Raw genomic sequence first — 144,179 nt, 5'->3', positions numbered from 1 at the left:
CACACCTTTATCCCAATTACAAGTCTTCTGGGAATCCTGAGCTTATCTACAACATGTCCTGGTTCCAAGGTAACTTCAGGTTAGTGAAACAAGATTCCTTTTTCATTCGAAGCTGATTCACACTTGACAGGTTAATATGCAAGACATATCATATACCTTGTGCACAGACCAAACAGATATTTAAATAACTTTAAGTGGTTCTTATGTAGACAGGAATATCAAGGTAGGATGAAGTGATAAACTGTCTAAATGACTGTTACTACACTTGAACATTAAGAAGCAATTCTCTGTAGATTTTCGAGAACTGAGATATCGGATTTTATGTAGAAATACCTAATATTGAAATATTAGTCCCTAGTTTATTCTATTAACATTTTCAGGGGGCTCAACAATAACTAACCTGGTTGAGAGCACATTTCACCATGTCCAAGTCCAGGCTACCACATGGGAGCTTCAGAAGCAGTGAATCAAGGCTTTATTATCTCTGCCCCTCGCTCTGTACTTTTCATTCATCCTCTATCTCTTACCCTCTATCAAAAGAAAAAAAAATTCTGGAAACAGAGGAACCATTTAGGCCTAAATACTAATGATAACCCTTGTGGAAAATAAGTAAATAGATAAATACATAAGGTGAAATTATCTACATAAAGCAAACACATCTTCTGCTTAGTTATAGTTGGTTAGATTCGCAATTCAGCCTCCGGTTGAAAGTTGAAGACTTTACCCTTGATTTTGCTACCATCAGTTCTCCAATAGGAATGCATTGAATGGAGACAAGTGAAATATAACTACCAAAGGCATTAATGACTTCTACTCATTGGGGAAGATAGAGAACTCAACATACAGGGTCATGTTTTGAGTTTGTATATGATGGATCTTGGTCATTATGAGAGGAAAAAAATATCTTCAGGGGAAAGACATTAAAGGGAAGAAGTGGCATTGAAGTCAAATTGAGTTTGAGAGATCCCTGTGCAAGGCCTTAGATGTCTGTAAAATGAATGGCCTTTTCCAGACATGTCATAGAAATAGAACCATCTAGAGAATAAAAATATAATTCAAAATTATTTTATACATTTTGTTCTTCTACTTAGTCCATGGTGGAAATTTACCTAAAGTTTGTGTGCATTATGAATGGGGCCAAGGGTCTAATTCTACTCTTTTGCATACTCATTTCCTATTTGATTTTGAAAATTCAAATATAAAAGTTTGGGATGGATTTCTTTAGGCACATTTTGCTTATATTTTTATTGTTATTAGTATAGCTTATATTTTTATTGTTATTAGTATACTTTCAGAAAAGGGTGGGAAATGTGGATCTAATTTCAATCAGACACAAATTAGTCATATTTCACAAAGGATAGAGTTGATTTAAAAAAAAATAAGATGCTAAAACTTGAGTCTCTCCTGTTCCTTCTTTTTTTTAAGTATTATTGATTTAATAATGATCAACAAGACTGTAGGATAAGAAGGGTACACTTTCATTCAATTACTACCACCAGAGTTCTGTATCCCACTCCCTCCATTCAGAGCTTTCTTATTCTTTATCCCTCTGGAAGAATTGACCCAGGATCACTATGGGGTGCAGAAGGTAGAAGGACTGGCTTCTGAAATGGCTTCTACTGAGTCCTTGCTTTTTGGCTCATAAAACTAAAAACATTTTATTCTTTCAGTCAAATTTGGCTTGTCCTTGCCCAATAACGGTGGATATCAAACTGAAGGATGAACTGAGTTACCTGGAGAACTGACAGCTCAGATTTCTGAATGACTAGGCTGAAGCTAAGGGTTGGCTATCTATCTGCACGTCTGCAGAGTCTGCAACTCAGAGATCCCACCTAGGGAAGTAATGACTTGGGCATCACTTCTATTGATCTTCTTTCACAGCTTTAGACATCATACTTATTTTTTTTCCACCAGGGTTATCATAGGGACTCTGCTTGTATGACAAATTCATCACTCCCAGGGGCCATTTTTCCATTTTTCTTCCTTTCTTGTTTCTTGTTGATAGATGCTGGGAGATAGTGAGATGGAAGAATATAAATAGTAGGTAGAGAGGAGCAGCACTGCTTCACTGCTCATGAAGTTGCACTGGAGATTCAGTTCAGCTAGAGACGGGGTTTGAACTCAGGTCATACACATGATAATTTATACTCTATGCTGGGTGCACCACCACCCACCATAACCTACAAGTTTGAATAAACATGGTACTATACTATTTGGAACGGGAAGTAGAATGTGTTATTTCCTTGCTGAGAGAATATTCAGTTATAAGCGTGAGAAAGAAATAGTACAGTGAAACACAAATTAGAGAATTGCAAAGTAAAAAAAAAGGAGAGAACTACCCAGCCCTATGCCCACATTTATTATTAGCAAATAATAATCATTGTAATTTTCTCTAAAATTCGTATGGATATTATCAATCACCTTAATAGATATTCTCTCTCTCTCTCTCTCTCTCTCTCTCTGTCTCACCAGTATCATTGCCAGCACTATGAACTTTATGCTTTCACCAGACTTTTTTTTCATTTTTTAAAAAATATTTTATTTTATTTATTTATTCCCTTTTGTTGCCCTTGTTGTTTTATTATTGTAGTTGTCGTTATTGGATAGGACAGAGAGAAATAGAGAGAGGAGGGGAAGACAGAGAGAGGGAGAGAAAGATAGACACCTGCAGACCTGCTTCACCGCCTGTGAAGTGACTCCCCTGCAGGTGGGGAGCCGGGGTTCGACCTGGGATCCTTATGCCAGTCCTTGTGCTTTGCGCCACCTGCGCTTAACCCGCTGCGGTACAGCCCGACTCCCTTTTTTTTTCATTTTTTTCTTCTCTTCCTTCTACTTTATTTGTTAGAACAGAGATGAGTTGAGAGGGGGAGAGAGAGAAGGAGAGAGAAAACAGACACCTGAAGAACTATTTTATCACTTGTGATGTGTCCTCCATACAGGGTTTGAACTCAGGTCCTTGCATAGGGTAATGTGTGGGTTCAGCAGTATGCACAACCACTCAGCCCCCATACTTACTACTTGTCGGGGTCTCTGGCAGGGTGAGCTCCAGGAGAAAGGTAACGGACCGGTTCTCTCTTGCTCGCGCGAGGAACCACAGGAAGTAAAGACACCGGGGAGACTGCGGCATGCTCAGATCGCGTTTATTAGCAGGTGGACATGAGTTAAATAGGAAACCAAACAAAGGGAATTATTGAAATATGTCAGAAATTACAGGTTTCCTAAAGGTCAGCTTGCCCCTATGGTAGAGGGCTGGTATGACAGGAATTGATGAGATACAAGACAGTTATTCTCCATGACCCAAGAGGCTTAATTATCCAAAGCTATTTGAGAGAAGCATAGGGGTTAAACCAGTAGTGTGAGACAGAGAGAAGATGGATATCAAAAGACCATATAGTTCAGAATTTCTCTTGTCTGGGGTCTGAGGTGTATGATGGAGTATGTGATAAGGTGTGTTCTTCTGTGATCAGAAGGTGAGGTGACTTTAAGTGAAACTTAAAGTAGGTGGCCATGTGGCCTGCAGTTAATGGGGAGAAGTATTGGGGTTTCTGTGGGCCTGAGAGTCAAGAAGGAAAGAACTAAGTCTGAGTTTCTCCCCTTTGCTCACCTCAGTTGAGAGAGACTCACAGGGGGTATCTTCTCAGACCTCCATCCAAGGATGGGGGAGTTCTCCCTAAGCTCTATCAAGCTTACACATAGTCCCAACAACTACTTCTACCTATTAATTATTATTTCTTGTCTCCTTGTTCTCCCTTCCCATGTCTTCATGCTGTAATCATAGTGTAAGCAAGGTATATATAATTATATATACAATTATAATTAGATATAATTACACACACACATATATATATATATATATATATTTGCATATATTTCAACTTATAATATGGCATAATATGGCATCAGGTTCCATGCAATATTGCTTGGGATGGGTATCATATAAGTTTTATACACATATATTTTTATTCTGTATAGTCCTCTCACTTGTGAATAACCCAAATTCTATTTGTTCATAATCCCATTAATAAGCATATGGTGCTATTCCTTGTGCTGGGTGGCAGCACACAATGTAGTGTGTACAGGATGCCGTATGGGAGAAGTCTGAATCAAGTTCCAGGCCCCTACCTGCAGGGAGGAAGTTTCAGAACCAGCGGAGCAGTTCAGCAGTTGTCTCCTCTTTACTCTTTCATTTTTTTAAATTTTATTACTGATTTAACATTGATTAAAAAAATTACAAAACAACAGGGGTACAATTCTGCACCATTCCCACCACCAGAATTTTGTATGCCTTTTCCCTTCATGGGAAGCTATATAAGTTCTCCCAATATCTCAGATATGGTTGAATTATAATTTCTACAGCTATCTGCCTGTATTTGTATATACTTGCCCACATTTTTCTATGGTTCCATCTTCTCCTTCTTTCCTTTTTTTTTTTTTCTCTCCTTCTTTCCTAGTCATACCTATACCTATTACTACACTCAAATGTCCCTCTTTTAAATTTTTTTTTCTGTTCTCTCACCTGGTCCTGATGAAGTTTTTCAGCATACTTTGATCATTTTCCACCTATCATTTCTCCTCCACTTGGAGTATAGACCAAAATTCTTTTGGGGGGTGCAGAGGTGGTGGTAGTTCTGGCTTCTTTAATTGCTTCACCACTGGACATGGACGTTGGCAGGTGGATTCATACCCCCAGGCCTGTTTCTATTTTTCCCTAGTGGGGCAGGGCTCTGGAGAGGTGAGGTTCCAGGACACACTGGTGAGGTCATCTGCCCAGGGAAATAAGGATGGTGTCATGGTAGCATCTGTAACTTGGTGGCTTAAAGGCCAGCAATATGGGTGGCTCTAGTCACAGATGTGACTGAGTGCTACAAATGAGAAATTGTATTTTAAAATGTCACTGAATTTCATTAGTGCAATCTTAATTATTTTCTAAAGAATTCTTTGTTTTAATTGTTTTTCTGGAGTTGAAGTCTCCCACGTTCTCAATTTCACTGTTCCCATACTGATTTTGTTTTTATTTTCTTGGATAAGGAGAGTAAAAGAGAAAGTAAGAGGCAGTAAGGGATCAGAAGCTTCCTCAGGTGTTGGGATAATCCCATGTGGTACCAGGATTCACAACTTGTGGGGCAGGTTCCTTCCATATGAGCTGTCTTTCTGACCCTAGTTGGTTTTTATTTTATAATATATATATATAATACTATATTTTGTATTTTATTAGCAATTTAATAATGAATGACTAATGAGATTATAAGATAACAGGAGTGCAATCCCATACAGTTCTCAATATCAAAGTTCCATGTCCCATTTCCTCCACTGGAAGTGTCCCTATTACTTACCTTCTGGGAGTGTGATAATTTGTTTTTTATATGAGAGCAACCGTTTTCTGTGAAGCTGGGTAAAATTCATGACCTCTTGTATGCAAATGCAAGGGTGAGGGCTAGGGCTAAGCTGTCTTGTATCCTATGCTTTATCTGCTGAGCTGTCTTTTTGGTTATTCCATGGCTAAAATTATTGTAAATGTATAATCAGAGTTGGCCACAGCCTTCTAACTTGACAGTAGAAATCTGATCTCTAAATAGAGCTTCCAATCCTTTTTTTGGTTTGTTTCAGCTGTGGAGACGCACTAAATTCAGGAGTACTGGCATAGTTGGCTCTTGGAAAGATGAGTGCACCAACAGGTAGGTTTGGATTAAGAATAAGATTTGTGTTAGTATAGTCTTCTGAGTAATGCATCTGCAATGTGTAAGGTTTTATCAGCTACCAAATATGATGATCACTACAATTCTTTTTAAAATTCATTTATGTAGCTTTTATTGCTGTTGTTATTGAGGCCATCGTTGACAGAGAGAAATGGAGAGAGAGAAATGGAGAGGAGGACAGAGAGAAATGGAGAGAGGAGGGGATAGACAGAGAGGGGGAGAGAAAGACACCTGCAGACCTGATTCACCTGCTGTGAAGTGACTCCCCTGCAGGTGGGGATCTGGGGCTCAAACTAGGATCCTTAAGGCTGTCATTGTACTTTGTGCCACCTGCGCTTAAGCCACTGAGCTACCGTCCGACTTCCCAGGGTAATTCTTTAAAAGACGGAGAGTCCAGATCTATTCAGAGTGACAAAGTGATATTCAAGTTTTGAGAAAGTGTAATGTCTACTCCGCCTTAAATTGCAAAATTTCTAATTCAAACGGCACAAATTGAGAGACTGTGAAAAGACCCTGACACTGTGTGTATTCTTCATTTGTCTTTATTTTGAAACATTAGGAGTTTATTATTTTATACCAACTTTTATGAATTCATTCGATACAAAATGTAAATTATTTAGAAAAAAATTTATAGGAGCACATGGCAATCAATTACTAGGATCCTTTACAAATGAAATCAGTATCACTGTAAAATCATTTGGTAAAAAATAGAAAATTTTGATTTTATTTTCTCCCATCCCCTTTTGTCTTTCCATATCTAGAAATAATACAAAATTGGTGCAATCTTTTAATTGATTTGAAGAAAGAGAGACCCTACTGTCTGGACTGTTTTGGTGGGAATCATCTTGGTATCTTGTTTCAATTCATGATAGAGAACACACACACACACACACACACACACACACACACCACACACTGATAGAGAGAGAGAAAAAGAGAAAGAGAGACTAAACTACATTGTTTTTAAGTAAATAATCCTGAAGTTACATACACCCTGAACATGAAGAACAAAGAACTTTGGGGGTTGGGTGATGGCACGCATGGTTGAGTACACATGTTGCAATGTGTAAGGACCATGGTTTGAATCACTAATCTCCACCTACAGAGGAAGAGCTTTGTGAGTGGTGAAGTTGTGTTCAGGTTTCTTTCTGCCCTGTCCTTCTCTATCATCACCTTCCCTTTCTATTTTTAGCTGTTTCCATCCAATAAAAATTTTTAAAAAAATTAAAAGATCAAAGATCTTTGAGGATACATTCTTGACCTGATATAACACGAACTCTAAGATAAGGCCATTTATTTCTTCAAATTAAAAGCAGTATTCTGTGTAACCCATATCCCCCTCAAAGTCAGAACTATCCATCTATTATTATTATTATTATTATCTAATGGCCCAATTCTATTGAAGTTTACAAACTCCCTTTACACTGAAAAGATTCCACTCAGAACCAGCCCATCACCTCAAATGTTATATCTCTCCAAATAGTTTCAGGAAAGACAAGTTCATCACTCTTTCCTTGATTTTTATAAGCTCTTGACACTTGAGGATTATGGGGAAGTTATCTTTATTGTGTGTCTCAATTTGAGTGTTTCTAACGTTGCTTCATAAGTGACTCTACATTATGCACTAATGTGAATAGTACCAGTATCGTTTTATTTTATCCAAGATGGCACCCTACAGATTTCCCATTCCACATGATATCATTAAGATGTATTAATTACTCTCCTGATATTGAAAAAAAAAAAGCCTTGAGTTCTTTACCTTTTGCTTTGAGTGAGACTGTGGTTATCGATAAGGTAGGGGACATGCAGGCATGTGATTCATATCTTCAGAGTCACATCACTGAAAGTCATTTGGTCTCCTCCTTGTTGATATCGGTACTCTGGAGACTCAGTTCCCACATGGTGGGGAAGCAGACCATAGAAAGTGGTGTGGTCATGTTTAGGGATTACATTGAAGAGATACAATAAACACCAAGTTCAAACGTTCCAAAAACATTCTTCCTAAATGAGCAAATCTTTAGTGGATTCTAGTCTTCAGCAATTGCTGAAGTTCAAATGTTCCAACAACATTCTTCATAAATGAGCAAATCTTTAGTGGATTCTAGTCTTCAGAAATTGCATTATCTCCACTCTTCATACTCTTGAAACTTCTGGAATCGTGGAACAAATTATTGCCTCAGAATCCTGGGCTATCCTGCGTCTCCCCAATCAGGTATGTATGCCATTCTATTATGACCACTTCAGGGTTTTAGACTGAATTACTTGGTAGGGAAAGTAAAGGAGAGGATAGGGAAGGAGAGGAGAGGAAAGGAAAGGAAATGAGAGGAGAAAAGAGGATAGGAGAAGACAAGAGAGGAGAGGAGAGGAGAGGAGAGGAGAGGAGAGGAGAGGAGAGGAGAGGAGAGGAGAGGAGAGGAGAGGAGAGGAGAGGAGAGGAGAGGAGAGGAGGACTGGTTTGAAGTTGATAAATCTTTTATCTATGTTGGTATTGCCAGCTCGCACACGGATAGTCATTGTGGGTGGGGAGTACTGACACCATAACTTACACCTACCCAATGAGGAAACTGAGTCTATGTTTTATCAAGAAGACAAAGATGGCACTGATATTTGCCCATTCCCCCACCTACACTCCTACCTATATTGATGTTGAAGTCTTCTCCCAGTAGTTAGGGGACTTATACTCATCTTTATATACCAAGTATTCATTTCAAAGTAGTTCAAGAATGATTGTATAGTGAATGAATCAGTTCTATTTGAAAATCTTCATAAATTATAAAAATGCTGAATGATGACTATGACTACTGAATAAAGATCTTTATCTCCCTGAAATATTCAACTATATATTAATATTTATTTTACATATTAAATCATATCTGAAGCTGATTACTGCTTCTGGAACAGTTCCTGGATTATGATAGGTTCTCAATAAATATGAATAATCAGATTGGTGCACATAGGGGGATGAATGAATGGATGTAACTGATTAGGAGAGTTCTAAAAGAGTTACTTTACACTGACTTAAATTTTCAGACCTTCCCAGATGAAAGCCCCTGAGAGTTTGATGTGAATTAAGTAAGAGGAGTCCTTGGCAGGTCACATAGTTCAGAGAGATGAGAGATTTTCCAATCTCCCAGTAGAGAGGATTGTTTGAATGCCATAAATGGAGAGGTTAGACTCAGAACTATTATATGGCATAAGAAAATGTGTGTGGTTAGGGAGTTGGGTGGTGGCACAGTGGGTTAAGTGCACGTGGCACAAAGCAAGGACCAGCAGAAGGATGCCAGTTTGAGCCCCAGGCTCTCCACCTGCAGGGGAGTCACTTCACAGCGGGTGAAGCAGGTCTGCAGGTGTCTATCTTTCTCTCCTCCTCTCTGTCTTCCCCTCTTCTCTCCATTTATCTCTGCTCTATCCAACAATGACTACATCAATAACAACAGCAATAATAACTACAACGATGAAACAAGGACAACAAAAGGGAATGCATAATAAGTGAATATTTTTTAAAAAAAAGAAAATGAGTGTGGTTTTTAGTCTGGTAATCTGTCCAACTGTTTTTGTAGTGCATTACTGGACAAAGTCCAAGTTTCTTAACATGATATTAAAAGAACTTCCCCATCTGACTGTCACATATCTCCAGTCTCATCTGCCATTTTACTCTCCACCCTTTGTTCTGTCTATGGCCAAGAGTTGAACTTTGCTCTTTTCTTGATAATTATATTCTATTTCAAGATGGAGAGATAAAACCTTATCTGTCTCTTCCATTGAATTACTGAGACCCAAGTGTCACCAACTATAACAGTTAATGTAATTAAATATTTAATGATTATTTAATTTATGACCAAACCATCAAAGATATAGAATATGAATAAGTCATAGCCCCACCTTCTACTTCCTACACATTGTGAATAGAATGAGAAACACAGACATTAGAATGATCAAGTTCAATCAAATGCTGTAAATGTCAATAATCTTTATTATAGATATGGTTGACACACTTTTTATTATTACTGCTTTCTTCTTGCCATGTAGGTTACAGTTAAGACTCAGTGTCTGCATAATAATTCTCTGGATGTTCCTGATATCCATTGTCCCTCTTTATTTGATAAGAGTGAAGGGGAGGGAAGGGGTCAGAGAAAGAGAGACAACTGCAGCACTTTCCACCCCTCTATAAGCCTCCTTCCCCATTCCTACCACCACACACGACACAGGCATAAGTGAGGATCGAGTACTCAAACCTGGGTCTTTACCCATGGAAATATGTAAATATGAGAAATATGTGCTGTACTTGGTGCCACTGCCCAGTTCATGAATTATTATTATTACTATTTTTCAATCGGGCAGAGAGAAATGGAGAGAGGAGGGGAAGATAGAGAGGGAGAGAGAAAGAGAGACACCTGCAGACCTGCTTCACCGCTTGTGATGTTTTCTCCCTGCAGGTGTGGAGCAGGGGCTCAAACCTGTGCATAATATGTAATGTGTGTGTTTAACTGAACATGCCATACCTTGCCATGATTTATTTTCTTTGGCTCAGTCAATATTTATTGCGTACCTACTATAAGCTGTTCTACATGTTGGCAATAATATTGTTCAAGAATACACTCTATATGTTTAGTTGGGATTATTTTAGTAAATAGATAATAAATAATAAGATGAGGGGACTGAGGACTGGGAAAGCAGTTCAATTGGATATTGTTCTGCTTTATCAAGTTCATAACCTAGGTTCAAGCCCAGTCTTCATCTCATTCATGAAAGCTTCAATGCTATGTGCTCATTATTCCTCTGTTTTTGTTTGTTTGTTTTAGTCTTGGTCTCACTTTCCCTCCTTGCTTCTCTATCTCTGTTCTTTATTTATTTTCCTTTTGTTGCCCTTATTTTTTTATCATTGCAATTATTATTGTTGTTGTCAATGATATTATCATTGTTGGATAGGACAGAGAGAAATGAAGAGAGGAGGGGAAGACAGAGATGGGGGGAGAGAAAGATAGACACCTGGAGACCTGCTTCACCACCTGTGAAGCAACTCCCCTGCAGGTGGGGAGCCGGGGGTTCGAACTGGGATCCTTAGGCTGGTCCTTGCACTTCACACCATTTGTACTTAACCTGATGTGTTACCACCCAACTCCTGTCTCTATCTTTATCTTAAAAATATGGAAAAATGTCCATTGAAAAGGCAGCTCATTGATGGAACATATTCCTTGCATCCAGAAGGTCCGGAGATTTTTCTACTGGGTACTACATAACACAAAATTAGCTAATAGATAAAATAAGTAATTTCACATGGAAAGAAACACTGTGCTGAATAATCACAAAGAGGGAATGGGTAGAAACCAAAGACTGATATTACTCTGTTTGTCGTAGGAGAGAAAAATCTCTCCAATAAGGAAATATCTGAAAGTGTCTGGTGACATGAGATAGAGAAATTCAAGATACATAAGGATGAAACAGAGGAGACAGAAGTGAAATATCCAAGGAAGAATTGTATTTGTGTGTTGGTCTGCTTCTAAATTCTGCTTATAAGACCTTCTGTTTTGATCACCACATTAGGTTCCCTTGTATTGCTTAAGGCTGTGGTCTATTTACATAATCATTGTTTTCATTGGTTTAATCCCCACTGCTTTGTGTGCTTTTTCCTTCTCCCCACTCCCTAGCCTATGTACATCCTCTTCTGACCTGACACTTCTGCCTCAGGAGATATGTATAGGACAGTATTGTGATTAGAGATAGCTAGCTTGCACTGCATCCCTCATCAATAAAAACTGAAATGCTTCCCAGCTCAGCCATGAGTCCCTGGTTGTCTCTCTTCCACCTGCGAAGCTAGCCCAGCATCTGGCACCCCAAACTGGGACCTGCATTTGTGAGTTACATGAAAAGCCTTATGTCCAGTCATCAGAATAAGCTGGTAGGCAGTTTATTAGACTTGGAAATACTGACTGGTTCCCAACCAGACAGGTGGGTGTTTATACGATCATGTCAACTTTGCTCATAATGCAAGTGATTGAGTATTGTCACCAAGTTAAATATTGGTATTAGGAATTGTTGAGAGTGGTCAGACTCAAAATATGGGTCGATATAGTGCTAGTCTATTGAATGTGAAAAGGAGGTGAGAAGTAACTAAAGTGTTTTTTTTCTAACCAAATCAATTCATTGCTAATATGTACTTGGATGTATGAATGTGGACCTTAGGTTGATTTTATAATTATGAGAACTTTGGGTCATAGGCATGGCATTTAAAAGCATGAGAATGGATTAGCAAAATAGTCAACTTGTATATGGTGCTGCTATGACATGTGTGTGACCCACCCACATTCAAGCCTTACACCCAGCATGTTGAAGGAAGCTTCAGAGTTGCAGATTTCATTTTCCCTTTCTTGCTCTCCCTTTCTGCCTCTTTGTCTCAGAAAAAAAATAATAAGTCAATAAAAGAAGAAGACTAATTAGAAGACTACATGGATGAGAAGGGGAAAAGTACAAAGGTTCAGCTCAGAATACACTGATATCTGAGATGGTGGAGGCTGAAATGAATATAAAAGAGTCAAATGAGAAGAGAAAATAAGAGAAAGCCAAGAGATTGTGATATGATTATGTCATATTATCCCATGGGTCTAAGATGAGTATGAAGTTGACTCATTCTGGGGTTGTTACTCTGACAACTTCAGTTTCATTGAAGGCGCGGGAAAACATATTTTACTATAATCGTTTCAAGATAGAACAGAAGGTGAGAAAGAGGTGAACGTGAAAGTAGACATGCAATTCTATAGCTCAGGTCACAGGACCTGTTATCAACTATCTTGAAATCAACACAAATAATGATCATGAGAAATAATGGAAAGAAAGATGATGACCTTGTGTCACATTCTTCAATGAATGAAGATGAGTGAATGGATTGAGGTCGATAACTCCTACAAAGAGAGGTCACAGTGATACAGTCATATGACAAATTATCCTAATGGAGCTGGGATGGACTTTCTGACAGATAAGAATTGTGACAACTTAAAGTAGTAAAAGAAAAAAAAAAAGAATAGCTATCACATGTGTTCTTAATGATACAAAGGACAGCTATGGGTTTTGAGAACTTAATGGTAAACTCATGACAGTGGGTAGAATAAAAAAAAAAAAACAGGGAAGGTTTCACGGAAATGGGAGGTACTTTGAAGGCCAAACAAAGTCTTTTCAGGCAGATAACATGGGAAGGGAACTTCATACAAAAATGCAGGAATAAACTCAGGGCTGAGAGGGAACAGTCACTGAGAAATCATTTGAATCACTGAAGTGAATGCAGTAAACTTTTGCCTTCAGGCTTATAGTCAGTAATTCTACATCTACAGACAAAATTTTAAAGTTGTTTATTTAAAATTTTATTTGATTTCATAATGATTGACACGAATGGAAGATACAATCCTATGTAGTTCCCACAACCAGAATCCTGTGTCCCATTCTCTGCACTGGAAATTTTCCTATTCATTATTCCTTTGGGAATATGGACCAAAATTCTATAAGGGGTGAAGAAAATGGAAGGTCTGGCTGCTCCTGTAATTGCTCCTCTGCTGGACATGGGTACTGGCAGATGGATCCATACACCTGGACTGTTTCTATCTTTCCCTAGTGGGCTAGGGCTCTGGAGACGTGAAATTTCAGGACACATTGTTGAAGTCAGGATGGTTTCATAGTAACATTGCAACTTGGAAGCTGATAGATGGTAAGATATAAAGCCAATTGCTTAATACACAGAAACCCACAGTTAGGAATAGAGTAGATGAAAATAGGGGTCTTTGTGTGAGAAGAATCTACGAAGTCTATTTTAGGTTTATTCCAAGAGGCCCATGACTAATATTTTATGCCTGAGCCTGTTAGGCTTTAGGTGGACTAAAAATATTGTCGAGTAAGATGGTGTCAGCATTTAGGACTATAAAGATGGATTAGGGCAGAGAATAGCTTCCAAACATGAGGAAAGTATATAAATACCATTGACTTTTTACCCTAAAAATCTGAGTTAGCGCCCATATATATTCTTACTTAGTACAGGAGCTTGTGTGACTTCTGAGTCCCTGCAAGCCTGAGCTTGCCCTGTCAGTTCATGGTCACAGTTCATAACATTCTAGGTTTCACTCACTGAACAAGAAGTCTAGTTCCCTGAGATGTTACCGATATCACTAGAGAAAAGGTACATACTGTCTTATCCTAAGATATTTACTATGTGGGCTTGAGTGCTGCTGGCTCTGTCAGGTTCTAATGCAAAGAAAATAAGTTATTTTTAAAACCACCGTTAGACAATAACATGCTTTGGTAAGGTATTTTTATGAGAATTAAAGGCAAAAAAAAAAGAAGAATGAACCAAGGATCTGTATTCTGACAAATGTTGCGATACATGTAGAAGTTAAATAAGATGAGAAAATTTTAAAAAATAAAAGAAAAGAAAAGATCATTGTCAGAGTTGGCCTTTGAATTCAAAAAGGAACACTAACTAGTATCTAAAGTCACTATTGTGTGTGGCTTAACTAAATTTCATGTTACATCCATTAAGAAAGTTTTATTCTCATTAAGCAATGGATATCTACTTTGTTCTACTTTATATCTTAATGCTTGTCAGCCACCAAGTTGCAGATGCTACCATGATACCAACCTGACTTCCCTGGGCAGACAACCTCACTAATGTTTCCTGGAACCTCTCTTCGCCAGAGCCTTGCCCCACCAGGGAAAGATAGAAACAGGATGGGTGTCGGGGTCTCTGGCAGGGTGATCTCCAGGAGAAAGGTAACGGATGGGTTCTTTCTCCCTCATGCAAGGGACGACATGAAGTAAAGACACCAGGGAGACTGCGGCATGCTCAGGTCGCGTTTATTAGCAGGTGGACATGAGTTAAATAGAAAACCAAACAAAGGGAATTATTGAAATATGTCAGAAATTACAGGATTCTTAAAGGTCAGCTTGCCCCTATGGTAGGGAACTGGTGTGACAGGAATTGATGAGATACAAGACAGTTATTCTCCATGACACAAGCAACTTAATTATTCAAAGGTATCTGAGAGAAGCGTAGGGGTTAAACCAGTAGGGTGAGACAGAGAGAAGATGGATATCAAAAGGCCATATAGTTTGGAATTTCTCTTGTCTGGGGTCTGAGGTGTATGATGGAGTATGTGATAAGGTGTGTTCTTCTGTGATCAGAAGGTAAGGTGACTTTGAGTAAATGAATCTTAAAGTAGGTGGCCATGTGGTCTGCAGTTAATGGAAGTATTGGGGTTTCTGTGGGCCTGAGAGTCAAGAAGGAAAGAACTAAGTCTGAGTTTCTCCCCTTTTCTCACCTCAGTTGAGAGAGACTCACAAAGGGGTATCTTCTCAGACCTCCATCCAAGGATGGGGGAGTTCTCCCTAAGCTCTATCAAGTTTACACATAGTCCCAACAATGGGGTTATGGATCCACCTGCAAACACCCATGTCCATTGGAGAAGCAATTACAGAAGCCAGATCTTCCACCTTCTTAAGATCCCCATAAAAATCTTTGGTCCATACTCCCAGAGGGATAAAGAATAGGGAAGCTTCCAGTGGACAGGGTGTGATGTGAAACTTTGCTAATGGGAATGATGTGAAATTGTATCCCTGTTATCTGACACGATCTTATTTATAATTATTAAATTATTTAAAAAGAAGAGAAACAGGCAATATACCTAATATCTGTGCTATAAATCATTTACCTCTCAACAAAACACAATAAAAATCATGTACTAGTTAAAAAAAAAAGATGCAGAGAAGTCAAGGGCGAAAAATGAAGTCATCTATCTGCCAGTGTAGACTTCGTAACCTGTGAAAATTGGCTACTAAGCCATGTTTCTTCTGTTTATTTGTTTTTTCCATAACATTATATAATGCCTCCTTAAATATCCCTTGGGATAATACTCATAAATGTAACAATACCTTACTTTTTATGTGAATCAGGGATCAGCAATGCATCTTACAAAGAACACATCACAAGTATTTTAGACTTTGAAGATCATGGGGTCTTGGTCACCAGCACTCAGTTCTACCCATAGGAGAATGTAACCAGAAGAAAAATGGTTGGACCAGGATGCATTGCACCCAATTCCTATAATAGTGGGACAGGACCAGTGAGATAATTTACAGGAGATGATGAGATCTGCCAGGCATGCAGCCAATGTGTGCATCCTTTCCCCATTGGCCTTTAAGGGAGACTGCTACTACTGTGCTGTCTCTCCCTTCCTTTCTGTCTGTGTTTCTTTCTTTATTTCTGAAAAGTCAGTCCAGAGGGTCCAGGTGGTGGCACACTTGATAGAGTGCACTTGTTACAGTGCATAGGACCTAGTTTCTTACATGCAGGGGGGGAAATCTTTACACGTGAAGGAGTGCTGCATGTGTCTCTCTGCCTTTACCCCTTTATGACCCCCTCAATTTCAAGCTTTCTTTATCTAATAAATAAATACAAACACTGAAAAAAATTATAAAGTCAATCCAAAGAAATGATTCACTGACAACAACTAAAATGAGTGACTGGTCAAATTGTTCTTGGAGGTTACAGATACTGACCAATGATAATTGTGTTTAGTTATCTAATGTAAGAGTCCCAGACACTATGGAGAGCAGGAGTCGCAAGTTTCTGTTGATGGAATAAATTTTTATTTAATTAAAATGAGGAAGATAACTTGTCCACATTACAATTATCTCAACAAAGATGCTGAAGACACTGGCATTATCAGTGGATATTTTGTGAGCTAGATGTATCTATCCACCCTCCATCACTCAGTGAATTCCATATCTCAATAAATCTATATTTTCATTTTTACTTGAAAAAGTGACTGGATATGAAATAACTGGCTGTCTAGCATGTAAAGCAATGACTTTCCAGTGGGTTGCTGAAAGTTGCTCAGCAGACAATCAAGGACTCCTTTTGGATTGCTTCTCTGTAGAAGCTCTTAAACTTCACTAATAGCAGTCAGTCTGAACTCGCAGCATGTGTGATAAATTGTGTTTTAAGACCTTGAGCCTGTTCTCCCTGAATCACATTAGAGCAACATAGATAAGACAAATAGACATCCATAGATGTTGGAGCAGTGCTTTGGGATCTATTTGTAAAAACTGGGCTGACATGATAACTCAGTAGGAGAATGAATGTTTCCTATGTATGAGATCCTGAGTTCAATTGCTAGCATGACATAAACAATTTAAAAGGAATATATCAGAAAAGACTGGGTTATAACTCAGGGTTAGTGAGAAAGCACAGTAGAAGTGCCCTGGGTTTAGCTGCCTGGGGATCCAAATACATTCAATCCCTAATGTCACCATATGCTAATCTAGAGTGCTGTTCTAGAGTATCCTGTGTTATGTTGTGTTGTGTTGTATTTCTCTCTCTCTCTCTCTCTCTCTCTCTCTCTCTCTCTCTCCCCTCCCCATGGCTTTCTAATAAAATTAAATAAATATAAAAATAAATTAAAAGAAACAGGTTTTAAGTCAGGGAATGACTAAGAGTAGGTAGTGCTCAGGGAAGACTTGAGCTAAACATCTACTAGCCGTGATTTCTTTAGTTGTCCTCTTAATTCCACACTATATAGGGACACTGTATTCTGTTGTGGGAAGATTTGACCAGAGTGATTCCCCTCTCCTCTCTCTCTCTCTCTCTCTCTCCCTCTCTCTCATCTTTTTTATATCATGAAAAAAAATTTGTTTATTATCATCTATTACGATATCATTATTGCAACCCAGGTGTATTACCTTTCTTAATATTTCATGATTTCACTTAATTTGCTTGCTGACATGAGAACCATACATAAATAACTATTGTATTCCTTGGGATTTTCTTTGCAATGACAGTTTTAGTAATGTGACAGTGAAAATGCTATGTCAAAACTCTCAGAGGAGGACTAAATACCTCCATGGGTATTTTATGTCTAAAAACAAGCATGCTAAATATCCCCAGGTCTTTTCTGCCTCTAAATGTAATTAATATTTTGAGATATAATTATGTCTCTTCATTAGTTAAATGACTTTTTTATAGCATGGATATTCTGCATGAGTTTTCAGTCCAGAGTCTGTGCCCACGAAAATATGAAGCTCTAAAATAAATAAACACTTAAAACAGTGTTTAAAACACTTAAAACTTAAATAAATACTTAAAACAGTAAGTCTTTACTTGGGAGAGTCTCATGCAACTTCTAGTCACCACCATTCTGGGAATAGCCGGGAGGACAGACTCACACAGACTTTTTTTTTTTTTCAAAGGTGATTATCTCTATTCTTCCCCCAAGAACGCATATATTTAATGTGCACTTTGGACTTCCATATCACTTTATTGAGTAAATGTTGACTTATAGGGTTGTTGTTGTCATAGAGGTACAGTTACACCTTCCCCCAAGAACTGTGTTGACAACCTCACGCGCTGTCAACTGTCATCTCCTTCTGTCACAGGACTTTAGATTCCCCACCTAACACCCCACCTCCCCACCTTAACAGCCATGTCTTTCGCCATGTGAGTCCCTGAGTCTGCTCTAATTGATAGGGATTCAAGCTGTTCTGTGTACTGTGGGTATGTCTGGGATAACATAAGTAGTGTGTTATTATAACAGCTGGTTAACCACATAAAAGTGTTTGATACTGATGTCAATACCAATTGATGAGTCAGAAAATAAAGGCACTAAGCAACTGAAAGAACAAAAATCCTACCAACACAGAACCTCTCCAAGCAAGGAAAACTAATCTACCTACTTCAGATCTATGTTCACGGCCAGTGCTTTTGTCCTTAACTTGCATTATACTTATGTTGTTTAAGAAGTGATTAACACTTTTGAAGGAATGCCGTTGAGAATATATATTATAATCAACTCTTACGATTAAAATAAGAACACACACAATTTCTTCCAGAGAAATATTCTTGAACTTCAACTAAAGTTTTAGAATCTCTACTGGTTTACTCAATATGATAACTATTAGTCATCTGAGGCCATAAAACACTTGAACTGGGATACTTCAAACAGATATGTGCTGTAGATATGAAATCTACATAGGATTTAAGGACTTTATACCAAGCATGTAAAATATTTTTCTTTCTTTTGTTTTATTTATAAAAAGGAAACACTGACAAAACCATAGGATAAGAGGGGTACAGCTCCACAAAATTCCCACCACCTATACCAGTCTATACCCCATCCCCTCCCTTGATAGTTTTCCTATTCTTTATCCCTCTGGGAGTTTGGACCCAAGGTAATTGTAGCATGCAGAAGGTGGATTCTTTATCCCTCTGGGAGTTTGGACCTAAGGTCATTGTAGCATGCAGAAGGTGGAAGGTCTGGCTTCTGTAATTCCTATAATTGCTTCCCTGCTGGACATGGGCATAGACAGGCCGATATATACTCCCAGCCTGTCTCTCTCTTTCCCTTGTGGGTTGGGGTTCTGGGGAATCGGAGCTCCAAAATCTGAGGTATACATACACAATGGAATACTACACAGCTATTAAAAACAATGAACCCACTTTCTCTGACCCATCTTGGATGGAGCTAGAAGGAATTGTGCTAACTGAGCTAAATCAGAAAGACAAAGACGAGTATGGGATGATCCCAGTCATCAACAGAAGTTGAGAAAGAAGAACAGAGAGGGAAATTCAAAGCAAGATTTGACTGAATTTCTAGTATGGCACCAAAGTAAAAACCTTGGGTTGAGGGTGAGAGTGGATATTCGGCTTCAAGGGGAGTAAGGGTGGGGTGGGATGGAGGGTGAAGCGTTGGATGTTGTGTGGGATGGAACACAGTCTTTTGGTGGTGGGAATGGTGTTTATGTACACTCCTATTAATTTGCAGTCATATAAATGACTATTTAATTAATATGAAAGAGGAAACTTGATTGACTGTCTCAAACTTTTTAATGCACAGACCATAGCTGAGTCTTTGATATGTTGACTCTCTTGAAAGCTTAGACCAGGGCAAACAGAAGCAACCAGTGGCAGGTGGCACAACTATATACAAATAATGTTAAAGAACATAAATTATGCTGATGTTGTGTATGATACAGTAAATTATAACAAAGGGATTTTTCAAAGTTAACCCATTGCCAAATAATTTTATTATAGCAATAACTATATATTGCCTTCTTAAACCCTAAAACAGCAAGAACCTACCACTTCCTCTATAGAGCCTATATTTCCCCAGTAATTTTTTCATTTTTCTATTGATAGCATGTTGAAATAGTGATATTTTGAATGTGTTAGAGTTAAGGATTTAGCCTGCTCTTCATATTTTAAATAAAATTCCACCATGAGAAAATGTTAAACTTCATATGTGGCTTGCATTATACTTGTTTTTAAATTGATTTTTTTACTGGCTAAATCTACTGCATGGGGTACTATTTCATATTTACCAAAATAGGAGAATATGTTATATTTATCTTTTATCAGTATTAATTATTTTTTTCAAAATCTTTTATTTTATTTATTATTGGATAGAGACAGAGAGAAATTGAGGGGAGGTAGAGAGGGAGAGAAACAGAGAGACACCCACAGCCCTGCTTCACCACTTTTGAAGTCTTCCCCCTGCAGATGGGGCCCACGGGCTTGAACGTGGGTCCTTACACACTATAATGTGTACACTTAAGCAGGTGTACCACCACCTGGCCCCAGTATTAATTAATTTATGAAAAAGAAAGAGAACCAGAGAATCACCCCATACATGTAATGCCAGGGATCAAACTTAAGACTCTAGGTTTGTGAGTCCAGCTTTTCATTCATTGTAACATATTTTTGGTCCCTGCATTACATTTTGTTCCATTATTTTACAGGGAGGTTAAAGGTTTACAGTACAGTTCTTGGCACATAGGTGAAATTTCTCATTTAACTAAAATAGATGTCTGCAAAATGTTTTTTCCCCCCAAAGTTAGGTCCACTATGTATGAGAATTAAAGCATCCTCAACCCACCCACTTCCTGTCCTCCTTACCCAGAGTCCTTCGCTTTGGTGCAATATACCACACCATAGTGGGCAATGCTGTCCTAGTCTACTTGCTATATTTAGGAACTTACTGTCTTGGTGAAGTAAGTATTTGAGTCTCTAAGAAAAAGGCAAATGCTTGGCACAAAAAAAGGGCAAATACTTGGCACAATCATGTATCACCACACTGTGCTATGTGTAGTATTATTTAAGATTGTGTAATGCTATTTTTTGCTTTCAACTCAAAGTTACCTTCAACCTAATAACTGTTAGACTAACAGAGCACTAGGGAATGTAATTTTGTTTGGGCAATGGAGTTCTGTTTTCTCTTGTTTTTCATCTAATGCTTTCAAGAATCCTCTATAAACAGAAAGCCAATAGTATTTGCCTCTTAGGAAGACAATAAAAACAACTAAAATGATATAAGTGCTTCTTAATACCTACTTAGAACCAATTACTGGAACATACATTTGGCTTTCATTGTAGTGTTATAGATTTAAAGTGTTTACCCCTCTACTAAGAAATCATGATTCATTGAAATTTGAATTGTATCATATAGCATAGATGATCTTGCAAACAATTAGGGTGTCTGGTACATAGTCTTTGGATGGATGGATGGATGGATGGATGGATGGATGGATGGATAGATGCTGACAGTATTTCTCTGGTGGAGGGTAGGATGTACATGCTTGAGGCATCCACATTTGTATCCCATCCCCTCCATTGGAAACTTCCCTATTATTTATCCCTGTGGGAGAATGAACCTAAATTCTTTATGGGGTGTACAAGGTGAAAGATCTGGCTTCAGTAATTGCTTCTTCACTGGACACAGACTTGGCAAATTGATCCATACCCCATGACCCCTAGTGGGGTAGAGCTCTGGAGAGACTTTGGGACACATTGATCAGGTTATCTGTCCAGTGATATCAGGATGGAATCATGGTAACACCTGAAATTTAGTGGCTGAAAGGCAGTAAGATATAAAGCAGTACAAATTGTTTAATAAACAGGAACCCAACGGTCAGAATAAAACAGATTGAATTAGGGGTGTTCATGTGGGAAGAAGCTAGGAAGTTACTTTAGGCATATTCCATGGGGCCCATGACTTTAGAAATTTTTGCCTGAGCCTGATATCTAACATGAAGGCAGACTAAAAATTTAGAATAGAACTAGAAAGCTGGATTAGGGCAGAGAGTAGCTCTCAAATATGAGGGAAGTATATAAATACTATTGACTGTTTACCCCATAAATCTGACCTAGTTCTAATATATATTCATATTTAGCCCTGTACTTCTTTTATACCTACTTCTAAACATTTAGAAGAAGTTGCAATGCCATTGGTGATCTACTGGATCTCCGATGTGATTTGATGATGGTATAATCAAAGAGAAAAACAAAAACAAAAGTATCATGAAGCAAAAAAAATAAATAATTGAATTTACAAAATGCTATTCTGCGTCTGCTTGTCTTACATTATTTTTACTGTTTCCTCTTGTGCCATTGTTGTTAACATCCAACAGTTGTGATTGTCTGAAGCATTTTGATAGATTCTCTACCTGTAGGCTAGATTGACTAAAGAATGCTCTTCCAGAACCAGATTATGGCTTGGGCTTCCATTTTTCCACATGATTTCCTCCGTAGAGGTCCCCATATGTAGAGAAATCATACTTACACAGCCAGAGTGTGTGAGATAGACCATGTGTTGATTGCTTCAAGATTACCGGGGCCTAGATCACGATGGAGATAGAGACCGAAACAAGTTCTGGGGGGAGGACTTGGACAGAACATTCACCACAGAAGAGATCCAAAAGGCCGAGAAACACATGAAAAAATGCTCCAAGTCTCTGATTGTCAGAGAAATGCAAATCAAGACAACAATGAGATATCACTTCACTCCTATGAGAATGTCATACATCAGAAAAGGTAACAGCAGCAAATGCTGGAGAGGGTGTGGGGTCAAAGAAACCCTCCTGCACTGCTGGTGGGAATGCCAATTGGTCCAACCTCTGTGGAGAATAGTCTGGAGAACTCTCAGAAGGCTAGAAATGGACCTACCCTATGACCCTGCAATTCCCCTCCTGGGGATATATCCTAAGGAACCCAACACATCCATCCAAAAAGATCTGTGTGCACATATGTTCTTGGCAGCACAATTTGTAATAGCCCAAACCTGGAAGCAACCCAGGTGTCCAACAACAGATGAGTGGCTGAGCAAGTTGTGGTATATATACACAATGGAACACTACTGAACTGTAAAAAATGGTGACTTCACCGTTTTCAGCCGATCTTGGATGGACCTTGAAAAAATCATGTTGAGTGAAATAAGTCAGAAACAGAAGGATGAATATGGGATGATCTCACTCTCAGGCCAAAGTTGAAAAACAAGATTAGAAAAGAAAACACAAGTCGAACGTGAAATGGAATTGGAGTATTACACCAAAGTAAAAGACTCTGGGGTGGGTGGGGAGAATACAGGTCCATGAAAGATGATGAATGACATAGTGGGGGTTGTATTGATAATTGGGAATCTGTGGAATGTTATGCATGTACAAACTATTGTATTTACTGTTGAATGTAAAACATTAATTCCCCAATAAAGAAATAAATTATTAAAAAAAACAAGTTCTGTCAAGATTTGTTTTCTTTTAATATTATTTCTTTATTATTGGGTAAAGACAGAAATTGAGAGGGGAAGGAGAGATAGAGAGGGATAGAGACAGAGAGACATCTGCAGCTGTTTGTGAAGCTTTCCCCCCTGCAGTTGGGGACTAGGGGCTTAAACCGAGGTCCTTGTACACTATAGTGTGTGTATTTAGCTAGATGTGTCACCACCTGGTCCCTATAAAACTGTTTCTTTCTCTTAAAGGGTCATCATAAAGTCAGTTTGAATTCTTACTTGTGTGTTCATCTTACTTCTCTGACACAAGCAAATCACTAAATAGGCAGCATTTCCATAGGAGTGTAGGGGCCAGGGATCTACTGAATCAAGTGTCAGGCTAACAGAGAAAATAGAGACTTGAGATGTGCATCTTGAACTAGAATCATGTGAAGGAGGTCCACTCACTAGATATGCACATTTTGAATTCCACCAGCACTAGTTTCATCAACTCATAGGTTACAAAACCCTCAGGAGACAGAAATGATTTCAGTGATACTTTGTCTAGTGCACATGCACAAGAACTGAACACAAAAGCACTGGCAAAGAACTAATGCTTGAGAGAGAAGAAAACTGGGAAATGTATGGTTGAAGATCTGAGGTGCCTGGGTTAGTCACTTGACAACCTCCTCACCTGAGGTCTCCTACTGATAGAATGGTCAGGACTGAAAAAGACTTACATCTCTTCAGTCCAAAATTAAGAACCCTTAATTTTCAGCCTTTGTTTTCAATCATACTTTCAAAAAGGAGAGATATTTTGCATTTAACTAAATTTAAGATGTCTCTTGTGTTTGTGTATCTTTTAACAAGATGCAGAAATCCTTTTATGCAGTTCCAGGCAACTACATCTTTGTTTGATTTAGTATTTAGCTAAAAGACTTAATCTAGGTATGAATGTGGAGAAAGTTTAGCAAATGAATATGAAAAATGTAAATAAATCCTCACTTGGAAGTAATCCAGGTAGAAAAGATTGATATTTTTACTGGGAGAGTTTGTTCATTTAGAGAAAATCTCTTTTATAAAATACATCCAAGGTTCAGTTTGGTTGTAAATGATGATATAACTCCCCATCAGTCTTAAGTCTAGAGTCAGGTGGGGAATCTAAAATGTACCATGCTCCCAATAATAGCTCGTAGTTTTCAGATAAACTTCTAGAACATTTTGCTGCACAAAACCCCCTCCATTTCTCATTCTTTCTATGTCTAGTAACCCAAGTCTTCCTACTTCTTTTTTGTATGAAGTGAGTTGACATCTAGGGGGCACGAAGCTGCATTCATGTTTTCACATCCTTTGGCTAAATGTCTAGAAGACGTATTACTGAGTCATAAGATATTTCTATTTCTATTTACAAAGGCTTTGCACAGCAACCACCTTATACAGTGATCTAAAAGAAACATAAATAAAGTAAAGTACTATGTGAGAGTAAGAAAGTGCTCATGACAATGTTAAGTGAAGGATGCCTGTGGTTTAGTGGGATAAATAGAGACACTATACATGTACAACTTATGCCCAGTGGTGATACTGACATGGAGGACTTAAGAAAGTATGGGAGTAGAATTTATTACTTTTAACCATTCTTATTTTAGAAATGTTAAAGACTGCACCACTGTCATCTTTATTACTAGCTACTTATTGATAACTGATAGCCTTTTTTTTTTTTTTCTTTATTGGGGCATTCATGGTTTATACTTGACAGTGAAATACAGTAGGTGATATATGGTACATGTGTAACATATCTCAGTTTTCCATATAACAATTCAAACCCCCTACCTAAGTCCTCTTCTGCTATCATGTTCCAGGACCTGAACCCTCCTCTCCACCCCAAGGTTCTTTACTTGGGTGTAATATACCAATTCTAGTCCAAGTTCTGCTTTGTGCTTCCCCTCCTGTTGGTATTTTTCTTTTTACATATATTTTATTTATTTATTTATTTATACCCTTTTGTTGCCCTTGTCTTTTATTGTTATTGTAGTTATTATTGTTATTGATTTTGATGTTGTCATTGTTGTTATTAGATAAGACAGAGAGAAATGGAGAGAGTAGGGGAAGACAGAGAGGAGGAGAGAAAGACACACACCTGCAGACCTGCTTCACCGCCTGTGAAGTGACTCCCATGCAGGTGGGGAGCCGGGGCTCAAACCGGGATTCTTAAGCTGGTCCTTGCACTTTGTGCCACGTGCACTTAACCCACTGTGCTACCACCCGAATCCCCCCGCCCCGTTTTATTTTTCAACTTATTGTTTGACATTTTTCAACACTTACCATGTGTATAATGGTCATATTACCATGTCCATTTTTTTAAAAAAGTAATTTTAGTCTCCATATTCTCAGTGAAACTTATTCTTGATATTGTTATTGAGGTATTTTTAGATGTGACTAAAGTTCTTAATCATATGTCTTTAACTATCTGGTGTTTTCCCTTGACAATCTGGGGAATTTTCACTTAGCAAGGTAAAAGTTCTAAGAGCTAAGGTTTCTTGGAAGAGAGAGGGAGTGAGGTGTACTGGGTCACAGTATAAATTGCTTCAAATCTATCTGCAGATCAAGAATAAACTGATGTTTTTCCCCCAACTCTGCAGCCACTGTTGGGTAAGGAGATCTCAATGGAGAGTTATTCTGCTGTACTTATGGCTTGCTTGGCTCTTGAGTCTGGTGAATACTATCCCAGGAAATAAGGCACAGGTGAAAGCTGCAATGATGTACTTTTTTTTTCTTTTTAATTTTAATTTTTTTATTTATAAAAAAGAAACATTGACAAAACCATAGGATAAGAGGGGTAAAACTCCACATAATTCCCACCACCAGAACTCTGTATCCCCTCCCCTCCCCTGATAGCTTTCCTATTCTTTAACTCTCCTGGAGCATGGACCCAAGGTCATTATGGAGTACAGAAGGTTGAAGGTCTGGCTTTTGTAATTGCTTCCCCGCTGGACATGGGTATTGGCAGGTCAAACCATACTCCCAGCCTGTCTCTCGCTTTCCCTATTGGGGCCAGGTTCTGGGAAATCTGAGCTCCAGGACATATTAGTGGGGTCCTCTGCCCAGGGAAGTCTGGTTGGCATTATGGTAGCATCTGGAACCTGGAAGCTGAAAAGAGAGTTAACATATAAAGCCAAAAAAGTTGTTGACTAATCATGAACCTAAAGGCTGGAATAGTTCAGATGAAAAGTTGGGGCGGGTCTCCATTTTGTAGATAGCTAGTAGGCGTAATTGAGTTATATTCCAAAGTTTTTTGTTTGCTTGTTTTTTTTTTTTAATTTATAGGACTTTATTAAAGATAAAAGCAGTTGGAAATGTATCTGCTGCCTTTCCCTCATTTTTACAACTGGGAAAATTGAGTTTTGACAGTTAATTTCCTTAGTAGTTAGTTAGACTCATAATTGTCCTATATGCAAAATATTCATAAAGGCTGTGTAGGGGAGGTTGGGTGGGGGGGTGAAGGCTTATTAAAGCACCTTGCATGTCTGAGCTCTCAGCTGCTAAGTTTTAATTCTTAGCACCACCTTATGCCAGGTCTCAGCAGAGCTCTTGTCTCTTATTTTCTCTTCTCACATAGCACATAAGTAAGGAAATATATTTAAGCCTGAATAAATGTTTGGATACAAAAAATACAACTAATAATAAGAAAAAAATCATCCCCAGTCCCCACCTTCAGGGGGAAAGCTTTGCAAGTAGTGAAGCAGGGCTGCAGGTGTCTGTCTCCCTCCCTCTCTATAGTTCCCATCTCTCTTGATTTCTGGCTTTCTTTGCCCAATAAATAAAGATAATAAAAAATAATAATAAAAGAAAAGTTAAGAAGAAATTAAGAAAAAAAAATCATGTCCAACTTTGCTGGTTGGATTGACGAACCATACACCTGCAGTTGGGTCAAACTAGTTTCTGCAAGTGCCAGCAATTTCTGTTTCCCTTCTGAATTAATTGAGTCTCCTGTATTTTTGAGCCTCAATTTTCTCTCTCCTTCTCCATCTGGGTAAAAACCTTAGGGTGTGCCTCCAGCATATTATCAGAGCTGGGAGACTCAGCAGTTAGATGCAGGAATGATAACTCACAGAAAACCGGGAATGAAGGTTGCATCTAGTTTATGTCTCCCTCTGTCTGTTGTCAGGAAGCTTATTTTGCTCTTATGTTCTCTCAGCACTTATTCATCTGCATCGTTCTGTCAATTTCTACAAAAATTACTCCATGGGACTATTATTTACCACATTTAGATGAGCGCTAGAAAGATATTATGAAAAAGTTAAATAGGAGAAAAGAAACATACTTTTTTTTTTATTGATTTAACAATGATCCACGGGATGGTACAATAAGAAGGATAGAATCCCACATAGTTCTCATCACCAGAGTTGTGCATCCCATTCCCTCCACTGAAGGTTTTGTTGTCCTTTATACCTCTGGGAATATAGACCTAAGATGGTTATGAGGTACAGAAAGTAGGAGGTCTGGCTTCTGTGGTTGCTTCTCCACTGGATGTGGACATTCATGGGCACTGGCAGGTAGATCCATACCCCCAGCCTGTTTCTCCCTTTCCTAGTGGGGTAGGGTTCTGGGAAGGTGGAGCTCCATGACATATAGGTGATATCATCTGGTTGATACCATGGTAGTATCTGTAACTTGATGGCTGAAGCATTAATATATAAAGCAGAGCAAATTGTTTAATGATCAGGAACCTAAAGGTAGAAATATAGCAGATGATATTTGGCATTCCGTTTTTAAAAATGGGAGGAAATCTATCGTAGGTACATTCCAAGGGGAGCCTGACAGCTAACATGCTGATGGACATAAAGACCCACTGTATTTTGCACATTGAGTTTTATAATTTAAGCATTGTGTCTTACTTAATAAGTTAAGCATTATCATTTTTATTATATATGTAAAAAAAGGAGACTAGCTATTCACTAGGGAATTTGGAGATAACAAATGATTGATCTGAGAATCAAATCCGTAATACTTGTCTAGAAATTAGCTTACTTGAGAGAGTCCAGGACTTACAAACCAATGCTACTTATGTTTTCTAAATATTGTTCTCAGCAAGTGACTGAGTAACTTACCCAGAGGAATTCAGAGACAAATGACAGACCAGGTTGTATAAAAAGTACAGAGCAATCAGGAAGAAATCAGAGTTTGATCACTGCCAAATTATTAGAGCAGGATCTAAACTTATTCAGCATTGTCTGTTACAATATTGATGGAAACAAAATAAATTAATTCCCAGTCAGGGGCAGCTAGGGAGTGGTTCGCCTGGTTGATCACACAACTGTCATGCATAAGGACCCAAATTCAAGCCTCCGACTGACCTGCAAGTAGGGGAAAACTTCATGAGCAGTGAAGCAGTGCTGCAGTCATCTCTGTTTCTCAATCTCTCTCTCTCTCTCTCTATCCAATTAAAAATAAATAAATATGGGCCAGGTGTTGGCAAACCAGAGCCAGGTCTGAGACCCCGTAGGGGGTTTGGGACCCTAATCCCCACCTGCAAAGGAAAAGCTTTGTGAGTAGTGAAGCAGGTCTGCAGGTGTCTCTCTCTCTCTCCCTTATTTCTCAACCCCTTATTTCTCAATTTATGGCTGTCTCTATCCAATAAATTGAAAAAAGATAATACAAAATAAAAACAGTAAATAAATGCAACATATAGCACACACACACACACACACACACACACACACACACACACACACACACACACACACACATATATATATATATAGCCAGCCATGTTTTCATGGATTTTATAAAGTTTATATGACTATGTGGCTTTTCTCTGGAGTTTCCAGTTTCTACTCATATCCCAAAATGTGACAGCAGGTGAAGTGGAAACTCTCAAATCTTTCATTTTGAAGTGAATGTTAGTATGAATGTATCCTGTGGTAGGATAGGCTTCCTCTCCAAAGCAGGATTCTACCTTGAGTCTGAGTCTTTGGGACAGCCTCTTGCCACCCAACTCTAAACTGAAGTAGATTGGAAAGTGGATGAATGAATGAATGAATGAATGAATATGATTTATTGTTTTATATTAGAAGAGTTGCACTCTACTTGTGACCATAAGGACTTTATCTTCTAACAGTTGTAATCTATGGTCACTTCTTCTTCTTCTAGCGTTTGCCCTTCTTCCATAGCCAGTCAACTTAAATCATATTAAGCAGCCTATTGTTAATATCAGTTTTGTGGTAAATTGTACTATTCTGTTTGAAGTAGCCTTTTCTAAGAACTAACCAGTAAAATAAGTGAACACTTACTGTAGTTCAGGAGAAACACATGAACTTCTAGGAAATTCCAGGAACATTTTTGTAGATAAAGAGGAACACAATTAGTGCATACAAAAAGACAAGTGAGCAAGGTGCTTGCAATCAAATGTAGGTACGACCACCTGGCAAAAGGGCAGTAGAGGGAACTTGTATTGAATGTAAGTTTGGTCTTTTGGACTTATGAGTTTTTAATTCTCCCAAGCCCCCACTCACCAACTCTTTTGTGAAGTTTTTCCAGCCCCCGAGTAGAGTTGGTATTGCTTTATCTTGGTGTCTAGAACATTCTTTTTTTTTTTTTTTAAGAAAGGATTAATGAACAAAACCATAAGGTAGGAGGGGTACAACTCCACACAATTCCCACCACCCAATCTCCATAACCCACCCCTCCCCTGATAGCTGTCCCATTCTCTATCCCTCTGGGAGCGTGGATGTCCAGAACATTCTTATACTTTGCAGTACAAAAGTTTAGTTTGAGAAACTGAATGAGATTGTCATATTTAAAACCCAGGCTGTACCTTTATGTAGCTGTGACCTTAGGTAATCAACTTTTTTTTCTCCTATGAAAACTCAATAATGATGTAACTCATTGCATAATGATCTTCTTGAATTAATATTTACATATAATAACATGTAGGACATTTAAACTAAGCCTGTGATATTTTTAGAGCCATAACTTCCAATAAACACTTTATTTTGTCTTTCAATGTAATTTTAAAAATATCTAGAGAACTTTTAGTTGTCATGTGGTGGGTAGTGGTTTTTGGGCATCTAGTATGTTGAGACTAGAGATGCTACTAAATTAAATAATATTCTGTGAGGGGGGGTCAAGGCTTTAGTGCACAGGCTTTCCACCTAGGGAGCGTGTCACTTCAAAAATAGTGAAGCAGGGCTGCAGTTATCTCTCTTTCTCTCCCCTTTCTGTCTCTCCCTACTTTCTCAATTTCTGTCTGTTCTATCCAAGAAAAATAAAATACGCTGTCAGAAGCAGTGGATTCAGAAGTGCTAGCCCTGAACTCCAGAGATAACCCTGGAGGCAAAAATAGATAAATTAATTAACCAATTACCTATTTAATTAATTAATTAATTATTCTGCTGGAGTTTCTCCTGTCCAATCAATCCCTCAATTGAAATCACTTGTTTCAAAATGTTAATGATGTGATTTGGAAAGATACTATCCTGATGGTATCTTTGTATAAGTCAATCAGATGTTGATATTGAATATACTGAAAGTGCATTGTGTCCAACTCTAAACATTCTGATCCACTGTATCCTTTCCCCCAAGACCCCTACAATTTGTTCCTTGCTGAGTTGGCCTTCTGCCTTCACTCTTGTTATCAGACAGATTGTCTCCATATAGCACAGCCAAAGTGATGCTTTTAAACAATCACATTACTCACCGTTTAATACCCTCCTGTGACTCCTCATCTTACAAAGCCAGAGCCTTTACAGTGTCCAAAAATCCATGCGCTAGATCTGCCTTTCTGATCTTATCTTCCAGCTCATTTCCCACTTACTCTGTTCCAATCTCTTTGGCCTTGAGATTCCTCCAACTCACCAGGCAGAATTCCACCTAGAGGTCTTTGCTCTAGATTTTCCCACTGCTTCAGCTGCCCTTTCTCCCAAGAATACTTGAGGCTTCACCTTCCCCCCTTTCCAAGACTTTGCTCAAATATCATCTATTTTACAGAACATCTAATGTTCTAGCCCATCTACACAAACATAGGTTTTTAGCCCTCCCACCACATCACCTCACCTATTCTCCAAATGTCTTACAGGACTGTCATTATTCATGGACTCAGCAGGGAAGTGGCTTCTTTCCTAAGGATTCTGCAAGGGAGTGTTTGCAACCTTCAAATCAACTCTATGGTGCAGGATGACACATTGCTTAATTTTCTGCTCATCTAAATACAATAGATGGAAGGAGAGCACACAATACCTTTGACATGCTCCTGAAATGCTCCATGATCATGATGTTCAGTCAGGGATCATTTTATGAGTACTTACACTTCACTCTGATGCTCCTCAGCCCCTTTAACTTGTAAAAATAAAGCAAGAAGTGGGTGGACAGGATGTCTTGCCTACTGGTCAGGTGGGCATAAAACTTTTGTGGGGCAGCCATGTTCCAGGGTTAGTACAGTTCTCAGACTAAAATAGATTTTTATAAAGTTTGTCCTAATAAAGTTTTGACTTCTTCTTTTTTTGGCCTCTAGGCTTATAGCTGGGGTGTGGCCCCTGCACTACAAATCCACCTCTCCCAGAGGCCTTTTTTTTTCCCATTTGTTGTTATAGTTGTTGTTGCTGTTGTTGTTATAGTTTTTGTTGCTATTGTTGTTGGGTAGGACAGAGAAAATTGAGAGAGGAGGGGAAAACATAAATGGGGAGAGAAAGATAGGCACCTGCAGACCTGCTTAACCCCCCTACAGGTTAGGAGCTGGGGGCTTGAAGCAGGATCTTTAAGCTGGTCCCAGTGTGCTACTGCCTGACCCTGAAAATACTTTTTACAAAGGAACTATCTCCAAATGATATGATTCATTTCAAGAATGTGCCTATTTTATTCTTTGTGCATTAATAAAATCACATATGATTATATAATTTGTAACCCACAAATGTTGTGTGTGTGTGTATGTGTGTGTGTGTGTGTGTGTGTGTGTGTGTGTGCGTGTTTCTTATTACATCCTAAATTGAATGACTTATCTCCATGTTTATTTTATATAGAACCATCACCTTTGGGGACATTTTTTTAAGAAACCATGCTGGACCCCTGTTTTTCAGAGACGGGAAATGCAAAAGTCTAGGCTGTTAGATGACTTACCTATGGTCATTCAATGAGCTAATATTAAACTAATCAATAAATGTCATTGTCTCCTCTATATGACATATTTTTAAATAGTTTTTTAAATTATCTTTTAAAAATATTATTATCTCTATTTATTGGATAGAGACAGAATTTAAGAGTAAGGTAGAGATAGAGAGGGAGAGACACAGAAAGATATCTGCAGCACTCTTTCACCACTTGCAAAGCTTTTCCCCTACATGTGTGGACTGGGGGCTTGAACTTAGGTCCTTGTGCATTGTAACATGTGCACTCAACCAGGTGTGCCACCATCTGACAATTATATATGATTTTATCTAATATTTTAGTGGAGAAGTGAACGGGTTACACTATGGTTGCTGATACATGGATCCATCCCATGATAGATGTCTATGGAACATCCTCTGAAAATCCCTTCTTGTAAGGCCTTTGGGGAAACGACAGTCAGCAGATCATATGGGTGTCTCTCTGACATAGTTAAAGTGCTAAGAATTTGACAGGACTAATGTGTTTGTGGGTTGAATTGTACCTTCCATGCTCAGTAATTATCGGTCACTGGCATTCTGTTAGCTAGCCTCTTTCTACTAAAGGGGCCCACGTGGGTTATTTGCAACAGCCTCATTAGGAAAAGTCCACTATTGTTCCAGGATTGCATATTTGCATACATAGGCTCTGCAAGATCTTGTTCTTGATTAAGGGCCTGCTGCAGCTAATTCTCAGGGAAGGAGGCTGCGGCTGAAGGCTTGATCATCGTTTTTTATGCATCAAGGAAGGCACAAGAAGCTTCAAACCATAATCATTTCTATAAACATAGACAAGCCGTAAATTGTGACTGATACCAATTAAACTGTGCTCTTCAGTAATTATATTTTAGAGAAGGCACACCACATATCCAAACACAATTTGAGACTCAGAAAACTATAATTGTGTGTTCAGTGCCTAGCACTCTTTGTAGGTTTCTCTTTGCATGAAATTGATTTCCTGGGCACATCACGAACAGGTTCGTTGGGCCATTGGCATGCCTTTCACCACGTCATTATTATTCTTATCATGGTAATTGTACTCTTACAGGATAGGGAAGGAAGAGCCGAAGCCATCACGGTAAGAAACAACTAAGTTCTCCCACATGTCCCTGCAATCTGTTGTCTCCTTTATAGCATCACTGTCACCGTCACAGTTGAGGTGCCATATATCTGCTTTCTGGACAGTTGTCACTCACCATCTCCAGTCAGTTCCCAGGGTTGTTGTCTTATCCCCTAAAGCAGTTCTATAATAACCTTGTGGCATTCAACAGCAATTGCACTGGATATCACAGCTCTGTGTACACACTTATACACAGAAAGAGACACAGGGCACCCTTAAAGGGGGTGATAATTGTTCTAGAGATGGACACAGCTGCAGGGACTTACTTCCACATAGCTGATCATGGTTGGTTCTGAGACCACATTCAAAGATATGGCTTACCTCAAAATAAGATCCCTAAAATAAGATTTTGATGCAGTGATTTAATTTTAAAAATGCATTATATTTTGATGGGGGGAGGGAGAAGGAGAGAGAGAGAGAGAGAGAGAGAGAGGGAGAGAGAGAGATGAACACAGTTTGGATCTGACACATAAGAGTCCTAGACAGGGACTCAAGAAGTAGCACAGCGGGTTAAGCGCACTTGGCACAAAGCACAAGGGCCAGTGGAAATATCCCAGTTCGAGCCCCTGGCTCCCCACCTGCAGGGGAGTCGCTTCACAAGCAGTGAATTAAGTCTGCAGGTGTCTGTCTTTCTCTCTCTCTCTCTGTCTTCCCCTCCTCTCTCCATTTCTCTCTGTCCTATCTAGCAACAACAAGAAGAATAACTACAACAATAAAACAACAAGAGCAACAAAAGGGAATAATTTGTTTTTTTAAAGAGTCCTAGGGTTCAAATCTGCAGCCCTGGACATACAAGACCTGTGATTTACCACTCATTATCTACCTGTCCTGGGTGTAGTCACTTATTTGGCAAATGGTCTCATAATTCAAAGATGGTAAGGGGAGGCTACAGAGGGAAGAGAAGAAAAGCACATGGGGGCAGACAGTGTTGCACCTGGTTAAGTGCACATGGTGCTAAGTGCAAGGACTGGGGCTTGAGCTCTCAGCTCCCCACCTGCAGGGGGAGAGGGACACTTCAAAAGTGGTGAAATGGGAGTCCGGTGGTAGCACAGCGGGTTAAGCGCAGGTGGCGCTAAGCACAAGGACCAGTGTAAGGATCCCGGTTCGTGCCCCCGGCTCCCCACCTGCACAGGAATCGCTTCACAAGCGGTGAAACAGGACTGCAGGTGTCTATCTTTCTCTCCCCTTCTTTGTCTTCCCCTCCTCTCTCCATTTCTCTCTGTCCTATCCAACAACAACGAGATCAACAACAACTACAACAATAAAACAACAAGGGCAACAAAAGGGAATAAATTAAAAAAAAGATTTTAAAAAAGTGGTGAAGCATATCATCAGGTGTTTCTCTTTCTCTCTCCCCCTCTGTCTACTCCTCTTCTCTCTGCTATACCCAATAAAATGAAAAAAAATATATATATATATGGCCACCAGGAACAGTGAATTCATAATGAGAGCACCAAGCCCCAGTGATATAACCCTGGAGGCAAAAACAAACAAACAAAAACAGGAGAGAAGAAAGACACATTGGTTTCATTAATAAGAACTTGTTACTATGTGTTAGGAACAGCCAATTGTGTTGGAGACTCTCTGAGAAATTGAAAGATGGATTGTGACAAGACTGGCACTTGTCCATTGAATACAACAATACCACCTTCAGGGGACTCAGGAGTTCTCCTTGGTGTGTTGCCTCATCCTCTGTTCCACTTCACAGAGCCACCCCATGTGCAGTGGAAAATGTTGCTGGGGTTATAGAAAAAGCTCTCGGGCTAGAATCCAAGAGTTACAGGCCCTTGAGACAGAAATCTGTCCCCATAAAGACCATCTATCTTTCAGCTACAGGCGAACTCAGGTGGGCTAAGAATGCAGGGTGGGATATCCACTGAGTTGGTTTCTCTCTGGAAACTCTACCACTGGAACCTTTCAGCCTTTTCTGAACCCTCCACCCTCCCATAACCTGTAAGAGTTTCCTGTACCTTTTCCATTTTACAAATACCCATCAGATTCTGTTTCAAGGCAGTTTTAATAGTTAATCATCTTGTTTGTCCTTTTCCAAGTGAATTATACTTCTTCTATGAGGGCAGTGGTCCCACTGATCTATCCATGCCTGTCATTACAACACCTTGAATAGCTTCTATCCTTTACAAGTTATATATAGTCAAATATCTTTAAAGACTCTTTGGCTGAGGGCCTGGTGATGATACATTTGGTTGAGTGTAAATGTTATATTTTTCAAGAACCCAGGTTCAAGCCCCAGGTGTCCACTTGCAGGGAGAAAGCTTCAAGAGCACTTCAGGTCTTTCTCTCTCCATTATAAATATGAATATGAATACGAACATGAATACAAACATAAACATAAATAATATATATCTTCTTCCCTCTTGATGTATCTCTGTATCTATCCAGTAAATAAATAAACAAATAAATAAATAAATAAATAAATACAACCTTTAAAAATATGAAACAAAAAAACTGTATCCTTGGTTTAAGGGACCATGTAGAAGCTGATGAATGCAATAAGATATAGCACATAACCTGTATGGGTAGCAGACAATACGATTTAGGTTAAGTGTGCAGTTACATTCTGTGACATTTGTGTTGTAAGCAAATCACCTAGCAATGAAATCCTCAGAATGCATTCACCCTGTTATGTGTTGAATGCTGGCAAATATCTGTTAAAAGCATTCTCAACCCCTATCTCTATTTCTATCTCACTGCACAAATATGCTGAATCAATACTGTGGACATGGCAGAGCCAAACATGCCTGAGGAATGAAAGCTGGCAGGAGTGGAGGTCAGTACCCCGATCAAGGTTGCAGACACCAGCAGTGAGGCGGGTGTCATGGGTTTGATAGGTATTTCCTAGTCGAGTAAAGACTTCTAACCTTACAAAAATATTGAGAGTATAGACCTTCAAGTTAGTCCTGAAAGTGAACCCCAATTACTGTGGAAGGGTATTGTGGGGCTGTGCTTTGTAAAAGAGAAAGCAACAGAGGTAGTGGGCATTGTCTTTGGGACTTGCCTCAACTCTGCAGCTGTCTTGTGCTTACACCATCTAGAACCTATTTTCTCTCACCCTTTCTTCCAGTCTTGCTCTACACCCTGTCCTGCCTGCTAGCACCCTCAGGCCCACACCCACACACTTTTTTGTTGTTGCTGCTGAACATGTGGTTGAGTATGTGCCTCAGCTATTACTATATGAGTTGCTCTCACCCCATGCCTTCCACTAAGCAATGCCCTTCTACAGACAGCTCTGCCATCCTTCTCCTGCTCCTTTACACTCTAGAATTTCTCATACACCAATAAATGAGATGCATGCCTTGGGTATCCTTCATCAGACTCCCCATGTTCCTAGGGCAGCAATAAGCTTCCTTTCTCAGGTTGTGCATCATGAGAGAATAACTAATATGATTTACTACTAACTTGCCAAAAGTCAGTACTGGTCCTTGTTCCTTTATCCACAAAAGGTTCTCCACCCCAGAAAGAAAGTCACAGTGGCTATTCAACAGGAACTCCTGAATGAAAGAAGTAAGTTCCAAAATCAATGAAGTATTTGAATGGAACAGGACTCAGTGCAGAAAATGAATCTGATGAGACTATGCCAGGGGAATTACAGCTGAGAGACAGTTGGGGGGTTTGAGGCCCATTTGAGAGCTCTGGTGGACATGGGTTCATCTCAGACTACTGGTTATTTCACAAAAGAAACAAATGAATTCAGAAACAGGAAGGAAACATTGCAAAGCTGGTAAGGTTCAGAAGAGCGTTCTGATTTTACCTGAGGGAAAGCTCTCCTTCTGTGGAAGTCTCAGGGCTTTATGATGAACCCATCTCATTGCATGGAAGTTTCCACATCTTGCAATGGGAAGGAGGATTGGAGAGGGGATTGAGGACCCCTAAACTCAACCCTCACAGGACAGGCCATGTGTCAAGGCTGGTAGCTGAACTGGCACAGTCCACAGAACAGATGAGCTTTTAAAAGATTCAAGTTTGTTTCAAAATTCACAACTCATGAGTTCCAAACGATTCTAAATTTGGCTGGAGTGCATTTTTCCCTAGTTGTGAGCCACCAAGCACGACTTAGTGACTTCATCGAGATAGAAAAACAAAGAGCTATTACTGCCTCTCTTCAGAAATAAACTTGATGAGGACAAAAGGAGCATCAAGCAAATACTACAGCAGCAGACCCTTAATTTTGTGTATTTTCCACTCAAACAGCTTTCTCTGGCATCAACAACAAAGCTATTCGCTGAAAGAACACTGCCAGTTACCGGCTGACTTAGAAGCAAAGTGGCACTAAGTGAGTTATCTTTCAGCTTTGTTGAACAAGCAAATTATATAGTAAATTAGATCACATTTTACTGTTCAGTTGGTGTGGTGCAGATTAAAGCTTGCACTTTGATTCAACCTTGCATCTCTTGCATATTTTATAACTTGGGTGTTGCAGAGTCAAAGCAGGGTGATTTAGCAGAGGACTTGTGTCGATTCTATGTCTCTGTGGTGTTTACAAGTTCATTGCAACCTGTCCTCGTGGAATAGTGTATTGGCTTGACATCAACATGGCATGCTTTCTTTGGATAGGATCTCTAAGTTCTGGTTAATTATTTAAGTCACTGATGTCTTCTTGTTCTTTTTTTTTTTTTTAAGTATTCTCTAAGAAACCTAACTGGAGTCTTCACAAATGTAGAAGCATTGTTGCTAAGTCAAAAGGAGGATAAAAGGCAGTGAATTCCTAAAGACAAGTAACTGATCTCCAAGGAATAGTGCTAGTGAGATTCTTTCTGGCACTATAGAAGAATGAACAGCAATAGTTCCCAGAGTGCCACAGGCCTGGGTTAGAGTCTCAGCTAACATTGCAGTTACTTGAGTCTGGCGTGCTAATTGTGCTGAGGTCCCTTTGCTTAAAGGAAATTGTGCATGCTGAAAGAAATTCCCTGTGCCTCAAAGTTAGTGTGAAGAAAGTGTTTGATGTGTTTTGTTTTCTCTGTTTGCCAGGATCTTGTCTTCGTCGAAACTGCTAAAGAAATGGAAATATTCATCTGGAGTGCCCTTCCTCTCCTGTGAATGATGTGTGTGGCAGGTGTGGCTTAGTTGGTATTATTATGACAGACAGAAAAGAGAAGGAGAAGAGAGAACTATTACACTGGGCTTGTCAGTGTGAGGCCTAATGACACTCTTTATAGATTCTTGGCAGTGAAGGGGTCATATGGGTCAGCCCATATTTTGGCATTTCTGACAAATGGGTCAGAGATGATGAAAGCTTGAATTTATTGGAATGGATGGGCAGCAACAGAACTCCTAAGGAAAGTGCTAGGTAGGTGGTCAGGCAGTAGCGCAGTGGGTTAAGTGCACATGGCTCAAAGCATACGGACCAGCTTAAGGATCTCAGTTCGAGCCCCCGGCTCCCCACCTGCAGGGGAGTCTTTTCACAGGCAGTGAAGCAGGTCTGCAGGTGTCTATCTTTCTCTCCCCCTCTCTGTCTTCCCCTCCTCTCTCCATTTCACTATCTGTCCTATCTGACAATAACAACAATAAAAATGACAACAACAAGGGCAACAAAATGGGAAAAAATTGGCCTCCAGGATCAGTGGATTCATAGTGTAGGCACCAAGCCCCAGCAATAACCCTGGAGGCAAAATAGAAAATAACAATAATTAAAAAAAAGGAAAGTGCTAGGCTGTGATGGCCTGTCAAAAAAAAAAAAAGAAGAAGAAGAAGCGTTGTCCGGGAGGTGGCGCAGTGATAAAGCTTTGAACTCTCAAGCATGAGGTCCTGAGTTCAATATCTGGCAGCGCATGTGCCAGAGTGATGTCTGGTTCTTTCACTCTTCTCCTATCTTCCTCATTAATTAATAAATAAAATCTTTTAAAAAATAAGAAGGCATCTACAGTAGCTAGTTTCAGCTGTATGTATCTCAGCTCCGTTAACATTATCATGATTCTTCTAAGAATATCTTGTCTATGCTGATTCCAAAGATCTTTAATTCTTTGATCACTGTCCTCCAGCCTCTGGGTTGTTTTCCTATACCCCAGTGTAATAGGATACTTGGATGTTTTTACAGGCATATTTTGTTATATTCCTGGGCTTGGTATTAATTAGTGCTAAGGTACATCTTTTTCATTTTGTTTCTCATGTGATAGCATAATATTTCATTTAGTTTTCAGGTCTCTTAACATTTCTGAAATTCATTTTTAGTCTATAAAAGTGTGGACTAGGTTTTCTGATAAGACATCGTGATTTTAGAATACTAAGTCTTCACATGATAAGTACTGTTACTAGTATTAGTATTAAAGTGATGTAGCTTGCATCCACACATACTTGAGCATTGCTTAGTAAAGTAATGGGCCACACACTGAAGATGTCACAAATGCATGATATGAATATGGGCTTCTCCAGCTTCATTTTTAACTCTGTGTCTTTAGAGAGAGAGAGAGAAGAGTGTAAGAGAGTCATCAAAACAGCACTCCAGCACATTTATGGATTTCCACTATCTATGGTGATTGTGCTCATGCCTGGATATCTCATTCATGGTTTCATGCAGCATAAAGCATGCACTCAACTCACATAGTTATCTCCTGAACCTTCACATTGGTTCATATTGAATGGTAAAGAATACCTATCTATCAAAAGAAATAGGATCCTGATCCTGTGAAACTGTCAATTCCCAACTATTTCTGACACATGATTTGATCTGCATTGATAGAATCTTTGCTTCATGCATGGGGGGGGGGTGCACAGTCTGTGAATAATATACATCTTTTCCAGGTGTGAGTTATAAAATTCACCTGGATAAACTTCCTGGCATTTGTTTCAATTCTACCCACTCTTCTCTGTTTCTATCATTTCTTCACCAACCCATAGTGAGGGAGATCTCTATATTGGTCTACTATATATAGTGGGCGTTTTGCTAATCATCTCAAAGCAACTTGAGAAAATTTCCAAAGTACAATAATGTTTTTGTTTAAGATGTTTGGTATTTCCCAGTGTTGTAGTTAGTATAAGTACAGCACTCTTGGAGATGGTCCTTGGGGTTCTTACTCTGACATCTATCAATGCTCAATTAATAGCTTATTCCTAACTCTAATAACTCTGGTCTACTTTCATATCTTAGCATTATTTCTAATCTTTTTTATTGCTATATTTTTCAGTGTTATTCCATTAGATCAAATATTTATACCACCTCCTCTCCATTTCCCTCATTCTATTCATATTCAAGAGCATAGATCAAGTTGTTGATTGTCTATAGTTCTTAGAAACCCATAGATTAGATCAAAGCTCATTTGAAAGAATTACCTTTTCTTTATTTTTAAATTTTTATTTATAAAAATGGAAATATTGACAAGATCATAGGATAAGAAGGGGTATAATTTCACACAGTTCCCACCGTCAGAATACTGTATCCAATCCCCTACCTTGATAGCTTTTCTACTCTTTATCATTCTGGGAGTATAGACTCAGGATCATTATGGGGTGCAGTAGATGGAAGGTCTGGCTTCTGTAATGGCTTTCCCTCTGAACATGAATGTTATCAGGCTGATCCTTTTTTTTTTAAATTTGTTTTCTTGTTGTTAAGTTTGGAAAGCTCTTTATATATTTTGGTTATTAGCCACTTGTCTGATGTATGGCATGTAAAGATCTTCTCCCATTCTGTGAGGGGTCTCTTGGTTTGAGTAGTGGTTTCTTTTGCTGTGCAGAAGCTTTTTAATTTGATGTAATCCCATAGGTTTATTCTTGCCTTAGTCTTCTTTGTAATTGGATTCATTTCATTGAAGATGTCTTTAAAATTTATGTGGAAAAGAGTTCTGCCAATATTTTCCTTCTAAGTATCTGATAGTTTCTGGTCTAACATCCAAGTCCTTGATCCATTTGGAATTTGTTTTTGTATTTGGTGAAATACAATGTTTCAGTTTCATTATTCTGCAGGTTTTAACCCATTTTTTCCAACACTGTTTCAATTTCATTAGCTGTGATGGGCCTGTTCATGATATTTAGTTCCTCCTTACTTAGTTTTAGAAGTTTGTAGGTATCTAGGAAATAATCCACTTCTTCCAGGTTCTCTAGCGTGGTGGCATATAGTTGTTCATAGAACCTTCGTATGATATGATGAATTTCTGTGGTGTCTGCTATGATACTTCCTCTTTCATTTATGATCCGATTTATTTGGGTCTTCTCCCTTTTTTGTTTTGTGAGCCTGGCTAAAGGTTTGTCAGTTTTTCTCACTCTTTCAAAGAACCAACATTTACTTTCATTGATCTTTTGTATGGTTTTCTTATTTTCAATGTTATTTATTTCTGCTCTAACTTTAGTGATTTCTGCCTTCTGGCTGCTTTAGGGTTCCATTGTTCCTCTTCTTCTATGTCATTAAGATGTGCAATTAGGCTATTTATTTGTGCTTTTTCTTGTTTCCTAATGTTTTCTTGTATGGCTATGAACTTCCTTCTCAGTACTGATTTTAATGCTCATGAATTTGCTGATGCTGTGTTTCCAGCCTAAGGTATGGTCTATCCTTGGGAATGGCCCATGTGGACTTGAGTGGAATGTGTATTCCAGTTTCTTGGGATGAATGATTCTGAAAATGTCCAATAATTCTAGTTTATTTGTCTCCTCATTTAGCTAACTCATGTCTTTACTGATTTTCTGCCTGGATGATCTGTCAAGTTGAGAGAGTGGGATGTTGAACTCCCCTACTATGACTGTATTGCTGTTAATATATTGTTGTAGCTCTTTCAGTAGATTTTTTATGTATTTAGATGGTTTCTCAGTGGGTTCACAGATGTTAATAATTGTTAAGTCCTCTTGATTGACTGATCCACTGACCATTAAGTAGTGCCCATCCTTATCTTTTTTAATTTTATTTTTTTTAAAGTCTATCATGTCCGATATGAAAATAGCTGTTCCTGTTCTTTTTTGTGAGCCTTTAGCCTATATGATAGTTTTCCATCCTTTCACTTTGAGTTTGTGTTTGTCTTGTTGAGTTAGGTGGGTTTCCTGTAGATCATGTTATTGTATTGTGTTTTCTGATCCATCTTCCTACTCTATGCCTTTTAGTAGGTGAATTCAAGCCATTGACATTTATTGATATCAAACATTGAAGGTATTTCAATGCCATTCTTGTAGATTTTTAGAGTGTTCTGATATATGGCCTATTTATGGTGGTCTGACTGTTTATAGGAGAAATTTCAGAACTTTTTTCAGGTAGGCTTGGGGATAGTTAATTCTTTCAACTGTTGCTTGTCTGAGAAGGTTTTTATGCCTCTATCTAGTCTGAATGACAGTCTAGCAGGATACAGTAGTCTTGGTTGAAAGCCTGTCTCATTGAGTTCTCTCTATATATATTGCCATTGTCGTCTGGCTTGTAGTGTTTGTATGGAGAAGTCTGCTGCTAATCTTATGGGTTTCCCTCTGTAGGCAACTCTTTGTTTTTCTCTTGAAGCCTTCAGGTTCTTTTCTTTATCCTTATTCCTTTCCATTCTCAGTATATATCTTGGTGTCTTTAAGTTTGGTTTAATTCTGTTTGGAACTCTCTGGGCTTCTTGAACCTTTATGTCTTTGATGTTGTTCAGACTAGAAAAGTCCTCAGCTATTATGTCCTCAAGAATGCTTTCTTCCCCTCCCTCTCTTTATTCCTCTGGTAAGCCAATAATGCTTATATTATTTCTTTTGAAGTCATCCCATAGGTCTCTGTTGTTGTTTTCAGAATCTCTTAATTTCTTTTTGAGATCTCTTACTTCTTTTTTAGTTGTCTTTAATGAGTCCTCAGTCTTGCTATTTCTGTCTTCAGCCTCATTTATTCTACTCTCTCTCCCCTCTACTGTTTTCTGAAGTTCATCTATTTTGTTACCCTGTTCTGATACTGTTTTAGCTTGCTCAGTTAGTTGTGTTCTTAATTCATCTACTTCAGCTTTCAGCTCCCTAATAACCTTGAGATAATTAGTGTTTTCTTCCAGGGTCTCATTAGTTGTTTCTGCATTTCTGATGACAATTCTTTCAAAATCTTTACTCATTCCTGTGACTATATCCTTAACTAGACTTTGGTGCTGACCTCATTACTTTGTGTTTCAAACTTTGGGGACCTTTTAGCTGGACGCTTGTCCTTGTTCATTTCTCCAACATTTCTTCTTGTTGGTTTAACCATTTTATATAGTAGGTTATGAGGTCCCTCTCTCAGTACTTTTCAAATTACTGATCACTCTTGCCTGGGTTGATTTGTGTCTAAGTAAGGTAATTAAAGGGTTCACAGTTGTAGAAATTGACAGTTGTTTTAATAGTATTTTAATCCCTGAGTTGGACCTTAGTGGCTTAAAAGCCTCTTTTGTTCTTTTTATTACCTGTTGGCTATGAGAGCCTGAGGGTTTTTAAACTATAAGTAGGTTTCTTACCTTAATCACTGACTCCTGACCAAGAGATAAAGCAGGGTGGGGCAGGGTTACATTAGTTGGCATTTTCACCAACAGTGCAGTGTAATAGAGTTCCTTTTTCTCCACATCCTGCCAAGATTTATCATTTTCTATGTTGTTGATATAGGTTTTTCTCACTTGTATGTGGAAGAATTTCAGTAGGTCATTAGTTTGTATTTGCTTAATAATTAGTGAAGTGGAACATTATTTCATATGCGTGGACAATATACATATACATATACATATACATATACATATACATATACATATACATACATATACATACATATACATATTTATGTTTATTCAGATTCTTTGTTCACTTTTTAATTGAGCCACTTGATTTATTTACAGATGTTTAATATCAACCTCTTGTGATGTGCAACTATCTTCTCTCAATTTTTTTTTTTTTTTTAGTCCTTGTGGAATTTTCTTTTGATGTGTAGAAGCCTTTCAATTTGGTATAGTCTCATTTATTTATCCATGTCATAGCTTCACTTATTTATGAGGTTGAGTTCCCAAATACATCTTTAATATTAAGGATTATGTCACTGATATTATATTCTATATATATAGTCTATAGTTTAAAATCTGATATCCAAATCATTAATCCATTTTGAGTTAATGTTGGTGTCTGTTAAAGTGGTGGTATAGTCTTATTTTTGTACTTGTGGATGCCTTGTTACCAGCACCAACACATGGAGGCACTTTTATATATAAACAATGACTCAAAGGAAAGGAGTTAAAGGGAAGTATCACAGTTCCTAAAAAGTTAAACTATCCTTATTTTCACATGACATTAATAAATATATGTAGAACTTTACTTATTTAGACAAATAACTACTAGAAATAATCAATAAATTCAGTAAAGTATCAATAGCAGAAATATGAATATATATATATCTTTTTAACCTTTTTATTCATGAAATATTGACCAACAATAAAGCAGATAGAAAGTTAATAACCACAGATAGATAGGAGAACTCTCTGAAGAACAAATGTTTCCCAAGAATTTCAATATTACTAGCCTTTTATCTTATAATCAAAGAGAGTCCATAGTTTGTACCAGCAAAGTACTTCTGTTAATGTTTTACTTCAACATGATTATACTGTAGGGAGTAAATTCTAGGAAACTCAAAGTCTCCCTAATTCAATAGCCCTTCTGTCACTCCTTGAACAAATAGAATAAAATAGTCTGGTCTTAGAAACATGAAGACTGTTTATTTAATATGATTTTTTATTTTATTTTCCTTTTTCCAATGAAGCTTTTAAAAAGACTAAAGAGGCTTAGTTTGCCTAATTGTGGTTTGAGATTTTCTTTTATTTTGTCTTGTTATGAATGTTGAAAACCATGGATTATTACTCATTTAAAATGTTTTTCTAGTGAATATGCACGTAACCATATTGTATAGTGTCAAGAAAAACAAGAGAATCATTTCTATAACTGAAAATTTTCAAATTTGGAAAATGTGTTTATTATTAGTAATTGCAAAAGAGTAAGGAAATGAGACTTCAAAAATAAGCATCAACTTCAAAAATAAGAAAACTGAGGAAAGATTTTTATAAAGAAGTAACACTCTTTGGGAGACTACTTAATGTGTCACATTAAGGTTGAGTATGAGGACCAGGAAACTTCTAAGCTGTTGAAGTGTTAACTTTTTTTCTTGCATTTTTTAAAGTTTTTATTTATAAAATGGAAACACTGACAAGACCATAGAATAAGAGGGGCACAAATCTAGACAGTTCCTGCCACTGTAACTCCATATCCCATTCCCTCCTCTGGTAGCTTTCCTATTTTTTTTTTTTTATTTAAGAAAGGAGACATTAACAAAACCAAAGAATAAGAAGAGTACAATTCCACACAATTCCCATAACCTGATTTCCGTATCCCATCCCCTCCCCTGATAGCCTTCCCATTCTTTGTATGTTAACTCTCTTTTCAGCCACCAGGTTCCAGATGCCACCAAGATGCTGACCAGACTTCCCTGGACAGAGGACCCCATCAATGTGTCCTGGAGCTCCGCTTCCTCAGAGCTTTCCTATTTTTTAACCCTCTGGAAATATGGACCCAGGGTAATTATAGGTGCAGAAGGTGGAAGGTCTGGCTTCTGAAATTGCTTCCCCCACTGAACGTGGGCAATAGCAGGTGGATTTGTACTCCCAGTCTGCCTCTCTCTTACCCTAGTGGGGCAGAGTTCTGGGGAGGTGAGGTTCTAGGACACACTGGGGGGTCATTTGCCCATCAAAGTCAGGTTGGCATCATGACAGCATCTGGAACCTGGTGACTGAAAAGGAGTTAAGATAGAAAACAGAGAAAATTGTTGACTAATCATGAACCTAAAGGCAAGAATGTTGCATATAGAGATCTGGGTCTCCATTTTGGAAAAAGCTAGTAGGTCTATTTGAGTATTAACTTTTTATACCAGTTCAAGACTTCCTATGCTTACTTGACTATTCTTTTTTTTTAATATCCATTTATTTATCTATTCCCTTTTGTTGCCCTTGATTTTTATTGTTGTAGTTATTGATATTGTAATTGTTGGGTAGGACAGAGAGAAATGGAGAGAGGAGGGGAATACAGAGAAGGGCAGACAAAGACAGACACCTGTAGACATGCTTCACCACTTGTGAAGTGACTACCCTGCAGGTGGGGAGCCGGGGGCTTGAACCAGGATCCATTACGCTGGTCCTTGCACTTAGAATATTAAGGACTTAATATTCTGCACTACTGCTAGACTCCCTTGGCTATTCTTCTATAATCTAGTTTTTATCACATTGAATAATCATCTATGCAATCTCATGTGGTAATTGCGACTTAACATATTATATTAGATTTAGTCTTAGGAACACGTAACCCCTCGTATATAGCCAGAATATAATTTAATTTTACCCATGTCCATTTTTCCAATGCCTGTTTGTAACATAAATGCCATGTTAATATTCGCAACTGCCAGTCACTTTGCAAACATCTGCCATGATTTAAGTCTTTTAATATATTATGGTGTTAGTGACAGACATGTATTGAAAAGCTATTATGTTTCAGATGTTAAGAGTAACATATGAACATTTGTACCTCTCCAAAACTCATAATTGGGAATTAAAAGAGAACTCAACCAATAAATTGTACATTTTGCAATGGATTAAGACTCAATTCAATCTCACTGGCACCATGCACAGGGGAAACTTCAGGAGAATTGGAATGGTGCTATGGGGTGTTCCTTCCCACACTGTCTCTCTTCCCCTTTCTGTTTTTCTCTTATTTCCTCTGATAATGAAGGAATAAAGGAAAAGGAAAAAAAATGAATGAGTTCACAGGGAGCAATAGGCTCTGACAATTATAAAATCCTGGCAAAACCCTTATGGCAAACAATAATTAATCAATCAATCAATCAATTAATTAAAATACTGTGTATAGCAGCTCTTATCTCCAGGGTGATGGCATTTGGAGAAATGGTAATTAGGAGGTGATGAGGTTGTGTTCTTAGAGTCTTCATACATGGAAACAGTTCAAGCCATTCAATGAGCCGTCAGTGTCCTTTAAACCAAAGTGATATAAGGAGGGCTGACATGGTTTTTACTTATTGAGCAGAGGCATTTACATAGGAAGGTAGGTGTTGTGAATATATGACCAGCACACTTTTCACCTAGTGTATTCAGAGAGCTAAAGAGTGAATACAGTAAATTCATTAGTGTTTTTCTTGGCCTGCAATTGATGTTTATTGGATAAATGAAGGAGTTAATGAGTGTATGGATTAATGTGACTACATCACAGCTAAATCTAATTCAAGATTTTGCAGGTTTGAGCTTTCTTCACCCTGAATTTTTATGTGTTCTATCATGTGTGTGGAAACTTGCTTTAAAACACTTAAGTATTTAGTAAGCAATGGAATGCATACGCATACAAGTAAATTAACTTTAATCTATACTTACTGGCAGTTAAACTGCTTTAGAAGCACTGGATCAGGGACTGACAACCAAAGTAGCTCTTTGCAAGTGCTTCTGATATGATCATTAGCATGTATATGGGAGGATTCATTCTTTAGTACAAATCACGTTAGACATAATTCTTCACCCAGAGGTGAAGTGCTCAAGATACAGAGGTGGCCAGCGAGGGTTTGTGAGCTTCAATGCCTTTATTGAAGTGAGAGGTGCAAATTCAGAAGACCAACAACCTTCAGAATGTGAAAAAAAAAAATGGCCAGCCATTGTATGTGTCTTCCAAACAAACATTAGAATAATTTTAAGATGGTGACCTAACATCTGCCTTTCTTTCTTTCTCTCTTTCTTTCTTTCTCTTTCTTTCTTTCTTTCTTTCTTTCTTTCTTTCTTTCTTTCTTTCTTTCTTTCTTTCTTTCTTCTTTCTTCCTTTTATTCCCATATAGAGGTCAAGGAATGGAGATGGAGAAGCAAGAGAGTGAGAAACAACACAACACTACCCCACTATTAGTGAAACTTCTCCTTTCCATAGTGCTTACATATGGTGGCCAGGGACTCAGTCATAAATCCTTATATATGGTAAAGATAATGTTCTCCTAGTTGAACTATCAGGTTTGGACCTCTGTTTCTGTTTGCTAAACACTGTGGGTATCAAGTTGCTAGGAATGGGATGTAGAGGACTCCCCCCCCCTCTTTCTAACTGGAGTTAAAAGTCACCTACAAGTGACTACCCAGACACAGTGAATTCAGATTCAGATCTTTATACATATGCACCAAAGTAATCATGAAAGTCACTGAGTTCACAGTGGAGACACAATGAACCCATATGTGATTGAGATCTTCACATGAACACAAGTTAGCTCCTTACACATACATACTGGATTTACAGATACAAGGGGTGTTGGCTTTTAGTTCTTACCATACACATGCTTTTATTATATTTTATCTCAAACATTCTCCCTACTACTAACTAGTTATTTTTTTTCCATGTACCTGCATCTAGGTTACTGTTGTTATTGTTGTTTTTATTATTATTATTATCTCATTGACAATTAGGCAATCATTTCTTTATTAGCTTTTTAGATAATCTAAAGATTTTCAACAAAATAAAAGGTGTCCAGTAACGACTGGTGAGATATATTTAAACAACTAGGAAGGTAACTCAGTGGAGAGAATCTAGAACTTGCATGAAAATATGTCATGAAGCCCACTACTTCAAGTGTTCCTGAAACTGAAGATAAGTGAGTGGCCAGTACTTTCTGGGAAACAGATTCCAAACCTACCATTGCACTCAGCTGGCTCATTTGTGTAGTGATAGTGATGTATGTATGAATTCGCTTCACCAAACTTCGCTTAGACACTTGGATAAATTAAGTTTTTTATACTTCTAGATGTTATACTTTTTTTTTTCTCCTGGAACCAGGAATATGCTTGAAAAGACTTTCTGTTTTGGTTTGAGATGGCAGTCTGAAGGAGTGTTTATGTCTCTCACTTCTGAAAACTTACTTTTACAGTCACAAAATTGAAAACTCTGCCTTTAATGAAAAAAAAATGGCTACCATTCTGAGATCCTGCTGGTGAAATACTGCTAGCTGCCATTCACCTTCTTAGCCCTGGATAGGCTATATCTTTTAAAATAACCCTAGCTCTTTAAAATAACAATGAGTCTCTAATGAGACCGGCAGAAAGATGAGACCATTAAAAAACCTTTTCAGTTTGATCTAGGCCCATTGTCTTACTTCTTTGTTTTGTTTTTGTTTTCTTTGTAGTAGGACTTGAGTTGTGGAAGGTATTTTCAAAGCTTACATAGACAATAATTCTGCGAAGGGGGCCCAGCTATAGCACACTGCATTAAGAGCACATAGTAGGAAGGGCAGTGATCTGTGCAAGGATCCTAGTTCAAGGTGTCTCCACTTCCCCACTAACAATGGAGGGTGGCACTTCACAAGTGGTTAAGCAGGTCTGCAGGTGTCTATCTTTCTCTCCCCCCTCTCCATCTCCCCCTCCTATCTCAATTTCTCTGTCTTATCCAATTTAAAAAAATGGAAAAAATGGCCTCCAGGACAAGTGGATTTGTACTGCAGGCACTGAGCCCCAGCAATAAACTTGGAAGGAAAAAAAAAAAATTGCCAATCTTTTCCTCTTAGTATTTGATGGTTCCTGGCTTAATACCCAAATATTTGGTCCATTGTTTTTTTTTTTTTCTTATTTATTTATTTATTCCCTTTTGTTGCCCTTTTTTAAAAATTTTTATTGTTGTAGTTATTGATGTCGTCATTGTTGGATAGGACAGAGAGAAATGGAGACAGGAGAAAAAGACAGAGAGGGGGAGAGAAAGACAGACACCCGCAGACCTGCTTCATCACCTGTTAAGCGACCCCCCTGCAGGTGGGGAGCCTGGGGCTTGAACCGGGATCCTTATGCCAGTCCTTTTGCTTGGGGCCACCTGCGCTTAACCTGCTATGCTACCATCCGACTCCCAGTCCATTGCTTTTTTATGTGGTGAAATTTGGTGGTTTAGTTTTATTTTTCTTCATTTTTCAGCCCAATTTTCCTAACACCATTGGTTGAATCAATTCCACCTTCATCCATTCAATGCTCAGGGCTCCTTTGTCAAAAATCTGCTGTCTAAGATCAAACTGAAAAGCTTCTGCAAAGCAAAAGAAGTTACCACCATCGAGTTGGGCGGTAGCACAGTGGGTTAAGTGCATGTGGTGCCAAGCGCAAGGACCTGAGTAAGAATCCCAGTTTGAGCCCCCGGATCCCCACCTGCAGGGGAATAGTTTCACAAGAGGTGAAGCAGGTTTGCAGGTGTCTTTCTCACCTCGTCTGTTGTCCCCTCCTCTCTCCATTTCTCTCTGTCCCATCCAACAATGATGACATCAATAATAACTACAACAATACAAAGAAGGGCAACAAAAGGAAATAAATAAATAAATATTAAAAAAAGAAGTCACCACCAAAACAGGAAGATTCCCCACTAAATGGCAGCGCTTCACATGTCATACGTAAGACAAAGGGCTAATGACAAAAATCCACAAAGAACTCACTAAACTCAGCAATTAAGAATTATTTTTTGAAAAATTGGAGGAGGCACTGTATAGAACCCTCACCAAACGTAGAGATCTAAAGGATCAACAGACACACAAAATGTGCTCAAAGTCACTGATGATCAGAGAAATACGAGTTAAAACAATAGTGAGATATCATTTTATACCTGTGAGATAGCCATGCAGTGGAAAAGACAAAAATACCAATGCATGAAGAGGCTGTGGGGAAACAGAACTCTCCTACACTACTGGTGGGGATGTAATTTACCCCTACACCTGTGGCAAACAGTCTGATCACAACAGTAGAAATGAAGCTACCCTATGAAGCAGCAATCTGTCTCTTAGGAATATATCTGAAGGAAATAAAAACACCTATTCAAAGACACCTATACACACCTATGTTCATAGCAGCAGTTTGTAATAACCCCATCTTGAAGCAACCTCAATGTCCAACTATAGAGTATTACGATGAAAGCTGTTATATATCTATCTATATCTATATCTATATCTATATCTATATCTATATCTATATCTATATCTATATCTAATCTATCACCATTATGCAGCTGTTACAAATGAAGAAACTATCTGCTTTTGCCTCATCATGTAAGGAAGCTGAAGGAATCATTAGGTGAGATAAACTGATAAAAGCAGGTCAGAGACAGGACCAGGAAACACAACCAAGTTCAGAAATGGAAAACACAATAAAAGTCAAACTTGTATAAACTTGTATAAACTTGTATAGTGCAACGAAGCAAAGTACTCTGAGGAAGAAAAAGAAGGAGCAGTGGGATAGAGGGGCCTTGGGGTCCTGGTGCCTGGTGGTGAGGTCTGAGATGAGAATATTTTGCAGAAGTCTATCACAAGATTAGAGTATTATATCACCAACTATACTGTAATAATACTATCATCAATATCCCACTAATACAATAATATCCCACTGAAGTGAATACATAGACATATATATCAGAAGATGAAGGAATTAAAAATATTGTGATTATAATCTAATTCCACAGTTTGTCATTCAGAAAGCTGCTTTGGAGGGGGAGGAACACACACACACACACACACACACAAACGTGCGCGCCTACAACTGCCTAGTTGACCTGTCCACATATTTATATAATCTCTAGTTTAAAACGGATGTTTTTTGGTTTGAATAGTCTTCACGCTTTGTATGGTTCTGAATTTTCAGATGCTACCCCACCCACCATATGTTGAAAACTGCTTGGTCAGTATGATGATACTAGGAGGATGGGATTCTTAGAATGTTTTCATCTATAGAATTAGTACTTATATAAAAAGGAGTCCAATTATATAAAAAGGAGCCCACAGAGCATATGACTGCTTTGTTATTCAACCCAGGTTTGAGCCCTGCCCTAACCTTACTAGAAGAATTTGGGTACAGTTTTTTTTTTTCTCTTAACTACTACCTATGTATCTATCTATCATCTGTCAGTTATATACCAAGAAAGTTGAGTCCAAGTGGGCTGGTGACTTACCCAGTAGAGTATACTTGGTACTATATACACAAAGTCCCAAGTTTGAGCTCTGACTCAGTACATGGGAACTTCTGCAGAGAGGAAGCTTCACAAGTAGTGAAGCAGTTCTGTGGTATCTCTCCTTCTTTCTTTGCTTCTCACTCTCTGTCTCTCTTTGCCTCTTACCCACTATGCAGGCAGATGACATCAAACAATGGGCACACAGCACATTGGAGTTATACATGCACTGAGTCTCAGCAACAACCGTGGAGGCATAAAAAATAGTGTAAATAAATAGTTAAGGCCCAGAACAGTGAAGTTCTGGGTGGGACTAGGCCATAGTGGCTATTTCTTCCCACGGGGTTAAAAAAGACCAGGATGAATTGGAAACAAGAGATTCAACCTCACTAGGTCATGCTGGCATCCTGATCTTCAAACTTTAACCTGCAGAGTGGAAAAAGAGAGAACTAAGCATTCTAGTTTATGGGACTGCTGTCATCGAGTGGATGAACTGAGACAAATATGACTCAGAAACTGAATGTATTCCACGAAGCCTCAAATAGATATTCTCTCCACCACTGAAAACAATGACAAACTCCTAATCTATTCATCAAGGCAGAATGATTGAGGTAAATTTAGACTCCAAATAAGAAATAGGAGCAAAGCCAACTTCAGACCCAGAACTTCTAGTTAAGGGACTTTTACTGGAAGCATAAACATGACTAGCAATACAATTAAAACAGGCTTAAGGAAATTATATAAAATGAAGTGGAAAAGAGCAATGTTAAATATTAGTGGAAGCGTTAGAGACTTGGAAGTTAAGCAAAGATTAACATATAAACTAGTATACAAACTGATACTATCTAGCACTATTCTGCATGACTAACTCAGGAGTCTGACAGTGCTTCTGTAGAGTAGACACGGATAGTGCTCTCATTTCACAGAGGTGGGGAACTAAGGAATAGGTAGTTTAAGTGCTTTCCTGAGGACATGTACTGAATAAGCAGGGAATTATAGATGTGATGCCAGGTGGACTTTGCTGGTCTAAAGAGTCATCTCCCTGAACTGTCTAAAAACAATAAAGTACCTAACAATATGACAAAAGAAACTTCAAGGTCATAATCCACACATTACAAGAAACCTCTGAATCTGAGAGTGAAGTGTTGAAGTGTGATACAGAAAGATAAATAGTCTACATGATCAAATTATCTAGCTGACCTCAAACTTCTCATCAGCTTATGCTAGAGGGGGGATCAACTGTATACACAGAATGAAGGGAGAAAATTGCTATACTGGTGGCCAATGAGATAGCTTAGAGGGCCAGTGAGTAGAGTACAGGATTTGTACAAATGAGTTTCTGGAATAGATTCCCCACTATCGAATATGTTCAAGTGATACCCAGGTCTCTTTCTCACCTTTTTTTTTTTCTCATAAAAAGTAAAATCAAGAGAGCTGGGCGGTAGCACAGTGGGTTAAGTGCACTTGGTGCAAAGTGCAAGGACCCAAGTAAAGATCCCGGTTCGAGTCCCCGGCTCCCCACCTACAGGGGCGTCGCTTCACAGGTGGTGAAGAAGGTCTGCAGGTGTCTATCTTTCTCTCTCCCCCTATCTTCCCCTCCTCTCTTCATTTATTTCTGTCCTATCCAACAACAACAACATCAATAATAACTGCAACAATAAAACAACAAGGACAACCAAAGGGAATAAATACCTAAGTATATCAAAAAACAACAAAAAAGTTTATAAGAAACCTTATCTATCTAATATTTTAAGTATAAAAGCAGCAGATATATTCTCAATCATAGAAAAAATAGATACTATAATACTTGTGAACCCTCTTTGAAAAGTACAAGGTCACCAAGTCTAGTCAAGCAAAAGATATATCACAATGAAGAACTCTTGATTTGGATGTGGAGAGAGAAGAACTCTACTACACTGTTGGTGGGTATGCAAATTGGTACAGCCATTATCCAGAACAGTATAAAGAATCCTTAAACAAATGCAAATGGAAATACTCAGTGATCCAGCAGTCCCACTGCTCGGCATATACCCAACACTTATTTGAAAGGGCATATTCACCCCCATGCTCATAGAAGCTTTATTCACAATAGCAACATCTTGGAAACAGTCAAAATGTCTTTTGACAGATGACTGGATAAAAATGTTATGGGACATAAACTCAATGAAGTATTAGTCAGTAATAAAAAGGGATATTATTGTGTCCTTTGGTGTTGGTATGCATGAGACCCCTTCTGTTTCATTTGGTTTAAATCCCCCCTGCTTAACACTATTTTATTTACATAACCACTGTTAACAAGTTCCACCCTCCCTCCAGGGCATTTGTGGTTCAGTGATAGGATTCTTGCCTAATCTGCCCCCTCTTTGTCACACTCTGATTTTCACCAGTCACTTTTCTCTCCACCCTCTCTATGTCACATCCTGTTTCCACCCTACTTGGGAAGTATATATAAAGACAGCATTGTGAGTTTTAGAGTACTTTACCTTTAGTTTAGCTCAGCTCGGCTTAGATTGTGCTGCGTCCTGCATGAATAAAGAGATACTGCCTACAGCTCAACTATGAGTCCCTGGTCGTCTGTTACCCGCCCGTGAAGCCAGCCCGGAGAAAACAACCTAACCCGTCGAAAACAACACTTTGGGATAAAGTGGTTGGGATTGGGGAAGGTTATACCTAGTGAAGCAAATACAGAGATGAAGAACAACTACAGAATGGTTTCAATCACATGCAGAGTATAGAGAATTCAACATACAAATGTACAAAAAAAAAAGTCAACCTATATCTAAGACTTTGTAAGAATTATAATAGTTATCAATGGGGGTGGGAATCTGGACACAGACATTCAGTGACATAGTGGTGAAAAAAAGGGGGGGGCTACTGTAAGCCATTATTCAACAAAGCTCTAAAGCTTTTAAAAATGAAGTTAAAATGCCAAAAATAGAGAAAATAAACACCACCTTTGTTTGCTGGAACTTGCATAACCAAGTATCAAACACTAGACTTAGAGAATAGAGCTTATTTTCTGTCAGCACTGGAGGCTGTAGATTCAGCATCAATGTTCTGAAGGGACTGGTTTCTTCAGAAGAGTCAGTCTCTCCTTGTTTTGAGGATGTCTGGCATAGCACAGTGTTTTGACATGATTTTTCCACCTGAGTGCCCAGGTATTTTATTCTGTAATTGTTTCCTGTTTCTATATATAGGTTCACCTTTAAGGTCTCATTTTAATGTAATTAAATGAACAATCTCCAAAGACAATGATATTTTGAGATACAAAGCATTTAAGACTTCCAGATCTGAATTTTGTGGTGACCTGAATCAGTCCATAATAAATATCATAATCTTTGGTGGCATTTATAAGTTTAGTTTTAAAAGGAGTGGTATCTTTTAAGAATTCTAAATATTTATCCCAAGCCCGACTTTCCCCAAATTTTACAAATCCTTCAGTTTCATAAGCTTTTGTGTATTCTTCTTAATCTATTTTTGTTAAAATGAGATTATAATACATAAAAATTTTTTTTAAATCATTTCTCCTTTTCAGTTTTTTATAAATGCTTATACAGAGATGGCTTAAATTATACTAAGTGCTAATAGAAATCATTTACGGATATTTATATCGTTTGTGATTTTTTTTCCTTGATTCCTACCGTGGTTAACTTGAGGTCTTTTTATTTTAACAACATATATTCAGGGGCCAGGTGGTGGCATACCCTGTAGAACGCACATTACCATGCCCGGTGACTTTGGCTCAAGTCCCTGGGCCCCTCCTGCAGGACACAAGTTTCACAAGCTATAAAGCAAAGTTGTGTCACTCTGTCTTTACTCCCCCCCTTCATAGACACACACATTCTCTTTCTTTCTCACTTTCTCTCTCTCTCTGTGTGTGTGTGTGTTGCTCACACTCTACCAAAAAATAAATAAACAGAAATAAGAAGAAAATATGACCACAGAGCACAGTGAGGGTTTTACAGTCACCAAGCCCCCAGATGATAAATAAATGTTCACGTGTATTTATAGATCATGTTGTGCCCAAAGCAAATAAGTTACTTAGGGATAACTGCAACCTTCTAAGAAGTAGGTTAAGGCATACATTGAAAAGATAAACATAAATGCAGTTCTTCTTGAAAAGTCAGGAATTTATGGAAGACATTAAATAATTCAATAGTAATAGATTCTTCATCTGCAGAGGGGAGAAATGAATCTCAGGCCAAATTATATCATTTTCTAGGCAAAAACAAAATCTAGAAAATATGTTTCTTAAGATTTGAGGGACCAATTAAAATTTTTCAGGAAGGTAGAAGATAGCATTAGGAAGTTTGCTAATGTGACACTAAGTGCAGATGAGAGGGTAGTATAAAATACATAAGCTACATTAAGTCGATCCACTAAGTCTTCCACTCTATGTATATGGATTCATCTAGTCTCCAGAACTGAGGTAAAATAACAGAAGATTTTTTAAAGATAAGAAATCTTCTACCCCAACCTCTTTTCCAGCCAACTGAATTATATGTTTATATTTTTGAACTATAGATTTCTTTCAATAAATTAGATTGCAATTATATGAGTCTAAGTCATGTGAACCTCTCCACTCAGAAGTTAAGCATGCTGAAACTCAAGGTTCATGTTAAGGAGATGCTCATAAATATTTAGACAGTTAGATAATAAACAAATGAAGGAGCAAGTTGGTTACTGAATCAGTAAGTGCAGACAAGAAGACTTTCTCAAACTCTCTATAGCCTAAGCTTCATACTTCTTCACGATCACTTAAAATATATTTCAGAATGTACATTAAATGTATTTAGAGAGAACATTTTACTAAATGTGGCAATTATTCTTTAACTGTCATTGGACCCTAACTAAGCAATTCAAAGAGTCGGTCACAAAGACTCTTAAACAAATTAATTTACATTTTGCACATTGCATTTGTAATATAGTGCAATGTTGACTGCAGGATAAGTTTTAATACCAAGAAAATGCATTTGTTTTTAAATATTGCTAAAATATTTTATAGGAAACACATGTCATCTGTGTGTATGTGTTACATGAATGACAGGCAAGTTTTAGAAAGTTCCTAAAAATAAGTGCCAATGGGGGGGTGATATTACTCAATGGTTTTGATAAGGAAACTGATAGGCAGAGAATTGTTTATTCATTCACTCAATATAACTTCACAATACTTAGCTAGTAGCGTGAATCACCAGTAACTGTTTAAAATCTCTCTATCTCACTAGTCACATCAGGTCAGAAAGAGGTGAAGGTGTTCTTTGTTTCATAAAATCTACAATTGTTTGGTTTCTAAAGGCCTTTGCAATGTAGTTATATCAGAAAATGGATCAAATTCAAGTTTTGCTTTCTACTAAAACATATAGTCTTCCAGACATGGAAAGTTTGACTCAAAGTGAAATATGTACCCCCATGCTCATTGTTGCATTACCCGCAATAGTTTAACATATGAAAGAAATCTAAGTAAGTGGCCATTGGGAGATGATTAGGCAAAAAATTCATAGAACATAGAACATATAACATAGTTCAGTAAAACTATAACATAGATATTTTGGCATGCATTTTAGTGTAGTAATTTTATAGTACCATGCTACTCAATCATGGTTTCCTTCTGAAGGAACTAGAAATATAAATTCTAAGTTAAAAGAGATATAGAAAAGTGTTGTTTTCGCCGGTTATGTTGTTTTCGCCGGGCTAGCTTCACGGGTGGGTAACAGACCACCAGGGACTCATGGTTGAGCTGTAGGCAGTATCTCTTTATTCATGCAGGACATAGCACAATCTAAGACGAGCTAAGCTAAACTCAAGTACTCTAAAACTCACAATGCTGTCTTTATATATACTTGCCAAGTAGGGTGGAAACAGGATGTGACATAGAGAGGGTGGAGAGAAAAGTGACTGGTGAAAATCAGAGTGTGACAAGGAGGGGGTGGAGCAGGCGAGAATCCTATCACTGAACCACCAATGCCCTGGAGGGAGGGTGGTACTTGTTAACAGTGGTTATGTAAATAGAATGAAGTGGTTATGTAAATAGAATAGTGTTAAGCAGAGGGTATTTAAACCAAATGAAACAGAAGGGGTCTCATGCATACCAACAGAAAAGTACTACTAGTCTTTGACTTATATATATTCACACTTATTAAAATACTTGCTTTCCTGAACCTTTATAAACACTGGATTGTATCCTCTTTTTAAATGAACATAATTTTATAAAGGGAAAAAAACACAGTATTGATTCACAGGGGAAAAAATTGGGCTGACTCTAAAGACTCTGGTTTTGTGTGTGTGTGTGTGTTTGTGTCTGTATGTGTGTGATGTGTATTCATACTCTTCTCCCGTTTGTCTATCTAAAAGTGAAAGGAGCTTATTTGAATTGATCATGATAAATGTATTCTAGTTTTATATTTTAAGAACATTAGCTTTTTTCTGTCATATAGTCAACCATGTTTTTAATTAGGGTAATATTAACCTATAAGATTATACATAGATAGGGCTACAATCCTATAATCAGGTCTATTATAGATACTGGCTTCCAATATAGTGACTTCCAGTACTGGCCTCATCACCTTCTTAAAGTGATGAGTTCTTCCTAAAGTGTATACCATTTATTTCCCTCCTCCTGCTCCAGTAGTACAAATTCAGGTTCAGAGGTTTAGTGCTGGGTGGCCTGGCACTAATCCCCTGCTCCCTGAGGTAATATTCTATACTTCTTCACCACATAAGTCTTCTCTACCTGCATCCTGATGTCTTATGCCAAGGTTTCCTTCTTTTTGTTTGTTTATTTGTTCTTCTTTTACTTAGTCTGGGTATCTGCAGGCTACCTTTGCGGGTGGGAGACAGACGACCAAGGACTCATGGCTGAGCTGTACGCAGTATCTCTTTATTCATGTGGAACACAGCACAATCTAAGCCAAACTAAACTAAACTAAAACTATAATCACAATCCTGTCCTTATATATATATACTTGCCAAGTAGGGTGTAAACAGTATGTGATGTAGAGATGGTGGAGCGAAAAGTGACTGGTGCAAATCAGGGTGTACTATGAGAGGGGGTGGAGCAAAAAGACATCATGAACCAGTGGGGGTTAAACCAATGCCCTGCAGGCAGGGCAGTGTTTCATTAACAGTGGTTATGTAAACAGAATACAGTGTTAAGCAGGGGGGGATTAAGCCAATTAAACAGAAGGGGTTTTAGAAGCAGAATTAGAAGCATACCAACGAGTATCATGCCCCTGTCTCCTATCATGGGAGATCTCATGAACTCTTTGGGCAGTTCTACATGTAGACTGCTCCAATTTTTGGCATATATTTGCTGCTGTCACCAGACAAGGGACAGATTCTCCCAGATTCAGTCATTATAGCTCTTCCATGAATGTAGAGATGAGATTTCCTGCCCTTTAGAAATCAGAGACCGGCGTAAGGATCCCGGTTCGAGGCCCCGGCTCCCCACCTGCAGGGGAGTCGCTTCACAGGCGGTGAAGCAGGTCTGCAGGTGTCTGTCTTTCTCTCCTCCTCTCTGTCTTCCCCTCCTCTCTCCATTTCTCTCTGTCCTATCCAACAACAAAAGCAACGTCAACAACGGCAATAATAACCGCAACGAGGCTGCAACAACTAGGGCAGCAAAAAGGGGGAAAAATGGCCTCCAGGAGCGGTGGATTCATGGTGCAGGCACCGAGCCCAGCAATAACCCTGGAGGAGGAAAAAAAAAAAAAAAAAAAAAAGAAATGTTAGAGGAAGGCCACATATCAGCCATTAGATGTCTTTGTACCAAGAGCAAACTAGGGGACTGTCGGGCTGTGTGATGGGGGAGAGAGAAGCAAGTGAAGCTAAGAGGGAACACAAATCTTTATTCACTGGGACACCTCAGAGTTGGGTGAGAGCACAGAGGTTCGTGCCACGTGGAGCTAGAAAAATGGCTGCCTCCCACTACGTGCAGCAACCCTCTGCATCTGGAGGTGAAGGGGCTAAGAGAGGGAGGGGCAGAAAAAGAAGGGCATTTATGGGAGAAATTCCAGAAGTGACAAGTCGGGACGTGATTGGCTAGGAAACAAGGCACTCTGGGATAGGATTACAGCTCTCATAGGAATAGGCGAATGGGAAGGTGGAGAAGTAAACAAGGCACTCTAGGATTATTGTATCAACTCTCTCAGGAACTGACAATACCCTGAGGGGACAACAAGGTGGATGTGACTGCATCTGCACAATTTCCCAACAGGGGACAGAGAGAGACAGGGAATAAGGTGAGTAGATTAACAATGTAGATCTATCTGATGAACTGGTCAGTTATTTTTCAACCCCAGCTCTCTTGGAAGTCTAACAGAGGTGTCTGCACTGGGGCAGGGAAGATTTTCTATTCAATAGATGTGTTTTAGTAAAACCACCTGTGGACTATTTAGTGCCAACCTCTTACATAACCACATCCCATTAGATCCAGCTCATTCCTACCTTATTCTGAAATGCATTTCCTTGATTAATCTTAGTTGCAAGTTAACTATTTCCCACTTCTTAATATCAATCTCTCTAGGTTACTGATTAGGTCTTTCTGATTTGGTAGGAGGTACTAGGAATATGCAAAATAAATTTCAATTTACTCTGTCCATAGCTGTGCTGAACATGTCTGTACTTATTCTGTCCCGTAGCACAGTTTTGAACCAGTATCACCTCGGCATGTTTCACTTTGGATTACACACAGAGATGTCAGGCGTGGAATGTGAACCCACCAGCTTCATTACTCTGCCACCAGGTTCCAGATGATACCATTATATCAACTGGACTTCCCAGGGAAGATGACCCTACCAATGTGTCCTGGAGACCTGCCTGCCCAGATCCTTGCCCCATTAAGGAAAGAGAGAATCAGGCTGGGAGTATGGATAAACCTGCGATGCCTATGTTCAGTGGAGAAGTAATTATAGAAGCCAGATCTTCCACCTTCTGCATCCCATAATGACCCTGGATCCATACTCTCAAAGGGTTAAAGAATAGGAAAGCTATCAGAGAGGGAATGAGATAAGGAGTTTTAGTGGCGGTAGTTGTACCTCCCTTATCCTATGGTCTTGTCAGTGTTTCCATTTTATAAATAAAAACATTTAAAAAATTAAAAAAGAAAGAAAGAATGTAGGAGCCAATGTGTATCAGAACTTGTTTATGATCCAGAAATATCCTTGACTAATGTGATCCTGACATGTTACAGAGTCTAACAGGCATCTTTGCTAATGCTCACTGTACTGCTTATTTAATAAAATTTACTACATGAAGTGAACACTCAATAGAAAATTTGTTTTGGTTAATCAAGATTAATCAAGAGTGAGAGTTTCTATTATCCAACCCCATGGTCCTTATTGTCTTTGCATCTTTGGGTTTCTATTGAGAAAACCCTCTTTAACTTTGAAATAATTATATGCTTATGGAGAAGATAAAATGATAAAGGTCTATTTTCTGGTTGGAGAGTTGTATTATTTATCAACTCCCTCTATCATTTAATGTGAGCTTATTCTTGCTTTTTTTTTTTTCCCTTGCAATGCCAGTCACTGTAACAGAGTTCCTGCACCATTTGTCACATTTACTTGCTTAGCAAAAGTGTTAGATTTCACCAAGGTGAGGTCCTGTCTTAAGATTCTGTCTTGGCCTAGTTTATTCTTTAGCATTTTGATATTTCATCCAGACAGTCTATCACCACCCTGTTTCCCGGATTCCAGATAACAGCTCAATAGTCCAGTTCCTGTCAGACATCATATTTGGTGAGGATGAATTGAGTCTCACTTCCACAGATTGCGGTGTAACTAGAAAAACATTTCTCTATCCAGTAAGTGGCAAATGTGAAATAGAGATATGCAAAAATTATATAATGATGGCTGTCAGGTCCTGGAAGAGGTAACTGAGCTTATAAAATCCTGTTTCTTCTCCTTTTATTTTCCTTTTTAATAGGAGAGAAAACGGAGGTCCCGAAAAAGTTGACAACTTGTGTAAGAAGAACTCAGAATAGTGGCTGAGTAGAAAAGCAGTGCAAATCTTTTTTTTTTCCCTCCAAGGTTATGACTGGGCTCTGTGCCTTCACTATGAATCCACTGCTCTCCTGTCCAACTTTTTCCATTTTGTTGTTGGTGGTGGTGTCGGTGTTGCTGTTCTTGTTATTGTTGGATAGGACAGAGAGAAATTGAGAGAGGAAGGGAAGACAAAGATGGAGAGAGAAAGATAACTGCAGACCTGCTTCACTGCTTGTAAAGTGACACCCACCACCACCCCCCCACCCCCCGCAGGTGAGGAGCAGAGGGCTGGAACCAGTATCCTTGCTCGGGTCCTGTGTTTCACACTATGTGGGCTTAATCCAGTGTGCTACTGCCCGCCCCCACAAAGCCTTTTAAAGAATGAATCACATGCCAGAATTATAGCTGACCTGGAAAGAATGCCTGTTAAGGAGGCTTGAGCCCAACCTCAACACACTGGAGAAAGCTTTAGTACTATAATGCTCCTTTCTACTATCTACCTATCATCTCTCTGTCTATCTATCTTTCTATCTACCCATCATCTGTTGTTAAAATTTCGGAGGCTCTTGCCGGGCGGGTCTAGCTTCACGGAGGGTAACAGAGACGCGGAGACAACGGCTGGGCAGGGCAGCTGTATTTCTTTATTCAGGAACAAAGATTCACAAACTAAGACAAACTAATCACCAAACAGAACTCTGCTGTCTCTTTGCGGCGGCACAAGCACTCCCTCTTACTCTGTAACTCGGGAACTCTCCAACTCTGGAACCCTCTGGCCCTCTCTCTCTTCCTCTCGAACTCAGGAACTCAGGAACTCTCCCACTCTCGAACTCAGGAACCCTCTCCCAGGGTTCCTTTGGGGCGGGGCCAAGCGGGCCTGCGAAATTAGCAGGCCTGATCCAATTCTCTTGACGGGGGGAGGGCTAGAACAAACCAATGTAAAGCATACGACAATCATCTATAATTCTATCATCCTTAATCTATCTATCTATCTATCTATCTATCTATCTATCTATCTATCTATCATCTATCATTCTATCATCTATGTATCTATCTACTCATCATTATCTACCTATCATCTATCTATCTATTTATCTATCATCTATCTTTCTATCATTCTATCATCTATCATCTATCATCTATCTATCTATCATTCTATCATCTATGTATCTATCTACCTATCATCTATCTATCTATCTATCTATCTACCTATCTATCTATGTATTATCTGAAAAGATTGGGTCAGAGTGGCAAAGACCACCAATGACAAAATAAATGAACTAAGTTAATGAGCTAATGAAAGAATGAATCAGATTCAGAGAATTTTCAGATTGAAACAAAATTTGACAATGAGGCTAATCTCATGCTTCCATGTTGAGGGCAGAGTATAACCTATCAGTTAGTTCTTTAATACTGTTGACATTTTCATGAGATAAGTTTGTCACCACTGTTTAGAACCTGGAGTTGAGTACTATGTGATGTTAAGAAACGTAAAGACATTTGACAAGTCACTTAGTGGAGACTTAAGGTCTTCTTTGACTCCATAGCTTGTGTTTTGTTCACCGATGTGATGTCAGAAATAATTTCACAACTACATTTGGCACATTTTGTTAGATATAAATGAAGAAATCTTAGCCAGCCTATACTACTGCCACAAAACATTCAGCCTGTTTCTTTGTCCTTAGCTAATTCTTTATTCAGTTCCTTGATTTGAGCAGAAGTCAGTAGAACAATCCTTTAAATAAGGACATTCAGAACTGGAATGATGCAAAAAGCACAGACACTGTTAAGTACAATACAAAGTGTTCAGTTCCAACGAGCTTTAGATTTTAAATTCTGTCCTTTTGAATTTTTTTTTTATTTTCCTTTTCTTTTTTATTTATTAAAAGGAAACACTGACTAAACCATAGGATAAGAGGGGTACAACTCCACACAATTCCCACCACCAGAACTCCATATCCCATCTCCTCCCCTGACAGCTTTCCTATTCTTTAGCCTTCTGGGAGTATGGACTCAAGGTCATTGTGGGATGCAGAAGGCGGAAGGTCCGGCTTCTGTAATTGCTTCCTCACTGAACATGGCAATGATCCATACTCCCAGCCTGCCTCTCTCTTTCCTTAGTGGGGCAGGATTCTGAGGAAGTGGAGCTCCAAGACACATTGGTGAGGTTGTTTGTCCTGGGAAGTCTGGTCAGCATCATGCTAGCATCAAGAACCTGGTGGCTGAAAAGAGAGTTAACATACAAAGTCAAACAAATGGTTGACCAATCATGATTTTTTTTTTCTTTTGTTCCTCTATCAATTCATTGTAATTTTGTCTGGTGGGAAGGAAATGTGTCATTTATTATTATTATTATTATTATTATTATTATTATTATTATTATTTTGTGATAAGGGAGTGTTATTGATTACTCAGGAAAAGACTTCTGGAGGGATCTGGAAATAAACTGAAATTCACCCCTTCTCTTAGGGCCTGTGGGTAACCTGGAAGAGGGACCAGACACCAAGATGTCTGCATCCTGTCAAAGGCATCTCCCCTTCCACCTGACTTAGGCCATAAAATGTGGATGAGTGCAGAAGACAAGCACACTGGAGACAGTCATTAAAGTTATTCTCCTCAGGGTGCACTGCAGTATCCCTGGAACCCCACCTCCTCTTGTTCTCTTGAGGGTCTCCATGTGTCTTCTCACTCTCTTGAGAGACTACATGTGTCTAAACATTATTTTATTTTATTTTATGTATGTATGTATGTATGTATGTATGTATGTATGTATGTATTTATTTATTATTGGATAGATACAGAGAAAAATTGAGAGGGGGATGAAGATGGACAGAGGCAGAGAGACACCTGCAGCCCTGCTTCACCACTTGTGAAGCTTTCCCCCTGCAGGTAAGGACCTGGGACTTGAACCTGGGTCTTTGAGCACTGTAATATGTGTGCTTAACCAGGTAAGCCACCACCTGGCCCTGGCATTATCTTCTTTTCTCTCCTTGATTTCTTTCAAAACATGATTTATCTCCCTGAACGGTATGGAATATTTTGTAATTTATTATTATTATTATTATTATTATTATTATTATTATTATTTTGGTGTGAATACTAATCAAGAACCCTACCAGTAGATTTTTGAGGAGACACTACATTCTTTTCCCTGCTCCCTCCTGCATGTCTGCAGCAGAAGAATATTTAAGTGATATTCCCTGAACATGTTTTTATTTACCCACTGGGTGACTTCTGCCTAGTGGTAAGCTGCAATGTAATGTAGTAGAGCAAGTCTGTGTTGAAACTTTACTTAAAAAGGTTTTTTGGGGGGGAGAAGCTGCTGTGGCGTGTAAAAGGATTCCCAGCAGCAAGAAGCTGGGAATCGGTTTAAATAATACAAGATTTATTAGGATGAAACAGGTAAAAGACAAAATAACCAATTATCATCAAGGTTTTAGCTGTAGATTATGACTTCAGTTGAGTCTCCTCTTGTATTTATTGTTGTTTTGGGAGGAGAGGTGTTTTGATCCCAGTTATTCCATGGCCATGCCTTCCAGACATCTCCAAAAAATTTGTTTTAGGTAGACAATTCACATATTTCTATTAAGAGAGCTAATATATATATATATATATATTAGAAACCACTACCTCCACATCTCATGAAGGGCTATAGAAAATTTTAATGGCATTGCCTTAAGCTTTCTTCAAAAAATTAAAATTTTGAAAAAAAATGAGAGATTGCAGAATTTATCTAGATTATGTAATTGTTAGAATTATTTGATAAACATATAAGACAGAAAAAATAGTATATAGCTAAAGTGTATGTGTGTGTGTGTGTGTGTGTGTGTGTGTGTGTGTGTGTGTGTGAATGAATTTCCTACCATGTTTGAAAGTAGTAAAGAGGAAAGTGCAAATTAAGTTGGCTGAAATTAAAAGAAAATAGACTCATAATGACCAAACCTTCTTCTTGAAACCCATCCCTTTGTCAAGCAGCACAATATCTTTGTTAAAGAAGTTTACGTAACCAGAGCAAAGGGTAATAGCCAAGTGTCCCATATGTTTCAGTGGAGAAATATAAAACACTCTGGTCCCCTTCATGTCTCTGAAAGTCAAAATGACTAGTGTTTCACTCTTCCATTAATATTTGTTCTATCCACTTCTCTGAAGAACTCTCTCTAAGAAGCAGTAACCTCATGATCTAGTTCAGACAAGTCACAGAGGAAGAGAAAAGCAAGGTGCCTTGAACACCTCTATCCAGAAAGACCCTTAAAATGAACAATTATTCTGTTCAATGAAGGAGAGATCCGTGCCATAGAGACATGCCTTCTTTTAGATCCTAATTTCTGTAGTGCATTCTGAGGAGCACACATCACCTCTTCTGCCTTGTTCCTGATGGAATATGTCAACACCCTCCTTAGTTTTGGTTTATTACTACTTACCTCTACTGCTTAAACATACCCATCTCTCCAGAACTTATACCCATAACTTTGGTCCTGGGCTTTGACATGTCCACTCCTATTTTAGTTGCACTTCTTGAATAAGAAACATGTAGGTACCAGGGGGCATTACTTAGCCTGGAGAAATATACTATGATTCAGTGAACCTGTATTTCTGGAAAATCAAGGAGTCCACCGGACTTGTAAACTGTCATTCCTAAGATTCCTGAACTGCTGGCTCACCCTCTGTACTGATGGAGTCTGAATCTGTTAACCTCTTCCAAGCTGTAGTTCTCTGATCTTCAAAGCCATAGATTTAAAAGGGCTATTCTCCAATGCCCTCTTGGCTTTTACATTTTTTATGGAGGAAGTTTCTGATATTTCTTTCCTTCTTTTCTTTTTTTCTTTTTTTTTTTTCTTTTTCTGTTTTGTTTCTGTTCTCATCTATCTGACTTCAGAGTCCTGGAAGCTGAGTGGATGCTTCTAGTTTCATCTTGGTGCTTCTTTTTACAACCCCCTGGTCCCTTTGATGAACATCACCTTAGGACTTTCATCTAGCTTCTTCTGAGGTGGTTTTTCTCTCCAGAGACTAACTAGCTTGTATATCCCCTATCATAAGGTTGACAAAGAGAACTTTCTCCCTGCCTTACTTTATAAATATAAAAATGCCAACCTAATGCAATAATGTGCTCAATGCCCTTGCTGTAATTCAGAGAAATAAGAAGCCTTTAAGCTTAATGTGTGTTTTCCCCACTGGCATCAGTGGAAGATTTGTTTTCTCATTACTGTCACTAAACTTCATATCTACAATGTTTCTGGTTCACAGTAAATACTTACTAATTAATGAATAGAGTTGGACACCTGATTGCTACAGAGTCAACGTCTTTAATTTTAAACATTTGTTTTTGCCTCCCAGTGAAATTACAAATTCAGTGAAGTATAAACTTACTCAACTAAAGTGTCCCTCATGTGGGTAATATAGCATAATGGTGATGCAAAAGAGACTCTCATGTCTGAGTATCGAAAACACCAATTTCAAGCCCCTGACAGAGCTGAGTAGTTCTCTTGGAAAAAGAAAAAGGAAAAAAAAGAAAGAAAGAAAGAAAAAGAAAGGAAGGAAGTAAGAAAGAAAGAAAAAGAAAACAAATACTGAGGGTTCCTCATAAAGTCTGAAAAGCATGTCACTTTTTTTTCTTTTTAATTTATTCCCTTTTGTTGCCCTTGTTTATTTGTTATTAATGTTGTCAGTGTTGGATAGAACACAGAAAAATGGAGAGAGGAGGGGAAGATAGAGAGGGGGGGAGAAAGACAGACACCTGCAGACCTGCTTCACCGCCTGTGAGGCGACTCCCCTGCAGGTGCGAGCCGGGGCTGAAACAGGGATCCTTCTACCAGTCCTTGTGTTTTGCGCCACATGCGCTTAACCCGCTGTGCTACCGCATGATTCCTTTTTATGAATACCTCTTTTTCTGAATACCTCTAATATAGTGAGCAAATGAGCGATCAATATTTCTATAAGCTTGATTGAGAAAATTACTGTAGTGCTACTTTCTTCTGTGAAATGAGTCAATACCTGATGGAGCTATTTTGAAGGATCTGTTAATTTCACTTTTAATATGTCAGGAACATTCATAAAATTAAAACTAAAGGGTCTTGGATATCTTAACCTTGGTGAGATTATATATCAAAGTGTATTGATATCGGCCAGAATTGTGCTTCTGACCCTTAATCCAGATTCAGAATGCTTAAGGGCATTGCTTGGATTCACTCCACAACACTCCCCTCTCTGAACCTCTGAGTGTGGTTCTTTCTGCATGACTCATTGATCCACCCTTCTTGATTTGAGAAACTTCCTGGTGGTTCTGCATGTGTCAGCTGAGAAGAACCTTTCCCAGGTCCACTATTGGCAAAGCTTTTCTTCCTTCTGATCAATGTGCTTCCTGGAGTCAAAGACCTCACTGCCTTGCTTTCTTCTTTCCCTCAGCATTTGACCCCATGAATGTTTGCACCAAAGATTTTCAGGCAGTTGGATGATTTCATTCTGGGCTTTCTGCATAATCACACACAGGGCTGGCCATGATTAATACTTGTTGAATGTGGTCTATTATGTAATTACTTTTCTACCTGAATTTCCTTTGTGTTTCACTTAGAGAGGTACTGATCATTAACGTGAGAAGTGATATAGGTAATCCCAATAAACGCAACGTTCTAGGCCATCTGGTTTATTGTAGATGACTTTTCAAGTTAGCACCTTACACACACACACACACACACACACACACACACACACACACACACACACACACTGCTCCATACAAATAACCTTACTATGAAATTAATATGATCTCTGCTAGTCTCCAATTGGTACAAAACTTCATCTATCTTCCACACAGAAAACAATGTGATGTCAGTAACTGTATTGCTTTATAGTGTGTGTGTGTGTGTGTGTGTGTGTGTGTGTGTGTGTGTAATGGAATAGAGGTGTGATACACACACCTGCTTTGGAGGCTGAGAAAAATCTTGTGACTTCTGTATTACATATAGTATTTTGAAACTGCCTGACATTCAGTAAATGCCTGATGAAATTCAACCTATTTACTCATTTAGCAGTGGGTCAATTCACTTAAATTAGAAATCAAAGAATGTATTTTCAAGAAATAGAGCTTAACTGGATCCCTACAGTACTATTTATTTGCATTTGTTGTCCCAGGGCATTTCCTCCACTGAACTGTTCTCCAGTTTCCTTTATTACAATTTACCCGTTTACCCAAACTATTAATATGTGCTACTCCACCTAGCCTAAAAAAAAAAAAATCAAACATATCCCCCTAACTTCCTTCAGTGGCTGCCTGGTTTATTCTGCTTTGTTTTATGCAAAGGTCTTCAACAGATTCATTTGCTGAGTTAATCTTCTCACTTCCTGTTCCCCTTTATCTCACCACCACTGTTGTCTGAAGCTGCTCTTATAAAGGTCATTAACAGTCTGAATCTTGCCAAATCCAAAGGTCATTTCTCCCCTGCTCATTGCAATCAGACTTTCAGCCTCATGTGAATGTTGAACTCGTCTTTCATCTAAAGAGCCCACATTCGGTCTTCAGGACTCCATAGTTTCTTGCTTTTCCTTTTTCCTTCACTGATCATAGCTTCTCTCTCATTTTCTTCTTTCTCTTCCTCTTCCTTTTCCCCAAACAATATAAGGTTTTAGGGTTCTGTGACAAATCACCTACCAGTGTAGACTTTTTTCCTAGAGGATACTACTTGAACCCACAAATTTAGAGACCTACTATATGTCAATGGTATCTGACATTTCCCTTCAGGTTTGATATCTGTTTTTGACATCGAATAATATTTTTAAAAGTCCCATGTTCAAAATAAAACTGCTGTCCTTAATATTTCTAAAGGTCCCCTCCATCCTTCCTCACTCTGGTCAAATACCTGATTCACTGATTCATGTTCTCTCCTCTTTTTCTTATATGATAGTATCAGTCTATTTGCAAATTCCATTGACTCAACCTCCAACAGAAAGTACAAATCTGTCTCTAGAAGTATTTTTTTTCATATATTAAGAATATTCTAATCTCAGAGTCTTTATTTATCTAATAGGTTTTGTGAATTCTTATCACATTCACTTCCATGGAGTTCATACTCTGGCCTCATTAAAAAAAAAAAAATGACATCACATCCTAGGGGCCATGGATATTGCTCAGTAGTAGAGAACATGACAATATAACTTCCTTTTGATAGTCCCTGGGTATGATTCCCTTCACTATGTATCATGAAATAAATTTTGTTCTCTCTGTCTCTCAGTTTACTTATTTATTTAGTTTCTTCTGTCCATTTCTCCCAGGAAAAGGTAGATCTGCATGGATTGGGACACTGGCTGTTTCAGCTTAGTCTCACCATATACAAAGAACCATCTATAACCATGAACCACTATCTAGAAAGGAACTTGACATGGATTAATTAAATATGAGTGAAATTAGTAAATTTGTTTGAACTGAGCCCTCATCTTTACATGTTACTTCTAAACTTTCTGAAGAAATTAATCCATATAAATGCAATGGCTAGCTTTTATTCCTTGCACTGTGTCAGATTTTAGATTAAGGAGTTGGAACGGTATCATGGGATACACGGGCAGAGTGTTTTTCTGGAAAGGGCTGACATTGAGTCTCAGTGAGGGAAATGACACTGTGTGTGGCAGGTTATTCCTTCCACTTGGTGTTGTTGAGACCAGAAAGCCCTTGGAGTCATCACGGCAGCCCTGACTTACAGACCTCATGCACCAGAAGTGATGTCACACCCATTCCTTTTTGCTAGGTCACAGGTCTGAAACTCAGTCCCTCTGTAGCCTCACCTGAGCCTCACCCTGTATCAAATATGAGTCTTTCTCCACTTTTTTTGCCTATTACTAGGACTGTAATCTTTTTTTAATATTTACTTTTAGGGGATACCTTCACTGACTCCAGAAACTCTGTGTACGTGTGTGGTAAAAAAAAAAAAAATGTCTATTGTGTTATTCCTGATAGAGATGACCTTTGCCCTCAACTTGGGCCCACAACAGTAGAGAATGTTCCATCCTCCAAAGGGAGACTGGACAACATATTCTATGCTACAACTGAGGAAGATGGTTCCTGATATTGGAGCAGCTTGGAATGTTCCTACTCATGACCACAGAATGTGAACTCAGATCTACAGGGATGCAGAGGCCACTAGGCTATTAAACTGAATATGGTACCCCAGACCACATCAAATAGATGGGGTTTATAATCAACAATATTTATACCCCTTTCCCATATTAGGGAGCTACTCTCTTCCCTGATCCAGCTTTCTGGTCCTTTTCCAGCCATGACATCATCTCCCCAGACAATAACTTGGATTCACCTGCATATCAGATTTCAGGCTCAGAGAAAAAAACTATACTAGTATAGCCACAGGCCCTTTGGAATATAACTAAAATAGTCCTACTAGCTATCTACAAAATGGACCCCACCCCCATCTCTTCATCTGCACTATTCCAGCCTTTAGGTTCATGATTAGTCAACAATTTCTTTGGCTTTATAGGTCAACTCTCTTTTCAGCCACCAGGTTCCAGATGATAGCATGATGCCAACCAGTCTTCCCTGGGAAGGCAGCCCCACCAGTGTGTCCTGGAGCTCTGCTTCCTCAGAATCCCACCCCACTAGGGAAAGAGAGAGACAGGCTGGGAGAATGGATCAACCTGTCAATGCCCATGTTCAGTGGAGAAGCAATTACAGAAGCCAGACCTTCCACCTTCTGCATCCCACAATGACCCTGGGTCCATACACCCAGAGGGTTGAAGAATAGGAAAGCTATTGGTACAGGGGATACAGAATTCTGGTGGTGGGAATTGTGTGGTGTTGTACCCCTCTTATCCTATGGTTTAGTCAGTGTTTCTTTTTAATAAATAAAAAAGAAAAAGAAAAGAAAAAAGAAAAAGAAATCAAATGGACAGAATTTAAAATCTAAAGTTTTTGGCAACAACTTGAATTTTCTTCCCTCCTTTCTCTCTCTCTTTCTCTCTCTCTTTCTTTCTCCACTTTTTATTTCATTCTTGAATACAGTTGGAGGAGTTTTATTAAGGTAACCACACCTAGTGATCTCAGTAGACCAGTGGAAAGCTAGCCCCAAAGCTATTTGGAGTAGATTAGGGTTTTTAAAAAAGAAAAGGCACATGGACACATGGATTGAACTTTTTTTTGTGTGTGTATCTTCCTGGGCCTCATGGGTCTGTCTCCTTAAAATTCTTTTCTATAACTCACAGTCACATTTTCGCAATGAAGAGTTTACTCTTCAGGGGGGTGGATGGTGGCTCAGCAACTTAATTACACATAGTACCCGTGAAAAGACTTGAGTCTGAGCCCCAGGCTTTCCAGGGAGGACATTTCACAAGTGATGAAGCAAGTCTGCAGTTCTCTTTCTCTATCTATCTATCTATCTATCTATCTATATATCTATCTATCTATCATCTATCTATCATCTATCAGTCTATCTATCTGTCATCTATATCACCTATCTATAATTATCTCTCCCATTTTCCTCCTCTCAGAATTCCTCTGTCTTATCCAATAAGATGGGAAAAAAATGGCCACCAGGAGCAGTGGATTCATAGTCCCAACACCAAGCCCCAGCAATAACCATGGAGGTAAAAAAATATATATATATATGCTTTATCAGGGCATTTCTTATAATTCTTTCAAGATGGTGCAGTGAAGGACCCTCCTTGGTATACACTATACACTGTCTTGAGACCTATCCACAGGTGTAACCAGCTTTCCCAGGACACAGACTTTCTGAAATGTTGAAGACTGCAGAAGGGGAAGGCAACAGGGTACATTCACAGCAAACACCGATCACAGATATTTCCTCTCTAATGCTCACCTTATGAATGCCTGCCTAATGAATTCAGTGGTCATTTTCTGAGGGGAAAAGCATAGAGATCTTACTGTCCCACGTCTTGAAAATTCCTGGCACAGTTCCTGAGGCACACTGGGAAATTAATCCATATTTCAAAATAAATGGATTGAACCACTTGTGCACAGGAGATTTTTCTTTTTTCCCAAGCCCCTGTGTTGTGCTGACATCACAGAAACTGGCTCCTTGGTTCTTGCTTTGTGGCTGCCAGCCCAGTCCTGAAGTTCCTGCTTGTCTTAGAAGCTACCCTGGTGCCTCAGGTTAGACATCCACCTGTTGAGACTTGCTTCCTTTACCTGCTGCTGATTCCAATTAGCTCCACCTACCCATACAAGCGGCCTGCTTCTGACAGACTATTTTCGAGAGAAAAAGCCAGCATCTTCTGTGATCCAGTGTGTTTCTTCTGGACACTGAGACAGAAGACAGAATAAAATGATTTCAAATTACAAATATATGTCACATACTGAGGTTGATATATGTATGTTACATCCAGGGTGGAGTATGTGACTCACCATAGGGGCAGCCTTGCTTCAAAGCCCGCCATCACCTGGGAGTTCTATGATACCAGTGGGAACTCCAGTGTTATGATATCTCTCCCTTTCTTTCCATCTCTATTTCTTTTTTTTTTTTTTGAGGGGGGGATTATTGTTCGATAGCAAAAGAGAGAAATTGAAAGGGGATGGGGAAATAAGAGAAGAGACAGAGACATTTGCAGCCCAGCTTCACTGTTTGTGAAGCTTCCCGCTTGCAGGTGGGGGACCAGAGACCTGAACCCAGGTCCTTGCACATTGTAATCAGAGTACGCTTAACCAGGTCCACCGCCACCTGATTCCCCACTTTCTCTCCATCTTTCTGTTGCTTGCTTGCTTTATTTGAACAAAAATGTCATCTTAGGAGTAGTGAAATTGCATATGTGTGAGGTATTAGCTTTTCAAACTAGCAAAACAAAACACAACAAAATGAAAAAAAAAAACAAATAATAAACTAAAAGTCTTTGCCCTTATGACTTCCAAAGAAATCTTTCCCACTGGATATCATTTAATACTAACTGTCAATATAATAGTAGGAGAAAGGAAGAGATTCTACTTAATTTACCACCACACCTACCTCATTTCCTGCCACAACTTGATAGATAAGTCAGACTCTCTAAATAACATCAATAACTACAACAATAAAACAACAAGGGCAACAAAAGGGAATAAATAAATAAATATTTAAAATATATATATTTTTTTCTGGGATAGGACTAAAGAACGGTCCAGGAGGCCGGATGATGGTGCACCTGGTTAAGCGCACACCCTACAGTGCTCTAAGGCCCGGGTTAAAGACTTTGTTCCCCCACAGGAGGAAAGCTTCATGAACCATGAAGCTGAAGTAGAAAATAGATGAATATAGATGTATGCTCCTTGCGAGCCTCATGTACAGCACAGCAATTAGAAACTGCAGCTGTTGTACCACCTCCCCCTGCAGGCCTAAGCAGGATGGCCTAAAGCAGTGGTGCTTTTAAAAGAAGGACACTTAGGGGGCTACCTGGCCTGGCCAGAACAAATATGCCCCAGCCCATAACCTCAGCTGGCGCCAAGGCTGACCAAAGATACTGTGCCTGCTTTGTGTTATCATGAAATAGTCACCTTGGGAGTTGGGTGGTGGCACAGCGGGTTAAGTGCACATGGTGCAAAGTGCAAGGACCAGCCTAAGGATCTGGGTTTGAGCCCCCGGCACCCCACCTCCAGAGGAGTTGCTTCACAGGCGGTGAAGCAGGTCTGCAGGTATCTGTCTTTCTCTCCCCCTCTCTGTCTTCCCCTCCTCTCTCCATTTCTCTCTGTCCTATCCAACAAGGACATCAATAACCACAACAATGTTAAACAACATGGGCAACAAAAGGGAAGATAAATAAATATTTTTTTTTAAAAAAAAAAGCTTTAAAAAAAGAAAGAAAGAAATAGTCACCTTGTCCACATGCTTGGGAAATAATCCATCTCCCCTGTCTCTCTTTGTAACTGAAATGTAAGCATTTTGTAAACCCTATAAAGGCATAGGTCATTCCTTCATTCCAGGCAGAAAACTTCCGGCAGCTATCCACTTCTCTCGCCCATCTGTGTAATAAACTCCTATCCTTCTCACACCTGGTCTGGTTTCATATTTGGGGATAATTTAAGTTAAGTTAAGTTAAGAAAGTTAAGTTGCAGCTATCTCTCTGTCTCCCCCCTTCCCCTTTCCTCTCAATATCTCTCTGTCTCTATCCAATAATAGATTAGATAAAAATGTAAAAGAAGATTAGTCAGTATATTCCTTACAGTGCACCCCAACAGTGAATGGTATATATTTTCCTCAGGTTTGGGAGGTACTCTGCCCTAAGCCAGCTTTCTCATCCTAGTCTCAACTTTGACACCATCTTTGCAGACAATGCATTTAGTCCATCTGCATGTTGCTATCAGGTTCAGACTAAAACTACTAAAGTCAGGTGCCCCATAGAACATACCTAAAATAGACTTCCTAGCTGCTTCCCACACAAAGACCCTAGTTTCATCTGTTATCTCTTTTATTCTTACCTTTGGGTTCCTGTTTATTAAACAATTTGTCCTGCTTTATATAATTTTTTAAATTTTATTTATTTATTTATTTATAAAATGGAAACACTGACAAAACCATAGGATAAGAAGGGTAGTACAATTCCTAACACCAGAGCTCCATATCCCATCCCTGCCCTGATAACTTTCCTATTTTCTAATGCTATGGGAGTATGGACCCAAGGTCATTGTGGGATGCAGAAGGTGGAAGGTCTGGCTTCTGTAATTGCTTCCCACTGAACATGGGCATGGTCAGGTCGATACATACTCCCAGCCTGTCTCTCACTTTCCCTAGTAAGGCAGGGCTCTTGGGAAGCTTCAGGACACATTGGTGGGGTTGTCTGCCTAGGGAAGTCTGGTTGGCATCATGGTAACATCTGGAACCTGGTGGCTGAAAAAGAGGTAGCATATAAAGTGAGACAAATTGTTGATTAATCAGTAACTGGGGAGTCCTGAGATTCCCACATAGACATGATGGGCCTAGATCTTGAATAGATCCCTCTCTCCATTATCACTGTTCATCTCCATCAGGAACAATATAATGACCTCTTTGGGGGGGCCCCATAGGACCTTGCCTCAATGTGGGTCAACACTAGTACAGAATGCTCCATCCTCCGAAGTGGGGTGGACAGCATACTCTATGCTACACTTGAGGAAGATGGGTCGATACTGGGGCAGCTTGGAACGTTCCTACTCATGAGCACAGAATGGGAGCTCAGGTCTACAGGGATGCAGAGGTTACATAGGCTCCTATGCTGAATATGGGCCCCAGATCAAATCAATGGAGTTTACAGTCAACAATATTTATACACTTTTCCCATATTTGGAAGCTACCCTCTTCCCTGATTCACCTTTTTAGCCCTTTTTACAACCATGACATCATCTCCCCAGAAAATAACATGGGTCCACCTGCATGTTAGATGTCAGGTTCAGGCAAAAACTAATAAAGTCATGGGCCCTTTGGATTATACCTAAAATAGACCTACTAGCTATTCCCAAAATGGTGGCCCCAAATATTCATCTGCTTTATATCATACCACTTTTCAGCCACCAAGTTGTAGGTGTCACTATGATTCCATCCTGACTTCCCTGGGCAGACAACCTCACCAATGTGTCCTGGAACCTCACCTCCCAGAGCCCTGCCCCACTAGGGAAAGATAGAAACAGGCTTGAGGGATGGGTTCACCTACCAAAGTCCATGTCCAGGCGAGAAACAATTAAGGGAACCAGACTTCCCACCTTCTGCTCCTCATAAAGAATGTCAGTCTATATTCCCAGAGGGATAAAGAATAGGGAAGCTTCCAATGAGGGGCGAGAACACTGAACTCTGGTGGTGGGAACTGTGTGAAATTGTACCCCTCTTATCCTCCAATATTGTTAATCATTATTAAGTTGGTATTTAAGAAAAAGGAAATGAAAGGTCATTTAAGATACTTCTTATAGCCTACATCTGTGAAGTTGAAATGAAAAATCCACAGGCAAAAGAATGAGGGAGAAACCCATTGTAAGTGGTGGACTCTCAGGTCTGCATTCCAGTGGACACCTAGGAGTATCTGACTGTCACCAATCTGCTCTCACCCATTGAGACAGGCAGCACCTTGGCAGACTCCGTAACCATCTAGCTTCTTCTGTGCCCAACTGGAAACACATAAGTGGCTGGGTGCCCTTGCAGGAAGTTGTTCAGGCCTGACTTAATACCCGTTAGTGAGAAATAAAAGTAACTCCTTGTCCTCCATCTCATTCTTTTTTTCTTTTTTACAACATTTGCCACTTAAAAAATAGTACTTATTTATTTATTCCCTTTTGTTGCCCTTGTTGTTTTATTGCTGTACTTGTTATTGATGTCGTCATTGTTGGATAGGACAGAGAGAAATGGAGAGGGGAGGGGGAAGACAGAGAGGGGGAGAGAAAGACAGACACCTGCAGACCTGCTTCACCACCTGTGAAGTGACACCCCCTGCAGGTGGGGAGCCAGGGGCTCAAACCAGGATCCTTATGCTGGTCCTTGCGCTTTGTGCCACCTTAAGAAAGTGGCAGAGCCGAGGTTCAAAAGCGCCCGGTTTCTTTGTTTCGACTCTAGGATTCCTGTTCTTTCTGTCCCTAGAGGCTTTGAGTTGAGTTCAGTGTTGTACTCTGTGATGTCCTGCTTCAGGCTGTGGGTGGAGGAAGGTGTGTTAAATGGCCCTATTGTTCCTGCCTGTAGCCTTAGGATATTGGTGACTCTAATTTCCTGTGGTCAGAACAATGTAAGCTGTTTTTCTAAGCAGGGCCTAGCTGACCCTGCAGTCAGTGATTTCCTGCCTCTTCCTGAACCCCTGGGCGGAAGAATTTAAGCCAGCATGCAAGGATTCATGTCCTTCCAAGCAGGAATTGGGACAGTGCTGGAGCCAAGAGTTAAGGAAAAGGAGGGACAACTCTTTGGATCACTGTGTTTTTCTTAACACAGGGATCATTCAGCCCATGAGAATGTGGTATGGCATAGTGATTGAGTGGGACTGGGGTGGGGGGTGGGGGTGTAGAGAGGCTTAGAGAAACAGGACCCCTTCAGGTTGGTTTTCAGAAGTGATAGCCAAAAGCTAATGAGTTATCTGTGTTTACTTCTGCGTTGAAAACGAAGGCTTTAAATTTGCAATCTAAGGATACAGAGTCATGACTTTGTCTTGGGCAATGCAGAAAAAAAAAAAAAATACCAAGTTTGCAGGCCCATTGGGGGTGAGTCAAAATAAAAAAGAAAGTAGGTGTGTCTTTGTTACCTCTAATCACCCATTGAAATCCCAAATCCCAGGGCCCATTGGAAAGGCAAGACCCACATCCCCGAAATCAGGAAGAACAATATGAGATGATGTGTCTGTAACTGGCTAGCTGGGAGTACTTCCTGCAAAACCAAAATAGAATTTCCAGACCAGAAAGATAAAGAATGGATTTACTGGACACAGGTTAAAAGAGATAATCAGGGCCAGACCAATAGGGATTTTATTATTAGTTTTCAAAAATTTATTTTTAGGTGTCAGGCAGTAGTGTCAGGTGTAGCTTGTTAAGCACGCACATTATAGTATTCAAGACCCTGGGTCCAAGCCCCTGCCCACCCCCACCTCTGCAGGGGTAAAGTATTCGTGAGTGGGGAAGTAGAGCTGTAAGTGTCTCTCTCCCCCCTTTATTTGTCTCCTCCCTCCACTCTTAATTTATCTCTGTCTCTATCCAATAATAAATAACTAAAATTTCAAAAAAGAAAAATGTTTAAAATTTATTTTTTAACTTTTACTTATTTTATTGTATACTTTGATCTGGGGACTCGTACACATGATAATGTGTGCATTTAAATGGGTATGCCATTGCCCAGCCCCTCCATTTTAAACAATTGCCACTTTTTTTTTCCCCTTCCATAGGCAAGCTATTCAGTATATTAAAAAAAACAAAGTCTATTCAGGACTGGAAGAGGCCATGTTGGTCAGATTCAATTGACTTTTTTTTTAATTTGTATATTTATTTTCCCTTCTGTTGCCATTTTTTTTTACTGTTGTTGTAGTTATTATTGTTGTTATTTATGTTGTTGTGTTGGATAGGACAGAGAGAAATGGAGAGAGGAGGGGAAGACAGAAAAGGGGAGAGAAAGATAGACACCTGCAAACCTGCTTTGTTGTCTGTGAAGGGACTCCCCTGCAGGTGGGGAGCCAGGGGTTCGAACCAGGATCCTTGAGCCGGTCCTTGCACTTTGCGCCACCTGCCACCTGCGCTTAACCCACTGTGCTACCTCTCTATCCACTGCCCGCCTCTCTCTATGGACTTTTTATTTTACAAATGTAACTCTCCCTTTATTTTGTATTTGGAGACAAACAGGATGTCTGTGAGAAGAAGCACCTTGACTGTTCTCTCTGACTGCTAAAGCCTCAGCTGCTGGACCTTCACTTCCTCCTTCAGGACCTTAGAGTGAGGGTTGTGGGTCTGAAGCCATGATTCCACAGACAGAAACTTCACTGTTGGCTTTAATGAATTCCTTTTTAAAATGTTGAGTGACAAGATCCCCTAGGATCCCTATCTGTTTAGTTAATTTGTGTCATTTCCTCTGGGTTAAGTTTTGTGGTTTAGACCTTTTATAGAAGTAAAAAGGGGAGGGGTGGATCAAAAGGCTCAAAGAAATTTTGAAAAGAGAGAGAGAGAGAGAGAAAGAGAGAGAGAGAGACTGCAAGGCTGTGGTGGAACTGGTGTTTCCTCTATGAGCATGTCCAATGAGCTGCAAATTCCATAGTCTCTGTTGGGGGGGGATACTTAGGTAAAACAGCACCCCCTCCCCTGTACTCTGTAGGAAGCCAAGTAAAGAGACTAGAGGTCAAGCCAAAAGCTCTCCCTTCCTGCCTGATTGCAAAGGCCACAACATACAGATGGAGGCAGATGTGATGCCTGGAAGCGCATTCCCTGAGGGTCCGGCCCTTCCTCTAAAGTGACCATAAAGCTGGGAAGACCAGTGGACCTGGGGCTTTAGTCTCACTCTTTCTCTGGAGTTCTCATGCCTACATGACCTATACTATCTCCTTTTCTGTCCACACTTTCTCCCAATCAATGCTCATCTTCTCCTTGAAACATGATTGTCTCTGTGATTCTTCCATGGAGGACTCAGTCTAGAACCCTACAGGAGGGAACTGGGGAGTGACCCCAGTTAGCTGCCCTATCTTCCTCTTACACTTTGAGAATGGCAAACAAAATTCATACACCAAGACTGTGGGTGACCCAGAGAAGAGAAGAGAAGAGAAGAGGAGAGGAGAGGAGAGGAGAGGAGAGGAGAGGAGAGGAGAGGAGAGGAGAGGAGAGGAGAGGAGAGGAGGAGAGGAGAGGAGAGGAGAGGAGAGGAGAGGAGAGGAGAGAAGAGAAGAGAAGAGAAGAGAAGAGAAGAGAAGAGAAGAGAAGAGAAGAGAAGAGAAGAGAAGAGAAGAGAAGAGAAGAGAAGGGAAGAGAAAGGAAGGGAAGAGAAGGGGAAAGAAAGAAGGGCAATGAGGAATGCTTCCCTGGAATCTTGCAGACTTCTTGATTTTAGTTCAATGAGACTCCTGACCCATGACTGTGTGTTGGAGTCAGGTGCCTGTTTTCAGCAACCCATGTCTGGTCTGCTAAATGCCACAAGCAAGCAAACATAAATCACAAACTCTTAATCAGTCTTGTGCAGTGAGTTTCACCATACTTTGATGATGCAAGTGTAGGGGGTAAAGTCCAGCATGAATCACAGGCCTGTCATCAAAATCACCTGAGTTTCTTGTCAGCCAAAGATCTCAAGCTGCCTTCCAGTCTCACAGAATCTCTTGAAACTGGGAATTTGCATCTTTATACATTTCCAGAGTGACCCATTATTTGCACAGTGCATGTGAGAAAAGCCACACCTGTATGCTGGAAATCACCTGAGATTCTTAAACCTGCTCATGCCAGTGGGTGTCTTTTCTCCAGAGAGAATGATTAAAGTGTCATGAAATCACTGAGGCTGGGCAGACAGGAAGCTATGATCTCCAGCTTGATTTCAAAACCACATCCAGTGTCTACTTACATTTGTGACAGCTGTCACCTCATTCCTCCCAAGGCTGCCCCATAAAACACATAGGTTCTACTCCCCCACCCCCACCCCCCAAAATAAAATCAGATAAATGTATGTATTTTGCAATGGTAATCTCTTTTTATTTATTTTAATATTACCAAGGAAGTCTTACTGAAGATAATAATTGCAGAAAGACATTTTCAGAAAATACAGCTCATTTCTATTCTCTTTCTTAGAGTAAACTACAGATCAGAGTTAAGTTTCTCATAATCAGCAAACACAATCTTGATCTCAACCACTTACTCTTGGAATTATAAAATAAATATATTTTTGTCTTATGTGAAAATATTTGAGGATATGTTATTAGGCTCTTTTTATTGGCACAAAACAGGGGTGTTATTGTTAAAAAATAAATAAACTGCAATGAATTTTTTACAAGGGTTACCTACAAAACAAATGTTCTGTCTAAGTTTGAATTTAAAATAAAAATAAACAATTTTATTTTCCTTTTTTAGAGCTTTACTTACTGATTGATTGGATAGAGAGATTGAAACCAAGAGAGAAGGGGGAGATAGAGAGGAAGGGAGACAAGAGAGACACCTGCAACCCTGCTTCACCACTCACATAGCTTTCTCCCACAGGTGAAAGGTGACTGGGGGCTTGAACCTGGGTCCTTGTACATTGCAACAAGTAAGCTCAACCAGATAGGCCACAACCCATGGTCTCTGTTTGTTTGCTTTTCTTATAATGTGTCTGTTACAGTTATTACAGTGAACAGAACTCATCCCCCCAAATAATATAGTAGATCCGGAAACATTACAACCAGATACCACTAACAGCAAAGACCACTGGACCTTTTACTTACACTATATGAGAGAGCTTACAGAGGATCCCAGAGCAGCACTCTGGCACATTCAATGCCAGGGATTAAACCAAGAGCCCCTGGAATGCTCTCACTAAGCTAAAATCAATATAACTCAAAGTTCTTAGGGAGAATGTGGGACTATGTGAAAGCTTGGTAGAGCTTAGGGGAGCTCTCCCATCCTTGGATGGAGGTCTGGAAAGATACCCCACTTGTTAGCCTCTCTCCTTATAGAGATGAGCCAAGAGGGAAAAGTCTCCCAGACTCAATTTCTCCTTGTTAGTCTCTCAGGCTCACAGAAAGCCTCTCACACTTAGTTCCCCCGGCAAGCAGGCCAAACAGTTGACAGCTTTTGATCATAGTTGATCATCTTTTGATCATAAAGAACACACTCTAGCATACACCTCACCAACACCAGGCAGTAAGACCCCAAATTCTATTTCCTTGTGTCTTTTGATATCTGTGATTTACATCAATGATTGTTTTTCTTCTTCTCTACCTCACCTTACTGGTTGAACCCCTATGCTTCTCTCAAATACTTTTGGATAATTAACTTGCCTGCATCATGGAGACTAATAGTTTTGTCTTTATGTATTTAATCAATTCTTGTCATACCATTCCCCTACCATAGGGGCAAGCTGACCTTTAAGAAACCTGTAGTCTCTGACATATGTGAAAAATGTCCATTGTTTAACTAAGTATAAAGACATGTACTCTTCTCCCAATAAATGAATGTTTGTACCAGAATGTTCCCTGATGTCTCTTTCTGAATGCACGCAGCCACTAGAGCTGGTGAGGGAAGATCGGAGGCCTACACCCCCCCCCCCCCCGTTGGAGCCACTTCACGTGTGTTGGGAAATTGTGCAGATGTGGTTGAACATTGGCAGGACCCACAAACCATTTTGTTTACAGATATCCACCACGTTATCCCCTCAGGGTATTGCTAGCTTAGTTAAAACCATTGCAACAGTTGCTAGGATGCTGAGAAGATGGAAGCTTCCTAGTGACTACCTTCCCATCCTGCATTTTGCCTCTCAACCCCCTTTCCCCGGCCAGTCCCATCCCAACTCTCCACTTCAGGTTTTTGTCCTATAAAGCCCTCCTACTTCCGTTTCTCTCTCTCTTGCCCGCTTTTCACCTCGGTGACCTGACGCAGGGAAGGGTTGTTGCACACAGCAGGAGGCTGCAATTTTGCTAGCTCCACATGGCCCAAACCACTGCGCTCTCTCTCTCTGAGGTACCTGTGTGAATAAAGATTTGTGTTCCCTCTCCACTCCAGTCTCTTCTCTCCCCACCACTGTGCAGCCCAACACACATGAGCCCCCCAGCAGGAGAATATGTCCCTTGTTTTCGCTGGCTCCTAGAGAACACCCACATTCTTTGACACATGACATTGGTTGTTCATTATCAACGTGAGCTGCGTTAGATTTCTGTCATCATTCTATAGCCACATCTCTGTGATCACAGTTGGGAAATGTTACCATCCTTTTCATGTACTTTATATATGTATTTATTTGGGTTACAGACAAAGAAAAATTGGAAGGGGAGAGGAGATAGAGAGTGGGAGAGAGAAAGATAGACAGGTGCAGACCTACTTCACCACTTGTGAAGTCTCTCCCCTGTAGGTGGGGGCTGGGGGTTTGAACCTAGGTGCTTGTACATTATAATGTGAGTACTCTACCAGGTGAGTCACCAGCAGGCCCTGGGGTTCTTGTCTTTTAAAGAACAGAAGAGTTCACCTGAATAATCCAGAATAGTCTCTTACCACATGATCCTAATTTATTCATATCTTCATAGAATTTTTTTTTTCTTCATAGAATTTTTGACAGAGGAAACATATTATCAAATTATGGTCAAATTAAGGCCATTAAGATATATATTATTTTACCTATCATACCTTTTAGTTTATTAAAGTTACAAATTATATTTATAAATGATTTTCTTAAAGCAATGCAAACTGACATAGAGTAAATCCTAACTTAATGGCATTCATAGGTACTTAAAAATTGTGACATTAAGTTAAAGGACACATAAAAAAACAATTTGCCTATAGGATAATTGATATAAACAGGAGTTTAGTTTTATATAGCAGATTTCTGCAGGAAATACCTGGCAAAAATATAACCGTGTTTTTCTACACAGACCCCAGACAATTAGAGTACACAAAAAAATTTTGTCTTTTTGTTGTTGATTCTTTCTTTTACTCATTCATTTTGTAACCTGCTTATTCTAGTTCAGGGTCATAAGTGAAAATAGTCTATTATCTGGAAATTCAGAACACAAGGTAGGAACCAGCTTGGATAAACTAATATTCTTTCCTTCTGGCATAGGGTAAATCACATACACACACACACACACACACACACACACACACACACACACTGAATAAAAACAAGCTATTGAGAAGCACTAATAAACATGAGAAACCCTCCTTAGGGAATAAGGACACTGTCAAATTTTCATCTCTACAAAAAATCCTCACAAACCTAGGGAGAATGAACCCACTAGACACAGACAATAGCCTCAGAGGAGAACAGATATTTTCCCCTCTAAGGTGTACAGAAGCAACATTAAGGGAGTCGGGCAGTAGTGCAGCAGGTTAAGCGCAGTTAGCACAAAGCGCAAGGACTGACATGAGGATCCCAGTGAAGCAGGTCTACAGGTGTCTATCTTTCTCTCCCCCCCTCTGTCATCCCCTCCTCTCTCCATTTTTCTCTGTCCTATCTAACGACAACATCAATTACAACAATAACAATAACTACAACAATAAAACAACTAGGGCAAAAAAGGGAGAAAAAAATAAATAAATGTTAAAAAAAATAAATAAATGTTAAAAAGAAGCAACATTAAATAAAATGACATTATTCATGGGCCAGGGCATATTGTTATATCTTTTTATCTAACCCCCTAAATTTGCTGTTAAGTTTTTACTATTTTAGCAAGGTCAGGAGGGAAAATGCACAAAGTGAAATTTGAAGAGAGGATTTACTCTGGTCAACACCTCCATGGTGCTTATACTTTGCTAGGTTCTATTTGAAACATGTCAAAAGATGAACTCATTTAATCTCCATGTAACTGCACAGTCAACTCAGCACTGTTATTACTATTCTCATTTTACTGATGATGAGTGTGACCGAGAGATGTTTAGAGATTTCTCGGTTTTCTAAGGCCAAGTCTCAAAGCAGCACTTCAGATTTCCTTTGAGTTGCTGTTTATTTTTATTTTTTTTTTCTACTGCATTTACTGTACCCACTGACAAACAGCAGACTCAATTACTTCTCAGTTTAGAGTATCATTTAGAAATCTCTATAAACTTCAATTCGGAAAAGATAAATTTGAATAAGTGATTGTCAGCAACAGCTTGTCTAAAAAGTGCTCCTGCATCTGATGGCTATTTGCATGTCTTCACTGGAAAAGATGCTCACTATCCCTTATTCAAAAGAACAAAGAGCTGTAACATGAGACCTTTGAGTATGACCTCATATTAGAGAGGTCACAACCAATATTGGCCAGGATACAGAGGAGAATAAAATGTGTACACTGCTGGTAAATCTATGAATTCACCTTATCCTTATGAAAACTAGAATGAAACTTCCTTAGAATATTAAAAATGGAACTAATATTGTAATCCATTACTTAATCACTGGTTTAAAAACTTACCAAATAAACAAGTGACTCCACTACTAGATATTTCTCTGAATGATACAAAATTATGTATCCAAAAAAGACATATGCATACTTTAGTTCACTACAATATTATTTATGGAGTTATAGAATCAAACAATTGTCCGGCCACAAAAAAAGTGGATAGAGTTGACATAGAAGATATGGTATATAAACTCTATGGAATGACGGTCACTTAGAAGAAGGTATGAAATCTTGCCTTTTGTTGTAATTTGGATGGAACTGGAGGACATCATGCTAAATGCCATACTCAGAAGGAGAATGACAAATATCAGATCATTTCACAACTATGGGAGATATAAAGAAATGAATCAAAGGGTTGTATCAAGTCAAATTCAAACAAAGCCTTACACTCTGACTCTAGAACCAGGATCATCAAAGGGAGAAGGAGAGGGCCTTCCAGAGATAAGAGAATGGTGTAACGGAATAGATGCTGATAATTAAAGCCATATGGTTTGAACATTAGATTAGTAGTATTGAGATTCTGGGAGAATGAAATGGCATCTATGGTAGTGGAATGGTGGGGCCATCATAATAATTGCTTGGATTCTAGAGAGATAGGAAGAAACATTTCTGAGTGAATTGCAACTACCCATGGAAAACAGAGCTATTACATGTTTCAGCAATTCCACTAGGTATCTCTCTAAATGATTAACTATCATTTGTCAACTGTAAACAGTGACCCCCAAATGGAGCTATAACTGGAAGTTAAGATCTAGAATCATTCCAGGGAATTATCTCAACCTATCAGAGTATGAAGCATGTATGCCTGTTTTTTCCAAAAGCCATAGGTACAAACCCTGACATCACCTTACACCAGAATTGAATAGTTTTCTAGTCTTTTGCTTTCATCCACTTTTCATCTCTCTCATACAACAAATAAAGAAATTTTTAAGAAAGGCTAGGAGACAGCTCATACAGTAGATTTCAAAACTGTGTCATGTCTGAGGACAGTGTTGTTGAGTTCCTGACCAGTAGATGAAAGAACCATGGAAAAGAGAAGTTTCACAAGCAGTTTAGCAGTGCTGTGGTGTCCCTCTGTCTTCCTCTCAATTTTCTACTCTCTATCCTGGGGGGAAAAAGTCTGCAGATAGCGCTACAACTGTACAGCAAAATCCTACTAGAAAAAACAAACAAGCAAATAAACTATTTTAAAAAGTATATAATCCAGTGAGGACTTTATTTTTAAAATGAGACAACAAATGCCACATTAATTTTTAATCAGACCAGTCTAGAATAGAGGGAAATTGATGATGCAACAAAAAAATAAAAAAGGAACAGTTACTAGCTATCTTCTTGAGTAGGAAAAATGAGCAGACATTCACATTGGGCATCAGTGCACCTGCCTCATTGAACCTGGGCCCAGGAAAATCAGAGTTGACTTACTTAAGCCTTCTCAGCAGATTAATGTAGGCCAGTGACGGAAGATGATTCATAACCTCTTTTTATATACATGCAGCTAATCAAGAATATATATGTGAGTAAATTGATGTATGCCTTCATTTGCTTAAGAGGATACCAGTCAAATATGCAGGTGCATGACTCAGTAGTGTAAGTGAAACTCAAGTTTGATCTGGGATGACAGGGTTCACTAAATTATGAAAGTCCTTTTAACACTTTGAGATATGGTATGCACTTCCTTAGGTGTTACTCACTAAGGAAAATGCTTCCATCATATTCTTTTTAAAAAAATATTTATTTATTGATATATTCCATTTTATTGCCCTTGTTGTTTTTATTATTGTAGTTATTACTATTGTCATCATTGTTGTATAGGACAGAGAGAAATGTAGAGAGGAGGGGAAGACAGAGAGGGGGAGAGAAAGACAGACACCTGCAGACCTGCTTCACCACCTGTGAAGCAACTCCCCTGCAGGTGGGGAGCCAGAGCTCGAACCAGGAACCTTATACCAGTCCTTGCGCTTTGCACCATGTGCGCTTAACCCGCTGCGCTACCACTGGACTCCCACATCATATTCTTGATGATGGTGTTGTCCATACTCTATGACAGTTTCCATATGCCCCCTAGTCTGATCTGTTTCAAGTTAGCCATCTATGCGTGTTCAGAAATTATTCTTTATTTTCATTTTTGGACCCTCTAAGTTTTGGGCCTTTGCATTACACCCTATATCTGAGCCAACATTGTTTTTGATGTCTAATTCTCAGATGTAGAACCAGATTAAGATTTAACTGTTTTATCTCATGACTTACTCTTATTTTTTTCCTCCTCACCCAGGTTATCACTGGGGTTTCGTGCCTGCACTATGAATCTACCACTCCTTGTGGCCACCTTTCTGTCTTCTTCTTGTTTTTTTCTTTATATTTTTGACAGGACAGGGAGAAATTGAGAAGGGGAGTAGAGGGAGAGAGACAGACAGAGAGACACCTGCAGACCTACTTCTCCATAGGTAGGGAGCAGGGGTACAACCTGGGTCTTTGCATATGGTGATATGTGCACTTAACTGGGTACATCACCACCCAGTCCCAACTCTTTTTTATTTCTTTATGCCCTTTTCTTGCTAAATTAATTTCCATGAATGTGGTCTTAAGTTGCAGTGGCTTGACTGGTAGCCGTGTTAGCACTGTCTCACTCACCTTGGAGCTAAAGTCAGATGTTGAAACATTACCCTGACTTTGGTCTGCATCGGCTTAAGTAATACTCCCAGTCATCTGGTAGAGCATGTGTATGTAGTACGTAGTTGCAAAAGAGGAAACTGAAACTCAGCAATGCTATAAGATTTACCTCTCCCTGGTAGCATGCCCACTGTGTCCAGAAAGCTGAGCCTATTTAATACTCCACGATACTGACAAATGGATTGACTATGAAACAGAGATGGAACAGGAAAAAATGCTGTGCTGAAACTGATGGACACAAGCTCATTCTGTTTTATAGGAGTATGATAATCAAGATATCCCACATCACTCTTCCTTGGGGCAGCAGTAATTTCTGCAGTGACTGAGAACTAGACTGTATCAGGAAGTAGACTCACCAGAGGGAAGTATATGGTTATTATTTAGTCATTACTTTCCTTCTACAGAATCTCAAGGACAACACCCAGGTAAAGATGAGCCACCTACCTGTCCAAGGGTGTGTGTGAGAAAGGGAATTCAAGTGCTACAAGTCTCTATTTATGACAAGAGCTACAACTCAGATAGCTTCCCACAGGGAGACTATAAAAATGGCATTTTTTAAAAAATGATTTATTTCTTTATTGGGGAATTAATGCTTTACATTCAACAGTAAATATAATAGTTTGAAAATGCATAACATTCCCCAGATTCCCATTTAACAATACAACCCCCACTATTTAATTCATCATTTTTCATGGACCTGTATTCTCCCCACCCACCCACCCACCCCAGAGTCTTTTACTTTGGTGTAATACTCCAATTCCATTTCAGGTTCGACTTGTGTTTTCTTTTCTAATCTTGTTTTTCAACTTCGGCCTGAGAGTGAGATCATCCCGTATTCATCCTTCTGTTTCTGACTTATTTCACTCAACATGATTTTTTCAAGGTCCATCCAAGATCGGCTGAAAACGGTGAAGTCACCATTTTTTACAGCTGAGTAGTATTCCATTGTGTATATAGACCACAACTTGCTCAGCCACTCATCTGTTGTTGGACACCTGGGTTGCTTCCAGGTTTTGGCTATTAAAAAATTGTGCCGCCAAGAACATATGTGTACACAGATCTTTTTGGATGGATGTGTTGGGTTCAAAAATGGCATTTTAAAGATAGACTCTGCTAAACTGAAATGTGAATTTGTTATAGGGACCACTACCAACTATCCTATACATGAAAATGGCCTTGTCAAACTGACAGTAGAACAAACTCCTATACTGAGACATAAGCACTGCTCATTGTCGTTAATGTTCGGGGCTCCAGTAGGCTCATTTTAGACCTATGTGTCAAAATATTAGGAGGTTGTTGGATTAAAGTGCTTACTGGAGATTTATGAAATCAAGTACAGGTCCCAAGATGTCATAAGTACAAGAACTACAGCAGTTATTTGACAGGAATTTGGTGGCATTAGATAAGAGTCCAAATGGACACAGTGGTGATCCGTATCACAGAACACAGAAGAGATGATAAAGGTAGCTGCTCAGGCAGAATAGAAATAGGGAGGAACCTTCACAATCTTAGCATCATCACTCCATTGACCATTACCCACCCCAATGCTCAAAAAGACTCTGTTTCTTGGAGAGCTGCCTCATGAGCTTCTGTGTTTGGGTTCACTACAATGCCCCTCCCACATCTAACAGACTAAACTCTATGGCCCAGCTACAAAGTCACATGTGTTTTGAGTCCTTCTCAGAAGGCATTCTTCTATAATATAACACTAGACCAGTCTCATTTTTCTCCCAAACGTTTTGAGTCTCCTCTCCTATGTTACCTCTAACTATACTTAACTGCTTCAGATAACATCTTCTCTAGCCTGTGATTTGGCCACAATATCATTTGGATAGTTCTAAGATTTGGGATGATTCTAGGGGACTTGTACTTTCTACACTAACACAAGTTGTTTTATCCTTGCTGTGTCTTACCTAGTAAGAGCTAAAGATCCTAGGAAATAATAGAGCACATATGTACAGGACTTGGGTGGAAAAAAAAAAACACAGTTTCTTTTTTATAATCTTTTTTTTTTAATTTATTAGTAGTATGTTACAAGATTGTAAGATGAAAATGTACATTTCCACACCATATCCACCACCAAAGTTCTTCATCCCACCCTCTCAAAAATAACCACCATGGTTGTAATAAGTTTTATCATTTTCTTTCTTCCATTTTGTTTGGACTTTTTTTTTTTTTGGAACATTCATGTCAGTCCGATCTCTAGATGCTACACATGAGTGAAACCATAATTTCTGGAACCATCCATTCCACCCCGGTTCCATGGCTGCCAGTTCTTAGCAACATCGCCCTGCCAGATATTCGTCGGGATGCGGCATCCTCTAAATTAATTTCCCACGTCTACACTCGACTGGACCTGCCAATATACACGGATATCTTCGCCCACCCTGTCCAATGCTTGATGTCTCATCATCCAATCTGGTCCCCTACGCCTACACTGAACTTCTCTGTTCCAGACTCTTGGAAACAGAGTTGGCAGTCAGCTGAGGTCAAGAACAAACACCTCATCACAGACCCCTGCAAGCTTCAACCCGGCTTTGACCTAGCACGTTATGATCGGGCCCTCCTCAATCGCTATCGAACAGGCCATGGCCGGTGCGCCGCTATGTTCCATCGCTGGGGAGCCAGAGACGACCCGAACTGCCCCTGCGGCTCCAGACAGACTATGACCCACATAGTCAACAACTGCCACCTCTCCAGATTCAAAGGAGGTCTCGAAACTTGACATCAGGCTCCACCTGACGCTGCTGACTGGCTACGGAAGAAGGGCAAACGCTAGAAGAAGAAGAAGAAGTGAAACCATCTGATAGTTGTCTTTCAACTATTTACATATTTTCCAAGCACAATCACTTCCAGTTACATACATTTTGTCCCAAGATGTGATTTATAGCAACATAAATAGCAAGAAATGAACAGTGCTTTGGTCAAAAAATAAAAACCATATAAATGATGAAAGAAAAGGAGACAAAAGAAAAGAAACATTAGAAAAAGGAAAGAAGGAGGGATGGATGGAAGGAAGAAGGGAAAGAGAAAGGGGTATAGAAAGGTAGGGAAGGTTGGATGCTAGTTGAGCATTTGGAGTGGCATTTGGAAGAAGAAAAGACACAGGCTACTTAAAACGTGAATTCCTTTTCTTTGACCCACCTGCCTTGTGCACTTCAGTCTACCCCCCCCCAGGCCAAAGGGTAGAAACACCTTCTATATCTACCTTTGAGGCTATGTTTAGTACTGGGTTTAACTGATTGAAACTGAACAGAAAATACAGTTTCTGAGGAAAGATCTAGGAACTGGTAAAATACCTGTTCATCTTCCTTTGGTGGAAATGGACCAGAGAAAGTTGTTAGAAACTTGAGAAAGTGGAACAATTTCACTCATGCTCTCCAGCAGGAACTTATACAAATTATTTTTCTTAGTGATTTTTAAGGTTGTGAGATAATAGAGATATTGTTCCACACAACTCCCACTACCAAAAACTCTTACGCCCCCAGTCCCCAAAGAGTAATCACCATAGTTCTCCCAAGAGCTTATAGGATCTATAAGTTGGGCTCTTTTTTTTTTCTTTTTTAAAAGTTTCTGTGTGGGAGTCGGGTGGTAGTGTAGCAGGTTAAGCGCACGTGGCACAAAGCGCAAGGACCAGCATAAGGAAACCAGTTCCACCCCGGTTCCATGGCTGCCAGTTCTTAGCAACATCGCCCTGCCTGATATTCGTCGGGATGCGGCATCATCTAAGTTCATTTCCCACGTCTACGCTCAACCAGACCTGCCAATATACGCGGATATCTTCGCCCACCCTGTCCAACGCTTGACGTCTCGTCACCCAATCTGGTCCCCTACGCCTACACTGAACTTCTCTGTTCCAGACTCTTGGAAACGGAGCTGGCAGTCAGCTGAGGTAAAGAACAAACACCTCATCACAGACCCCTGCAAGCGTCAACCCGGCTTTGACCTGGCACGTTATGATTGGGCCCTCCTCAATCGCTATCGAACAGGCCATGGCCGGTGCGCCGCTATGTTCCATCGCTGGGGAGCCAGAGACGACCTGAACTGCCCTTGTGACTACAGACAGACTATGACCCACATAGTCAACGACTGCCACCTCTCCAGATTCAAAGGAGGTCTCGAAACTTTACATCAGGCTCAACCTGACGCTGTTGACTGGCTACGGAAGAAGGGCAAATGCTAGAAGAAGAAGAAGGAAACCAGTTCAAGCCCCTCCTGCAGGGGAATCGCTTCACAGGTGGTGAAGCAGGTCTGCAGGTGTCTTTTTCTCCCCCTCTCTGTCTTCCCCTACTCTCTCCATTCCTCTCTGTCCTATCCAGCAATGACAATATCAATAACAACAACAACAATAAAACAACAAGAGCAACAAAAGAAAATAAATATTTTTTGATATTTATTTATTTCCTTTTGTTGCCCTTGTTGTTTTATTGTTGTAGTTATTATTGTTGTTGTTACTGATGTCATTGCTGTTGGATAGGACAGAGAGAAATGGGGAGAGGAGAGGAAGACAGAGAGGGGAAGAGAAAGAGAGACACCTGCAGACCTGCTTCATAGCCTGTGAAGTGACTGCCCTGCAGGTGGGGAGCCGGGGCTCAAACAGGGATCCTTAAGCCAGTCCATGTGCACTGTGCCATATGCTCTTTACCCGCTGTACTACCACCTGGCTCCCAAAAAAAATATTTAAAAAAAAGTTCCTGATGTTTTGATTCTCTATGTCCACACATGAATGAAATCACCTGGTAGTGGTCTTTACTTTCCTTACTTAGTTCACTAAGTATGACCACTTCCAGTTTTATTTTATCATGAAGGCACAATATCGTCTTTTTTTTTTTTTAATTTTCAAGTACTGCTTTGTTAAATGTAGATCCCAAAACTTCTTTATCCAGTCTTCTGTTGATGGACATTTAGGTTGCTTCTATAGGGCGGCTATTGTAAGTAAAGCATCCGTGAATATGAAAGTTCATATAACCCTTCAAATTAGTGTTCTCATGTACTTTGCATAAATGCTTAAGAAAGGAATTGTTGAAACATAAGATAGTTTTATTTTTATTTATTTAATTAAGGATTGTTCTCCATAATGGCTACAACAGTTTACACCCCCACTGGCAGTGTAACAGAGTTTCTCTTTTTCCACATCCTTATTAACACATTACTTCCTGTTTTGTTGATGGAGACCATTCTCACTGGTGAGAGGTGGAATCTCAAGATGGTTTTAATTTGCATTTTTCTAATGTTGAGTGAAGTGGAGAATTTTCTCATATGTCAGTGTGCCATGTGTGTCTATTTCCTTTACCCATTTTTTTTTAATTGGGTTGTTCCTTTTTCTTGAGTGATTTAAGAATGATTAACAAGACCGTAAGATAGCAGGGTTACAATTCTGTACAGTTCCGACTACCAGAGTTCCATGCCTCATCCCCCACTGGAAGTTTCCTTTTTCTAGTAAATGTTTGATATTAGTTGCTTGTCAGATGTGGATATCTTCCTTCAGTTACTGGGTTGCCTGTTTATCCTTTCCACCAGGGATTTTTAAAATTAGGTCTGAGGCAGGGGTAGAGGATGGTTTGAGAGACAAAATTCTTCGTTCTCTTACTGTCCCGTATTTTAAAATACAACTTTTCTCTTTGCATGAAAGGTGGATTAAAGAGTTCTGTGATTACTCCAGGCACCACACACCAGATTTCTTGTCCTATTCCACTAGTACATTTCACTATTAATAGTTCACTTCCAGAACAAATGAAATCTGTTTTTAAAATGAATATTTCAATGATTATGGGTAATCCAGAATGTACTGGTTTGCAGAACTGACAAACTATCCACAAATTGAGAGGCTTAAACAAGAGAAAGACATTATTTCATGATTATAAAGTCAGATACTCAAAAGTAAATTAGCAAAACTGGTTTCTCCTGAAATCTCTCCTTGTCCAGTAGTTGACTGACTATAATTATTTCTCCTTCTTTAACTTAATCTTATCTCATAAAAATATCATCCTGTTGGGTTAGGGCTTCCCCATATAGCCATATTTTAACCTTGTGACTTTTTTATTAACTTTAAAAAAATATATATAGTTATTTATTTCCCTTTTGTTGCCCTTGTTTTTTATTGTTGTAGTTGTTATTGATATCATCTTGTTAGATAAGACAGAGAAAAATGGAGAGAGGAGGGGAAGACAGAGAAGGGGAGAGAAAGATAGACACCTGCAGACCTGCTTCACTGCCTGTGAAGTGACTCCCCTGCACGTGGGGAGCCAGTTGGATCCTTAAGTCAGTCACTGCGCTTTGCACCAAGTGTGCTTTACCTGCAGCGCTACTGCCCAACTCCTAACTTTGTGACTTTTATAGAGACATAGAGGGGGGAAAGCAGAGAGAAAGAAAGGGAGATATCAGCATCAGTATTTTACTGCATGTGAAGCTCTCCTCTTGCAAGATTAGAATAGGGACTTGAACCTCAGTTGCTGCACATGACAATGTATGCACTCTACAAGGTGCATCATTACCTCCCCTCTTCCAGTTACTCCTTTAAGACTTTTTCTTTTATATATATATATATATATATATATATATAGATATAGATATAGATATAGATATAGATATATAGATATATAGATATATAGATATATAGATATATAGATATATAGATATATAGATATATAGATATATAGATATATAGATATATAGATATATAGATATATAGATATATAGATATATAGATATATAGATATATAGATATATAGATATATAGATATATAGATATATAGATATATAGATATATAGATATATAGATATATAGATATATAGATATATAGATATATAGATATATAGATATATAGATATATAGATATAGATAGATGTTGGGTTGCATCATGGGGGAGAGAACTCAACCAGAGCCAACCCAGGCTGCTGCTTACTCAGCGATGCAGGAGAGGAACCAGGAATTCATGGCTTAGTGGGAACGCAATGCAATAATGCCTTTATTGATCAGAGAAAACTGCCTTTATATCATCTGAAACGGAAGTGGCAGGTCAGAAAAGGAAATGCCTAGGAGATGGGTGGAGAGAGAAAAAAAGAGTGTGAAGGTAGCAAGCTTCCATCTAACCAGTGGGGATTAAACCAATGCCCTGCAGGCAGGGTGGGTCTTAGGCAAAACAATGATTATGTAAATAGACCACAGCATCCAGCAATGCAGCATGGAGCAGGGGAGAGCTGGCATAATGCTCAACATATATATTCCCTTTTGTTGCCCTTGTTTTATTGTTGTAGTTATTGTTCTTATTATAGATGTTGTTGTTGGATAGGACAGAGAGAAATGTAGAGAGGAGGGGAAGACAGAGAGAAAGAGAGAAAGATAGACACCTGCAGACCTGCTTCATCGCCTGTGAAGCGAGTCTCCTGCAGGTGGGGATCGTTGTGCCAGTCCTTGTGCTTTGTGTCACTTGCTCTTAACCTGATGTGCTACTGCCTGACTCCCACTTCTTTGAGACTTTACCTCTAAATATAGTTACATTCTGAGTATATGAGGATTTTTCCTTCAACACAGACGTTTTAAAGGGACATAACTCAGCCCATGACACAGGTCACAGGAATTTTATTTCTTGATAGAACAGAAGTAACAAAGCAACATAATCAGGGACTTGAATTTCTTCTGGCTTTTCTCCAGTTTCCTGGAGATCTTCCATGAATGGAAAACTCAGAGGCTAGGAGCTTCCAGGAAGAAAAAGACTAAGGAAGCTTGGAGTCATCTGTCTTGCCAACACAGTGAACAGGAGGAAAGGCAGCAAGGTCTCCGGAAATATTACAGTCTGGCCTCTGGAGAAGTACTGACAAAGATGTGGAAAGCAGGGCTCCAGATGGAGAAAAATGAACCCACTGAAAACTGCATCAGTTCCTTGACCTTTATCGCCCTTCCCTTTCTTTTCCTGTGAAATGAGATAATGGCAATAGTTGCCTTGAAGGATTGTTGTGAAGCTGAAACAGCATAGTACTAAGACCTGAAAGCTGTCTCTCTCCTCACTTCTCTCTCTCTCTCCTCTTTCCCCAATTTGGGGTGAGCATGTTTTGCATACACCAATCTTGGTGATGTGATAAATTGTACTCATATGCAAACAACTCTACCATAAACCATTAACCTCCCAATTGACCAACTTGTCCCCCCTCTGAAGGTATGAAGGTATGATATATGAGAAGTATTTTTCAGAACTGAAAAATCCCTCCTTCTGTAGGGTACCTGCTTTGCCACATGTGCAGCCCAGGTTTGAATCCTGGCACGATGTGGGAATGCTATGGGTACTAAAGAAAGTACTAGTGTCTCTCTGTCTCTCTCTCTCTGTGTCTCTGTGTGTCTATATCTGAACCAAAAACTGGCCTGGAAGTAGTGAATTCACATATGTGCAAAATTCTAGCTCAGAAAGAAAGGAAGGAAGGGAGGAAAGAAGGTAGATGTAAAACAAGAAATTATTTTCATAATGCTAGTCCCAATTTTAAACATTTAATAAATAATAATTATAAAATTGATTATTGCTACATTAGTTAATAAATTTGGCATTGTCATAGAACAAGACTGGAATGTTGTCTTTCCCTGTTTTCCCTGTGCCAAACCTGAATTTTTGACATTGTGGTTAATAATATTCCTTAGGTTTTATCTTAATAAATCCATTTCTTATGAAGTGGTGGCATAGGTCAAGGATGAACATAAAGAAATTACATATAAGGAAATTAGAAAATATTGCCAGTCAGGGATATCTCTGTGTTGTTGAACATGTCTAACTTCACTTCAAAGGAAAATACACCCAGTAGTTCTCATCTCATTTATTCCCAGTACTATAGAAATTTGACCTCTTTCTTTCTTTCTTTCTTTCTTTCTTTCTTTCTTTCTTTCTTTCTTTCTTTTTTTCTTTCTTTCTTTCTTTCTTTTTTTCTTTCTTTCATTCTTTCTTTATTTATTTATTCCTTTTTATTTTTATCTCTAAGTACTTATTTTCTTTTCCTTCTATGATTCTCCCAGACCCTTTCTATGAACATCTCTTTCTTGAAACCTTCCGGTATTCCTGTTTTATTGAATTCCAAACTGCCTGTAACCTGTTTGTGCTTGATAGTCTCATTGGGTTATCAGTCTCAAATATTTGTTCTCATAATTAAAATATGCTTCAAGAACAATCCAGAAAAGGCACTGTTTTTAAAGCTGGATAGATAATGATTTATTGAGGTCAATAAACAAGTAGCATTTTCCAGAACATCATGTGCTTCCTTACACCAGCTTAGTCCCAGTCACTGACACTATATTCTGAATGTCAATTCTCTCTAGTATTAGAGGTACTTAGACTTGCCAAATTGGGTACCTACTTATAGAAAGCCATGCTAATAAGGAAGGAAAAATGAGAATTAACCATGATTGCGCAATTCTAGAGTTAGAATTGTGTTGTTCGTTTTACCACCCTTAACTGTGAGGTATGGCCCTAGAAAAAGAGGGGAGATGCTATGTTAACTTACTGAAATTTCACCTTGACCCAAACAAAGGCAATAGATTTTTCCCATGACAAAACAAATAAATAAATAAAACCATTGAAAAACAAAATAGTAAAAGTAAAGGCAAATGGGGAATCAAAGTGTAATTCATGAGCACATCCTCATATCTCAAGCTAAAAGCACCACAAACCCCCTCTGAAATAACTGCATTTCAGCTATGCTGGGGCAGGATAGCATCATCTTTTATGGGAGATATGATTTATGCTAGATCCTACAGTTTAATCATTTATGCGTGTCAGGGCATTCTGTAGCCTCTGTTGACATTCACAGCAATAACCATATGAAAATTTTTGGGTTTGGGAGATAACTCAACACATTAGAGCACGAGATTTGTAGACCCAAGGTCCCAGTGGCATCAGAGTCTCAGGTTCAATCTCCTATACCACCAGAAGCCAAGCCAAAGTACTCTGGTCTCTCTGTCTCTAGCATTATAGAATAAGTAAAGACATATCTCAAAAATGAGAATCCCTCGGAGAGAAATAGCTCAGTGAAATAATATACTGTATTTGCCATGATCACGACTGAGGTTTAATTCCATCCTTCGCTGCTTTGAAGGAAGCTTCAGTGTGATGATTTCTTTTATTTGGACTCGGAAGGAAGGAATGACAGAGAGAAGAAAGGAAGGAAGGAAGGAAGGAAGGAAGGAAGGAAGGAAGGAAGGAAGGAAGGAAGGAAGGAAAGAAGGGAAGATGGAAAGAAGGAAGCAAGGAGGGACCAGGAGGTGACACACCTGGTTAAGCACTCACACTACAGTGCACAAGGACCCAGGTTCAAGCCCCTGGTCCCCACCAGCAGGGTGAAAGATTCACAAGTGGTGAAGCAGGGCTGCAGGTGTCTGTCTCCATCTCTGTCTCTCCTTCACCTCAATTTCTCTCTGTCTCTATCCAATAATAAATAAATAAATAAATAAATAAATAAATATTTTTTAAAGGAAGCAAGGAATGAAAGAAGGAAGAAAGGAAGGAAGGAAGGGAAGAAGGGAAAAAAAGGAAAGGGAAAAGAGAGGGAGCATAGGAAGAAGAAAACTCCTAAATTGGCATCAGAATAAGAGATTTTCAAGTTCAAGGCTGAGGATAAGAAATGCCAGAAAGTAACTGGATTATTCAAGGAGCTCTTGTGAGAAGAAAATAGAGCTTAGTGGGTATAAAACTTTGGAATTATTAACTCTTCAACAGCAGGGAAAATAGACTCTGCAATAGCACCATGGAGATAGTCAAAGCACTCAGTGCCTACTCAAGATTCACTTAAATATAACAGCATTTTGAATTTAGTATCCTAAATTAATGCAAGTGTGACTAAACAGAAAATTTGAGACTGGAGTAAGATCATGGAACTCACTAGCTGTATGTCTGGACATTACCTCTGACTTCAGCACAAGGATAGCAATCTTTTTTACTCTCCTCAGGAGCCTCTAATCACGAACTCTAATGGTTATAAAGACACTTTCTACATAGACAATGATGTGAAAACTGAATGTCTCTTCCTTCCAGAACTTCTTTTTATTTTTACCACTTCATTCCAAATTAGGAACTCATTTTTAATAATGAGAAACACTTCTTTTAACTTAAGAGTGGAATAATTATTGAAAGGGGAAAAATGGAACCTTAATAAAAAATGAATTGGTAGCATATTTGTGCCATCCACTCTCCCCAACCCTTTTCTTTAGTGCCATCACAGGTATTCAGTCTTAAGTGTTTCCACTGTTTGATCACTAACTTTAGGTAGATTCCATGAGAACATGTGTATCATATCCACCAAATCTAGGAAAAAATGTCTTGTAGTTAGAAATCTTTTTTTTTTTTTTTTGAATTGGATAAATATATGTACTCACACTACATCCACAACTAGAGTCTTTTTTATCCTTGGGAAAATTTACAAGCCCCACTAAAACTCATAAAAATGAAGATATAACCTAAATTCCAAAGTGTTATTTGCAATAATATTGGCAAAGCTACTGACATATTGTTTGTGCAGAGAACAGGCACTCAGAATGTAAAGGCCGTGCTTTTAAAGAAAGGCAATTGTATAAATATGAAAATCAGCAATTCCAGTGGAGGAAGTGATTCATTTTCATTTTTCCCCCAGAATGGAGCCTACAAGAAGTCTAATGATAGCATGAAAAACTCAAATTATGTATAAAGTTGCGACATTTCTCTGGATTATAATAATTGGACCTCTGAGATATTATGAGATTTTATATGGAAGTAAATGAAGGAAGAGTAGGGAAGCCAAAGGAATAAAAATATGTAACATTTTCTAGAAACTGTCAGCTTAAGGGAGAAAAAGTCAGTGCTTTGCAATATAGGTCAAACATGGAATTTTAAAACTAGTTAGATATATATCATATCATGAAAGGGCACTATAAACTAGAAACTCCCTACTTGTAAGTTTATTGAGCACCCACTAATTGAGTTAAGGCTAATAATTTTAATTAGCCTTTCACAAAATTTTAAGACTGCAATACTATATAAGGATAATCTAAGTATTGCTAAGGTGATCTCAACTGAGAAACTCTTGACTATTTGAATGTGATGATTCATCATTATCCTGGGTAATTCTTCTACTGCATCTGCATGCTTAATATTTCTGGCTTCCCCATCATGTTATGGTGACAGCAAAAATGACTACCCCCTTTACATCACTACTTTGAGGTTTACAAACACAATATAAGAGGCTAGTATGACATGAAACTCTTTATTTTTTAGATGAGGGACTCATATAAGGGAAATATCTTCTTCAAGGACAAACAAGTGTTTACTTTTAATTCTTGGACTAGGATTTTGTTTTTTCAGTTTCAATGCTACATTAAAAATGAACAAGTTCTTTGAATTGTCAGATGCTTTGATAAAATCCAAGTTTTATTTGTTCGTAAGAAGGTGGAATTTGAAAGAAATTTGGAATCTTTCTAATCCAAGTGTGTTATTTGGCTGGTAAATAAAATTTGGAGTAGACTCGCTTGGTGTGTCAAGTTCAGTTTCTAGGAAGATGAATTAAGGATGCATTGCCTCAATAAAATTGGTTTATCACACAACATCAGTGTTGGAACTGACATTGAGGTCAAAGAAGAGATAGGACCTGGGTGATCTTATGATTCTGTGATGGTGCACTGGGCTGGAAATGGTGACGTCACTGGGGAAGCAGGTGGAAGAAAGAAGTAAAACTGATAGTAACTTGGTATCCAATCTTCAAATGATGAAGGTGAGGGTAGATTGTCTGGCATTCAGACTTTCTAATAAGCTAATATGAGAATCATCATTATGGACTGTGATGAATTTGACACCTTATAGCATACTAGGAACCTTAATGTTCCTGAATAGTATAGTTCTCTCTCTTCTCAGAGTAGTTTCATTTTATACCTGCATAAGATGAGGTTCAGGAAAGTTCAGTAGTTGTTTGAAGACATGTAGATAGTGTCAGTACAATTGAGATCCAGAAAAAATATATATATAATCATTTCTATAGGTCATTCATATCTGTAACCTGCCAGGGCTATATGCAAAGAAGTAGGAAAATGTATTCACTTTTGAGAAGCCCTGTTCATTGTGATGATTATTGTGAGGCAGCCATTTTAAATGGGTTGAATAGATTTAGAGAGTTCTCACTGAATTGTGGGATCTGAGAAAGGAGAAACCTCACTTACACTGGATGTTAGTAGAAGATTTCCACAGAGGTCTCTTAGAAGATCACTGTATTACTTATTGAAGAATAAGTAGGAATAGTCTGAAGAAGAATTAGAGTAGTGAAAATTTGGTATTGGGAAGTGATAATGTGTTAGAAGCTACAGAGTCCTAGAAGTCACTAAAGGTGCTACCTTGTGGGGTGGTAGTATTATTATCACTATTGCTTATCATTTCTTCTTCTTCTTCTCCTTCTTCTTCTTCTTCTTCTTCTTCTTCTTCTTCTTCTTCTTCTTCTTCTTCTTCTTCTTCTTCTTCTATTTATTTATTTATTTTGCTACCTCCAAGGTTATTGCTGGGGCTTAGTGCTTACACTACAAATACATACAAATACAAATATATATCCACTGCTCCTGGTAGACATTTTTTTCCACTTGTTGTACTTGTTGCTGCTGTTATTGTTGTTGCTACTGTTATTGTTGTTATTGTTAGATAGGACAGAGAGAAATTGAGAGGAGGAGAAGAAAGAGTGGAGTGAGAAAGATAGACACCTGCAGAATTCTTTCACCGCTTGTGAAGTGACTTCCCTGCAGATGGGAGCCAGGGTGCTGGAACCAGGATCTTCATGCTGGGCCGTGCGATTCTTGCCATTAGCATTTCTCAAATAAACTCTTTCAACTTTCTGTCAGCAAGTGTTTGTATGCATTTATTTTGATTGCATTATGTAATTTGTTTCAGGTGTGCATCACTGAAAATTAATGTGTATATGGTCCATAAAGTTGAACACTAAAAATTCAATTCTAACTGTTACCACACTTTATCCCTTTTCTCCTGATTTCTTGTCACTTCCCTTTTGGTAATCAGCAATTAATTGGTCATATAATCCAAAATATTTTTTGTTCATCTTTTTTTTATTTTCCATATACACAATATATTGGTGAAAGTACATATTATTAGTCTCTGGTCTATCTCACTAGATATGGCGTTCCTCTAAGTGTCTTCTCAATGTAGCAAAAGGCAAGATTTCATATTTTTAAATATCTGAATAGTATTCCTATAAACTTTTTTTTTTTTACCAGAGCACTGCTCAGCTCTGTCTTATGGTGGTGTAGGGGATTGAACCTGGGACTTGAGAGCCTCAGGCATGAAAGTCTCTTTGCATAACCATTATGCTATAACCCCACCCAAGTATTCCATTCTATATGTATACCACACATCTTTATCCTTTCATCAGCTACTGGGCATTCGGATTATTATTATTGTAAATAAATCTGCAATGAACATGGGAGTGCATATATTCCTTCAACTTAAAATGTATTGTATATTTCAGGCAACTACCGAAAAGTTATAAAAATGAATTGTGTGAATATTTCATTATTCATCATGTAAAGAATCTCCACACTGGTTCCCAGAATGGTTTCACCAGTTTTTTATCTGAAAAATACTGTACAACTGTTCTTTCTGTCTACATCTTCATCAACATTTGTGAAACTCAACACTTGAAAGCCTAAACTCTGAATAGTGCACATCCAGAGGTAGTCTCAGAGATATTTCCCTACTTTGTAAAGAGTCAAGTTATCTCAAATAACAAGAGCACAGCAACATGGTGGGAAAGAAGATGCCCAAATATGAGGGTCAGCTGCCTTTGTTATGAATCACTAATATCTAAGAACTGGTATAGAGTGCCTGTGATTAGAAGAATCAACATGATACTTTCCTATCCAGTAGTTACCCCTGAGTCCCTCTATTCCTTCCCATCCCATCCCATTATATCCCATCCCATCCCATCCCTCCTTCCCTAAAGTCCTTTGCTTTGGTGCGATATACAACATACAGTCCTCATGTCACCTTATGTTTTCCCTTTACTGACTTTGCTTCTTGAGTTCCACTTAAGAGTGAAATTATTTGGTATTCTTCTCTTTTATCATGGTGGAAAAGTATCTACATTAAGGGCAAGAGTGTCTTGCAGAGATGTTTTAGTAGTATTTTAGTATTAGTATTAGTAATAGTATTAGTATTATGTTAACCGAGTACTATTCAGCTATGACTTATGGTTGTACTTAGGCCTCTGATGTCTTAGGTATGAACATCTTTTTAATAACCATCAGGATATCTTCCCCATGCCCAACTGCTTGCAGACATTTATCATGGGAAAATGTGAGTGGTACCTATCAAACACTATACTGCAGAGTATTAGCACCCTCACATAAAGTGGGAAAAAATACTAACAAAATAATTTACATTTTTCAATCTGGATGATAGTTCCCTTTGGGAAGCTTTCTTCTTCCCTTGCTTTTTCTCATATTTCCCCCTTCTTTTCCTAGCTTGCTCCAATTATTGATTCTCCAGTGCCCATGTTTATCCATTTTGTCTGCCATTCAGGATGTGACATTGAGTATACCACTTCCTGACTGTGGGATTCTGCAAAGTCATTTTCTCTCTTGGACCTCAGTTTCCTTATTGTGCAATGGGAGATTTCTCAGGGAGTGTGACTGATGTCTCTGTGATGTGAAAGCTGATCACAACATGGCAGGTCAGACAAAGACCTTCTGTTATCAATGTCATAGTCCTGAATTTATAGTTAAGAGTAAGGACATATCTTTGAGTTCCTAAGATTCCTGGCTTTCCATGTGTAACTGGGAAAAACACAGTTATTTGCATATAAATACAAGTCTAAATCCTCCTTCCAAAAGCAGTAATAACAACCCCAAATGAATTATACATTTTCTAATTTTAAAAGGCCGTTTTATGGAAATGAGGCTATTTGTGCTGCATAGTGTGTTGTCCTTATATGCATTCAAATGCCAAAGGGTCTGATTTATCCAGACTACACTACCAATGGGAGGAAAATGTAGGGACCTGGTTTGTATCACACTTTAAACACTGTAAATACATTACCTGTGAAATGCCCTCCTGCAGAGGGAGAGGTATATAACCACTGTGGGTGTTTCATATTTTTCCCACTGAACTGGGTGACAACAACATGTTCTAGGAGTTATCCACCATGAGAGGATGTAGTAAATCCGGAAGAAATGTGATCTCATTTCCCAAGATTCAATGAGAGCTGATTTGTATGTAGAGTCTAGTATAATTCTGTGAATATGCTTCTAGTCACTGTTTCCCAAAACCTGAGTGTGTAAATCTGATTTCCATGTTCAATTACACCCATCTGAAGAGAGTTCTTTGATAAAAATGGCCCAGCTTGTCTCTGGAGTCAGGGACAAAGGCTATCTTCAGCAGCCACAGCAGGAAAAAAGAAAATGGTTTCATGACTGGGGTGCTTGACTTTGCAACCAACAAGAAAATGCCTGCAAAGCCAGCCACTACTCCTTGTTCTCACTCACATGCTTTGAATCTGTGGGCTGGAGGAAGAGGATGGGTGGGAGCAGACCTCCAGAGGAATGGCTTCCTGAAAACTTTCTCATTATTCATGAGTGAATAATGCCCTTTCAGATGTAGAATAGTCCTCAGGGAAGGAAAAAAGGCAACAAAAAATATAAAATGTTAATGATGCTTTTCCCATGAAGTGTAAATAAGTGCAGTATTTAAAAAAAATAAATAAATAAGAAAAAAAACAGGAAAAACAAAAACAGCCTCCTTTGGGAAACAGCTTAAATGTATTCAGCTCTTGGGGCTTTGCATTTTTTTAATAGTGAAATTAGTATTTTGTACTAGTGATATTCAAAGCAGATCAATGGGGGCATTTTCCCTTTTGATGAAAAATAAACAGTAAAGAAAACTATTAATTTACTTGTAACAATTGGTCTAATAAAATCCATAGTGAGAAGTGGCTCAACTGGTAAAGTGTCCAGCTTGCAGCCGGATGTTCTCAGTTCAGTCTTGAACACTGTGTGTACCAGCATGTACTCTGGCCTCTTCTGACTCCTGTGAAATTCAGCTCTAATATGAAACCAATAACATCAATATAAACAAACCAACAAATAAAATCAGCATCATCTGCCTGTTGATCAACGGGGGCAAAGGTAATTCTAAAAAAAGCATAAATGCTAAAAGTTGGCTCTCTTTTCGGACACATTTGTCTAAAATTGGAATGGATTATGTTACTGGTGTCTGAGGTGTGAATGTTGTTCTTAGGACCTGGATGTTCAGGAGAATTGAGAAGAAAGGAAGAGTGACATAGACCTGTGGAGAAAAATAGTTGCCTTGATGCTGGGGACTTCTAGAAATCAGATCTGGAACTCAAAGATAGCTGAAGAGATTTTGTCTGGATCATAGAGTTGGTGTGTGGCCCATGTAGTCACACTATATAAGGAAAACACACATGCACGCACACACACACACAAATGCGCACACATGTGCATGAACACACACACTTTAGTAAGTGGGCAAAGACAACTAAACAGTGAGGGCCAGGTGGTGGAACACCTGGCTGAGTGTGTGTATTACAGTGAGCAAGGGCATAGGTTCAATCTCCTGGACCCCCCCCCCCACACACACACACACACACGTGCAGGGGAAAAACTTTGCAAGTGGTAAAGCAGTGTTGCAAGAATCTCTGTGTCTCTCTCCCTCTCTACCACTCACTATCCTCTTGATTTCTGGTTGTCTCTATCCAATAAATTGATAAAGATAATAAAGAAGTAAAAGGAAAGAGAACTAAAAGGCATACAGTTGGACCTGAGAGGACAAAGCTCTCCTTGGTCTGTCCTCAGACAGAGAAGAGAGAATGCACACATAGATGCCACAGACCAGACAATAACATCAGCAACTGTCACCTGGAGAAACACCACATAGTCCTGTCTCTTTCTCCCATGAAAATATCAAGTGTGAGAGGGGAGGGTGCAAGAACCATAACTACTATTTTCAAGAGTCTTTGAAGCACCTGAGCCATCATGATTCTTCCCTCCCTGCAGAACATGTCTCATTTAGGCAAGTATAGTCTCATCCTTGGTGGACCACTTCTGTTGCTGGGGCTCATGCAGGGTGACTCTCAACCAGGAAGGTAAACTAGCAGTTCTCCCTCACTGGCTCAAGGAATCAACGATATAGACAAGAGACACCGGGGAGAATTGAAACACTCAAATTTGTTGGAAGGTGGGCTTGAGTTTAAATAGTGATACAGACAAGGAACATTTTTCAAATACTTCAGAAATTACAGGTTTTTTAAAGGTCAGCTTGCCCCTATGGTAGGGGGCCGGTATGACAAGAATTGATGCAATACATAAAGGTCAAGACAATTATTCTCCATGATGCAAACAGGTTAATTATCTAAAGGCATTTGAGAGAAGCATAGGGGTTAAACCAGCACGGTGAGATAGAGAGAAGATAAACAAGGCTTGATGTAAATCATCATATCAAAGAATATAAGGAAATAGTGTTTTGGGGGCTTCACTGATTGATGTCAGGGAGGTGTTTGATGGAGTATGTTCTCTTTAGTGATCAAAAGTGAGGTGGTTATGTGAACTCTGGGTGACTATGTGAACTTTGAATGAACCTTAAAGTAGGCATCCATGTGGCCTGCAGTTAGCGGAAACAGTGAGATCTCTGTGGGCTTGAGAGTCTGATAAGGGGAAACTGAGTCTGAGAGACATTTTCCCCTTTGCTCATCTCTGTGAGAGAGGCTAACAGGGGAGTGTCTTTCCCAGACCTCCATCCAGGGGTGGGGGTACTTTTCCCTAAACTCTACCAAGCTTACACATAGTCCCACATCCTGTGAATTGATTCTTACTAGTTCAGCCTCCAGCCTGTTTCTTCTCCACTCTTAATAACTCACTGGGATATCTGTGTCCTTTCTAGAATAGTTGTTCTGTTTAAACACACTGAAGCAAATTTTCTCTTGTGCCATTAAAATTGTCACCAACTGAAGAATGGCCCTCACTCTGTTGAAGGGATAGGAAGACAGGACATGTAGTATTAAAAAAAATACATTGGGATTGAATGGACTTTGCATTGTAAAGAAATAACTTTACATGCAAACATCATCTATGTTTCAGTTGCTCTGAGATACCTATTTTACCGTCAGACTCACTTCTTAGTGTAGAGTTTCACTTGATTATACATAACTATTTTTACCCACTGGATTGTGACTTTTTTTTTTTTTTTACTTATCCATATATTTTTTGATTGCACAGTTCTGGTTTATAGTGGCTTTGGGGATTGAACCTATGTGCCTCAGTCATGAAAACCTGTTATATAAACTGTAGGACTCTCTCCACAAACTCTTTGACTCAAATTCTTTCTACATCCTTAGAGACGACAGTGGATTCCTTGGCTCTTGTTACTTCTACAATCCATCCCTAATCCCAGCCTCTTTCTGACAGATTAAATATAGACCATCCTAACCTTGAAAACAACTCAAAACTTAAGTAATGGTCTCCTTAGCCCTGTAAATTTAAGTGAACTTTAAGATATCTATCAAATAGCATCTTCTTGATTGGCTTACAAATATCACTTCACTCCAGTATTCATGCTCAACTTTACCCTCATCTGCCTTTTCTTTCTACCATGGTATTTATTTCCTTTTAATATATGAGACAATTTATTTGTTGTGTCAGTTTGCATTGTATGTTCTACCCTACTGAAATACAGTGTCACGAGCACAATGCTTTCATTTGTCATTCAAGAACACTGAATAGTGCCTGGCACATCAGAAGCAGACAATACATATCTGTGTCAAGATTGAATGGGAAAGCTAGTGTCCAGCTCTGCATCTCTCTTCTTTAGCTGGATAGAGGCTCTTGACTCTTTGTTGATGGTTGTGAGTGTCCTTGTAGATACTGATGCTCAAGATGACTGAAATATATACGATAAAGGTTTATGTCCAAGCTTTCTCCAATTTTGAGGTAAATTATAACTTTCTGCTATTTTCTGAGCCCATTTAAAGATGCCAAAAATTGAATCTTGGATGATTAATCAAACATGACTTGTGTAAGCTTACCCATAAATGAAGAAGAAAATCCTACTCTATAATTGGTGCCTTTTCACCATTGGAGCAGGATTAAAATAGTTTCTTTAGTTAAAAAATGGTTACACCCATGTATTTATATTATAAGCAATTATCGTCCTTTCTTCCCTTCATTAAAAACCATAGATTATTTTATTATTCTTTTAGGTAAAGATTTATTCGCAGTTTGAACATATGCAACATATAATTCTCAAAATTCAGCAAAAGAAATAGAAAGCTGCTTAAACAAAAGAAGGAGAAGGAGAAGAAGAATGCAGTCAGGGAGACTGCACAGTGGCTGTGCACCAGACATCCATGCTTGAGCCTTCTGAGTCCAGAAGTTCAAACCCTGTGATACCAAAAGAAATATGGAGAAAGGATGCTTGGCTGTTGATAGTCCCTGTGTTTCCATGACTGTGTCCTGAGAAGAATACTGCATTAGATTCACTTCTGATGCATTGGACTGGGTAAATAGGTTATGTGAACTAAAGTTTCTTCTTCAACAAAAGCTTGAACACCAATAGCCTAGAAAGTTACTGGGGGAATAAGTCAGTCTGTGCCGATGAAACTCTGAGTACATCATCTGGTCCACAATGAATTGTTAAAAGTGCTAGATATGCATCTTCTGGATTTGAGAATCTAATTCCTGACATTCCATTATATTTCTTGTGAATCTGACACATGTGTTCACTTTTCTGAAGATGACTTTCCCTAATGCTCTACCAAATTGCATTCAGAATTATCATTTTCACTCCCACCCACAGCATGGTTCATTGCAATTTTCTGTAAACTCAAAGTTTTCCCTCTTTTTAGGCTTTAGGTGAGTGAAGGGTGCTGAAGAATTTTGTCCATGGCAGGAGTTGGGTGGTGGCTCAGAGGGTTAAATGCACATGGCGCAAAGCACAAGGACCAGCGGAAGGATCCTGGTTCGAGCCCCTGGCTCCCCACCTGCAGGGGAGTCACTTCACAAGCAGTGAAGCAGGTCTGCAGGTGTCAGTCTTTCTCTCCCCCTCTCTGTCTTTCCCTCCTTTCTCCATTTCTCTCTGTCCTATCCAACAACAATGACATTAATAACCACAACAATGTTAAACAACAAGGGCAACAAAAGGGAAAATAAATAAATAAATATTTTTTAAAAAAGGAATTTTGTCCATGGCAAAAAAAAATCAGAGAAATAAAATAAATAAATATAAATTTAACAGAATGCAATATAGTGAGCTTCTAGGAATGATATTCCCTGTCCTGACAAAGGTGAATCATATACAAGAATTTGACTGTCTAGACCAGGATGAGACGGATGAAATGGGAAAGAATCATGAAGATAACCATCAGCTGAAGTGAACTGGAAGCAATTACAAAACTCTAGAAAGTATACCACATCTATGTGATGAGAAATATACAACCAGCTTGATCACAGAGAGACTCTACATGGGGAGAAAATGCTTATTCTTTGGGAGGAATAGAGGACAGATTTATTGCATCTGTGTTAAGGATCAGGCTCAGGCAAAAATGACTACAGCCATGGGCCCCTTAGAACAGACCTGATAGACTTCTTAGACTCTTCCTATACAAAGATTCTCTACTTTCATCTGCTCTATTTCAGTTCCTGTTAATTTAAAAAAAAAAGTCTTATTTATATCTTATTGCCTTTCAGTAACCAAGTTGCTGATGCTATGATGGCACCACCCTGACTTCCCTGGGCAGATGACCTCTCCAATGTGTCCTGGAACATTACCTTTCCAGAGCCCTACCCCACTAGGTAGACTCAGGCTGGGGGTATGGATCCAGCTGCCAATACCCATGTCCAACAGTATAGCTATTACAGAAGCCAGACCTCCCACCGTCTGTGCCCCATAAAGAATCATGGTCCATACTCCCAGAGGGATAAAGAATAGGGAAGCTTCCAATGGAGGGGATGAGACAGGGAACTCTGGTAGTGGGAATTGTGTGGAATCATATCCCTGTTATCTTACAATCTTTTTTTTTTCATTATTAAATCACTAAAATAAAATAAAAAGGCTAATTCTAGCTAAAAATAGAAAGGTTTATTTTTTAATCACTCTGTGAGTAAAATAAGAAGACTGTGAAAAATCTCTTCTGTCATTGAAGATAGCTTATAACAGCAAAAAGGGGGAGGAGTGGATATTGGCAGAATTAATAAATTCACTCTTCTTTAGCTGCTTAGCACTTGGACTCAACTAAGAACCTCATGTTTCCCTGACCTTGTCAAAAATCATTCCTGTCTAAATCTAGGCAAGATGATTTATCTTGTGAGATAATCTCTACTCTGGGTGTGAACATGTCTTTTTTTGTGAGGGTAGGTGGATGTATCCTTTCAAAGACAACTCCCCAAGATGTCATTCTCTGAACCGAGAAAGAATTGTTTTCCTACACAGACTGTAAATTCTAAGACTGCCCAGAAGAGTTTAAATAAATCCAATTGTCAGTCCCAGAATTCTCTGTCAATTAAAATGATGACCTGTTCTCTTAAATGCACAAGACTAGAAGTAAGGTCTAGGCTGATTCTAAACAGCAGAAGATTTTTTTTTCTTTTTCCGTATAAAAGTCACCTAGATAATTGATGTAATGACAATTGTTCTTTCTTGCTGCGGGCAGTTGTTCCTTCGTGATTTTTGGCAGCATACCTAGGAGTCTATGAAGACGTAGATAGACTTGATTCTCCATATGTTACATTTACACACACACACACACACACACACACACACACACACAGAGGGAAAGAGGGAGAAAAAGGAGAGGAAGAGAGAGAGAGAGAGAGGGATAGAAGGAGAGAGAGGAAGAGGGAGAGAGAGAGAGAGAGAGAGAGAGAGAGAAAGAATAAGGCAAGCCCTATGTTTTTTTTTTTGTTTGTTTGTTTTTTGATAGAAACAGCCAGAAATCGAGAAGGGGAGATAGAGAGGGAGAGAGATGGAGAGACACCTACAGCCCTGCTTCACCACTCGTGAAGCTTTCCCCCTGCAAGTGGGGACTGGGGGCTTGAACCCGGATCCGTGTGCTCTATAACATGTGTGCTCAACCAGGTGCGCCACCACCCAGCCCCCAAGCCCTATATTTTTTAGCACTAGTATTGCCATTGTGCATGCTCAAACCTGATGGTGGGGTTCTTTCATTTTTACCTCCAGAGAATGAGATGAAATCTCTGCTATTTAGAGGCCAGGCTGAGCTCACTAGAAAGATCACACATGTTACCATGAATTAGGACAATGAATCAAATCAGATGTGTATACCTCCAGGGATGGAGGACAGCTTCTCTCTCTCTCACTCACTCTCTCTCTCTCTCTCTCACCTCCAGGGTTATCACTGGGGCTTGGTGCCTGCACTATGAACCCACTGTTCCTGTGGTCAATTTTCTTTCTTTCTTTCTTTTTTTTTTTTTGACAGGACAGAGAGAAATTGAGAGAAGAGGGGTAGATACAGAGGGAGAGAGAAATATAAACACCTGCAGACCTACTTCACAGCTTGTGAAGCGATCTTCCCCCCACTCCCTGAAGGTGGGGAGCCAGGGGCTCTCACTGGGATCTTTTCTCTGGTCCTTGAGCTTCACATTTTGTGTCCTTAACCTGGTATGCTGCTACCTGGCCCCCTCTTTCTCTCTGCTCCACTCATTCCATGGTTTCTGTCTCTAACAGGATCAAGGGAAAGAAAGAGGAACATTAATGGCCACCTGGAGTGGTGGAGTTTTGTGCTGGCACTGAGCCCCAGAATAACATGATGGTATTGATACATAAGTTAATTAATTGAAAAAATAAATAGAATTTGGAGCCAGGCAGTGGCACACCACCTTAAGGGAACAAATGGTGAAGCAGGTCTGCAAGTGACTATCTCTCTCTCTCCCCCTCTCCCCCTTTCTCTCTCTCCGTATATATGTATGTATGTATGTGTGTACGTATGTATGTGTATATATGTATGTGTGTATGTGCATATATATGTGTATCTGTCTTCCCCTCCCTTCTCAAATTTCCTTTTCTTGTCCAATTAAAAAAAAATGAAAAGAAAAAAATATCACCAGGAGCAGTGTATTCCTAGTGCTGGCTCCGAGCCCAGGGTGGTAGGACACCCGACTGAGCTCACAGAGACCAAGCACAAGGACCCTGGTTGGAGCCTCCAGCTCCCCACCTGCAGGGCCAAAGCTTCACAAGTAGCGAAGAAGGTCTATCTTTCTCTCTATCTCCCCTGTCCTCTCCATTTCTCACTGTCCTGTCAAAATAACAAACAAATCAATGAAATATATGCTTATCGGAGAGGTGGAATCATAGAGCACAGACCAAGTCCCAGCAATAAAAGATAGACAAAAAAAAAAAAAAAAAAAAAAACCCAACAAAACAGATACTGAGCGGCAGAAGTGTTTCCCTACTCTAATATGACTTGTGCAGTTATCAAAGTAGACAGAGCATTTGGGTATGGACACAGACCATAGAAGATTGTCAAATGAGCATGAAAATAGATACTGTAGTCATGAGTCTGCTGGCCAAAAAATTCCAAAGGTTGTGAGCAAATCACCAGAAGGTTAGAGAGAGAGAGATGGAGCAATTTCCCCAGTACAGACCTTGAGAGAAATCAATATTTTTAACACATTAAGCTCAGGTTGTTGTTCTATAGAAACAAGGCCATGGATACCATATAAAGCATTGAGTTTGTGTTTCCAGGGGTTGAAGTCACCCTTTCCCCACCTATTTTCTGTTTTGGTCTAATTAATATAGATTATCAGCTTTACAGTTTGTATGCTACGCAGAAAAAAAGAGTAGTATAATGAAAATTGTGATGCATCAGTTACATGTCACATCATACCTTTGAACCTAAATATTATTCCTCTGAAATCAGTACCATGGCGTACCCAGATCACACTCCTTTTGTGAGATTTGAAGAAGAACACCCATGGAAAGACTTCTTTTATTTTGCAAAGCCCTTGGAAAATATCCACTATGATTATTTCTGTATCTGACCAGTGAATATCTGCTGACAGGCTAGAGTGAAATGAAAAGTGTGAGAATGCATTCAAGCCTTTCATTAAGGGATGACCTTCACACATGCTGACCTTGTGAACCCAAACTTAGTAAAGGGTGATTTAAAAAAAATATTAGTGATTTAATATTAATTAACAGAATTCTAAGCTAACAAGGGTACAATTCACACAGTTACCACCACCAGAGTTTCCTGTCCCATCTCCTCCATTGGAAGCTTTCGTGTTCTTTATCCCTCTGGGAGTATGGATCCAAATTCTTTATGGGGTGCAGAAGGTGGAAGGTCTGGCTTCTATAATTGCTTCTCTGTTGGACACAGGTGTTGGAAGGTGGATCCATCCCCTTGTGTCTTTTTCTAGAGGAGTTGGGCTTTGGGGATGTAAGGTGCTGAGACATTTTGGTGACTGTCTGCCCAGGGAAGTGAGGATGGAGCCATAGCAGAGTCTGTAACTTGGTGGCTGAAAGTCAGTAAGATATAAAGCAGGACAAATTGTTTAATAAACAGGAAATCTAAGGTAAAAATGGAGCAGGAAGAAATTAGATTCCTTAAAGGCCATTTAATGCAAATGCTTATGAATCTAGGCTTGAAGAAGGCAAGGTCTACACTGCGATGAGTTGTTCTAAGTGTTGATGACTCGTGTACAGTCCTCTGATGAGCTGCCTCTGCTTCATGAAGGAACTGGATAAAAATGCAGGAAACATAAACTGTCAACATTACTAAATTTCAGAATTTCTGTTTGACAAGATCTCTAGGTGACTTGGATGCAGAGTAAACCTTAAAAACAGCTCTAAAATCTGCCCTCCTGTGTTACTTTGTATTTCTTTGAAGATAAAGAAAGAAATGTAGAAATGTAGACAGGAAGAACCTTTTTTGTTTGTTTGTTTGTTTTGTCTCCAAGGTTATTGCTGCGGCTTGGTGCCTACACCAGAAATCCACAGTTCTTGGAGGCCATTTTCCCCATTTTTCTTGCCCTTGTAGCCCTTGTTTGTTGTTGTTGTTGTTGTTATTGCTGTTGTTGGATAGGACAGAGAGGAAATCAAGAGAGGAGGGGAAGACAGAGAGAGGGAGAGAAAGACAGACACCTGCAGACCTGCTTCACTGCCTGTGAAGCAACACTCCTGCAGGTGAGGAGTGGAGGCTGGAACTGGGACCCTTATGCCTGTCCTTGTGCTTCTTGGCTTCTTGTCTGTGAGTTTAATCTCATGCAGATGTGCCTGCCCCACCTCCACAAAGAAACTTTTATTAGCAGCCACTCGGCAGCATGCAATATTGAGAAACAATTAGCTTTAGGCTTCCATCGATCGAATGTTAAATTGAAGGTCTACTATGAGGTGACATAAAAATAATTGCATGTTCACCACATGGTCACTGAAGAAGGTAGGTATGGCCTCAACCAAGGGGACTCACCTACGGTACTTTAAAACCCTAATCTCAAAGAGTACTAATAATATTTAGTAAGCATAGCTCTCAGATAAAAACAAAGACATTGTAAAACAAACGTCAAACATCCAAACAAATCTGGACTTTGGAAATTTGCTACTTAGTGACCATTCTGGATTTTGTATCCAGGGAGTCATCACATAGAAAAAGAGCAAGGTTTTCCAGAGGTTCAGCCATCTTAAAAAGAGCCAAGGCCTTTATTTATTATTATTCTCTTTTTTAAGCAGGGGTTCTGAATAGAGGAGCTACCTCTGACTTTCAGAACTGGTGGGATTTGGTGCCGAGACTGTGCCGCTGTTCTCTGAGCAATTCTGGCATTGTAGCACCTCCTGACTGCTTTCTGAAAAGTACCTTGCATCCCTGATGTGGCATATGTTCCATCAACACTTCCACCATTTCAGATACCATGGCATCTTCCAGAGGAAGGAGATGCCCGGACTTAAATTCTCCAGCGGAAATTACCTCTACTCTGTGCAACCACCCCAGGCAGGGCTGAGCAGAAGCACTGCACTCCTGTAGAGACTATCATCACTTGATTGTAGTATTTTGATCATTTGAGCATCTTTTCAATGCCAACACAAGTCAATGCACTCTTCAGGGAGAAGCCCAGGGAGCATCAGTAATGAGCAGTGCAGGAGATGATGGCAGGGCAGAAATTCGGGGGGGGGGGAGGGGAAATAGAGGCACTTTGTTCTAGGAGCTTCCCTGGTGTGACCCCTTACTGTGTGAAATGTTAATATTTTGCTTCCTGCCTGTCTGCTGGTGTCATTGCCAGCTCTCAGAAAGCTTTGGGGGTATTTGCTGTGCATTTAGTGAAAGCTGCATGGAACCAGGCCAGATGTCAATGTGTGAATTCGTGACTGCTCACTTGATTCTTTAGAAATGCCATGGGAGCTGAAATACTACTGTTGGGAAAGTGGGAGCGGGCTGTTGCTTTCTGGGGCTCAGATAGATGACAATGTCACTTGTCAGGCAGAGGATAAGGCATTTCTGACTCCTTTTCTCACAAACTTAGGGGTGGGGTAGGCTCCAACCTCTTTGCATTTCTTTTGTTTTTGAATTCTAAGAGGGCCTCCCCCCCCCCCCTATGTTTGTAGTTTTAACTTTCTGTTGATTCCAGAGGCAAGAGCTTCTTCTATTCTGCTGCTTCTTGGACTTGACAATCCTTTGCTTTTTTTTTTTTTTTTTTTTTAATTTCAGGAGACAGGTGGTGGTGCACTGGGTTAAGCACATACACTTCAATGCACAAAGATTCAGGTTCAATCAAGCCCCTGGTCCCCATCTGCAGGGAGAAATCTTCATGAGTGGTGACACAGGGCTGCAGGTGTCTCTCTGATTCTTCCCCTCTCTATCTTCCCGTCTCCTCTCAATTTCTCTCTGTTTCTATCCAATAAGAAATAAAGAAAAAATTAAGAAAAAAATCAAGATTTCACTGAAATAAGGTGGTCTTTGAATTTATTAACTAGCCTATGAATAAAAGTGTGTACAGTGGCTAGGGCAGTGGAATAGCAGCAGAGCACAGGATATGTAAGCATAGGGTCCATTCCCAGAATATGCTAGAATGATACTTGATGTTCTCTCATTAGTAAATAAGTATATATACATATTTAATTTTAATTATCTTTACTTATTTATTTAATAGAGACAGCCAAGAATCAAGAAGGAAAGGGTGATAAAGAGGAAGAAAGACAGAAAAACCCCTGCAGCCTTGCTTTACCACTTGCAAAGCTTTCCCCCTGCAGGTGGGCACAAATGGCTCAAGCCCCAGTCCTTACACATTGTGACATGTACGACCAGCCAGGTATACCACCACCCGACCCCAGTAAATAAATAATTTTAAAAAATTTAATAAAAGCTATGTGGATACATTTATTATAATTATTTACCATCTACATATGATATAATCATCTAAGAATTGTGTTGTAATATTCCATACACAGTAACATTTAGAATATATTCTATAATATATATTCTAGGTTATATATAGAATGCATTTTGTCATATATAGAAGATAATATATTCTATGACATGAATATAATATTATAATATAATATAATATAATATAATATAATATAATATAATATAATATAATATAATATAATATAATAAATATATATGTTATCATTCAGATATGGGTGTGTATTGTTATTTACAACACATTGTAAAATCAATAAAATAATTATGATTTATATTTTGTCATTTGTCACACACATATGTAACATTTATACAGTAATATAAAATGTAAGGAGTTGAGCAGTAGTGCAGTAGGTTAAGCACTCCTGGCACAAAGCACAAGGACCAGCGTAAGAATCCTGGTTTGAGCCCCTGGTTCCCCACCTGCAGGGCAGTTGCTTCACAAGTGGTGAAACAGATCTGCAGATGTCTCTTTTTCTCCCAGCTCTCTGTCTTCCTCTCCTCTCTCCATTTGTCTCTGTCCTATCCAACAATAATAACTACAATAAAACAAGGGCAACAAAAGAGAATAAGTAAATAAATATTGGGAATAATAATGATAACATAAAATATAAATCAACTGAGAGAATACCCATTAAGAATTTGGCAGTTCTCCTTTTTTCTTCCACCCTTTATGGGAATGTTGTAATTAATTTCCCACGTGGGAGACATCATATATTTTCCATGTTTAGTACAACAGTTGTGGAAAAGTAGCTTTAAGGAACAAGAGGAGATCTAGGCTGACTGTGCAGTGGCCAGAAATTAGATACATTCTTTTTATAGAGTGTCTCCCTGAGTATGCTAAGAGGAAAGAGCCGAATGAATTATTTTGTTGTTATTTAGCTCTTAGGAAGTACAGTCCATTAACAAAGTAATATATCCAGATACTATCCCAGCTAAAAACCAGGCACTTGGTCTACTTTACCATTCAATGTGAAGAAGTAATAGGAGGGCCTTATTACAATATACTCTTAAAAAATGTGTTAGTGATTTAATATTGAGTTACAAAATTATAAGATTACAGTGGTATAATTCCATACTGTTCCCACCAGCAGAGTTCTGTGCCCCCTAATTCTTCCATGGGAAACTCCAGTAGTTGTCCCAAGGTCACAGACATGGATTGGCAATTATCTCTATACGTACATCTGTCTCTATCTATATCCATATATAGTTGCCTGTTGTTTTCTGTGGTCTTGCCTTCTCTTCCCAAGTCACACCTACTACTTAAAAGTCTACTTCTTCCACACCCCTCTTCTTTCTCCAAGTCCTGATAGAATTGATTTGAGTTCAGAGCCCTCTGATCATCTTCCTCTAACCTAACATTATTCCCTCTCTGGGAGTATGGACCAACATTCTTATGAGATGCAGAAGGTAGGAGGTAGGTCTGGTTTCTATAATTGCTTCTCTGCTGATCATGGGAGTTGGCAAATAGATCCCTGCCCTCAGCTTTCAACTATTCTTTTACTGATGATCACCCCACCAATTGCAAATCTGATAATCGTGTGAGAAAATTTGGAATCAAGTGAATTCACATTACATCTACCATCTGGGGGAACTAGTGATTCTCTTCCACTTTCCTGAGGAAACTGAAACCAGGAGAAGAAGTGTGTGTGTGTGTGTGTGTGTGTGTGTGTGTGTGTGTGTGTGTGTGTGTGTGTTAATGTGTGTTTAATGATTCTTTTGGGACATGACAATGGGCTATAAGAGGTGAAAATCTGATTTGAATGTACAACACAAATTCCAAAATGTTTGAATTACTTTAGTAGGATTAGTTCTAACTTTGTAACTGTAATTGCCCTACATCTATATTCCATCTGTATCCTTTCTGTATGACCTTGACCATATCTTTAAAGGTTACTATGAATATTAATCATCATATTTTTTGCAAACAGGTATATGATTGGTTTGTTGAAAAAGTCATGACATATTTTCTATGCAAAATTACATCATGACTTTTCTGACAGCCCAATGCATGTTAATTTCAAGTCCAGATGTGTATCTGTTCCTTCTATTCTGAGTCAAACAGACCCAAGAAAAAAAACAAAAGAAGACCATTTAGGAAACATGAATTAGAATGGTAGTGGTCTTGGATTTTGTATTTCTCTGACAACATATAAACTTTTTTTTTTAATCTTTAAGATAACTTGCTCTAATGTTTTAAGACTTGTGATAACTATGGTGGTTATCTTTGGGAGGGTAAAAATATGGAATTTTGGTGTGAGTGCAGTGTGGAACTAGACATTGTAAGCTTACAATCTTGTAACATACTATTAATAATTATATGTATATATGTATATATATATATACATATATATATATATATATATATATATATATATATATATATATATGTAGAGAGAGAGAGAGAGGACACTTTTTTGTGTCTGATGGAATGTCTAACCATGTCTTCTTCTTGTGTTTTCACCTTTGTCCTCATTTCTGCTCTCCTAAATGGGTATCAATGGCAGGCTTCTCTTACCCTGTTTTCATTTTCCTTTAATCTCCACTTCTTGATTAAAAATCTTTGGTGATTTACTTGCTGTTTACCAGATTATAAAGATTACATCCTAGGAAGTCGGGCGGTGGCACAGTGGGTTAAGTGCAAGTGGCCCAAAGCGCAAGGACCAGCGTAAGGATCCCGGTTCGAGCCCCCCGGCTCCCCACCTGCAGGGGAGTCGCTTCACATGCGGTGAAACAGGTCTGCAGGTGTCTGTCTTTCTCTCCCCCTCTCTGTCTTCCCCTCCTCTCTCCATTTCTCTCTGTCCTATCCAACAAAGATGGCAACAATAATAACTATAACAAGAATGAAAAACAACAAGGGCAACAAAAATAAATAATAATAATAATAAAAAGATGACAGAGGCATAGTTCCATTAGGCACCAACCAACACATGTCTCTGTTGCCTCCCCTCCACATTCAACTTCACCATCATTGTTCTTGTAAAGACCCAGAGACAAGTTGGCTACTTTTTTTTTCCTCTGATGTTTTAAAAAATAAATATTAAGAGCCCAATTAAAGCTGATCCTACATTTTTTATCAGTCTTGTGAGCATCTTCAGGTCCTGCCCTTTGATCTCCACTGCCCAGAGCTAAATGTGATGGAGCTTCTAGTTTTCATCAAGGCTTTTGTTCAACTTAGTCAAGACTTGATTCCAAAGACAGAAACCATTCATGCTAAATGTAAAGCAAAGATCTGGCCTAAATTTGCAACAGTGGCTCTGGTTGCTCACGTAATTCATCTAAAGCTGCATCATCTGTTAAATTGCTTTCGTTTGCTAACCGTGCTGCCTATTTCTAGTTCTCGCTTTCCGCGACATATTCTGTTTGCACACTTCTTATTACTGCCTCTAGGATTCATCCTCCTGGTTCTTCTCTAACTTGATATTCACCTTCAGAGATTCTTTTTACCAGGGTAGAAATCATCCCTGGGAGGTGCCTGAACAGGGAGGCACTCCACTGAGGCTAAACATTAGAGCAGTTGGAGAAGCTTTAATATAAACTGGCACTAACGGTGCCAGGCGGTGGCATACCTGGTTAAGAGCACACATGACAGTGACAAGGACCCAGGTTCAAGCCGCCGGTCCCTACCAGCACAGAGGAGCCTTCAGAAGTGATGAAGCAGGCCTGCAGGTTTCTCTCTATCCCTTTCCCTCTCTATTTCCCCCTCCCTTTTTAATTTCTCTCCCTTTTTTTTTTTTTCACCTGCAGACCTGTTTCACCACTTGTGAAGCAACTCCCCTGCAGGTGGGGTCTCTCCTGTTTTTATCCATGAATAGACAAAACATTAAAAAGGAAGAAATAACTAAGCTGACACAAATCAGCTCCCCAACTTATGGATTCAGCTGGCTGCGTGCCACATTCCAAAAACTGGAAGGAACTTTCTAGGTGAGTTCAGTGAGCATCAAGATGGCGGGTCACTAAGTTGGGAAAACATCACATTGCTCACAAGTGCAGCAGTGAAGAAAGCAACACTATTTGCAAACATGTCCTCTGTCTAAATGCTATTGCTTCTAAGGTAAAGAAAACCAGCATAGTCGTGTGAAAGTGCTGTTGTGAGGACTCCTTGGCTTTAAAAATTCATACTCGCTTTTTTTTTTTTTTTTTCCCTGAGCTTGAAATCTGATATGCAGGTGGATCCAAGTGATTGTCTGGGGAGATGATGTCATGGCTGGAAAAAGAACCAGGAAGTTGGATCAGGGAAGAGAGTAGCTTCCCAATATGGGAAAGATGTATAAATATTATTGAGTGTAACCAAAAAATGGCCATAGGAACGGTGAATTAGTAGTGCCTACCTTGCCCCAGAGATAACCCTGGAGGCAAAAATTAATATATAAACAATACGTGGAGGAATGAATGAAGGGAGAAATGACCTGATGGTATCTCACTTACATGTAAAACTTTTTTTTTTAATTATCTTTATTTAATAGAGACAGACAGAGATCCAAAGACAAGGGGGAGATGGAGAGGAAAGGAGAGAGACACCCGCAGCCCTGCTTTGTCACTTAAAAAGCTTTCCTCCTACAGGTGGGGACCTGGGGTTTGAACCAGGTGTAAAACTTTTTTTAAAAATATATTTATTTATTCCCTTTTGTTGCTCTTGTTGTTTTGTTATTATTGTAGTTATTATTGTTGTTGTTATTGATGTCTTTGGATAGGACAGAGAGAAATGGAGAGAAGAGGGGAAGACAGAGATGAGGAGAGAAAGACAGACACCTGTAGACCTGCTTCACCACCTGTGAAGAGACGCCGCCTGCAGCAGGTGGGAAGCCGGGAGCTCAAACCGGGATCCTTACTGACACTCAGATGAGACACAACAGCAGCCTACCTGGAAGTCGAGTCCTCACTTAAAGCCTTACCAGTGAACTCATGTACTTTCTGTGGTGTAATAGGTAGGTCCTCACAACTCTGCAGGTGACCCCAGTGCCTCTAAAAGCTTGATGAGGAGTGAAGGAATGAAGACCAATGGAACTCTTAAAAGTGCTGTTGTCTTCATTATCATGTACACCCCAAAGGACTCACATAGTACTGTCCCTAAGGCAGTCAGGGACAGCATCCCACCATCTCACTAATCCCCAGATGGAGGAGTCAGTCATCGCAAGCTGAATCCCTGAGGACCCAGAGATGCTCTGTGTGGACCAGAACTTCTAGGAGGATGCAATAAGCCCCTTCCTACATTACACTGGCATCTGCAAGCCAGCACCTGGGAGATGTGGAGGAAGGGTGGGGAAGCTTAGGCTGGGAATTGCCTAACAAGGGCACTGGTAGCTTTGAGGAAACGTTGCTATAGTAGATTCAGACTGCCCTTCACTTAGCAAGCTGACATTTGAGTGAAAACTCTGGGGATAAAAATAATTTGTATACAAAATAAAGTACCTGCATTTTCTCTAGAGAAACATATAAAAATATTTTAAGCGATTGGCATATGCCACTACTTATCTATATATACTGGGAACTGAGATATTTTAAGTCCCATCTATTTTACTACCTGAACAAATATATATATGAAATAAAAAGATTCACTGAAGTAGATAATCTGGAAAGTCCCTTCTAGCATTAACTTTGATTTAGGTAATTTAATTTAGCCTTAAATAAATGTCTGGCTTGTATTAGGTGTTTCTAATTTTACCATTGGAAAATGATTTTTTTTCTTTCTCTAATATCAGCAGAGAAGTAGAACCATTTACTATTAGGTGCACTGGAGTTATTTCTCAGAAAACTCAAATAAATATTATATCATCTATTTATCCAGAAAAGGTAAAAGGTGTAGTGTCTCTTCAGATCCAAAAATTCTGTATGTAGATTACACCTATATAGATTATACCCTTTGGATGGGGGAGATAGCATCATGGATATGCAAACAGAACCTCATTCCTGAAGCTCTACAAGTTCTGCACCACCATAAGCCAGAGCTGAGCAGTGCTCTGGTGTTTCTCTCTCTCTCTCTCTCTCTCTCTCTCTCTCTCTCGTCTGTCTTTCGTCTTTCTCACTCTCATAAGTAAAATAAGTAAAAATAAAAAAAAAAAACAGATTATACCCTTCCAGGTTGGGGTTCCAGGTTGGGGGAAGCATGATATATATATATCTTTGGTGTAAATTCAAACTTTGTTATTTCTTTTTTTCCTGAACACTGTTCAATGCTGGTTTATGGTGGTTCAGGGAATTAAGCTTGAGACTTTGGAGCTTCAGGAAAGAGAGTCTCTTTGCATAACCATTATGCTATCTACCCTGACCCCAACATTATTATTTCTATGCCTGAAGACAGACACAAAGGGCTAGGGAGGCAGTATCATGGTTATGCAGGTGACTTTCTTGCCTGTGACCCTCAGGTCCCAGGTTCAATCCCCTGTGCCATCAAAGGCCAGAGCTGAGCCAGTGCTATAGTGCCTGCGACCCCCTCTATGTTTTCTCATTAAAATAATAAAAAAAAAAAAACAGATGCAAGATTGGTCGCAGGAAAGAGTGCTTTTGGAGGATGGTCCATGTTCTCTGTATCATCCAAGATTTCAAATAAAGCTCTTTCCTTTGACAGAAAGATGGAAGTGAAGAATTCTGTGATTCCTTTTGGCAGCAGACCCTAGGATTTCCTGGTCTCTTCCAGTTTTAGCACATGAGAATCTCTCTAGAAAAATAAATAACAATAAAGGTCAATCTGTTAAGTCCTTAGAGTACTGACAATGAGCTTATGTTGTTTCCTGTGTCTCAGATACACAGTAGGTAGAGCCTCACCTAACAAAACTCAGTGGGCAACAACCACTCTGTATGTAAGTATTTCCTCAACTAAGTGATACTAACGTTGAAATAAATAAAAGTCAGAGAAAAAAGGCTCAGGACAGATGGACCCTCAGAACTTTCTTTATTGTCTGTAACTATTGTCACTTTTCCTTGTGTATAATTTTTGGCTTATTCCCAGCTGTTTTTCATGCTCTTACTGGTTGTCCTTCATCCAACTTGCCATACATCAAACATTTTCTATCAGCTTCTGTTCTGTGGCAGACTGTTGGGATATTGTACAGATGTGGCTGAGTTAGGCAAGACCCACAAACCACCACATTTCCATGCAAGTATTATTATTTACATATCAATCTTCTGCCTTGTTTTAAAAATGACTCCTCCCCCACCACGTTATCCCCTCAGGGTTTTTCTAATTCCCACCAGCCACCTGAAACTACAGCAACTGCAACTAAGGAAGTTCCCATAATGCCTTTTTCTTTTCTCCACCCTCTTCCCTAGTCAATTCCATCCCGAGTTGCCACTTCTGATTTTACCCTATAAAACCTGTTGCTGTTCCAGGCTTCTCTTTCTCTCTCTCTGTCTGTCTCTCTCTCTGTCTCTCTTCCATGTCCTGGTCCTGACCTGGAGAAGGGCTGGCATCCATAGTGGGAGGCAGCCATTTTGCTAGCTCCACATGGCTTAAACCCACTGTGCTCATATCTGACTCTGGGGCATTGGCATGAATAAAGATTTGCATTCCCACTCCTCCACAAGTTCCTGGTCTCTTCTCTCTCCAGCGATGCTAGCCCGGCAGAAGACATGGTGGTAGGTATAGAGGATGCACCAGTGGCCTCGTCTGTCTGCCCTTTGGCAGCTGGTGGAATGGAGGTTGGGAAAGCCAGTCACACACAAGTATTTCATTGGTCCTTTGTTCTGCCAAATGGAAGGAGCACTGAACACAATTTAAAAGAGACAGAGGAGTCTATACATTAACTTTAAGTTTACTGCATTTATTTGTTTGATGACTCTATTAAAGATTGTCATAGGACCCATAAGGAACCATAATTGTCCTTTAGTTGATATATATATATATATATATATATATATATATATATATTTTTTTTTTTTTTTTTTTTTTTTTTGCCAGTATGTCTCTTACTCAATTGTTTGTCCTTTTTTTTTTTCTAAATATTATCATGGGGTGCTAATGCTGTCAGAAGAGATTAGAAGATACTGCTTTTTTATGTAGTTACTTCAGTAGATAGAGGGCTTGGGGGAAGTGAAGTGTGGAGTAAAAATGGAGTATGTCCATTAGTGAAGCAATTATAAAAACCAGAACCACCATCTTCTTTACCCTAAAAAGGATTTTGGCCCATACCTCCAAAGTAGGATAAATGTAAAGGGAAGATGACCAGAAGACTCTGAACTCCAATTGCATAAGGACCTAGAGAGAGAATAGGGAAAAAGGAAGGACACTCAGAAATACTACTAAGTGTAGGTGTGACTTAGAAAGGAAAAGAAGACAGGACTATAGAAAAATGGGTAAATATATGTAGTTATAGAAATAATAGTCAACCAATGCCTGTGATCTTGGGAGAGCCAATGGAGGGAATGGGGGCACAGAACTCTGGTGGTAGTGCGGAACTATACCCCTTTTACCTTATAAGATTGTAAGTTAAAACTAAAGCACAGATAACAAATATATTTATGGGGGGGGCAGTAGCACAGCATGTTAAGCACACATGGCATGAAGCACAAGGACCAGTGTAAGGATCCCGGTTTGAGCCCCCAGCTCCCCACCTGCAGGGGAGTCGCCTCACAGGTGGTGAAGCAGGTCTGCAGGTGTCTGTCTCTCTCTCCTCTTTCAGTCTTCCCCTCCTCTCTCCATTTCTCTTTGTCCTATACACAATGACGACATAAACAATAACAATAATAACTATAACAACAACAAACAAGGGCAACAAAAGGGGAATAAATTAAAAAATAAATTTTAAAAAAAAGGATTCAGTGAAACTACCTTGGGAGGTAGTGATAGAGTCATTCATCCAAGATTGGTACTCAAAATGAGAACACAGGGATTTTGTTTTTCTTGAGATAAATTGCAAAGTAGTAGGTCATGCCATTTACATTGCAATAAAGAGTGTGGGGTATGAGTAGTGAGTGGAACAGAGGAAGTTGTCTGGTTGGGTTATAAAATCCTTCTGCTCTCAGTGACCTATTGAGATTCAAGTTTGTTCCAGACACTCTTCAGTAAATGAGGAATCTGATGTTAAATGTGGTAGATGGGTTCTTTCTTGGCACTTGGCACTCTGGAAAGGGAGAAGATAATGAAATGCCTACATAAACTAAGGAGATACTTGGAGATTGAGAAGCACACACGCAAAACAGATAAGGTAGAGAGTCTGGCAGTGGCACACTGGGTTACAGGCACATAGCACAAAGCACAGGGACCTACGCGTGGATCCTAGTTTGAGCCCTCAACTCCCCACCTGCAGGAGGGAAGCAGCACAAGCAGAGAAGCAGGTCTGCAGGTGTCTATCTTTCTCTCCTCTTTATCTTCTCTCCTCTTAAATTCTTATCCAATAAAACAGAAATATATATATAAAGATCACCAGGAGCAGTGGCTTGTGGTGCCAGCACTAAGCCCAAGCAATAACTCTGAAGGAAAAATAAAATAAAGTAAAATAAAAACAACAAAGTAGATAAGGTGATTCCATAAAAGTAACAGGACCTGGAGTCGGGCAGTAGCACAGCGGGTTAAGCGCAAGTGATGCAAAGCACAAGGACAGGTGTAAGGATCCCAGTTCGAGCCCCAGGCTTCCCACCTGCAGTGGAGTTGCTTCTCTCCCTCTCTGTCTTCCCCTCCTCTCTCCACTTCTCTCTATCCTATCCAACAATGATGGCATCAACAACTACAACAATAAAACAACAAGGGCAACAAAAGGGACTAAATAAATAAAATAAATATTTTTTTAAAAGTTTTAAAAAAGTGACAGAAGCTAGGAGAAACGGGCACCTATACATATATGCATATTTTAAACATATATGTTATATTTTAAACATATATGCATGTTTTAAATAAATTTAATTGGATTTCCATTTATTAATAATTCTGTACACTTTTGGGAGTATGATGTCTCAATTACAGGTGTTCAAAACTCACCTGACACAGTGCTAAATGTGTCGAATGCCACCCACTACCAATACAATTCCTCTCCCCATTCTTCCTGTCCACCGTGTACCTCTGGTAATCATCACATTATTTTCATTAAATGCAACAGCTATTTCTGTTGAGATTTGCATTGATATTGTATTCATGTTCCACATATGATGCCATCCAGTAAAAGTCTCTCACTTTTCAACCTTTGTAAAAGTGCAGGAAATGTCAAGGATCTCTGCTGAGATGCAGAAGGATGAATTTAAAATTCTCAACCCTGGGTCAGGCTAAATTCAGAGTTGATACTAAGTATGTTCAAGTTCAGTTTCTTTTCTTTATTTTTTTAATTTTTATTTATAAAAAGGAAACACCGACAAAAAAACACAGGATAAGAGGGGTACAATTCCACACAATTCCAACCACCAGAATTCCTTGTCCCATACCCTCCCCTGATAGCTTTCCTATTCTTTATCCCTCTGGGAGCATGGACCCAAGCTCATTATGGGATGCACAAGGTGGAAGGTCTGGCTTCTGTAATTGCTTCCTCACTGAACTTGGGCATTGACAGGTCAATCCACACTCCCAGCCTATCTCTCTCTTTCCCTAGTGGGGTGGGGCTCTGGGGAATTGGGGCTCCAGGACATATTGGTGGGGTCTTCTGCCCAGGGAAGCCCAGTTGGCATCATCTTAGCATCTAGAACCTGGCGACTGAAAAAAAGAATTAACATATGTTTTTTTTAAAATGTAGATATGAATATACACATGTGTTTTAACCATTGGAATCTTGAAAATGCCACTTTTTTAAATGAACACTGTGGAAGACTTGTGTTTCAGAAAAACAAAAAAAATGGTATTATCACCTTCATTCACCATTATGTCATGAAGCAGACAATAAGTCAGAGTTCTCTAAATAAAACATCTAGTTTAAGCCTATTAAATGACTGCATGTCAGACACTCACACAGAGAAAGAAATGGTCACTGGGCCTTCATGTCCATTAGGTATTTGATGTGTACTACTTTATTCAAGTTCAGTAATCATAAAGTGTGTGAAGACATGCTTCTACTTGAAAAGAGCAGAAGGCAGTGCTACGATGATTTCATTACACAGCACTCATACATATACACACACACACATATGGTCTATATCATATATTTTATATAACTTGCTTTTATATCCCACTTTGTTGTGACAGTACCTGCAGCTTCTCCTGAATAAAAATACAATTGAGGAGAAATACTGTTATAAAGCAAGTTAAAATACACCAAAGCACTTTCTTGGTATTTAAAGGAATCTACCACCTACACAACTACTAAGACAGAATAAAATACTTCATGAACTTCTTGAAACCTTGTAAAATCTGACAAGATATTAATAAATTTCAGAATAATCTCAGCAAAACCTAGGAACCCAGTGCACTGAGAGTGTCCCCAAGCCACTCTGCTTCTGAACATTCCCAGTCTCTGAGCTCTAGGCAAACAATGGATTCACATTTCCTATAGTAACATTGAAACTTTTCCACTAAAATCCATGTATCTTTTTCCTGTAACTATAGCAATGGTGCTGTTAGATGTGTGATTATTTCTGTTTATTATTATTTTAAAAAATTATTATTTTTATTTATGTACTGGATAGAGACACTCATAAATCAACAGGGCAGAAGAGAAAGAGAGAAAGAGAGAGGACTCTAGCACTACTTCACCATTTGCAAAGCTTGTCTCCTGCAGGTGGGGACTGGGAGCTCAAACCGAGGTCTTTATGCATTGTAACATGTGCTCTCAACAGGTGCACCACCACCTTCCCCCTTGATTATTTTCATTTATCATCCAAGAAAATAAAGCCTCATAGAGGCTAATTGCCAAAGAATAGCTAGCTAGCTAGTAGAAAAGAAAAAATTCAAGCATCAAATTATTCCTGTACTTAGAACTTTTCAACCTATGTAAGTCTCATAGAGTATGTGTTGTAATTCAAATAATCAACAATAGATTCACTTTTAGCATATTCCAGCCAGGAAAATAACATAAAACCACTACTCAAGCCTGACATGAGCATTGAGATAAAGGAGACATCTTTCCAAAATGCCATACCCAGAGGAATAGGTACCAACACTTCAGACTCTGTAAATCTAGTAAAGTAAGTCATTCCCTAGGATTCATTGGGAGTGTCAGTTCCAAAGGAAATCTGTCACAGGAGCTTCAGACTAAAACTATTCCAAGCAACCTTGATAAGGACACCCCCTTAAAATGTCCATAATCTGTCATGTTGACCATGAGGTTTTCCAAAAGGAAGCTTCAACACATTCCTGGGCACATTTTTTTAAAGGATTTTATTTATTTATTCATGAGAAAGATAGGAGGGAGGAGACAAAAAAAAAAAAAAACAGACATCACTCTGGCACATGTGCTGCTGGGGATCGAACCCAGGACCTCATGCTTGAGAGTGCAAGTTTTAGCACTGCACCACTTCCCAGACTACTAGGCACATGGTTTTGCTGTGAAATGGATACAACCTAAATCTGGAAATTGATGTGTGGTCAACACATGGGAAAACTAGACAGGTGTGCGAACTCTTCACTAATTGATGGTCCCCCCCCCCTTTGATGGATTTTTCTGTAGCCCATGAAGCAGTGGAAAAAGGGAAGGAGTATGAAAGGAATGATGAGAGAACAAAGGATCAAATGGTCTTAGGAGCTCAAAGAAAAAAAAATAGAAAAATGATTGAATAATTTGTGAGAATTCCGCTAGTAACAACTATTCTGAGGGTGGGACCATGGCATGCCAGGTTGAACACACCCTTACCTTTTTTCCCAAATAAGTCATTGAGCCTTGAAATGAATTTGCCTACTGGGTTTGATTTAATCCCCATAGTAACTCATACTTGTGAAGTACTCTTTATAATATAACAGGTAAGAAACTATGTCTGTCATATTACATTTTATTGAGTTATGTTCATGAAGTCACTCTAGTGAGAGAGCTCCAATTCCAAGCCTCTCAACTCTGTGCTTCCCCCAGCAATCTGAGCCAAGGCTGCATGTACACATTAATATCATGTTCTTCCACTTAAACAGCTACATTTGCAGTTTTCTGTATATTGAACCTCATCTATTACAAGGTCTTGTACTCAATTAGAAGTCTAATCTAGTAGCATGTATTTTGTTTTGGATGATGTGTCATGAATTTTCATATGAAATAAAATGATGGGAACTACAAATGAGTATTCTAGGTACTCTGGAGAACATATAAGTCCCCCCCCCCCCACACACACACACACAGACAAGGTTATCGCTGAGGCTGGGCACTATGAATCCACTGCTCCTGGAGGCCTTATTTTATTATTATTATAATTATATTATTGTTATTATTATTATTATGACAGAGGAAAATTGAGTGGGGAGGGAGAGAGAAATATAGACACCTGCAGAACTGCTTTACCTCTTGTGAAGCAACTCCCCCTGCAGGATGAGCTTCAGCCTGGAAGCAGGAACCTGAGAGGGTCCTTCTGCTGTGCATTATGTGCACTTGACTCATTGTGTTACCACCAGGTCCCTGAGAATATATAAGTTCTAATCCCGGAGACTGATTCTTTATGATGTTAAACTTGAGAGTCTATATTTTTTATGAACTTCCTAAGAGATTCTCATTATAGTCAAATCTGAGGATGCTGTTTCAGTGCCCATCTATATTTTTCTTTGTTTGTTTTTGTTTATGTAGGAAGAGAGAGGGAAGGAGAGGGAGAGAGGGAGAGGGAGAGGGAGATAGAGAGGGAGAGGTAGAGGGAGAGGGAGAGAGAGAGAAGAGAGAGAGAAGAGAGGAGAAGAGAGAAGAGAGAGAGAGAGAGAGAGAGAGAGAGAGAGAATAAAAACCCAACACAAAAGTTTCCTTCAAAGTATTGGGAGCCTAACTCAAACCCAAGTCACCACAAATTTAAACAACACATCATCCAAGTAATTTTTACCAGCCTGCTAATATCCAGTTTTATACACTCTATGAAAGTCTTCAGTTCACCCAATCACCTTGTCTACTGCCTTATTTCTCCTAAGCCTTTGTGTTTCAGGAAATATTGTTTTTCTGATTTTTGCACGTTTTTTTAATGAGTGATTTAATACTGACTTACAAAATTATAAGATAACAGGGGTATAATTACCATTCCTACCACTAGAGGTCTGTGTCCCAATTCTCTCCATTTGAAACTGCAGTAGTTCTCCAAGGTCACAGATATAGGTTGACTATTATTTCTATAACTATATATATATATATTTTTTTTTTCCTATGGTTCTACTACCTTCTCTTCCTTTCTAAGTCATGCCTTTTATTACTTCTGAATGTCCATTCCTTTTTCCCTTTCTCTCTTTGTGTCTTGATGGATCTAGAGTTCAGAGCCCTGTAGTCATTGTCCCCTAACCCCTTCCCCCACCCTGGGAGTATGGACCAAAATTCTTTAAGGGGTGCAGAAGGTTAATGTAGGATTCCACTATGGCTTCTCTTGATCCTGGTTTTACCAGACCATTGGCAAGGGTTCATGTGCTTGGGGATACAGCCGTGATGGAGGGAAGGCTTTCACTGTCTTCTCATAATCCATTTGAAGTGGGATTCCTTTATTTCTGGGATAATTCTTATTGGTCAGTATGCAATCTATATTTATATTCTATTTGCATTAGCAAAACTATATAACAATCATACAAATTGTGACAATAACTTCTAGATATATCAAAGGATATATACATCACTCTAGCTAATGTGTAAAGTATTTTAGATTCAAACCGAAATCTGTAAATCCCCAAGTGGACTGTTTGCATAATAATTGTCAGACAAAGGTTACAATATCTTCCGCTACTTGTTCAGGTAGGTAATGAAGGAGGTAGTATAATTTGAATAGAAATAGAGGTGACATACAAGAGACTAAAGCACAAATTGTGACTGAATGGAAGATTGTTAATCTCTTACATAACTTTAAGTGTGAACTGACTGGGAATTGACTAAATATAGATAGTCTCTAAAAGAATGAAATCATGAAAATGTGCAAACATTTCATGATTTTTTTAAAGTTGTGCAGTTTTCTAAGAGTTGATATTACTAGATTTTCTTTTATTCATTCCTTATACCCTAGTCTTTGTGACAATGTGACATCAATCAATTTCCTCCATGGCTTTTGGAATTAGAGTGGGCTCTTTGGTGGATTTGATCCTGTGTCTTTGGGATTAGAGACTGAACTATCACAGAAGTGACTTATTGTAATGAAATTAAAATGTATCCATTCTTAATTTGAAACCAATTACTTGTATTTCTTTAACATTTTTTTAAATATTTATTTATTCCCTTTCATTGCCCTTGTTGTTTTATTGTTGTAGTCATTATTATTACTGATGTCATCATTGTTGTTGGATAGGACAGAGAGAAATGACGAGAGGAGGGGAAGACAGAGAGGGGAGAGAAAGATAGACACCTGAAGACCTGTTTCACCGCTTGTGAAATGACTCCCCTGCAGATGGGGAGCTGGGGGCTTGAACCAGGATTCTTATACTGATCCTTGTGCTTTGTGCCACCTGCGCTTAACCCGCTACACTACAGCCTGACTCCCCAATTACTTGCACTTCTAAATCTCTTCATTGTCAGCAACCAAGAAGGCCTTGCTTTATTTAATTTTGGATAGACACAGAGGCAGGAAGGGAGAAGAGTGAAAGAGACCACCCTAACACTTCCTTCAAAGTTGTGAGGGGCAGACTCAAACCTGAATTGCACACATGGCAAAGTAGTGCACTCTCCCAGTGAGCGACCTCCCTGACCAGAGAGCCATATTTGGGGGGGTGAGCATTAGAAGGTTTGGGCAGAGAGAGTTAGTTAGGGGTGTAATTCTGAGTTCACCCATGAAACAGTGGGATGGTCAGTACTAGTGGCTGATGTTGCTGCAATTTGTTGTTGGTTTTACAGAACTATCATACTTTTCTTCCCTTATTTTCCCAGCCAAGGCATTAATTATGAAGCTAATCCTGAGCTAATCCACCACAGTTTCGAGACAATGGCAATTTTAAATTTTTGGTTTTCATTTTTCTCTTGGTAAGAATCTTCAAGCATCAGAAATGTGCATACAGGAAAAAAATAACGTAATTAGTTATCTCTGCATTATTCAAATCTTCAACCGTTAGAAGAGTCTGTTCACCAAGGGAAATAATCAAACGATTCATTAATAGAAAATAAATAATGAATATGACATAAAACAAATTCACATATATTAGAAGAGTATTTGGAGAAGTTGTGTTTGAAGTTCCCAATGCTGTTTTTCAGTGGGCAAAAATGACAAACACCCTTTCTAGGCTAAGACTTGCCTCATCTCTATAGAAGTTGTTCATGGAAACTCCCTAACCTCTAACAAAAGCAAGCAGAACAGCAGTGAGCACAAACACCACCACCACCAAAAAAAAAAAAAAAAAAAAAAATCACAAAGATAGGTCAAGTTTTCAAGCCTCTTTAATCAGATGACTTCAAGGATCTTCAAACTTTCCTGACCTACCAAAACTGTTGTAAACGCTTACCCTCAAGAATCTATAGCAAAGCACATCTGTGCATAGAATTCACTCCACTGTTAATATTCTTTTATACTTGTTTGCATCCAACAATAGATTTGAATGCAGAAGCTATGCACAAGGAGTCTTGGTGACAGCATTCCTGATATGCATTGGCATCTCAGAGAACCTGTGTTGAGTAAATAAACAGCAGAGCAGGGACCAGATGGTGGTGCACCTGGCTGAGCACACACCTTACAATTACACAAGGACCCAGGTTCCAGCCCCCTGGACCCCACTTGCAAGGGGAAACCTTTGCAAGTGATGAAGTAAGGCTGCAGGTGTATCTCTGTCTCTCTTCCTCTCTATCTCTCCCTTTCCTCTCCATTTCTGTCTCTATCCAATAAATAATAAAGATGGTAAAATCATAGTTATAAAAAAAGAACTAGCAGAGCCAGGATCGGGATGGTGATGCACTTTGTTGAACACACATATAACCATGCACAGGAACTCAGGTCCCCAGTACTCACCTTCAGGAGAAATGCTTCATGAATGGTGAAGCAGCAACACAGGTTTCTATCCTTCTCTCTCCTACTCTATCCCCTCCTTCCATCTCAGTTTCTCTATGAATCTAATATATAAATAATTAAAACACATTTTTAAAAGACAAGAAAATAAAGAGCAAGATTAATCAGCAAGTCACACCTACTTCACTTTTCAGGTAAGTGGAACCAAATTCAAATGGGTTGTCTATGTGAATGTGCCTGCTCCATGTTCTTATCTACAGTTATTGAGTAGTTGGACATTTTGCTTGTTCTTCCTAATAATCATATAAATGCTTTTTAAAAAGTGTATGCCCATAGAAAGAAATAGAAGTGACTGATTCTTATTGACATCACTTGAGCATCTGGATTCAGTCCCCACTGATTCAAGGAGATCCTTGACATTTCACTTACATCAGACAAGAATGTCCTATGGACATTAACCAGTTGGAATTAGAGTTCTGCCCCATTACTTATGACCAAACAAGTCCTGTCTCACATAAAGAAACATCAGGGATGGGAACTTTGTCAGCCACTGTGGGTTTCCTCGGGTTAGCCTTTGTGCAATCCAGAATTAGCTATTGATAGGACTGTTGGTACTAAGAAGAGAACGGTACAGGTCTGGAGTCCTGGGGGGGTGGGGTGGGCTGGGGGGGGTAGATGGACCTGGCAATGTGTCTGTCTCAGCAGAAAGAAATTAAAACTAAATAAATAAAATAAAGCTACTTTGTTCAACAACCCCCCAGAAAGAATTGTTGGACCAAATTTTGAGGAGGGGGTGGTGATTATATGGGGTAGTATAGGTTTAGGGAACTTAAAACCCCCTATGTCTGGGATATAGTTACTTTGTTTGATATTATCACATATTTCCTCATAGGAGTGGAGAAGAACTTAAAGGTAGCCCTAGGAAAGCAAGAAGGATACCCTGAGCTTATAATATGTACGGGCCTAGCTTAGAAAAGTTCTTGTTTATTGAACAATTTGCTTTATATCATACCACCTTTCAGCCACCATGTTGCAGATGCTGCCATGACGACCATCCTCACTTCCCTGGTAAAATGACCTCACCTATGTGTCCTGTAATCTCACCTCTCCTGAGCCCTGCTCCAGTAGATAAAGATCGAAACAGGCTGGGAGTATGAACTGACTGGATGATGGCCATGTCCAGCAGATAAGCGATTGCAGGGGCCAGACATTCCACCTTGTATGCCCAAGGGAGAATTTGGGTCCATACTCCCAGAGGGATAAAAGAATAGGGAAGTTTCTGGGGTCAGGCAGTAGTGCAGCAGGTTTAGCGCACATGGCAAAGAACAAGGGCTGGTGTAAGGTTCCTGGTTCGAGCCCCTGGCTCCCCCTTTCAATCCCTCTCTGTCTCTCCTCTGTTGATTTCTCTCTGTCCTATCCACCAATGACATCAATGACAATAACAACAACAAAAAAAGGAGGGGTGGCCTCTAGAAGCAGTGGATTCGCAGTGCAGGCACCAAGCCCCTACAATAACCCTGGAGAAAAAAAAAAAATAGGGCAGTTTCCAATGGAGGGGATGGGACATGGAACTCTGGTGGTGGGAACAGTGTGGAGTTATATCCCTGATATCTTACAATCTTTTTTTTTTTTTTTTTACAATCTTAATTTATTATTAAATCACAAAAAAATTTTAAAAAGAAATGACAGTACCTAAAAAAAATCAAGTAAAGACAGGGCCTTAGAAGTTTATAAAAGTCTGTCTACATTGTGTGTGCTCCCTCTGCTTGACTGTGTGTCAACATATAGACATTTGTTCTCTCCTTCTCTCTCTCTCTTTCTCTTTCTCTCTCTCTCTCTCTCTGTCATGTGTCCTCTAGAATGTATGCTCTCACTTTTCCTGAATGAAAACTGAAAACTCCTGAAAAACATAAACACAAAGGACTACTGAATAATAGAAATCAGAATTGACCAAAGTTCTGCTTGTATTTTATTTTACTTTCTTTTTTTAGACGTATGTGTCCATTTGCTTATTTATGAAATGGACAGAGACAGAGAAAAACTGAGATAGAAGGGAGAGAGATTGAACAAGCGGATGGGAGGCCCCTAAAGACCTGCTTCAACACTCATGAGGCTTCCTCCCTACATGTGGGGACCGAAGATGGGGGCTGGAATTCCATCCTTGCACAAGATCACATGTGCACTCAACTGGGCGTGCTATCACCTGGCCCCTTTACTTTCTATTATATCTGAGGCTCAAGAATTCAGGTGTTCTCTGCCCCATGCAAGTATATGTCTCAGATCCATGCCTCAATATTATATTATTATGAATAGTTATGGGGGGAATTGAAAATTTGCAATTATTCAAATGTACCGGAGAGACTGCGAATGAATAAAGAGATGGGTTTATTTGTGTTAATAGAATTACAAAGACAGAGTTCAAGTAACGCTTATTTTTCTATTAAATTTTAAATGAGCTATCATTTCTGAAAATAATCAGTAAAGGAATACCATTGTAAATCAAATTTAATCAGTAATAGCATATTTGAATATTTAAAATAGCTTCTTGAAAAAAATCATGACCCACATGTGAAAAAGTATAAAAATGTGAGTAGAGAATATATTCAAGGTGGATATTTAGTACTTATTTTTCTCTCTTTTTTTAATGTCGGGGGTGGTGGTAGTGGTGGTTGACAGTAAAGATAATTGTTGGTACACATGTAAATCTCATTTTCCTACAGAATATTCTCATCCCCAGCCAAGGTCATCCACCACCATCCTGCACCCAGACCTGAAAGGCCCCCCACTCTCCCCACCACTTGGAGTCCTTTACTTTGGTGCAATACACCAAACCCAGTCCAAGTTCTTCAAGTTCTGCTTTGTATTTCCCCTTGTGTTATTTTTTCTCAGCTAAGATTTAGGAGATTTTCTCTTTCTTCTTCTCTTTCACAGAACAGAGTTCTCTTTCACAGAACAGAGAGAAGTTAAGAAGGAAGGGGAGATAAGGAAAGAGAAAGACACCTGCAGATTTGCTTCATTACTCGAGAAATGTCTGCCTTGACGGTGTGGAGTGGGGACTCAAACCTGAGCCCTTGGACATGGTTGTATATGCCCTTAATCTGGTATTTCACTCCCTGTCCCCCACTCCCACTCCCCTTACTTCTTTCTTATTCACCAGAATATAAGCAATACTAAGCACAGAATACTAAATTTAAATTGGGAGGAATAAAGTTAATGTATTCATTTGTTACATCTTTATTGTTGTTAATGACATTGGGGTTTCAAGATTCTGAAGCAACTTTTTTTTTTTCTAAGATCGAAACAGGGAGATAAAAGCAGAAAGGTAGAGGGAGAGAAAAGATACGCTAGTCCCAAAGTTTCCTCCAATGTTATGGGGCTGGGCTTGAATCTGGATTATGCATATACAAGCATACTATTAGAGTTACATTGTTGTTCTCTCTGTCCTATCTAACAAGGACAACATCAATAACAACAACAATAACTACAACAACAATGAAAAAACAACAAGGGCGACAAAAGGGAAAATAAATAAATATTAAAAAATTAAAAGAATGAATATTAAAAAATAAAGAAAGAAAGAAAGAAGAAAAGGGAAACTGGCCCCCAGGAAGGCGGTTCTCACTGTATAAGTACAAAGGCTCTGGTGGCAATAACAAAACAATCAAATGTTAATTCCTAAATTCAAATCATATTCATTCATGTGTTATTCAAGATTCTGTCAGCCAGGTATTTGGTGATGATCCATCAAGTATATTGTTACCAATCATAAGGATCTGTGTTCAAGCTTCAAGCTGCCATCTACAGTGGAGAGGTTTCCAGAGCTGTAAAGCAGTGCTACAGGTGTCTCCCACATCTCTCTTCCTTCTTACCACTGAGTCTTTCATCCTTTGAAATATGGTGACTAAAAATGATGAAATCCCTGCTGGTCGTGAGCTTCAGCAATAACCTTGAAGGAAAAAAAAAAAAAAAAGTCTTGTCTCTAAATGCAGAACTCAGTATCTGAAACTCACTGGAAAAGACTTATAAATAAAGAATACTGAATTACAGAGAAAGAAATGGAGGTTCTTGGCAAACACATTTGCTCTTTGAAACAACCTTTCTGGGAGAAAGGTGACTGACAGTTTGTAAGAGTGAGTCCAAGACTGTGATTTCTCTGAAGGAGCCACTACATTGTCTCACTGAGTTCTTCTTCTTCTAGCATTTGCCCTTCTTCCGTAGCCAGTCAACAGCGTCAGGTTGAGCCTGATGTAAAGTTTCGAGACCTCCTTTGAATCTGGAGAGGTGGCAGTCGTTGACTATGTGGGTCATGGTCTGTCTGTAGCCGCAGGGGCAGTTCGGGTCGTCTCTGGCTCCCCAGTGATGGAACATAGCGGCGCACCAGCCATGGCCTGTTCGATAGCGATTGAGGAGGGCCCAGTCATAACGTGCTAGGTCAAAGCCGGGTGGACACTTGCAGGGGTCTGTGATGAGGTGTTTGTTCTTTACCTCAGCTGACTGCCAGCTCTGTTTCCAAGAGTCTGGAACAGAGAAGTTCAGTGTAGGCGTAGGGGACCAGTATTGAGTATTGAACAGTGAGTTTGATGGGGTGGGATTACTGAGGATGAGACCAGAAGGCTGACTTGAGAGACTTGGAAAGACTGGGGTTGAGACAATGTAGTGCCCACTTGGAGTGAAATGAACACACAGAAAGAGTTTGGTAGAGGAACCTAACACCTGCATGTCATTAATCGGGGAAGAAATCAAAAAAGGAAGAGATGGCACCCGATAAATGGAGGGTAAGGGGTAGAGGGAGGGGGACAGAAACCATTGTCCTGCAACAGAGTTTTAAGACTAAACTCCAGAGCAGCCTAGAATCTGAAAAGGCTGCTCTGGATTCCTGAGAACTCCTGTTTACAAAACAAGAACCTCTCTGGCAATGAGCACATTGTGAACTGGGTTGAACCATCCCATTTAATTCTACAAAGAGCAAATGAAAACAAAGGGGCACTTTTGGAATCAGCATTTTCATTTTAATTACAGTTTTTCAGCTTAGCAAAAGTGAGAGAAAAATGGGCATTCTTGCAAATGCAAGCTTCTAACTGGAGTTCAAATTGGTTTAACCTTTCAGTGATGCATTTTGGCAAAGCACTTTTAAGGTTGTACACTTGAGTTTGCTTTTTAGTCTACATATATTGATACATATCTAGGATTATTCAAAAGAAAGAGCTATCTACTTATGCAAAAATGAGCTAAGGAGTCTGTCTCACAACATACAGCTGCCATTAACTGCAATTTTCAAATATATTAAAAAATGATTATTTGCAGAAACCACACACTTATCCTGGTCTGATCTACTGGCTCTCTGGCAATGGGTGTGTGTGTGTGTGTGTGTGTGTGTGTGTGTGTGTGTGTGTGTGTGTGTGTGTGTGTTGGTGTCACTTCACATGCCCTGAAGCAGGTCTACAGGTTCTTTCTACCTCTGTCTCTAATTCTCCTCCTTTCTCAATTTCTCTCTGTCCTAGCAAATAAAAATAATGCAGACAATAGACTCCATGAGCAATGAGTTCATATTGCAGGCATCAAACCCCTGGGATAACCCTGTTGGCACACACAAAAAACAAACAAAAACCAGAAGGACTGAAGCTGAGTGCTACTAGTTTTGTTTTGTTTTTCCCCCACTTTTAAATGTCTTAAGACTGGGTTTTTTCACTGGCCTGACACTGAACTGTTGCTATTCTGTTAGTCTAGCAAATCTTTATTTCTAATTTTATGCCACAGTATAGGAGGCATAGGAAACCTCATAATGAAATAAAGACCAGGGGAGTTGGGCGGTAGTGCAGCGGGTTGAGCACAGGTGGCATGACGCAAAGACCTGTGTAAAGATCCGGGTTTCGAGCCCCCGGCTCCCCACCTGCAGGGGAGTCACTTCACAAGTGGTGAAGCAGGTCTGCAGGTGTCTATCTTTCTCTCCCCCTCTCTGTCTTCCCCTCTTCTCTCCATTTTTTTCTGTCCTATCCAACAAGGACATCAATAACAACAGCAATAATAACTACAGCAATAAAGCAACAAGGGCAACAAAAGGGACTAAATAAATAAATTAATTAAAAATAAATAAATAAATAAAATTAAAGACCACCCCAAAGCAGTGCAAGCTTTTATTTTTGTTTTGTTCTTAACACTAGAGCATTGCTAAACTCTGGTTTATGGTGTTGTGGGGGATTAAACCTGGGATTTTTGGAGCCTCAGGCAGGATGTTCTCTTTGCATAACCATTATGCTATCTACCCTCCACCCACTAATTGTTGCCATACCCAGGAGGTCAGAAATGCAAGTGAATGACACAAGTAACACAAAGGAACTTGGGGTTGCTGTAGTGAGCTGGGTGGAGCCCTGACTGGGAGGGGAGAGACTTGCTTATGTGGATTTCTTTCACATTTGTAGGTTCAGATCTCCTGCAACTTCCACAGCTCACCCTTAGTGACAAAGATGTCAGTTTCTTCCTGGTAGAAAGAGAGTGACCTTCAAATTGGGTCTTTTTATTTCTTGCTTTTAAGAAGGGGTGGGGGTGTGGGAGGAGGTCTAAGTGTCCTTTTATACTTGCTGTTTGTCAAGTGTCCTTAGCTCAAAGTAATGCTCATGTCAAAGTGGTGATTTTGGTGACATAATCTGTCACTCTTCAAGGTCATTTCAGAGATTTTACCAAGAAGTGACAGTGTGATTAGCTTTAGAATGGTCCCTTGCATTGATTTTAGAAAAATGGCTTGCAGGAACACAATATTGACAGGCAGGGGAGTGGAAGGGTTGCTGCAGGAGACAGTGGTGCTTTATTCAAGGCAGTAAGGGTGGAGGCTGGGAGAGGGCTCCAGATTTGATATTGTTTCTCCTGCATGGAGGATAGAATGCTAATAGGCTGTAATGTCTGCATGCACTGGAAGAAAGTTGTTACCATGTCCTTTGGGGGAAGAAGGGACATTGTTTTGAACATGTTGATGAGATAGTTGTGAGCCTGAGATTAAAATGCTAGAGCAGAGCAAGGCTAGATAGTATAATGGTTATGCAAAGAGACTCTCATGCCTGAGGCTCCAAAATCCCAGGTTCAATCCCTCACACCACCATAAATCAGAGCTGATCAGTGCTCTGGTTAAAAAATAATAAGATACGACAAGATAAAATGAGATGAAATAAAGTGAAATTTTAGGCCAACACTAAGCAGTGGACTCAGTTTAGAGTTCACTGTCATGTAGATGCAGATTAGACACAGATTAGATTATCAAGAATAGGTAGGTCTATGAATAAGATCCAGAGCTGAGAATCAAGGTTTTTCATTTAAATGACATAAAAAACAATTCCTTCACTGTTTTTCAGTCTCTCCTTATCCACTTTCTCTGAGGTTCATGACTATTATAAACTTAGTGTAATTGCTGTGTTGCTTTCATGGCCAATTTAAAAGCATATATAGCTTCTACCCCTGCTCTGAGGTACTTGTCATTCACCCTTGGAGAAAAAAGTCTACCTATGTATTGTGAGCTAATGACCAGACCTTATAGGGTAACTTTCCAGTTGCGCTTAAATACTTGATAGTCAAGCCTTTGGGTATATTACTTGCTTGTATCCCCAATAAACCAGTCCTCTCTGAGTCTTCTCCCTGAGGAGGAAACCATGTGGTTGATTTCCTCTCCTTGCACTGCCAGGGAGGCAGAGAACCCAGGAGGACCCACATTACAGTCCACCATTTATACAAAAATCATTGTCTGTATTTTGATTTTCCTTTGCAGATGAAAGGAATTCCTCAAGTGACTAAAACCACTGATTATTACCCAGTTATAGGTTAATGTAAATGTTCTGGGTACCTGTGAGGTAAGCTACGTTAGAGTATAAAGTTTAAGAATTGGAGTATGTTAAACACATTTTTCATGTATCCTATTTTGAACTCAGGATGGGTTTATCAAGATAGACGTTGCAATAGAGGTGAAATGGTATCCGTGACTTTTTATTTGGCTGATTTTTTTTTTTTTTAGCAAAACAGTTATTAGTGTATTTGATCATTTCTTCCTATGAGGTAGCTTTGTATTTTTCTTACTGGTTTCAGAAATTCACTATCAAGCTTCTATGTGTGGTAAATGGCTCTTTTTATTCTCTGCCACTTTTAATAATGCTTTATTTTGATAAAGTATGTTTTTATATTTTATGTGATTGAATTGATTGGTCTTTTTCTTACTGTTTGATGACTTCTTGCTACTTATTTATGATGTTTTCTTCAACTTTATGTTTTGGATTTTTATTGTGACTATGCTCTTCTAATTTATGAGGTCTCACTGGCATAATGTTAGTGTATATTTTCTTCCAAAAGTCTGAAAATTTGTTCTCATGAAAACTGGGAATAATCATCCCCCTCTTCCTAGCATTGAACCCCAAACACAAGTCATCTTGACATAAGGGTGGATTTTTTTATTTTATTTATTTATTTATTTATTTATTTATTTTTCTCATTTATCGGTTCAGTGAGAATGTGGCTTCATCCTGTCCTGGGTTTAGGCAGGCTGTCTGTTCCACCTCCTCACCTGTGGAGACCTGAAATTTTATTCCTAAGTATAGTTTCCAATAGGAGGGTCATAATCACTGGGGGCTAGACAACAACTTCAGGTTCACTGAAACATTCCCTGATAATCTGTTTGTCAAGGCTAAAAATCCAACTTCACTTTGAACCCTTAACATTTCCAGTGCTTTAGGACCCACACAAGGATATAGGTTTGAGGCACCAATTCCCCACCTGCAGGGGGAGATAGATGCTTCATGAGCTATGAACCAGGTCTGCAGGGCTCTCTCTCTCTCTCTCCCTCCCTCTCTCTCTTTCCCTTTTTACCTCCCCCTCCTCTCTCAATTTCTTTCTGTTCTATCCAACAGAATGGAAAAATGTGGTCTCCAGGAGCAGTGGATTCCTAGTGCTGTCACTAAGCCCCAGAAATAACCCTGGAAGAAAATAAATGAATAAGTCAGTTAATTAATAAGATATCCAGTATATTCTTGCAGCCTCATCAATTCATGTAAAGCTATCTATAAAATCATTCTTATATTTTCATATTTTTATCAACAACCTGGTTCTTTTTTTTTTTTTTTTGGTCTTCTTATGAAAGCTATCGGTATTATCAAAAATAAAGAATTCCATGATATTTTTTTTTTCAGAATTTTAAATATATGAATGACAAAAATATGGTTTATTTGTATAGTTCCTTATGTAAATTTACAAATGATATTTTTAATTAAAAGCAAGATTTTATAATCCATCCATAAATGTAGTTCATTTCACTGATAAACATGACATTGTTATAATAATCTCCAAATGTGACATCTTACATTGGAATAAAAAATGTAATGAGCAATAAGTCTTTTGGAAAAAATAAATAAATGCACTTATTATAATAATAAAACAATTCCACATACTTCATAGATCTCTAGACTTCCTAGAGGGAAATTTCCATGTTGCAAAAGCAAACCAACCTTGCTTCAATGTATGTCTGTTGTTTTGTTTACAGGAACCCTCCTCCCTCCCCCATGAAGACAGCTGTTTTTTATTTTGTCTGGTTTCTTCAACTTCACTCTCCAATCCTGTGCCTCCATACTTCCTCATGTTCATTCTTGTCAAACTCTTCATGAAAGAGAATATTATCAACTGTGCTACATGTATCAAACTGTGGTCTTTAATCCAAAGGACTTGTTAATGGATGTGTGGGCATAGGGAGAAGTTCCTACCTGAATCATTGCAATTATCAAAACTAAAAAAAGCTGGGTCATGGTGGACCATTGAGGCTGGGTCATCAAGTGTACGCATTACCTGTTGTGGAACATTAATATAAGATGCCTTTGAGTTTAGGTTTAGAGTCTAAATCATGCCTCAGAGATGCTGTTTCCAATAAGATACCTGAATATTCCTCAAACATACCTGGGTTATCAGGCCAAACTTTGAGGATAGACTTACCTACTGTACATACAATGTCTTAATCTTTATTATGGATAGATTAAGCTGTAAACTGTCTGATAAATGACTGTCATATGCTGAGTTTAAATTTGCTATCTTTAGATTCAGTTACTAAACCCCTTCTTTTACATATCTTTAATCATTTATCCCATTATGTGTTCTACTTCCTGTCGAAATTTATCCCTTTGTATCTAAAATTCCCAATGTTTAGTAAATCCCCTTTATAAAAGGACTCTGGACTTGAAAAGAGTGTCTTTTTGCTGACTGGCATGCAATTCCAAGGTGGTTTAGAGTCAGGGAAGATTAACTCCAGTCTCTCAGCAAGACACCAAACTCTAGACTCTCTGAGAAAACTTTTGTGTATGTTGTGTCTCTGTCCCTGACAACTTGATAATTGTTAGGTGGTGGTGCGCCCTGTTGAGCGCACATGTTATAATGTGCAAGGACCTGGGATCAATCCCCTGGTCTCTACCTTCAGGGAGAAG

The sequence above is a fragment of the Erinaceus europaeus genome, chromosome 3 (genome assembly GCF_950295315.1).
Source record: "Erinaceus europaeus chromosome 3, mEriEur2.1, whole genome shotgun sequence".
NCBI classification, from domain to species: Eukaryota; Metazoa; Chordata; class Mammalia; order Eulipotyphla; family Erinaceidae; genus Erinaceus; species Erinaceus europaeus.
The sequence above is the reverse complement of the archived record's forward strand: the minus strand, read 5'-3'. Positions refer to the sequence as shown.